General features: G+C 39.6%; 4 protein-coding genes across 12 annotated transcripts; 3 read left to right on the forward strand and 1 right to left on the reverse strand.

Moving 5' to 3' along the window:
* The first annotated feature begins 16,972 nt into the window (after positions 1 to 16,972).
* On the forward strand, positions 16,973 to 32,309 carry SRP54 (signal recognition particle 54). 2 transcript variants are annotated; one of them, XM_042791209.1, is made up of 16 exons: positions 16,973 to 17,160; positions 20,598 to 20,706; positions 22,106 to 22,197; positions 22,773 to 22,857; positions 23,801 to 23,905; positions 25,156 to 25,222; positions 25,309 to 25,366; positions 26,077 to 26,227; positions 27,124 to 27,272; positions 28,646 to 28,746; positions 28,857 to 28,943; positions 29,310 to 29,383; positions 29,626 to 29,734; positions 30,505 to 30,675; positions 31,106 to 31,201; positions 31,846 to 32,309. In XM_042791209.1, exons 2-16 carry the CDS (start codon positions 20,629 to 20,631, stop codon positions 31,935 to 31,937), a joined length of 1,515 nt encoding a protein of 504 aa, XP_042647143.1. In that variant the 5' UTR covers positions 16,973 to 17,160; positions 20,598 to 20,628; the 3' UTR covers positions 31,938 to 32,309. The 2 variants fall into 2 exon arrangements, with proteins under 2 accessions (XP_042647143.1, XP_042647144.1); XM_042791210.1 differs by lacking the exon at positions 16,973 to 17,160 and adding an exon at positions 19,103 to 19,806.
* A 3,094-nt stretch (positions 32,310 to 35,403) lies between these two features.
* FAM177A1 (family with sequence similarity 177 member A1) lies at positions 35,404 to 55,239 on the forward strand. Its single transcript, XM_042791214.1, has 5 exons — positions 35,404 to 35,597; positions 39,773 to 39,949; positions 48,942 to 49,008; positions 51,286 to 51,383; positions 52,201 to 55,239. The coding sequence occupies exons 1-5, from the start codon at positions 35,511 to 35,513 to the stop codon at positions 52,417 to 52,419; spliced, it is 648 nt and encodes a 215-aa protein (XP_042647148.1). The 5' UTR covers positions 35,404 to 35,510; the 3' UTR covers positions 52,420 to 55,239.
* Positions 52,900 to 70,519, reverse strand: PPP2R3C (protein phosphatase 2 regulatory subunit B''gamma). 4 transcript variants are annotated; one of them, XM_042791211.1, is made up of 13 exons: positions 70,348 to 70,519; positions 69,438 to 69,565; positions 68,190 to 68,294; positions 67,485 to 67,597; positions 66,555 to 66,652; positions 63,696 to 63,766; positions 62,843 to 62,975; positions 61,629 to 61,684; positions 61,480 to 61,555; positions 60,686 to 60,822; positions 58,951 to 59,088; positions 56,394 to 56,453; positions 52,900 to 55,684 (listed from the first exon to the last, which is right to left on the reverse strand). In XM_042791211.1, the coding sequence occupies exons 1-13, from the start codon at positions 70,517 to 70,519 to the stop codon at positions 55,496 to 55,498; spliced, it is 1,476 nt and encodes a 491-aa protein (XP_042647145.1). In that variant the 3' UTR covers positions 52,900 to 55,495. The 4 variants fall into 4 exon arrangements, with proteins under 4 accessions (XP_042647145.1, XP_042647146.1, XP_032866167.1 ...); XM_042791212.1 differs by lacking the exon at positions 70,348 to 70,519 and adding an exon at positions 70,219 to 70,281; XM_033010276.2 differs by lacking the exon at positions 70,348 to 70,519 and adding an exon at positions 69,791 to 70,030.
* On the forward strand, positions 70,464 to 120,206 carry PRORP (protein only RNase P catalytic subunit). 5 transcript variants are annotated; one of them, XM_033010328.2, is made up of 8 exons: positions 70,464 to 70,584; positions 71,126 to 72,528; positions 74,817 to 74,864; positions 76,902 to 77,034; positions 91,759 to 91,866; positions 116,260 to 116,408; positions 117,921 to 118,116; positions 119,794 to 120,206. In XM_033010328.2, the coding sequence occupies exons 2-8, from the start codon at positions 71,528 to 71,530 to the stop codon at positions 119,920 to 119,922; spliced, it is 1,764 nt and encodes a 587-aa protein (XP_032866219.2). In that variant the 5' UTR covers positions 70,464 to 70,584; positions 71,126 to 71,527; the 3' UTR covers positions 119,923 to 120,206. The 5 variants fall into 5 exon arrangements, with proteins under 5 accessions (XP_032866219.2, XP_032866214.2, XP_032866216.2 ...); XM_033010325.2 differs by adding an exon at positions 70,883 to 70,964 and having other exon boundaries at positions 70,470 to 70,584; positions 117,921 to 119,900; XM_033010323.2 differs by having other exon boundaries at positions 117,921 to 119,900.
* The last annotated feature ends 2,820 nt before the right edge of the window (positions 120,207 to 123,026 follow it).

Raw genomic sequence — 123,026 nt, forward strand, 5'->3', positions numbered from 1 at the left:
CCTAATATTTTAAGCCTCAATTCAGAAGGATGCTTAAGCTACTGGGAAACTTTGAACATATATTGATGTTTCCTTGTCTTGAATAACACTTAAACCTTAACTTAAAACTAGTCTGCATTTACAGAGTAGGTGACCATGCTGACTAAAGTGACCTAAGCACCCCATTCTCCCCAAACACATCCTCATTCCTACTGGGGATTGTGGGGCTGCACCATGAGCCAGAGCCAGGTATTGCTCCAGCCAAAGCACCACCTTTTTTCCAGGTTCTTTTTCAGCTGGACCATTTCCCTGACCCACTTGGCTGTGTGCTGTCACAACAGAGGAGGCAGCGACTGATTTTAAAACTGCCTCGTTGCCCGATGAAATATACACCAAGCCTTTCATGCTTACAAGCAATTTCTGAATTGAGGTCTCAAGTTTCATAAGATCTGTTGCATTGTTTACTTTCCTCCCAGCATCTAAGTGTTTGCTCAAATGGCAAAAGATGCTGAACAACTTTCTGTGTATTTTAACAAACCAAATGTTGACCAAAGAAACATGAGGTTCACTCAGAGATTTAGCCACTGAAGATACCGTTCCACTCTGCTGTCCTTTGGGAACATGCTCTAATAAAAATTCAGAATACCTTGAAAAAACAATCGTTATTTAAGAAGGGTGCCTTAAAAGTTTTTCAAATTTGTTTCATAAATTATTATCAGCAACTGGATTCTGACTGGTAAGTATCTCTAGAGAGGATTCATTTGGGGGTGAAATAAAAATCTAAGATTGAAATGTTCAAAGCAGTGTGATAACAGGAGTCACATGACTAAATCAGCATCTAATGAGACTCAAATAGCTAAGTCCTCAGGCACTGCTTTGAAAATGTATTCTTATCTTTCTGCTCTGAAATGAATACATCAGCAGAATTCCAAGGTGTGAAGGAAAAACAGAAAGGTTTATAATAAAGAATATAGAAGGCTGAAAAGCATGCATATAGATCTCCAGCTCCACTGAATTAACAGAGTTCTGAACTGTCCTTTCAGTGTCATCACAACAAGGTCTTATGAACACAAAACATACAAAAAACAAAGGCTATGGATAAACTAGCAGCAACTGGAATTGAATTGGCCAATCCAATGATACTGCTTACCCTGTGTTAAATACTTCATGTTTATTATTTCTTTCCGGTTTAAAATTGATTACTTTAATTCCCAAGAAACTACTACACCCAGCAGTTTGTGTGACTCCATTCAAGAGCACATGCATACAACACAGGATTAAAGCCAGTATTCTACCCAGCATATTCTACTTACCAACTTTTGCTGGTAACAAAATAACTGGTATTACCCAGACAGGGGAAAAAAAAAAATTCTCATTAAAATTACAGTAGTTATTTTATTTCCATAATGGAACTGGGGAAATAGTTCCCATAATGCTATCACATTGCTTGATAGCAATTTTGTTTGTGGGAGGTACACTGACGTTCCACAAAAGGAAAGACCAGTACCCCGAAGTCCTTTAGGTGTTCTTAGATGCAAATTCGCAAATCCTACAAACATCTTCTGCTAACGTTAATGAAACACAGACATTTAGTTTCGTTATTCATGACAGAAACTCTATACACTCAGTTTCACAGAACTTAGTGGCAGTAATGTCACTGATTTCACTGGGAGAAACAGCTAAGAAATATCAGTTTTGCATGAGCCAATATGTAAGTCCATTCACGAAAAAGGCTAAGCGATTCAACACGTTATCATATTTTGATAACTCCCCTCTTCCTCTCTGCTATGTTTTTTTTTTTTTCCTTCCTTATGCAAAGCCTTTGTTTAGGACCAAAACAAGCAAAGGGAGAAACTACTTCTCAGAATGTTGATTTACTAGCCACTCACATAAACAGGATACCTAGTACACAGTGGTTGCAAATACATACACTAAACCATATATTTAGTTACCTTTATTCTGTCAATGAACTGGTATTTTGTAATCATCATTTCTTGCAACTGGCAAAAGTCTGCATTCATTTCTACTCCATACAGTTGGGATGCTGAGCTATAAAGATAACCCTATGTTAGGAAATTTAGTAACTGTGATGCCTTTAAAACAAGTTCAGAAATTTCAATTAAAATGGAAAAAACAGAACACAGGTTAAGATTAAGAAAGCATTTTAAAACAGCAAGTTGAAAAATGTCTTTCAGTGGACGTGACATGTTTTACAGAGCTAAGCCCCTGACTTGGCAATGCCCACTTATGTCTCACAAATTTTAATAGGAGATCCAAAATGACATGTCAAAAGAATAAAAACAAAATAAAAGATCCAACTTCACTTCAATTGCAAAACAGATGGAAAATGGTCTACGAAGGAAAAAAGCAGTACAAACCAAGTTACAAAAATAGTGTCAAAGGAAGAGACTCTGCACATTTTTGTTTCTTGGGAGAATGAAGAAGAAAATAGCAAGAGAAAAAAAAACAACCCCTGAGACATACACATAGTCAGAGTGAGTGAAAATGGATGACAATGTACCAATGGGATATTTTGGTACAGAGTCTTCGTCAACACCTTTAAGTGTTGTATTACTGCCATTTTCAAGTGCTTCATATAGGTACATATGAAAAAAGATAAATTATCCCTTATTAATAAGCCCAAAATAATGGTTCAGTTTCAGACTGAGATTTTGGAAAGTTGTTGGAAACATTAGAAAAACAAAAGGACAAATACTTGAGCCTACAGGACCCCAAGTTAAGTGCCACTGTCTCCACTGAACGCCATAATTGCACTTTGCCAACAAGGGGAAAGGCAAACAAACAGTGCTAAAGATACAGAATATCTGAGATATCTACGTACTACAATCTAATTATTGTTTTCTGAAACCATTCAACTCAGAGAGTAGAAAAGCAACCTGTGAAGGTGAAGTCATGCCTCCTCCAATACAAGCCAAGAATGTGAATAAAAAAGAGAACTCTTTTTAAAAAATGTTTCCCCTGCTTTATTTGAGACTATCTTCCACTATAACAATACAAGCACTTCAAAACAAATTCAGGCTAGCAAAAGTGTTACCATTTAAGGACCCAACACTGCAAATAATTACAAATGGGAGTAACTTTCCTCATTTGAGTAGTCCCAAAATTAGATTATTCAGATGAGTAAAATTACATGCTCAAGTGTTTCCAAGACTGAGCCCTAAACAGCCATTGACTTTTGTAAGAAAGTTGTAATGTGTGTTTTGCATTGCTGTTGGCCATATGTTGCACCAGCCATGCCAAAAGCAATCAAAATTGCACTCAAGTTTCTCGATGAAGTATTTTATATGCATTTAAAAACACAGAGCAGGACAATATGTTTTTGGAGACAAATTCATATCAAAGTCTTCCTTTGTATAATATAACAGTTTGTCAGCTTCATAAATGAATTTAACATAACTAATCTATATATAGACATGGTCAAGACACAGAGGACAAACTTACTTATAAAGGAGAGACAGAGCAGGAACTAGCAAAAGAGCAGCATGTGTGACAGCAATATGCTACTCTGTTGGACAACAGACTTTTCCTCTCCATAAGCAAGATCATTTGTATTCCCTCTTGTGAGGAACAAAACAAGAATTGGAATCACTAGTAAACAGCACCTTATACTCTTCAGCGAGTCAGATCAGAGGTGCCTCTCAGAATGACCCGTCCAAGATGGAGTAACGAGGGTAGGCAGTGAGAGAAACGGGAAAATGTTTGTCACAGTAATAAAATATGAATTCCCGTGCTGCAAGTTACTGCATAGCACTGCACCAAGCCTGGAGCCAATGTCAACCACTACCTTTCCTGTCAGGTCAGGCAGTACATGTTGATAAAGAAACTTCAGTTCCATGAGGGAAAATAAATGCAAAATAAACTCCGGGAAATAAGAACAGAACAAAGGTGTTGGGTGGGAAGTACTAACTACTGTGTTATTAACCAATGAAATATTAATCTGGAGAGTTATCATCACTGAAAACCTATATGGTTGCGTTGGGGAACCTGGAAAATCAGGGTTTGTAGATTGAAGGTAGCCTACCAAGTAATCTGTCCTGAGTCTGGGTATTCCTTCCCTTACATGGAGAATTTTGAAATCCTTCATGAAACTGAATTAACTTTTTCTGCACGGTGATATATATTAAAGAATACAAAACAAAGTAACTTGGAATTGTTTAAGTGAAAAGGAAACATGGTACCTAAGGTTCAACACAATTCATGCAAACCTTTTTATGGGCAGACATATTAATAGCTTGAATTTCAACTCCAAGGTTTTAAGGAATGGAATGTTTTCCATATAAACCATTTCTCCTTCAATGCCTGTGCTATACTGGCGACAGCATTGATCTGTACCACACCACACACAAGCTTTAAGACAGATGGTGCTTTCTACCGCTTTCCAGTGTGCAAGAGGAGACTGAGGCTACTGTATGGACTCCTACAGTACTGTCTTCCTCTTGCATCTTCCTTTACAGTGCAGCCCTGCCTCTTCCCTGCTCAATTTTTGTGGGCAACCAGCGTCACTCATACACTGCAAATTAATTCAACTTGCATGTGTAAGAGTATCCTTCCATTGGTTATGGGAAATAATTCTGGCCTGTGTACTGCACCAGCCTGGACAAAGTCCTCCATCAGCTGGATGTTGTGTTGTCCAGCTGAGTCACTGTACAAACCAGTTCAGTTAAACTGAATTTGTTTCTCATGTTTCCAAAAGAGCACTTACCTAAAGATGCAGTCTTGTATGAGCCACACTCTGTGCAGTAGCTCCTACTCATTTTCCCCTCCTCACACAATGAATCAACAAAATCATCATGATAAAGGAATGCATCAACATGAATCATGGGCAGCGGATGCTGGTGTATCTGAGAAGAGGAACAAAACCTAAGAAAGGCATAACCAAGTCTCTTAATTTCACTTACATTGTTACACAGTTAATTGTCCAACCATCCTACTTTTTCCAAAAGCCCTGAGATCCAGGTTTTTCACTGCTCAAAAGTTACAAATCAAAAGTTAACCATAAAAATCCCCCATGTAAACTGAATCATCAAATTCCACTGAAATAACCAGTAAGTGGAAGTTGACAAAGGAAAACAAGCTGGTTTCGACAGCTAAGTAGGAGACCTGCTGTGAATTTTATCTCCTTAGTGCTTGCCTGGCTAATGAAGAGGTACAGGGTAAAGGAAGCTTTTTTCTCTTTCACTTTAATGAGAATGTAACTTAAATTTAGGAAAAAGGGCAATTTTGTTTCTCAGCTTCAAGTATCTGAATATTTTCATCTTCATGACTTATGCCTCAATCTAGAAACACCCCTGATTAACACTCGTGTCATTTTCAATCAAAAGTATAACAGTTAGGATGCTTGCCTTCTCATAATTTCAAGGGGTATAAACTTCATCCTCCTACTCCTCCTTCCTCCCTCTACCAGCCTCATTGCATGCGGCCAATCCACTTTTCCTGTTCAAGAGCCACATACCACTTTTCTGGGAAATGCGTTAACTTTCCACCTATACTGACAGCTCAAGTAGAAAAGGTGCTCTCCCCTCCCACGGGACTCACAGCCCACCTCTTTCTGAGGCATCAGAATCTGAAAAGAGCTGGAAATCATTTCTGGGCTTCCCACATTGTGGCAACAGTGAAACACTGGCCCTGTATTTCTGTTTTCTTTAAGGGGGCTGTTAGAGTCTATTATGGAGCTAGCATTAAAAAATCACCATGACAGGTGCCATACCACACAGAATGAAAGCTATGCCAAATAACTTATGATCAAAGTATTGAGAACTATGAAACAACTTACTTGGGGTCACACATGCATCAACACACCCAAGAACCAAACTGAGATTTCCTATACCTCAATCCAGTGCTCATTCTCTATGATGAACTACTATTAAAACAAAGATCAGCATAGCCCCCAAATAAATTATGTGGTTCAGCAAAAGAAGACTATAACAATTAGCTTACTTTCTGAACAGCTTGATGTTCTAAATTAAACACTGCCTCAATGGGTAAACAATTCCGCAAATCTTCAGTGATATTTTTGAGCACGACATCATTGTACTCACCAGAAGCTCATCAAAGTCATCAATAAATCAAGACAAACAAAAATCCCTCAACAATCATATGCAGATCGTGTGGACTAAGTGATGACCAGTGCAACACAGTTGAAAGACATAAACAATAACAGATGGATAAGGTTTTTATTTGAAATGCATTTTTCAGCCTTTGTTAGCTTTTCCAGCCAATGACAGATTTGGATTGTAACAACTTTGCCACTTAAAATAAACATAGTGCTTTTTTGAAATCTCAAATTATTTTCATATTTATAAACTTATAACTCACATATGATGGTCTGGGCTGCCACCAAAGTGATACTGTTTCAGCTTAAGATATAAAAACATCAAAGATGTTTTTGAACTATTGGAGAAATTACAAAACTCATACTTGCCTGAATGCAGGCTTTTTTTTTTTTTTAATACAAGTTTCTTTTTATACATACCATCTTTCTAATAAAGTGGTTACAAAAAAATCAGGGATAATGCACAGTTCAACAGTTCAACTACATTTTATATGACTTAAGCTATCAAAATATTTCAAATGTGAAAGAAAATAGGAATGGATGTGAAACAGTATGTTTTTGCAAAGCCACACTGTAAATTCTTTCTATTTTTCCAGGATATCCCTGCATTACTTTAATGCATTTTTTTCTTTTTTTAAGAAATCTAGAAAAAAGATTGAGAGGGAACCTTGGGAAGTCACCAATACTTTATTCTGCCAAGGCTGAATCAATAATAAGTGTTACTACTTCTCTAAAGTTTTATTTTAAAAAATATTGTTAACGTTGGAGACTCTATAACCTCCCATTGCAATCTATTCCAGTGCTTGACTACACTTACTATAAGAAAGGAATACTTTTCTTAGTAACTGATCTAGATTTCTTCTGCCATAATTTAAACTCAGTATTCTCTGTCCCACTCACCATGGAAATAGAAAAGTTTGTTCCTCTCCTGTATACAGCAACTTTTTACTTCTTTGAACACTTATCGTGTCCCATCAGTCATCTCTTCTAGAAGAAACAAGATCTACTTATGCAGCCCTTTCCTGCATCTTTTCTAGGAGTCTGATCATTCTTATCACCCCCCTTTGGATTTTCTGAACTCTCTCATCCATTATGTCCCGCAGTATTGAGAACCAGATACCTTACTCCAGCTAAAGGTTTATTTGCACTAACCAGACTTTTCAGACACGACAGCCAACATCCTGCTTACATAGCCCAGTTTCAGCCTAGAGTATGATGGTCCTAACTGACATTCAGCATGAGATCTGCTGTATGCCTGTACCCTGTTCCTCTTCTGTTACGTTTTCCTCAAAAGAAGGACTAGATGAAACTCCTCTTTGTCTGGACATCTCACTGCTCTGAGGTCACTGAACTGGTTCTAAATAAAGGCACATCTCAGGTCAAAACTACGTAACAGAAACAAAAACCACAAAACAAAAAGCAACCACAAACCCAATCCTGAAAAATACACCAAACGCATCTATTGATTCTTGTCTAAAAATAGATGTTTCTCCTCTCTTCCCCACCGTTTCTGGTTTGCTTCTTATTCTATTTAGACTGCCATCATGTTGGGCAGGGAGTGTGGTTTTTACACATTCTGTATCACTCACCAAAAGAGGGTCTGACAGCTTTTAGAGGTGCTTAAAAAAAGTTAATGTTTGTTAGCATTGCTGTCCCAGGTGGGAACATTAATATAGACAAGCTTGATGGCAAGCAGGTTTAAAATAAATCTATAAAACATGCTACAAGTTTATCTATGCTAATATACTTAATAATTTCTGTAGAATAAAGGGAATGCTAGAAACAGTGATAAATATAAGGCTAGTATAAGAAACAGAGACCAGCTAAACTTTTAACTATGAAACGCTTATGAAATGCTTTTTGCTTGAGCACTGTTGTGAGAACAATATGATTAAAGAAACACGCATTTGTTAGTGCAAGACACTCTCTTCTTAGAGTGTAAATGGTCTTTCAATATGTCCCAAAACTGACTCCAACAGATACTCCTCAATCCCCCACAGTAAGCAGCAGAAACTTTAAAACATCTGGATTCCCTTAACATATATTTGGTTCATTATTTATTAAATGTGTCGCCGTAATGGTCCAAGGCACTGATGGGCACAATACCATTGGTAGTTCTTATACGATAGGAAGACAATATGCTGTTCCGAAGAGCTCACAGTTAAGTTCTCCAGAACCTCAGTTCCTAACTGGATGCCGGCTTTGCACTGAGGAATACAGGAGGGACAGAGGCAGCAGCTGCAACAGCAGCAGCACAAACACCACAACAGGTGCAATGCAGCAGCTCCAGCTTGTCAGCATTTTAATTTGAAACCTCTAATGAGCACCCATTTCCTGTTAACCTCACAGTCCATCCAACAACTTGCAGATTTGTTGTGAACATCCCAGAAGCACTAAGTGATTTTTCTGATCAGCTCAGGGAAGATTTCTATGGACATGACACAGCACAGAAATAAACCCAGAGATTATGGGAAGGTGGAAAGATTTTACTGTTGCTTAACTGGGACCATCAGCACAACCACAGGCCCTCAGAGTGCAAAGGAACCAGTTTGCTGAGGTGGATAACATCTGAGGAAGCAAGAAGGAGAAAAATCGTGCTACAGACAGAATGAGAGAGAGTAGAAAGCTGATATTAGCAGCTGTACAGACCAGTGCCTGTGGGCAATAAGCCCCTACATCTGGCACATGCTTTAAAACAATACTATTACTATGCAAGAGAGCTCATCCAGCTGTTATACTGCCTGTTAAGAGTATCGAATTCATATATAGTGTTTAATGAAATGCAGGAAGTGTTCATAGACCACCAGGCCAGCCACATCACATTGCAAATGCAGAACTTCAGCTCCCCTTCTCCCAGAGCTGGTGCATCAATAGGATCTGCTCCCTGATGGCCTGGGTGACCTTTTCTGGCCAACACTAGTGGCTGACAGCTCTCCAGGTTATTCAGTGTCCCAGCTCTACAGTAGAGAAACGGATACTTTCAGTGGGAAACAGGTAGCACAGCCATCTTCCTCAAATCCAGAATACCCCCTCCCTGCCTTGACTTTTGTTGGTACAATACTTGTCACAATGCCCTCTTACATGGGGGTCTTTTTATGAAACAAAGTATGACACACAAGAGTTCTTGTGGATGCTCTATATGAAACAGGTCCTAAGGAAAATCTTACAACACATATGCAGCTCAAACGAAAAACTGCTGAAACACTGATACTGAAAAACAACTGACGAATAGAAATGCTCCTTCCCAACTATCGGTTAATACTGTAAAGCATAAGCATGCAAGAACAAAAAACAGAGAAGGAGGTTTGAAGACATTCCTACCCAGATGACAAAATGGCAGCTTCAGCAGAAGCTGTGCATGCAACACTCTGCGCTTGCGTGTATAGTCTGTGACTGAACTCAGAGGTGGAGAGTTGCCTCATTCCTGTCAAAGCAAGAAACAGCAACAGCTACCACAATAACTCATTTACTTTTGCAGTATGTAAATATTTATAGATTGCCATCAAGTACAGAACACAGGTGCCAAATATGAAAATATGCATTTCTGCCTCTGCCGGTACAGTTTTATCAGCTCCACCCTTGTGTTTAACAAATTGTTCGCTCCTGAGAATCTCACTATCACCTTACAAGGAATCTTTCAAGAAGAAACAAAAATAGAAAACTATTTTTGATGTAATTTTAACGCCTGTTATATATATGAAATGGAGAGTGTGCAAGCCAACCCGTGTTCATTGAACAGACAACTAACCAGGAAAGAACTGTACAGTTCATGAAATATGTAAGATGAATCACAATCATTTGTTTATGGAGGAAGTCTTGAGTGCACAGTGTTTGTATTTTACTTCAAAAACCGGTTCCACTGGATCTACTCAACATGCATTTATAAAATTTAATCAACACATTGCAAAAAGCCTAATTAACACCTTGGTGCTGCTCAGCCTTTCTATGGCAAATAACACAAGCTAAGAAAACATCACAAAGCCTCACACCAGATAGAAAGCACCGCTATACCAACATCTAAACGTCCTGGCACTGCAAAATACATGATTGAAGACAAGCAATGTATGATTTCCAAATGAGAACAGAAGATTACACGTCATGTAGAAAGAAGAGGATTTAGCAAAGGCAACCATAAGAGCAAGCACCTTATGGTCTTCTAGATACATATTCAGACCCACAGAAGTAGAAAGCAAATATTAACATCCCTGTTACTTAATACAAGGTCAGTGTGTTTTAATGATACTGAACAGGTCAAAGAGGATGTCCCACCTCTCTAAAACCTTACCATCTCCTTTTTTGGCTAAATAATTTGAGAAGCAATCTGTGATCTCAGTATACCATCTTCTTCAGGAACTCTAAATACTATTTCTATCCCTAAGTGTACTTAGCTATTGGTAGAAAGTAATCAGCCTTTTCCAACAGGAATATAACCAGAGATTATTTTATTAGTTCTCTAAGTCTTTTACATTCATAAATTGAAAGAAGCTTCAAAGTTAAATTTTAAACAAGGTAAGTCACATACCTATTTTACAATCACTAGTTTTCCACACCGTTATTATGTTTCAGTGACTAACAACTTAGAAGTACTTGGTATTCTTGAGACCTCTCTCACAGAAGTGCTATTTGTCACAACAAAGGAAACTAATGCAAATTCCCAAAGTTGGCGATTCATCAAATTACAGGTAACATCCCATTTTAGTTTACCAAACAATAGAGTAGTGAAAAAGATTTTTGGTATGGCATCATTTTAACAGAGAAATACATTCCAGTTAACGTGGCTCTGCAACGCTATTTTGATCTCTTCTGAAAGGATATTTTACTTGGATAAATCACTTCTACCCATTTGGATATGAAGCCTTGTAGTAAATTACTTTTTCACATGCACAAAAAAATTACAGAAACCCATGCTTTCATTCTTTTAAACAGACTCATTCCACTTTCGTTCCACCTGCAGTGACATTAGTGCTGAAAGAAAACACTAAAGACCATTTCCTGTAGAAGAGTCAATTTTTTTCTTACACTATTTCCTATTCTTGTCTTGTGAAAATCACCATTTGATAATTTTACCTATCAAGTCTGGGAACACAATAATGCCTAGATCATAAAGTACACAGTAGAGAAAGCTGGACAAACTTGGTCTGTTCCTATGATGAGGTTTCTTCTACAGAACACTGTACTAAAGCAGCATGTTCACCATGGTCCAGTGAAGTTTATTTTGTCAGATACCCTGCCCTTAATGCCTGTTAAGAGCCTGAACTTACAGCACTGACTGCCCTCAACTTTCAAGTCACAGACTAAATCCTACTCCAATCTCTTAAAAAGCTGGTTTGCTCCTGGTACAAGTGAATCCACAAGAAAAAGGATAATTACACACCACTCTGTGAACAATCAGCAATTCAGACCAGTATATCACTGAAATCTTAGCTTTATACTTAAATGTTTCTAATGAAATGCATAGAATGGAAAAAAGTTTGTAAAATTGTTTTATTTTACTATTATATAACTGAAAAAAAAAATTAAAAGCTAATACTAGAACAGCCAGTTTTAGCCCTGCTGAAAAAAAAATTTAACATCTATTTTAGACTCCTTTATGAAAAATGGTAGAGGGTCTTCTTATCACCTTATCTGTGCTTCACTGACATGAATTGAGAGATAGGCTTTTGTAATCTGCATTAGAGCTCTTATGTACAGTGAAAGTGTTCAGTAGTTGCCAGTAAATAAAGCGGTTTAGTGACTTCAATCTCAAATCTGAAATTAGGATTCCTGTATTTACTTCCTCTGATTCCTGTATCTCTGTTCATGTATACAGATAGCTTATATCTGATCAACTCTGCTTATCTTTTCCAGCACACATTCTCACCAAATGCAACCTCTCTTGCTACTGAAAATTCTTAAGAGTTTGGGAAGTGGAGGAGCGAGAGGGAATATGATCATGCACACATTTATATAGAAGCTATACATCAAATGCTGGGACCCAACTGAGGGGGATCTTCAGGGGGGTTTCCCCAAGTGGTTTGAATTAGGTCTTGGGCTTCACCCAAGTTTCCTTAGCCAGAGCTTCTGGAACGTAGTTATTGCAGAAGGATATTAAAGCATTAATCATCCTATTATAAAAAAGTTCAGTTAAGACACCAAAGGTTCCTGTTATTTTTTCCAACTCTTATTATTTAATTTTCTTTGAGATCTAAGACTAACTCAAAAGAAAAGCTGGAATGCAAGTCACTGTGAAATGACGTACATTTCACTGCAGTGTGTGGGAAGAGCTGGCTGATTGCAAAACACCAAAGCAGTGTTGCTAAGCAGCTGCCTTAAAACAGTAATGTCTTCCTCCATCATACGTAAAGATTTGGAATTTCTAACATACGCAGTACCAAAAAAAAAAAAAGCATGACTGGTTATTTTATTCTGTATTTGTACAAAGACAAAAATGAATAGCATCTTGCATACACTTACATTCCCGTAACTACTAAGGAAGATTAGTCAGAAACCATTAGAGTGAGAACCCGTTCAATGTTCTCTCAGTTCCACATACATAAGTCTTTACTTTAGATAAGATAACTTGCTTTATAGTAAAGTAACTTGGCTTTTCCATGGGGAAGTTTCTCAGTAACATTCCCTGCATACAGCATGAGAGTCAGAAAACACCAACTAAGTTAAATTAATAAATAAGGCTGTCTTGCAACTACACTAATCCTAAAGGGCAACCACTTTATGCAGGGCTTTACTCTAAGGGTGCATATACACTTCACTTCAGAAAGAGGCACAAGGGAGGAAAAAAGCCTGACTATAACTAACACTGGAATCATGCCCAGTCCTCCTCAGCTGGAAGTAAAACTATAAGCTCAACATCTTGACAGAAACAGGAATAGGATGGCAGTAGGAGGTGGGGTGGAAACCCACACACCACAGAAAAACAACATGTCTGTGAGGATGCCATTTTTGTTTCCATTTGTCCTATCCTTGTCTGCTTACACTTTTTTCATGCAGAATATTATCCCACTTCATCCCTACAACTTTTTTTTCTTTTGTTCATGAGAGGTTTGTTTCTTTCCTCTGTCTGTGTTGCTGAAGACTAGGCTTTTACTTCTGTGTGGTATTGAGATCTGGTAACTTTTTAGCATCTCCCATAAAACTGTTTTTTCTCTGCACAGAGAGAACTCCAAATTCCCTAACTGTATTCAGGGTACAGCACCAGAAACCTCAGTACCAGCTCCTCACCATCCTTTATCCAACCAGCATTAATTATTACAGCACTATTTAGGTGCTACAATGGGCAGTATAATTTCTCAAATGCAACAATTCTGAGGCGAAAAAAAAACACAGTAAAACTTAACTGTCAGGATATAGCCACAGAAGCAGCTCAGAGAAACAATAGAAGTGTCATCAAGAGTGTTGTGTTGGGGACATCACCCAAAATATCTGCAACTCTGGGGAAACTGCAAAAAGGGTAAAGGAATGTGACCTGCTGGACAAATGCCTCTGCTTACTTACTGTTCAATGCTGCTGGAAAATACAACCAGTAAGAGATCTCTTTTACTCCAGTCCTGTACTCACTCTGGGTGAAGAACAAGAAAACGAGATAAACCAGAAGGACACAGGCATTCAGAAAAAGCAGTAGAAAAACAAGAGCAGCTTAATGGCCCAAACAGGCAATGAAATATATCTTAATTAGATAACCAGGAAACAATCTGTTCTTACAGATAGGCACAAAGCTCTCCAATTCCCTCTCTACCATACATCTACATGTACACATACATGTATGTTTGAAAGGGAGACTGCAGCACCTCAAGATAGCACAAAAATTGGGCAAACGTTACTTTAACTTAAAATATCATAACATATTCAGAAACCAGTAACTTTAACAAGCAGTAGCCTGAGACTGAATTCTATAGCCTCTAAATTCCTCCACAAATGTGTCAATCTGGGAAATAAAATTAGCCTAAGTCACATGTCTCAAATGACACATCTGGGAACAGATATGGTTACCTATAGCTTTATACTACATCAGCACTTTACAAAATACAATCACAAACTGTAAGGAAATGCCAAAGATGCAGATGCCCAAAGTGCAAATTCATTTCTTAGAAAATAAATTCACAGGATCCAGCCAGGATATTAACAATAACCATTTTTTTCTGAAAAAGAGAGAGAAAATTAGTATACATTGTTAGAGCACAAGGCTGTAAACAAAAGCAATAAAATATCATGGATAGTGACTATTAAGAATCCTAAAACAAGAAAGATTATGAAGATGGCCTGTCAAGGACACTACAGAGATGGTATTGTATTAATTACTTCAGCTGTTTCATCCTGATTGCCCTATGTATCCTGCCTACTCTGTCCTCTGATCTGCAGTATATGAGCTAAAAAGCCAATGAATGGCAACAACAAAACTAATTATGTTAGTTTTAAGATGATGCACATAGTGAAGCAGCAGCAATCAGCACTGATGCAAATAATATAAAAATAGAAAGGACAGTTTGCTCAGATGTACCAAGCACAAAGCAGTTCAAAATTTGGAACCTGATCTATGCTTTAGCTTGTATCTTAATTATGAAGAGTGAATATGAAGCAAGAATAGCACAGATCTGGAGTACAGATCTAGATCAGTATAATTTGAAAAAAAAGTATCTGAGAGATCATAATCTAATAAAGGCTACGAACCATAGCATACTTGTCTTTTACAGAAATTATCTATGAGAATTTTTGGAAGCTGTAGCATAAAAGTTTTAGAAGTTATTTATTGACTAAGGATTTTTGCAAGTCCACATAAACCATGCCATTGGCTAAAAATTCCTACGGTAAAGTTCCCCCTGTGCTTTACTGTATTTGTAAAAGAGTCAGTAAGCTGAGAAAGCCATATATGCACATCCCACAAACTAATATAGTGTAGAGGGAGCCGTAATGATTTATGTTAAGTGAACAAGCAATATGAATGATTGCATATGAAATTCAATGGGATTTTTAAATTAGAGCATGTTGGATGGAAGAAAACCACTTCTAACAAGATTATTTACAGTAATCCAGTCACCATTTAGCAAGAAGAGCATGCTACTACAAGGCCTCAAAAAGGGATGAAATATTGCTTATAGCAGACTGCTCTAACATTATGCCTGTGTAACACCTAGATGCCAGGGAAGGATCTCTCTTGCCTCTCTCCACCTGAGCAGCCCTGGGAGCTGCAAACCACAGGGCAACAGTGACTTTGCAGCTCTAAGTACCTGGACAACAAGGTGTTAGAGCCTGCCTCTGTGCAACAGTTCCCTTGTGTTTGCTTATGATGCCGTTTCCACCCTAAAGCAAGGGTGCTGGAACAAAAGACCTGAACAAGAAGAGTAACCCCAGCACAACAGGGCATGACTTGGGGAAGTAATCTATTGTATGACAATTTTTTTCTCAACCAACACATGATCACCAGGAAGTGGGTTTACTATCCCTGCAGGCGATGATTAATAAACAGAACACAAACTGTTTGCTTCAGACTGGATCACAGGATTGGGGGTGGGGGGGGACACAGGGGACACGACACCCTTCAAGATTCTTATCTGGAATGGTAAAATGCAAATATACCCACAGACTAAGCAGCATTTAGTCAGTTTATTCAGCATGGTGCTGAGTGCCTACAGTTTTGGCGCACTACTTATATACAGGTTTTTCATATCATCTTTTTGTTCGGTTACAAATTCACAGCGTGTGCACTGTGAAACTACACTGAGGTGCAAACAAGAAAGCGAACAGAAAGCTATGTCAACTTAAGACGACAGTAAGTGGGGAAAGCAGCACTTGCAAGTTAGCTCAAACTGCTATATTCAAACTCCTGAAAGGTTGTGGACACGTGTGAAGCTGAGCAAGACTAGCGCCTAAAAATCTGCAGATACGCCAGGAGCACACTACCGCCGTATGACCTCCGGCGTTTCACGCTGGAGAGTTTAAGAGGTTACCACCGCCGCTGCCCGCCCAGCTCTGCTGCCGGCAGCGCCCGCCTGTGCCGCACAGCCGGCACGACAGCGCCCGCCCGCAGCCCCCAGCAGGCCGCCCCCTCCAGCTCGCCCCGGCGGGGCGGCCCGGCGCCGGAGGACCGCTTCGGGCACCGCAAGCCCTGCTCAGAGCCAGAGGGGGCGGGCGGCCGGGCTGCCCGCACGGCGGCTTCGGGCTTCCCCGCCCCGCAGCCCCCCGCCCGCTGTGCCGGCGGGTCCCCTCAGACCGGCGACCGTTAAGGCGTGGGCGCGCGCCCGGCCCCGCGAAGGAGGGGCACGGGCCCCTTCCCGCATCCCGCGGGGCCGCTTCAGCCGCCCTTTCCCCACCCCCCCCCCCCCTTCAGCCGCCGGCCCGCTCGGTGCCAGTACGGCAGCGGAACGGGGCGGCCGGGCCGCGGCGCCGGCTGGGGCACGGTTCAGGCTCGCTGCGCCCACCGGGTCTCCTCCTGCCACCGGGGCCTACCCGCCCGGCCCCGCCAGCTGCCGGGCGGCGGCACCCGGGGCCGGGCCGCGCTTACTGGTGTTCCGCATCCAGTGCAGCAGGCGGGGCAGGTCGGCAGCGCACGTGCCCCGCGCGACGGCCAGCGCCGCGGGGGGGCGCCCTCCCGCCGCGCGCGCCTGTCTGCGTACGCCTTACGCGGCAGTGCGCATGCGGGAGGGCGCCACCGCCCGGAGCCGCGTGAGGATGGGGGGGGGGGTGTGTGTTTCCGCGCATGCCCGGTCTGGCCGGTGAGAGCCCTCTCTCCGCGCATGCGCAGGCTGCCCTGCCGGCGGCTGGCACCGTGCCTGGTCCCGCCTCGCCCGCTCAGCGCTCACGTCCGTGGGGCGGCCCCGCCCCGCCCCGCCCCTGCCCTTAAGGTGACGCGGTGCAACTCCCGGCGGTGCCGGCGAAGCCGTTGCCCCGCGAACACCTTAATGTGGGCGGTGGGCGTGCCCGCGCGCGCCCCCCCGGAAGCGGAAGCGAGCTGAGGGCCCTCGGGGTGACGGCGAGTGGTGACGTTTCCGCGGCCCGTGGTGCCTCCCGGGTGGCGGCCGCGCCGCGCTGGGTGCCCAGCTGCGCGCCCGGCTGCGCTGGGTGCCCGCGCCGTCTCCGCCGCGAAGCGGGACCGCCCCCATCGGCGGTTTCTCGGGGTGAGGCGGGGTCTCGGCCCTGGTGGCACGGCGGGGGTGGGCACCGGGGCTCCGTGGGCCCCGCGGAACGGCCGGCCGGCCGGTTGGTCTGTCCCCCGGCACCGCGGAGTTCGAGGGCGCTGAAGGTCCCTCGGCCGCGCCGCCCCGCTCCCGAGGGAGCGGAGCTCGGGGGCTGCTGGGCCGGCCCCGGCTGTCCCCCGCCCCGGGGCAGGACTCGCCCGGACCGGTGCCTGCGGCCGGCCCCGGGCGCAGCGGGAGAGAGGTGGGGCCGGGCGCGCATCTAAGCTGTACCTGTACCGTTTGTTTTTTTTTTTTTTTTCTTTCTTTTTCTGTGGAAACGAGAGCGTCAGGCCGTAAGCAAAATAGCCAGTCCCCGTTGCGGCTCAGGGGGTTCCTTGTCTCTCTGTCGGATAATTTTAGAAGGTGCAAACTAGTAAGTTGGGGTTGAGTGTCACTGCAGCACCTCAGGCTATCTCTGCCTTTGAGTTAACCCTTTCTTGGTTATATCATTAAACTTTCAGTGCGTCTTAGCCCGTGTATGTATATGTTTAGTATAAATGTATTGTATAGACTTTAAGCAAGTATTTAAGCAAGCAAGTATTCCTTTGCTTGTCTTTTAAACAGCTGTTATATGTTAAAGCTGTTATCTTTTAAGAATTCTCTGTGTTTAAGAGGAATAATCCTAGTTTAGCTAGACAAATTTTGGTTAGAGGTTTATACTAGACAGAGGGGCAGGGCTAGGCAGTCTGTCTCTTCAGAGTTGTTTCATTGTTTTGCTGTGGTTTAACAAGAAACCCCGCTATTTCTGTTGCCCCTTTATTCCCAAAAAGCCTGCTTTTCAGCAGAAAGTGAGGAGCTCGTGGGACTCTGTGGAGAGGTGCCCAGGTGGTTTCTGCTGGAGGCAGCTCCAGCTGTGGGCAGCTCATGGCCTTGCTCCGCACGAGGCTGTTTGGTACAGCCTGGCTTGTTTACTGTGGGGCCCTGCCAGCTTTAACCCTGTTCAGTGCCTTTGTGGAGTGCTGCATCAAAGCTAAAGTGCTCCTCCAGAGCTACGGATGCTCTGAGCACAGCACATAGACATTCTGCAGTGCAGTTGCTGCTAATGCCCTTCTGGCTACCTGCCAGCCCAAGTTGGCTACCCGCTAAGACAGCTTATGTGACTTTGTAGTGTGGCTCACAACTTGGATGGACTGTATGTGAAAAGTTATATTAATTTCTGTATTTGGTATCCATTAGTAATTCTCAGGGCTTATAAATCCTTAATGTGCTGGAGAAAGCGATTGATATTAAAATGCTTAAACTCATCCCCTTAGCGTAGTATTTGCATTATTCTTACTGTGAGGTTGTTGGAGAAAGCCTTTGGAGTTCTTCAGTGGAAACATTTGTTTAGTACAACATAATTCACTTTTTGTATTTAAAGATACGTAAAACTGGCAACTAATTTTAAATACTGAATGTTCACCTGGCTGCTGTATGCTGGTCATTCTATCAAATTTCTTAACTAGAAGACTTGGATATAAGACCTAAGTTTTTTCCATGGCTGCAGTTTTAGCAGCTCAAAGCTTACTGAGATGCAATGCTGTTGTTAAAGGTATTTTTTTTTTTTTCATTATTGTGATTTTTATGGGAAACAAGCTTGAAAAATATTTTGAGCATCTTTTTTGCTGACACTCTTTGGTAGATTATATCGATGATAATGCTTTTTCAGAATTATTCTGCAAGAATGTGATTTGTGTGCCATGTAAGGAAAACTGGGAGTTTTCCCACTTCAGATCTCATGTAGAAGTCTTCTTCCAGCAAAGAAAGAAGATGAATGTCCACATCTATTAGCATACTGAACTGCAAATATTTTACAGGCAGACTCTGTTAGGAAGTATAGACTATTTTTTTTTTAATGAAATATTGAGAAGGTGTGGTAATGTATGTCACTTGGGAATTGCCTGCACACACAATATAGATTAAATCTAAAATGTGCAAATACATTTGTAAATATATTTGCATCACTTATTTATCCTACATCTTCTGAAACTTCTGAAGGGTTTGTTCTGTGTTGTGGCTTCCATATCGGAGCAGTTGGACTGGCAGTTGTTTTTTGTTTGGTTGTGTTTTTTGACCTTCCAGCTTAGTGGCAATATTAACTCTCAATTAGACAAAGGAATTTGGAGATTGGCTTGCATGGGTGACTTGTTTTATCTGCTTTGGAATAGATCTTTGTACTTACAATAACACAACAAGTACAATCATAAGCCTCACTTTCTGGGGCCTGTGCAGCTAGTAAATCTCAGTGCATATATAATGAGCTTCTTTCTGTCTTGCTTAGGTTGGAGCTCTCTCTCTTAAATCAGAATGTAGCTAACAATGTATTCTTCATTTTACTAAATGGACCAGCCTTTCTTGTCTGTTTTCTTCTCTACTTGTTTGAGAGGGGAGTGGGGGAAGTCCTGAGAAGTCTCAAACTCTCAGCTGCTTTGATTACAGAGGCTCTTGTTTGTTATTGGGAAGTTTGCTTTCAGTTCTGAAAGGAGGAACTCAAATGGGAGACTCTGAATTCAGCTGTCAGCAAGCGAGTAGTTTCAGCCTGGTGTGAAAAAACAACTGTGAAATTGGAAGATAAACAAGAAGTATCCAAAGTGCTCCTTTTCATCAGTAATTACAGTGTTACAACTTTTTTGCTTTTTAGACAAATTTTTGTTTGCCCTTTTTCAGAATTTGACTGCTGTTTCTGCCATGTATTCTTCTGAATATCTTACCACCTTGTATAGGAGGTGGTTTATCGTGTTGACTAGACTATGCAGACCCTTCAGAAATTAACTTTTTGTGGTTTCCGAACTGTAAGTTGCGGTATGATTTTAGGCTTATATGTACGATTTGTGTCTGTAGTGAACAAAAATAGTATGGTTTTCCAGTAAAGCTGTTAAATACGTGAATTTTGCTTACTAAAATGCAAAAATGTTTGAGTTAGTGAAATGGGAAATTATGTTTGTTTTAATGTAAGATAGATAAAATAGAACCAATAAAAAAATGTTCAGTTTTGCTTCTGATCATACTGTCTTTGCAGCATGCTGACCCTCTAGGCTATTGCACTTGATTTTATTCTGTCACATATAATATTGCTGATTAGAAGATAAAAAGCAGTTAGCATTATTTCTGGAAGTCTGTTTGGACTGTTCTTTCTTAGTGAATTCAATGCATAAATATTCCAGACGGTGAAATGCTTCCTAATTGCAGTGTGGTATCCCTATTTTTTAAGTAGGCCATCAGGATAGCCTAAAATTAACTTCAGGCCACTATTTCCTAAAAATAACTCTAAAAAAAGTAAAACTTGTCCACTTTCTGGAATGCAAAGCAGGTTTCTTAACCCAGAAGATACTGGAATAATTAATCTGCAAAGGCATAGCTTCAACTAATTTTAAATTTAATATTTATTTTTTTTCCAGATTCTTCTGAGTTGTACTTGAAGCCGCCAAAATGGTTCTAGCAGATCTTGGAAGAAAAATAACTTCAGCATTACGCTCACTGAGCAATGCTACGATTATCAATGAAGAGGTATGTCATATGCATATGTGATGGCACTAACATGTAGAAAGCAAAGTTCTGAGAAAAAGTTTCTAAGGCTGATGAGAAGCTTGAAGTAGGTTGATGTTATCCTGAGGCTCTTTCCTTCCTTGAAGTAAAATTTCTATCTAGAAGTTTTAACCGCTAATAGTACTACCAAAACTTAGAACCAGATTTAGACTTGTATAATCACCTCAGGCGTAGTGGGTACCATGGTCAAAGGGTCCTTGAGCCTGGTGACTACTTAGGGAGTTGAGTGTTCTGAGGAGGTGATGCTGGAGGAGGCAGTACGTGCCTAAGTTTGGGTGGAAGGTAGGCCGTGAGGCTACATAGAGTGCTCTGGTTTATGTGTGCAGCTAGGCTATGCAGATGTGTACTAGACTGCTAGAAGCTGAAGTCTGGACAGACAAATAGATTTCAATGTAAACCTTGCTGTCTGAATTGTGAGGATTGCTATGTTTGCTGCCATTATGTTCAAGCCAACACACTGTGTGGTTCTGGAAGCTGTTTGACTTGTATTTTTTTTTAATTACGAGTTTGAAATTATAAGTCTTTTCTGTTGATTTTCCATCTTGCTTTTTGGTCGTATAACTGATGTGATGGTTTAGAAGTGCCTCTGAGTAAATAAATTGCTAGAAACTCTTTTCAGGTAGGCAGACAGGTATCTTAAAGTAACTAAAAAGTAGGCTTATTGAGGGTTGTAGGGCTGGAACTTGTGCGTAGAGGAAAGGTTTTTACAGATCTTCAGCTGGGAGATGACAAATCCTTAACCAAATCAAATATAGCCCGATTAATTTTTTTTTCAGCAGTAGAAACTTCCTTCCTGCAGGAGCTCAAGCTGTGCAAGTGAGGCCACCTGTGCAGGTGTTACTTTCGAAAAACTCTTTTTGCTCAAGATTTTTCACTTTGCAAAATCTTAGAACTACTAAACTCGGTTCCTGAGGCATGTGTTTGCCTAAAAGGCTTACCCCAGAGCAGATAAACCAAAGGCATATCTGTTGAGAACGCAGGTAGCAGTGTGTCCATCTTGCATTTAAAGAATGCTTTTATTTACAGAGACTGTGTTGTGTTAAGAGATTATTTATGGCTTTCTACTACAGCTGTCTCTAGGGAGTACCCACAGGGAGGTTTAGGAAGTCTTGCTATCATACCGGCTGCTGTTGTCCTTAATGCAGTAGGAACTGTGCTGTGTGACTTTATTATAGTGTGCATACCCTTCTTTTCCCATGTTACCCTTTCAAGGCAGTCAATATAATGATAGGACTGCATACGTTTAATTAGTAAAAGCCTTGGTTATGTCATAAGTACACTTTCACATTCTTATTTTGAACTAATACTGGCCTACTCAATTCTGTGTATTGTAAAACCATTTCTCTTTTATACTCCAAAGGTTTTAAATGCTATGTTAAAAGAAGTATGTAAAGCATTACTGGAAGCTGATGTTAATATTAAACTTGTGAAGCAGCTCAGAGAAAATGTCAAGTAAGTGAAGTAATCAAAATGCATTTAATTTTCAATGTTTGTAAAAGTTGTAATTTGAGGTTACAGAACAACTACTAACTTCTAACTTTATATGTTTTTCATAGACACACCCAGTTTACCTTTAACAGGAAGATACATTTTTGAACTAAATGTCTAGCTAGTTCTATCAGAATTATTGCCAAGTTTAGCCAGTTATTGGTGCTATAGTCTTGTTTTGAGAAAACTGTTGCTGTCATCAGTTGAGTGGTATAATAAACAAGTTGCTACTTCCTGGACACTACATCTTCTGTATTGGATATAAATAGATCTGTGTATATGACCAGTACAGTTACCTTGGCTATTTTCAGATGTGTAATTCAAGTAGATGCAAGTCTCAAAGATGCAAGTGTTTTAGAAACCTGTTTTTGTCCTGCATACAAAAGTAGTATCTCCAGTGCATGTCTCTTCTTAAATATGTCCTACCTGAAAACTCAAGGCAAATCAGAGTGCTGTTCTAGTTGCAAAGGCTTCATTTATTACTAGGTTAAAGTGATGCTTTAAGTAATATTAGTGTTTCGTGGTTTTCCTAAATTCAGGTCTGCAATTGATCTTGAAGAAATGGCATCTGGCCTTAACAAAAGAAAAATGATTCAGCATGCTGTCTTTAAGGAGCTTGTTAAGGTAGGACTTACAAATTTTGTATTACGTCACTTTTCTTGTACAGCCTGGGCTATATAAGCAGCACAGTAGCCAGTGAAGCTTTATTGTGTGGTACCTGCAGTTAAGTTTTCTGTTGTAAGGGTTCTTACTATTGTAAACAGTAGTATTCTTCTGATTTAAACTACTTCCTGGGCATCTGAATTTCAGTTTAAGCTTCAAGTTTAAATTCAGCTTAAGTTCAGGTGTTCTTATTTTTCAATTGGAGTTTAATGACAAAATAAAGGTAAAGTACTATTAGCTTCTGGACTGTGTTTGGTTGCCCCAGAAATATGCCTTTGTTCCCCTAATGAAGATTTGTTCAAACTACTTATAAGCCTTTGAAAAAGTGCTTCAGTAACAACCCAGCAGTTCATGGCAACACTGCTCTTTAATCTGCCTGCTTGGTTAAATCATCACTTGGGTATCAGTATTCTGTCCTCTTTCCAGTTAACGGTATAGTCTTTTGTTCTTCTGTAGTCTGTGCCCACCCATATGATGGCTTTCTGGAATGTATGCAACTTCTACTCTGAGAAGTGAGGCAGCAACCCTAAAAAGTCTTCTGTACTGTAGGGCTCTCACCAGAAGAGGTCCGTCTTGAGCAGTGGTGGTGGGGTGGAGGTCATGTTTCTGTGTTGGTTGTTACACTTGTGCCATATAAACAGGACACCCTGACTTTGGTGCTTGGTGTTAGAAAGACATTAACACTGTTACCCTTACAGAATTATTATGCATAACAGTATATACTACAGATATCTTGCACGGGCTATTGCTGTTCACTGCAAATCGGCAAGCATCTAAGACAAGACTAGAATTTGCTAGAATTGGTTTGCTCCACTGAATATAAAACTAAGCACCTAGCATGACTGACACTGACCTGTACTTCTGAAATTCAGTTCTGCAACATATATTATACTTTGTTCTTTAGCTTGTAGATCCTGGAGTCAAAGCATGGACACCTACTAAAGGAAAACAGAATATTATTATGTTTGTTGGTTTGCAAGGAAGTGGTAAGACAACAACCTGTTCAAAGGTAACTTGCACTAAATGTTTGCATGTTTGTTTAGTTTTGTTTTTTTTCTTTTTTTCTTGGGGAAGGTGGTGGTCATTGGACTCCTTTGGTAGGATTTGCTTGTGATCTGTACTGTTTCTATTAGTAGGAGAGTACATTACAATGTAGAGTTGTTTTGCAGAGGGGTTTCTGAGATGATATGGTTGTCCAAGGTAATACTCTTTTGGGCCAAGTTATGGCTTGTAGGACTTCCTTCAAGATTTTTTTTTAAACTGAACTCTTGATGAAACAATACTGTATATGGATAAGAAAGATTCTTCCTATTCTTCACTTCCTGGGTTTAAGACCAGTACTATGAATCAAACCTATCTCATTCCATTATCTACACCAACCTCACAACCCGTGGAAGTTGGCCTCTGTGTTAGTGGTATCAGTTGAGTGGGTGCTGTGAAACTCTTCCAGCCCCAAATTCATTGAGGAAATTTGGATTTGTATTTTTAAGTCTAAAAAAAAAAATGCTCTGAGTCAATGCTTAACCTATTTATGGTGGTGGTTGGGAGGAAAAATTATCCTGTGGAAAGACTGATGCACCATTGTTGTTTTTTTCAATCATCTGCTTCTGAGATTCACACGTAGGCTACACCCAGTACATCACTGCTCTGGTCTCATAAGACTTTCGTAGGGCTTCTGTAAGCAAACTGTATTTTAAAAGTTTGTCTTTGGTCAGTCAAATGTTCTATGAATGTACATTGTACCAGTGAAGCTGAGTGTTACAAGAAAATAAGGATTCCATCCATTGCATTAAAATGTGTCCTTGCAATGGAAATATTTTTATTTCTCTGGAAACAGAAATAGAGCTGTACAAGTTGTAACCATTACAGTACTTCAATATTAAGTACTTGACTGCTTTGTGTAGTTTCTAAAAGCTAGTCCTATCTGTAGTATTAACAGTAAGCAGAATCCAGGGGTTAATAAAATGGGAACTGGAATCACTTGTAGTTATTTCTAGCTCAGGAAACAGAAATCAGAAGCAGAGTTAAGTAGCTTTTTTCATTTTGCCTTTAATAGTTATTTGTATAACATACTTTTCTAAATAACAGGGATGCTAGCATTTGGTACTTGCACAGTGTTACTAAGTGGTGTCAATTATAGGAAGGCTGGCTTGACTTTGTGTCCTCTGTATGTACTTCAATGCCTTATAAGCTGTTATACAGTGTCATGCTTGCTAGTGTGTTTTTGTTGTAAATACTTGTTTGGATTTCTTTTCACAGTTAGCATACTTCTATCAGAGGAAAGGTTGGAAGACGTGTTTAATATGTGCAGACACATACAGAGCAGGTAATACAGTCTTTAATTATGTGTTTATAATCTCTAATATTTAGATTTTTTTTTTATATAGTCCCTTGACTATACCTGTCTTACAGGTGCTTTTGACCAGTTAAAGCAGAATGCCACAAAAGCAAGAATTCCCTTTTATGGGAGGTAAGCATCTTTTCAGAATCAGTTTGCAGAACGATTAAACTCCAACAATGTATTTTTCCTTACTGAACATCCCACACCAAGCCCCCATACAGTGTTGTCTAATTACTTAGATTTTTATTAGAATACGTGCTCTGATCAGATGAAAATTCTGCCTAGTTCAGTATATTGGCTGTCAGTAGTAGCAGAAAGGGATAGTGTGAGAAGAGATCAGGCATCTGAGGATAATTCCCTAGGATGTTCTCTGTGTATAGCTGTTTATAGGCCAGACACATTCAGATTTTCAGGAAGTATCTTTACAGATCAAAGGACATGATTTTCAGACCCTTCATTTTTATTGTCAAGTAGTGATAGCAGTGGACCTAAAATAGCTTTTATAAACCAGTAAATAACTTCCCCTAAGCTTCACTGGAGGTGTACTGTCTAGTTGCTCAGTTAAATCTTATTTGAGAGACAGGCTAGTAGAACTTAGTGCTGTCTTCAGCAGGTGAGACAGTCCTTGCACTTAATTTCACTGACTGATAAGGGCAGATGGCTTAGGAAGGCATATTTTTAACCAACATGATTGAGATAAGAGGAAGTTCCTCTTGAAATCAGAATAGATTTACTATTAACAAGTTTACAGTAAGTGATGAAATTTTGAATTAGCTTCTTTGGGACCAAAGAATTGCATGCATATATACATATGTGTGTGTGTTTTTCTTTCTGATCAGTTATACAGAAATGGATCCTGTAATTATTGCCTCAGAAGGTGTTGAGAAATTTAAGAATGAAAACTTTGAAATAATCATTGTTGATACAAGTGGACGTCACAAACAGGAAGACTCCTTGTTTGAAGAGATGTTACAAGTTGCTAATGCCATTGTGAGTAGTTTCAAGAAATACAGTAACTTCTGTTACAGTAATTTGACTACAATTCATTTGTTTATCCCCTAATGTTCTTCATTAATTTCACTCCTATGGAATGTGTCACCGCTTTAACTCTTAAATTATATTAAAATTAGAAACAGATATGAATAAACAGGAGCTGGATGATCAGTGCTTGATAGCTCTGTGTCAGTTTTAATTCTTGTGTCTGTAATTCAAGGATGCTTGCACATAACTAGACCGCTGCTCCTGCTTTAACTTTTCAGGATCTTTGTATTGAAAAACTATGTAAAAGAACCAGTCTGATGTGGTTGGTGTAGCTGTGTGTTTAAATTTTCAGTGATTGTAATCAATAATTGCCCTGAAACAGAGAAGATAATTAGGTAACTTCCAACAGTTTTGGTATGTAAATGAAGCTGGTGTTTCTTGTGTGGGTTTCAAAAATCTGGCTATTGTTTGATTCTGTGGTCTTGCATGACAATATGACACTTCCCACACAACTCCTGTCAATGGCTAACTTGTTTTCAGAGGAATGGATGTCTTAAAGCTCTTAATATAAAACCAAATGGAAGATGTTGTTAGCCATTAATTGCTTGTAGATACTAATCGGCTTATTGTCTCAGGGCCCAAATCACTCAGAATATAAGTAATAACTGTAAACCTATTGAATTTTAATATTTTGTGTTTGTAGATAAGTCCTTCACATAGTAATACAGCATCAGAATTTTCAAATGGTCCTTAAACAATACTGTTCAGCAAACAGTTGTCCTCTTGTTTTACGTGCATATCCCTTACATACTGTTACTGCAGTAAGTTCTGCTACTGAACATAATGCATGAATGCTGTTTAAGAAAGCAGGAAATGATTATTTTGTGTATCTCTCATTTCTCTAGCAACCAGATAATATTGTTTATGTGATGGATGCTTCCATTGGCCAAGCTTGTGAAGCTCAAGCTAAAGCTTTCAAAGATAAAGTAGATGTAGCTTCTGTTATTGTTACTAAGCTTGATGGACATGCAAAAGGAGGTGGAGCTCTTAGTGCGTAAGTATTGTGACACAAGTGTCCAACATCTGGCCATGCATGGACAACCATGAAACGTGTGGCTCATAGAAACCGGTCCTGTGAAAGTGTCACTGTCACACTGCACAGAATCTGAGATTTAAGTTGATAACAGTTATGTTTTTGCCTTGCTTCTGGTCGATAAGATCACCCATTGATATTTGATGTCAGTCAATCAGATACTATGATGTACTTCCAGTACAGTAGTGTGTGTTGTCACATGTCAAACCTCTCTTCTGAGAACAGTGTCAAGCAGTGATATCTATTGCATCTTGCATATCAGGAGTTTTTACCAAAAATACAAATTTGGATTTAATAGATACAGTTGGCCTGAAAAGTTTAGCTTCTCATTTAATGCCCAAAATGTTTTCCATAAGGGGAAAAACTAGCTAGTTAAGTCTAATGGCCTTAAAACTGCAATGCAAATCAAACTTCTGGATTGCCAGTGCCCAATAATTTGGTAAAATATTAGTCTTCAGTCATAATTTCCTGAATTCGATTCTTGTTGGACTTCCCATGTGCTGTATCTTGACAGACTATTGACTAGAAAATGTTACATTTTATCTTCAGCCTTATATGGTGGCATGTCAAGACTAATCTCCAGCTGTGTTTCAGTGATACAGCTCCTATGGAGCTGAGATGATTTGTCAAAACAGTCAGTTAACTGACACCAACTTACTAAATTGATGTCTGACTTAGATCTGAAGTGTTAGAGTTCTTAAACTGCCATATGTATTTTGCTGTTATTTATAGCATAGTGGTGGAAAACTAAAGAGCCAAATAAAAATGCCAAAAGCTTGTTCCAGTTGTCATGCGCTTATGTGTTAAGTCTGCTGTGTTTGTTCTATACTTTCTGTAGATTGGAAGCTGAGTTCATCTAAAATCTAGTGCCAGTGATTGATTGGTGAAAAGGTTCTAATCTTTCATATGTCAAGATTTTTTTTTCTGTGTTGAAAATGAGATTGCTGTCTGTTGTAGGAGGTACCTTGAAGAAAAAGTAATCAACGTCTGTCTCATCGGGCCTCACCATATTTGGATAAAATGGAGATGATTTTTTTTTTTCTTTCCTCTCAAGCTTCTTAAACTCAGCGATGAAAACATGTAACTTCTATTTCTGAGGATTTTTTCAAAGCAGAATTTATATTTTACAAATTACTAATTAGAGCAACATCTTGTGAACTACTCCCAGCTACCCATCCTAAATGCTGGATGTTTTTGCATTAATAGCTTGAGGAATAAGAAAGATACTTCAGAGTATGCGTTGTATTGAAGATGCCTAGCTGATTATGTTAATAGGTTGTACAAAAGATGGGTGGTTTTTAAGAGGCCATTTCATAAAATATATTTTACTGCAGAGTTGCTGCCACAAAGAGTCCTATTATTTTTATTGGAACTGGCGAACACATAGATGACTTTGAACCCTTTAAAACACAGCCTTTCATCAGCAAACTTCTTGGTATGTACTGCATACAACTGTTCTTAAAAGACACTTAGAATTGGATAATAGAAAGTCAAAGTAATTTTTTTTGAATGCCAACTTTGGAGCTTTTTTTTTTTCCCCACCAGGTATGGGTGATATTGAAGGATTGATAGATAAAGTAAATGAGTTAAAGTTGGATGATAATGAAGCACTCATAGAAAAGCTCAAACATGGTAAGTTATTCCCAGGGCCTAAATAGCAGGTGTATTACTGTGACCTAATCATGGCAGGTTCTCTCAGGGATGTAGACCACTGAGTTAATTTATGTTATATGTAGAGACAAATAAGAGTTAGGTTTTTTGAGTAATAAGTCTGTCAGACTATAACTGTAAGTGCAGAATAACTAGTTTAACTCTTACGTGTGTGCTATCTAAAATGGATTAGCCATGCTAATAGTGGAGAAGAGGTTTATTTTTCTCCTTACATATGCAGCATAGTATTTACCTTCTAAATATAAAGAATAATAATAGAGAAAACAGTAAGACCAAAATGCTAGTGTGACTTCTGCCAATCTTCTTTTTTTTGTTGTTGTATTTTAGGTCAATTTACATTAAGAGATATGTATGAACAATTCCAAAACATCATGAAAATGGGACCATTCAGTCAGATCTTGGTTAGTTGTCACCAAAATAATTTTGTTTTCATTTATATTTGACAAACTTCTGCTGTAAACTTAGAATTCTTCATTGAAACTGGTGCTAGAGTCTGTGCTTTGTTTTTCAAAAAGATGAAATGATTTGCCTACTGTGATACATAATTACTGAACTAAAACTTGCTGTCCAAATTTTTGGCTGCTTAATTAAAGTTAGCTTTGCCTATTCTGACACAGCTTTTGTTTTCTGTTTTTAAAACAAGGGTATGATCCCTGGTTTTGGAACTGACTTCATGAGTAAAGGCAATGAACAGGAATCAATGGCAAGGCTAAAGAAACTGATGACTATAATGGACAGTATGAATGACCAAGGTAAAATAAACTTCACCTGCAGTTTCTTTTCCTCATTGTTGAACGAGCTTATTTACAGAGATCTCTTTGGAAACAAGTTGGACATGAGGCAGCATGCATCTACAGTAAATGAAAATTATGAGGAGTATTTATCACTTTCAGAAATGGCAGAGAGTACATATGTGTCACAAACTTTCCAAATAAGTAAATATTTAGAGAGATACCTTGACAATTGCCTGTATCTCTGTCTTGGATAGAATAGGTGGGATTTTGAAGCATTCTACTGGAAATTAATGTGGTGGTTTTTTGTACTGCAGCTGTGCTTCTTAAGATATTAAAGCTGTAATTGTAAATTAAGCAGTTACATTAACCTTTAATTTGTCATTGCTATCTGTCTTCCTGCCCACCCTCAAATTCACTTGGTGACATAGCCTGGGTTCTGGGATTCGAGGTGTGTTGTTTCTGATGAACCTATAGCTGTTGCAGAAGTATGCTCTTACCCTTGTGCTAAACCTATTAATATGGCTTAAGAGCAAGTATACTGAGAGCATTATTCAAGAGACTTTTTCTGCCACGGTGTTTAACATATGAACATAACAGCTTTTTAGTACTATTCCCTGTAATATAATATCTTTATGTAAAATTCTACATTGTTACTTCTAAAAGTAGTTTTTTGTTCTCTGGCTCAAAACTAAATTCTCAACAATAATGAGAACCAGTTTTCTACTAGCTATAACAGACTTTAATGTCAGTAACTGAATGGATTTTTCTTTCCCACACTCTAATTGCAGAACTTGACAGTACAGATGGTGCCAAAGTCTTCAGTAAGCAGCCAGGAAGAATCCAAAGAGTAGCAAGAGGTTCAGGTGTTTCTACCAGAGATGTTCAGGAGCTTTTGACCCAGTACACTAAGTTTGCACAGATGGTGAAAAAGATGGGAGGCATCAAAGGGCTTTTCAAAGGTAAAAAGAAAAAGTAAAACATTAACTCAGTGAGGAGGTCACTTGATGGGTGAACACAGAGGAAATAGAAAAATGTCAATTGTATCTTGGGAGAAGTGAGTTGTAGTTCACTCATTTTCATGATGTTTGAAGACTCTTATGGAACTGATACGAGCTGCTCCGTTTTTCATGACACTAATATGTAACTTAGTAGTGAGAACTGTATTTTTGCCTTACAAATGTAGAGTTCATTATTACTACAATACTCAATACAAGTCTGTTATGTGGGGCACAGGGAATGTCGATCCTTAAATACTTTCAAGTGGCTGATGTAACTTTTGATCATGGACTTGAATGGATTTGAATCTAGAGGTAGGAGGTAAAATTTTGATTTATTTTTAGTCTGATATATCAATCCTCTTTCTTATGATTGCTGCTTTAATTTTTTCAGGCGGTGATATGTCAAAGAATGTAAACCCATCTCAGTTGGCCAAACTGAACCAACAGATGGCAAAGATGATGGATCCAAGAGTTCTTCATCATATGGGTACGTGTTGGCTTTTTACAGCTTTGAGAGGACTACCAATTACAGTGGAGCATTTAAAATATAGAAGTGAGGAAGGTGATGTAAGAATGTGTGTATTACATCAGTATTAAGTATTTCTAGGTTTTGTAACAAGAACCAGAAAGTTTAGTCTGTTATGAATGTTTTGCACTTACCAGTGCTTTTAATCTAGTCTCTTCATTTGAATTCAGCTCTCAAAATGAGCAATTGGAGTGGTGTTTGAAATAGTGACGTGATGACTTGAAGCATGACTGGTAAAACAAATCTATTCCTAAACTTCCCTTCTTCTAAGCTTTGCCTCGGATAATTAAATTTGACAAGAGTAGCTTTAGGACAAGACTTCTATACTGGAACCTTACTAATTTATAACGGTCATTCCTTCAAGGTTTTTCGTCTAAATCTTAATGCACAGGTCATCTTAAAACCTATTTTGAGGCTGGTGTTTTTTGCAGACTTTTCTGTAATTACTCAGTTGTCCACTTTCAATAGCCATTTAAACCTGGCTTGACAGTCTTGGGCTTTTGCATTTGTGTATTATTGAAATGGGGTGTGTGCTCTGATGCCTCAAGCTAGATAGCTGTGCTTCAGAGTTAATTAACATCCATATTCTCACTTATTTTCTGCAGGTGGCATGGCAGGATTGCAGTCAATGATGAGACAGTTTCAACAAGGTGCTGCTGGGAATATGAAAGGCATGATGGGATTCAATAATATGTAAAGCAGCCTTAATAAAAATGGACTTGGTTGACTCTTTGTTGCAACTTCGGTGAAAGAATTTGCTTTCTTCCTTTTTACAGTGATGGGGGAGTGGTCTTTTGAAATCTTATTCAGGCTTCTCAGTTTCTATGTCTAATTTCTGAAAACTATTTTTGCTTAAACTAGTTCCTCTCCACTAATACCTGATGGCACAAAGAGTAATTCAATTTAATAAAACAAAATCATGATGTAAAATTTTAATATTTAGAGACACTTTTTAATTGTTTACATCAAATGGCAGCCATTATATTTGTAAGCAACCCTGATCTTTGGTTATAGTAACATAAAATGTCACAAATACACTGTAAAATAAAATTTAAGTGGTTATAAACAAGGGAATGGCCTGTTTCTTTAGTTTTCATTAACTCCTTTTATCAGTATGAGATGATTTCCTGATTTTTTTTCCTAATGACTGCTGTAACTAATTTAGCATAGAAACTGTAAGAATAATTCAGTATCTGAAATGTGCTGTTGCTGCTCAGATGTTCTCCTTGGAGCATTTTTAGAAGGTAGATGTGCTGTGATTGGGTCTGTACAAAATTTTGTTCTCCAGAATTTTGTCGTTCTTTCCCTACAAAAGAATTAAGCGACTGAAACCATACAGGTATGCAGATAATCTTCATACTAGGCTGCCAATTAAGCAGTTATTTTGTTGTGGAGATAATTTCTGACACATACTAGATGAAATTGTGCTGAATTTAAGCTACAACATGAAGCTGTATCTGACAGAGCATGATGCCCCAATTCATCTACAGTCTGATCTTAATTTCCTATAGCATTTCTTCTTTTAATATTTCAGTTTACTGTGTTGTTGGTCTCGAGGGTGGAATCTACACTTCAGAAACTAGGTAGACCAGATGAACCTTGAAATCCAACATACATCTTGCCAAGTATAGTAAGATCTTTCACCCTTCAGGCAAGAGGTTATGTTATGAATTTATTTTAATATAATGCAGAGTGCTTGGGTTGTAAATGGATACCCATCTCTGTTGCTTAAATAAGATAAAAATGAAATGCAATAGTTAAAACAAGTGTGTCCCTCTGCCAGTTCTTGAGAAAGGTGGTAGCTCACACAGCTGACAGTGAATGGCTTATATAGGTAATTATGCCCTTCTAATAAAACAAGGTATGCTGTAACTTAGCTTATAATGTGAAAGTACCTTCTGTGCAATTAGTGGTATGTGTATTCAATGTGTGGAGGATGCTGAAAACTCTAGGTATGCCATTCACTTACAGCACTACATTTTATGCATAGCATCAGTCTGTAAAAGGATCAATTAAGCAGGGTCTTAATATTTTAAATGTAACAAAAGAATGAGTCCTTGCATATCACCAGCTCTGGCAGGACCTGTTCTCAGCTACTTAAGTGGTTTGTGTTTACTAAAACTGTTTAATATTTTTTTTTATAGTATTTTAAGTTCTTGAGCAATACAAAACTATGCAGCAGAGTAGCAAATCCGGGGTTTGGAATGCAGTCAGTAGGGGAGAGTAGATAGTTAAGTTGAATGATTTTGACGGAAATCAAACATGAATAGGCACATTGAGGATGAACAGTGAAGCACTGTGCTTCTGGACAGGCTCAGTCAGACCGTCAAGTTACCAACAATTAACTCTATTTTCAATTCACTGCATACATTTAGTTTGTCTTTAATTCACCATTTCCAAGCTACTACCACTGCTACCAGACAGGAAGAGAGCTGGCAGTAGCTGTGTGTTGGCAGAGGCAAGTGCAAGTTCGGAAGGCATTTCCTTTGATAGTAAGATGTGTCAATAGTTATTTCTAAGGTATACACTGGAATAAATAGTAGTATATTGCTCTTACCTTAACATGCCATGTAGGAGCCTGCTCGGAATAATTGCCTAAAGATATTAAGTTAGGTTTTGATTTTTCTTTTTTTAAAAAATCACGTTGGAGGCACTTAAGAGGCCAACTGTATAGGAGCACCTTTAAAATCCTCTCCATAGCTTCATAGAAGAACAATCTTAGGGAGTGTGGGCAATAATTTTTTAATGTCTCTGGATCCTGCAGAGCACAAGGTGTAGAAGAAAATCCTAGAGTTGTTGCAGAACAGAAACTATCATGTTCTGTATGTTCTCTCAATTTGGTATTCTGAACTGGAGACTTAATTGGATCAAGCTAGGAGAGGCCATGTAAAACACTACCAGCAAGTGCCACTTGTATTAGGCTTCTTGTACTCATCCTGCACAGGATCTTACCATGCTCTGCAGGAAAGTTTTCTCTGGCATACGAGAAGCCTGAAAAGTTAGAGGCAAACAAACTTCACTGGAAATATTAAGAAGACTGAGGTCTGCCTTTGTGTCCATCTTACTGAAGCTGTTGCTGCTGTTCAGACAAGTTCGCTGTTTGGTGTCTGGATGTGTGGCTAAATGAAGTTCGTTGAGAACTGAAGTAGGTAAGGAAGGGTTTAGGTAATCAGGTAATTGTAGCACCCGGGGAAGGCCACTAGAAGGAGCCAGGGGACAAGAGTAATCTATAAAATAAACTTGGCTCTGCAGTTGTTTTAGAAGTGCACCCTGGATTAAAAAACAGTGATGTCCCCCAGTCACCTTTTTCTTTGATTACAGGATGTTAATAAGCTTTGCCATCCAGCACACTAATATAGAAATAAGCACACGTTGCATGTTTACTCTTTTTGAAGATGGTGGTGGTTCTGTAAAAGTGGAAGACCTTCAAAATAAGTAATAAAAAAAAAAATTACTCCTCAGTCCCATAAAAAGGGTGTTTCCAGCTGTCCTCCCTGGCAGCGGGCACTGGCTGATGTGCCCTTGGCCGGGGAGCCCCGGGCCCCCACCCGCAGCCAGGCCTCAGCCCCGCTCTGGGGACAAGGGCTCTGCCGGGGCGCCTGAGCAAACCAGTTACCAGCAAACGCTTCTTCCCGCCTGCTGGGAATAAACGTTATTTTCTCACCCAGACACGTCCCAGGGACCCAGGCACCCTTGGTTTAGCATTTTCTTCCTGTTGCGTGGTTTATTATTTAAGATGCGTTGAATGGCCTGCGCGGACAGCAGGCACTGAAAGGCTCAGCAAGCTCGGCCCTTTGAGAGCGGACTCCTGACTACTGTCAAGTAACTTCATGCACTTCTCAAAATATTATTCTGTTATTTTCCAGATTTTCACAGGAAGATGGCACGTGGATTTCCCCACACCACGCAGTTTCCCCCCTTTACTGAGTGGGGACTCTTCCCTCTGTGCGTAAGCATGGCTGCGCCTGGCAGCCCGGCTGCCTCCGCTCTTCCCCCTCTCCCTCCCGGCTCAGGTTGCTGCGCAGAGAACAGAAAATGCCCCCGGGCGGCGGGACCCCCGCGGGCACCTGTGCCGGGTGGGCCGCGGCTCCGGAGCGCGGCCAGCCCCGCCGGCCCCCCCCGCCCCGGGCGGCGGCCCAGCAGGCCCGGGCGGGCTCCAAGCGCCGCCCCGGCGGGCGGTGTGACGGGCGGTGCCGCCCGGCTGCTCGCCTCCCTGGGCGCCGCGGCGGGCCCGTTGCCGCCCTCCCCCGGCGCCGCGGCGGGCGGGAGGATGGAGCAGGGGCTGTCCGCCATCACCCTCTACTGCGCGCCCGCAGCCGGCCCCGCCGCTGCCGCCTGCGCCATGGAGCCCGAGCAGGTGAGCGGGGCCGGGACCGGCGGAGCGGGCTCTCCCCGCTCCCTGCCGCCCGCGGCCCGGGCGGAGACCGGTTCCGGCGGAGAGGGCGAGGCCGCCCGGGCCGCGGCTGGGCGGGCGGCGGCGCGGGGGTCCGGGCGGGGCGCGGCCGCGGCCTGACGCGCCGGGGCCGAGCGGCAGCAGCAGCAGCAGCAGCAGCCGCCCCCGGCCCCGGCCGGTTCTCCGCCCTGCGCGGTGGGGCGCGGCGGGCCTGGCCGCGGGGGGAGGAGGTCAGCCCGCCTGCCTGTGTCTGCCTGTCTGTCTGTCCGTCCTCCCAGCGCGCTGTAATTACAGTCAGCACGACGGGCGCGCGTGTCTCCGGTGTCTCCTGTTCACCGGCGGACAATGCCTCTTACAAACGAGGCTGATAAATATTAAACGGAGAGAGGTTTCAGCTTCCCTCCACGCTGTCAACTTCGCCAAGGCGGTGGAGATGGTCAGGGACAGCAGCTCTTAATTAAACTGTAACCTGGGGAGCTCTCCTACCCCTGCTACAGACGTCCCTCGCAGTGGCCTCAGCTTCACGCTGAACGTTTTATGCCTTCACTGATTATGGTGCCTTTCCAAGGCTTGTTATTACAAGGGTGTCTTTTCTTACAGTCATCTTCTGACTGTTGTTTTGTTGTCTTCTGTTTCAGAAAGACTCATGCTGCTTAATTTCAGTGGAAACACAAAGGTGGAAAGTCAAGCAATGTGCAGAAAAACCCCAACCAGCCTCCCCCAAAAAGCCCTAGCCAAAAAAAAGTAACACAGATGCAATCAGTAAGGCAGGCAGGATAGCATGAGTAGAAATATTTCTGATTAACTATTACCAGTCTTCTAGTAACTAGCACTGTCAAGTCAGTAGATCTGTGCAAATTGAATTACTCATCCTTCTGAGGGAGAGTCCACATCACAGACTTTGGCACTTTGGGTCATAAGCTCTAGCAAGGATACCTGAGTCCCAACAGATTAAAAGACGTCAAAGTAAATACTCTGTTCCATCTGTTAGTTTTTGCTTTTCTTCTTGATGAAACTCTGTGTTATTGCATCACCTAATACTAGTTGTGTGAGCTCTCCTAGCTTACCTGCAGGTGTCCTGGCACACCTTATGCTTAATTGTAGTTTATTTATCTTTGCATTTTGGTTGTGGACTGAAATGTCATTGTGCTGGGTATTTTACCAACACCGTCAAAATGTGCCCTGCTCTCTCTGTTTCCGTCTAAAGGGTGAGATAAGAGTGCATGTAAAGAGAGTAAACAAGGAGCAGCAGTTTCAGATGCGGACTTCCTGACAGGTGATGTTTGTACAGGTGCCATAAAGCCAAGAAAAATTCCAAGAGGGCATCTAAAAGAAAAAGGAAGTCACTTTACAGTGTTCACGGAGTACCTTCAGAGTGTTAGCTAGTGTAGCGAAAGCTTAAGGGTGACTGGTCTTTGTGTCTAATAGTTGCTAGAATAGAAGCCAAAGTAAATACTTTTATGTCATGAGGTTAAGACAAAGGCTGAGTCTTTCAAAATGTGTGGAAAAAACGAGGTGGCAAAGCCCTGGACTAGAGGAATGGTCTTTATAACAACTTTTTGAATTGGAAAAGAAGATCAAATTTGTCAAGGAAGATCAAAAGTGTAAAGACTCAAACAGGAGATACTGTAACACTTGAGCTATAAAGTGAGTCTAGCTGACAATTCTAGAATAGATCTGCATTGCCACAGTTTTGGAAAGATTAATAAAATTTACTGATGCTGAACTTTCCGCTTGCAGCTGAGAGAGTTGGCTTTTATTGATGTTGTGTGTGTAAAAATTGAAAGGACAAATGCCACAGTGATGACTAAAACCCACATCCAGGTTGTTGACTAGGTAATAACCAAAACAACAGCTGATATGTATTATTTATTATTATTTTATTTAATAATTTAGGACTCTGAACCAGATTGCTAGGGGAAACTGGATTCATCGTTCCTTGAGGAATCCTTACTGTCTTGAACTACTGCATTTATTGGAAACTTTGTATCAGGCCCAGCTACATGGAGCTGGCTGCTTGTTGTAGGTAGTGTAAATGGAGAGTGGGATGGGTGTGCATGGAATTAAAGCCTGCTTTTTAAACTTTAAATATTAACTACAATTTTTTCTAAGTTAAAATATTTGAAGCATTTGAGTTAAATGAGCCAAAATCAGATGAAAAAGCTGTGCCTTTAGTGGACCTCTAAGGAAAGGCTCATGTTGCTTGCTGTTACTAATCACAGTAATATTTGTGATGCTGTGTTGCAAGAAATAGTGCTCTTCAGCACTGCGACTAAACATGAAAAATGGCATCATTGTACGATGCCAAGAAAGGAGCATGAAATGTTCATAAAAGGCTGATTCTGTTGTGTTCTTTATTCCAAAAATACAGAACTGAGTCGCAGTAAGTGGCACCCACTTCTATAGTGGCATCAAGGAGCACTCCCCGTGCTTAGGTTGCTTCCCTGTTTTCAGCATTTGTATTTTTGCAGCTTTGCTGTTCTGCTCCTGCTCTGTTCCCAAGTCTGAAACGCATCAGAGAGAGTGCGATGGGCCCTGGATAGTCAGTTTTGTCTTTCTACATGAAAATGTAATCCTGTGTGAAAATGTAATGCCATTTCAGCTGAATTACCTCACTGAAAACTTGCCACTTGATTCTGCTCTGCTCCTCCAGGAAAATGTCCGAAATGTGCCATGGTAGCTTAAAGAAGGGCTAGGGGAAGCTGAAATGACTTGCAGTTTTGAGACGCGGTGGTACGAGGGCTGGGAGAGACGATGAATGTGTGTGCTCCCTCTCCACGCTGTAGAGCTTGGCATGTGATCTTTACCTTCCCTCCCCCTTCTCTGTGGGCACGAGAAAAATTTGTGCCTGGAATGAAGGAAGCTGTTCTGCTCCCCACAGCCCCCTCTTGCCCCTCTCGACCATGCCCACTGGCTTTCCCAGCTAACCAAGCCTGTTTGCATGGTAAAGCTAATTTATGTAATCTAGTTTAAGAGACGGGAATGGTGATGCTGTGCTTGGAGTGATTATGGGATGTCTAACAACTATGTGATAAAATTCATACTTTTATAAATAATTTTGATTTGTCTCTGTGGAGACAATTAAGGTTGCATAGACAAGAAGGCAAAAATTGGAATATGCCTGTTTTAGGCAACCTGAATTCTGTTACGAGATATGATACACATATCTCATTCCTTATGTTGCGGTTTTAAGTTGCATGAGCTCATGCATTTTTAAAAACCTTTGTGGTACATTAAAAATGTGTGGCTGGCATTTCCTAACTTCTGTGTCCTCTGTATGACAGAAGTGTTTTCAAAACGGTTTTATGCATTTGATGCAGTAATATCCAAAAGCTCTACCAAGGTGAAGGCTCTGTTTTGGTAAAAATAATACAAAACTTTACTAAAATTCTCTGGCAACATGTTACTAGCCTAGAGAATTATTGATTGGCCTTTGAGCTAGAAGTATATTTTTTTGATGCTTGTGACCCAAAGACTGCATTGTAGTGTTCAGCATCTGGAAGAACAAAACCAGACATTGTACTTTCCTTTTTGTATGTCTTTAGCCACAAAACTAAGTGTCATTCTTTTAACATGGTCCCTTGTATTAATCGTGATTGCTGATGAAAGCCCACAGAGGCAGATTCCTTGATGCATCTTTTTAAAGCTTGATCCTGACTGTTTAGTTATCCATCATTCAGGTCTCTTGTGCTAGAGGTGTCTGTCTAAGCTTGCAAAGAGGTGGCTACAGCCTGTGAACTACTTCATTAATTTCACTAGATATTCATTCCAAAACCAACAATACTTTTAAATATTAACACTTATGTACTCATCAGATTATTTAAAGAAAAAGTGTCCCACTAGTAAACTCCTACATAACACAGTGTTCTTTGAGAATAGATGTTTTTAATACCACCTGTCCATGCTGAAGTGAAGACATTTAACTTTTGGGTTTTTTTTAGTGAAGAGATCAGTTTTTATGTATCTGCAAGCAATACTGTTTTAGTCTTATATTTACCTACAGCTGAGCTCTTGCAAATATCCATAGCATATGCTAATCAATCTAAAATATTTTAAATATCTCAAAGTTTTTTTATGGGGGAACTTTTCCAGTTCCAGAAGAATGTACTTGAGATAATGATTTTTTTTCTTCTTTATAGCAACTTGCAAATGGAGAGAGAGGCTTTGAGAATGTGGAGCTCGGTGTCATAGGAAAGAAGAAGAAAATTCCAAGGAGAGTTATTCATTTTGCAAGTGGAGAAACAATGGAAGAATATAGCACAGATGAAGAGGAAGATGAACAAGAGAAAAAAGACCTCTTGCCGCCTGTAGATCCTGTAGGTATTTTACTTGATAAATTGCTACTTTAGCTTCACTGGGTAAATACCCACATTTTACACTTTAATTTTTGTGTCACAAATCTGATTTACTATTTAATATTAAAGATTCCATTAATGTGATTTGCTCTAGGAACTGAGAAATCTGTGAGAAGTATTCCTGAGAAGTTTTGTCCTGGAGTCTCCTCCACTAAAGTAGCCCACTTAATTGGAAATATGTTTCATTTCATCACAGTTCCTGTCTGTCCTCTCCAGCATTTTCCCCTCTAATAACATTTCCTTAGTATCTCTTTGATTCATACTGTTGTTTAAAAAAAATGTGCAGGGAAGGCATTTGTTTCCTTATGTTTGGTGACAGTGGAGAGTTGAACCTGTAATTTAGTTTTACCATACCAGCAATTTGAAATAATTATAAACGTATAGGATTATTTGTATATAAAAGTATAGGAGAGAAAGAAACAGATGACTTGCAGAAATAAAGGAAAACTTGTGTAATTCATATATATGAAAAACAGGTTTTAAAAGGCCTGTCTAGTCCATGTATATAAAGTTCATCTGTGTGGTCAACCAGGGATCGGGTTAGGAAGGCTAAAGCTCTGATAGAATTAAATCTGGCCAGGGATGTCAAAGTCAACAAGGAAAGCTTCTATAGGTACGTTGGTGATAAAAGGGAAAACGTGAGCCTTCTCTGGAAGTAAACAGGAGAGCTGGTCACCTGGGATATAGAGAAGGCTGAGGTACTCAATGACTTTTTTGCCTCAGTCTTCACCAGCAATTGCTCCAGCCAAGTTGCAGAAGGCAAATGCAGAGAGTGGGACGATGAAGAATCGCCCACTGTAGAAGATCAGGTTTGAGACCATCTAAGGAACCTGAAGGTGCACAAATCCACGGAACCTGATGAGATGCATCTGTGGGTCCTGAGGGAGCTGGCAGATGGAGTGGCTAAGCCACTATCCATCATATTTGAGAAATTGTGGCAGTCAGCTGAGGTTCCCAATGACTGGAAAAGGGGGAACATAACCCCCATTTTTAAAAAGGGGAAATATTACCCCCATTTTTAAAAAGGGAAAAAAGGAACACCTGGGGAACTACAGAGCAGTCAGTCTCACCTCTGTCCCCAGCAAGATCATGGAGCAGATCCTTCTGGCAACTATGCTAGGGCACATGGAAAATAAGGAGGTGATTGGTGACAGCCAGCATGGCTTCACTAAGGCCAAATTGTGCCTGACAAATTTGGTGGCCTTCTTCGGTGGGGTTACAGCATCAGTGGATAAGGGAAGAGCAAGGGATGTAATCTACCTGGACTTGTGCAAAGCATTTGACACTGTCCTGCACAATGTCCTTGTCTCTAAATTGGAGAGATGTGGATTTGGTGGATGGACCACTCGGTGGATAAGGAATTGGCTGGATGGTCTCACTCAAAGAGTTGTAGTTAACAGATGGATGTTCAAGTGGAGAATAGTGACAAGTGATGTTCCTCAGGGGTCGGTGTGGGCACCGATGCTGTTTAACATATTTGTTGGAGACATGGACAGTGGGATTGAGTGCACTTGCAGCAAGTTTGCCAATGGCACCAAGCCATGCAGTGCAGTCGACATGTTAGAGAGATGGGATGCCATTCAGAGGGACCTTGACAGGCTGGAGAGGTGGGCCCATGCAAACCTCATGAAGTTCAACAAGGCCGAGTGCAAGGTCCTGCACATGGGTTGGGGCAATCTCAAGCACAAATCCAGGCTGGGTGATGAGTGGATTGGGAGCAGCCCTGTGGAGAAGGACTTGGGGGTGTTGATTGATGAGGAGCTCAACATAAACCAGCAACGTGCAGTCACAGCCCAGAAAGCCAACCCTATCCTGGGCTGCATCAAGAGAAGTGTGGCCAGCAGGTCAAGGGAGGGGATTCTCCCCCTCTACTCTGCTCTTGTGAGACCCCACTTGCAGTACTGTGTTCAACTCTGGGGCCCCCAGTATAGGAAGGACATAGACCTGTTGGAGCAAGTCCAGAGGAGGCCATGAAGATGATCAGGGGGCTGGAGCACCTCCCCTATGAGGACAGGCTTAGAGAGTTGGGGTTGTTCAGCTTGGAGAAGAAAGGGCTCCAGGGAGACCTTATAGTGGCCTTCCAGTACTTAAAGGGGGCTACAGGAAAGATGGGGAGGGACTTTTTACAAGGACATGTAGTGATAGGACAAAGGGTAATGATTTTAAACTGAAAGAGGGTAGAATTAGAATAGATGTAAGGAAGAAGTTCTTCACTGTGAGAGTGGTGAAACACTGGAATAGGTTGCCCAGAGAAGTTGTAGATGCCTCATCCTTGGAGTGTCCAAGGCCAGGTTGGACGGGGCTTTGATCAACCTGGCCTAGTGGCAGGTGTCCCTGCCCTTCTGGCAGGGGGTTTGGAACTAGGGGGTCTGTAAGGTCCCTTCCAACCCAAACCATTCTACAATTCTGTGACCTGTGATTGGAGTCTTCATTTATTGGTGCAAATTAAAGTGGAATTTTAACAATTAAAGCTGTGTCCCATAATGTGTACTGTAGCTGCTGAAATACCTTTTTTGTCCATGATCGTATCTATACCTAGAGGTAAAACTAAATATATAATCTGTTTTATTCTGTTGGTATGTCTGACAGTCTATTTTGTAGTGATTGTGTATTTACAAAGCTCACAGCTGTGTGTGCCAGTGGTGGCTGCAGCAGCTCCTCGCCCTCTGGCAGTGAGCCCCAGAGAAGATCTGCATCCATCTCTTCACCTCTCCACATCCCCAGTCTCATGTTCCTTTTATGACACGCCCACAAACTGGTGTCCCAACCACCTCTTTTCTCTACCCTCCTACAACAATTCTTACTCCAGTAAAGTGGGTCTGCAGTCCGATTCCCTGCCTGCTGGCAGGGCCCCTTCCTGGCCCTGGTTTGGGCTTGGTTGCCTGTACTGAGCTAGAGGTGGAGGCTCTGAAATTGGCTGGGACCTTCCTGGCGTGCCGGGGAGCAGCCAGGCAGCCGGGAGCCGTCCTGCCTGGCTGCATGCTGGGGGCAGATGCTGGTGTAGAGCTGCTTGTTCCCACGCTTCAGGTAAGAGTCTTTGCATGCACAGACGCCGGTGCCCTGTTTTCTGCTTGACATTGCTGTTGAAATTACTTCTGCACCATTGTTTGGGAATCCATAATTAAGAAATGTTGTGGTTGAAGCGCTCTATTTACTGTACAGTAGTAGGCCCTGTATTTATTTATATGCACATCCATCCTGGGAGAGCTTGGCTTTGTTGAAGGGACTGCAGTGAAGATTCTAACTTTCTCTTCATTCTCTTCTGAAAATCGGTGAAAGGGGTTTGCTTTGGGAAGAACTGTTAATCAGGTTTTTTTTTTTCCCCCTCTGTAAAATGAATTTATTTTGAAGGAAAAAAAAAAAAAAAAAAGTGGTTTGAGGACTGAGCTGCAGTGAGACTATGGGAATTCATCTGGGGTTGGGGTTCTTAGCAATTCATAGGTGAAGCTGTTGCATTTCATCCTGGATGGATTGATAGTACTGCTATCTCTTTCTTTCTCAGCAGTTCTTGCACACAACGAAAAGTAACACTAGCCTGAGAGCAGGTAGGATATCATCAGTATAAAATACACCTGAAGTTTATAGATTGAAAATAAATGTATTATACTCCCAAACAATGCGTAGATGTTAAGCTGTTTTGTTGGGTGTTGGGGTTTATTTCCTCCCTAAGGATCTACTTGAAGAAATGGAGGAACTGTGAATCTTCCTGAATATTGTGGTAGTGCTCAGGTATCTTCAGAGTCAGATCTGTTCCCCACTATGCAGGTCATGTCATATATCCATGGACGTGTAAGAGATTGTTTCTCAGCTATAATTAGCAGGGGACCAGATCTGTATATTTTTTTGTGTCATTTCCTCTCAGTAGAAGAGTTCCACTGTGGTGCGGTGGTGGAAGTCTCACGAGCCTTGATGTACTTGTTGTGAGGCCAGAGACATGCATGCTGCTGTTCAAATGGCCACTTAAATAAAGAGCCCTCAAAGGTGCAGCAGAGCTGGGAGTGCTGTGTGATCATTCTCCTGTTTTCCTAATATGGATTTTTTTTCTGAATACCAAAAAGTATATTGTATGGCACAGTTAAGATTGCTTTGTTCTCCTTTTATAGTTTATGAAATCCTTAATTTTTATTAGATTTTTTTAATAAAAGGACCTTCCAAACCAGAACAGTTTATTGTGAAGCACAGTATGCCTTCTTATGTATTGCCTTTTACCTTGACAAAATAAACTTGATTAGACCAAGGGTTGCCATTAAGTGAAGTTTACCTGATCTACTGCATGCTTTGTATATCCCAGCTGAGCCAGTCAATTGATGAAATGTTAGTCCAAGCTGAGCTTTGATGTTTTAGCCAACAGCTGCCTTAAAAATGTTTTTGTGGTAGGATTTCTATAAAAGCAATTAAATAGTCAGTTTGCTGAGACCAGCATGTCTAAAACTTGTTATCTCAGTTGGGATACGAAAAAGTATGCTGCAAGTAATAGCTGTTTCTGGTCCAATTTATTTTTAGAAAAAAACACATTTAATATTTTGAATAGAAACTTTAATCATGAAATTTCAAAGCTCAGCTGGTATCGGCATCCTGGCAGCTTCTGAATTAGTTTAAGGGAAACTAATATTTTGCCATGTTGCAAAGAAACATCTTCAGTAAATACCTTGGTTTAATTGTGTTTTAGAGCTAAGCAGACAATGACAATGTCTTTCTCACTAAGCAAAGTGACATGTATATGTTCTGGTAATGTGATAAGCAAAGCACTCAGTGTGAATGACTGCTGCCACTCAATAAAAAATTCACAAAAAGAACTGGGTCTTAAATTTTGCTTTCTGATACTTCTATAGGTCTGCACTCAGATCATTAACGTTCTTGGACTGGAGTGTCCATTCTGTTGTGCTGTGTTTTGTTTTGTTTTTTAAGAATGAGTCCAGAACACAGGGTATACTTAATAATTTTTTCCCTGGATTTTTTAGGTAATAGCATTTAGTAGTATCTGCGTGTTCTCAAATTAAAATTTAAACTCTTTAATAACATACATGCTCTAATATTATCTGAGTCTTCTATTCTTTCCTGCAGTTTAGATGCTTATGAATTATATGTAAATCTCCTTTTGCTTCTGTCCACCAAAACTTTATTTTGTAGTAATTAAATTTCTCTAATCTGTTCTAGAAGATAATTGTTCTGTTTAACCCTTGAGGGCCGCTTGCTATAAACTCTTTGTTGCATTCACCTATTACATGAATAGGCAGAAGGTGGAGTGTAGGTTTTTGCAGAGCAATTGTAAGCAGTATAACTGTTGGTGATAACCTTAGAATTCATCCTGAGAACATCTCTGCAACAAAGCTCCAGAAGAGATTTAATTTTATTAACCTTCAGTGCTCAGAAAGATTGAGTCATATTCTTGCAGGAAGATTATCTTGATATCCTGTAGTTAAAAGAAGCTTAACTTCAAATAGCAAAAAGTCCTCCCTTGAGGACTGTTGAACTCTAATTTTCTTTTAAGAATTTGGGAATGAGGGAGAAAAATAGTGACTGACCAAGTAACAGCTATTTGTAATATGGTAGAAGCTTTTTAATGGAGTATGGGGGGGGGGAGTGTGTTTCTGATCTTGCTTTCACTGACTTGTCTTAGGTACCACAGTTCAACATACACTGAAGGATCTATTATAGCAATGACCAGTTAATAATTAAACTAATTTAAAATGCACCTTGGCACAGTAAACAATGGGAAAGTATGTATTTGGTGGTGTATACTAACTCAAATACAGGATTTATTTTTTCTTAAGTCAGGAAATTATTCTTTTCCTCATTTTGCCATTTTCTCTGTCAAAATGGCAGAGACATTTTCTCTGTCAATGTTCTTTGGAAAGTCCAAGTGTTATTAGGGACCAAAATCTGGCAAAAATAAATATAGATGTGGATTGTTTAGGAACATGGTGCACTCATAAATTTCAGGGAACGCACATGTGCTTCCTTCGGCAGCCCCATTCAAAATCATGTTCTGTTGTTGAACCAGAGCCCTCTTGATTTTACCAATGGTTGAATCTAATATGTTCATTACTACTTAAAATGCAGCGCTTAGATTAAAATGGTACATTAAGAATTTTTGTAATTCAAAAACCCATTGTCATAACCATTGTGTTTTCAATTTTAAACAAAGAAATAAAGTCAGGTTAGCTGAATAGTATAATTAAGCATTGTAGAAATGTATACTAAAGAGACTGATGGCAGGAGAAATACTGTCCTCTTATAATAAACCAGTGTCCTGTGTTTCATACTGCTGCCCCTTGTTTCCAGTCAAGAAATACAGTATTACTATGTCCTTGTGTTGATTAAAGACTGAACATTAAGGCTTCTCTGGCCAAAGGAGTTTGTCATACAGTATCTGGGTATGTGGTTCTTACTGAACATTAGTAGGACCTGACTTGGGTACTCTTTTCCAGTATCACTCAGTGCATTAAAGCTACTTCATGGAGAAGGATTAGTTTGTACTGAGTTGTTACCTAACAGCCCTGTTTGTACCACTGGAATGGTTCTGGTTTTCTCCAGTGCCTCTTCTCACCTCATGTTTGCCATTCCTGCATTGATCTCCAACATGCTCTGGGAAACCACTCAAACTTACCCTAAGGAAGTAAGAGGAGGGAGGGAAAAAAAAAAAGGATTATTTCTTGGGTGTGTTCCCTTGTTTCTGGTTGTTCTTAGTGGTTTACTCTGCAAGCCATCTCCTTTCTCCTGTTGAATTTGTGTGAAGTAGCTTCTCCCGTGGTTTTATATTGTCTTTTGAGACACTTGAAAGAATCCTCCTTTTCTAAAAGGAGGGGACTGGCAAAGCCTTTCTTGATGGGGGTGAAGAAGTGCCCAGTTGGGCTTTGTCAGAAGGCAGAGGTTTCCATGAAGCTGACCTTAGAAGTGCTCCCTCCTAACATATCAAACTGGTTTTTTGATTGCGGTGAGGGAACAGTAGAAGTAGAACCTCTGTGCCTGCCGAGCCTCAGATGTCCCCTATGTTTGTGTTACCACAAACACGTTAGGATATTCTGTGTCTGAGTTACTTCTGTCACATTGAAGTTCAGCTTGTCTTTTCACTTCTAAATGTTAAGGGGGCTCTTGTAGCTTCTTGCTCACAGCCGCACAGCAGGCCCTTGTTTGTCCGGCACACTGTGTGAATGCTTTTGAACCATGTCACCTTGTTATGAAGAATTGTACAGACCCTTGTCAACACCATTATTTGCACCTGTGGCAACACGCTTTTCCAGCACTTTTCTAGACTTCTTCGACTGAAAAACTCTGAAATGATTGTTGTTAGCCTGTCTGCCAACTGAGCATATAATCAACAAGCTGGAGTTGCTTTTGTGCAAGCAGGATAGCAGCTGGTTTTGCTTACACTTTTACCTTGGCATGACATTTTCCATACCCACTGCCAAAAATATATAGCATTTGGCTTTTTTCAGCCTGCCCAACTTTGGGCTTGACAGTCAGTTTCTTGCTGGACTGATTTGTAGAGGCTTATGCTTGGGAAGCACTGAAGTTTTGTAGCTTGCGTACATGCGTACTGAGGCGATACCAACCAGTCTCTGTAGCTGTGGTTGTCCCGTACAGATATCTATTAAATAAGATCACAGAAAATGGTTACTATCAAGCAGTTTTTAGCAACATGTTATAAATACATATGTAACTGAGTGGATCTAATGTTTTTTTATTAATGAAAGCCTACACTTTTAACTGATACTTTCCACAAGGTAAGTACCTCCACAGAGATCTTTACTTGGAGGAAATACATAACAAAGATCTTGCCTGGATACAGCAGACTGTTAACTATACACGTATTTAAGTTCACTATGAAATTTCAGTATGCCTTTTCAGAAAGTGAAAGCCTACGGCTTTTCCTCTCTCTCCATTAGATTGGAATCTACTTTTCTTCTTTTTATTACATGACTTGTTTGCTTGGTTTGTTTTTTTTTTTTTGTTTTGTTTTGTTTTTTTGAAAGACATGGAGCATCTTTCCTTATTGAGGAGGATAGCCTACGTACACCCATTAATTTCTAAATTTTCTTTTAATTTCCTATGTGTAAGTATCTCAGTTTGTCTGGAGGCTGCAGTAGTTCCTCTGTGGCAGTGAATATACCATAGTTGTGCAAAAGGCAACTCCCCCTCTTTGTCTTCCCAGCTTGTCCTTCCTAAAGAGTCTGTATCCCCCCACTGCAGTGCTCCAGCCATGCAAGCCGTCCACTGCATCCCTGGGATCCCAACAAGATCCCAGACCTGCAGCTGCACACAGATCTCTAATTCCTTGTGTTTACTTCCTACACTGCGTGCCTTCGTGTGCAGGCACTTTAGAGAGATTTTCTCAGTTACACACAAATGCTTGAGGTGGCCCCGCTTGAGCCCTGGTTTGTTCATTTTGTGTTCCTCGTTGTTCGCATCACCCCGGGCCCTTTTCTTGTCAACCCTGTCCATCATTCCATAATTCTTCAGGTGCAATTCCAAATGGTAATTTGTATCTGGTTGTAAATACTTGGAAGCTGCCTCTTGCCCAGGGACCACTTTGAAGGTTTGGTTTGGTTTTAAACAGTCTTTTGCAGTTCTCTCACTATTGTAACAAGGGACTACTTGGTTGACCCACTTCTCTTCTTGGTCTGATGGAATTCAAAACATGGAAAGGTCTTTCTAGTTATAGGAGTTACCTTGGATCGAGTTGAATGCTTGTCATTTCCCAAGTCTGGGAGTGGGAAACAAAAAGCAGTGAAACAAATCTTCCTCGATGTAAACTGTGATTATATTTATATCTTATGGTGATACCTTGCTCCGTATACGTCTGGTCTAGACTTATTTTAAAGCAAAAATCCTGTGGTAGCTGGCAAACAGGAAATGTTGCACATCTTTTTTTCTCCATCTGTTTGACCTTTTGAATGTATTATTATGTGCCATGAACGTACAGCTATACATATTACTCTTATTCTTACAGACGACACTCACATGGGGACCCTACTTATGGTTTCACATGCTGCGAGTTGCCACATCAACCTTATCAGGTATTGCTTTATTTAATTATTGGGCAAACCCGTAATGGAGTATTGAAAGTCGCTTTGACAGTCTGTAAATCATCTTTGTGAGCTACTGGTTATTTTTCCAGAAGTATGAATGAACCTGTATTTTAATCTGTAGAGACATATTCTATTGCCTTAGGCACTTTTTTTTTTTTTAACTTTCAATCAACAACTCCTGAATGGAATAACGACCAGAAAATACCCTTTTGCTAAACAATTTTTTTCCCCTTTTTTTCCTAGGGTAGTGTTGGCGAGGGAGTATATCACAGTTCTATTGGGTTTTGTATATGTCCTGGTCTCATCTGGGATGGAGTTAATTTTCCCTTTTTGTAGCTAGAATAATGCTGTGCTTTGGATTCAGTATGGCATTTGGCATGAGCAGAATGCTGATAACATGCTAATGTTCTCAGTTGTTGCTGAGAGATCAAGGACTCTCCCAGTCCCCATGTCCTGCCCGTGTGCAGGTATACAAGAAGCTGGGAGGGAGCACGGCCAGAGTGGCACCGGACCCAAACTGGCCAATGAAATATTCCATATCATGTAACATCATGCTCAGTATGTAGAGGAGGGGCGGCCGGGAAGGAGGGGGTTGTCTCTTGCTTCCGGGATTGCGATTGCAGGATCTTGGGTTTTGGGGATTGTGGGCTGGGTATCAGTCAGCGGGTGGTGAGCTGTTGCATTGTGCATTACCCATTTTTACTTTCTATTACTGCTACTGTTTTATTTTCTTACAATTATTAAACTGTTTTTATCCCAACCTATGAGTCTTCCTTTACCCCTCCAACTCTCAACCCCATCCCCTGGGCGGGGGGAGGGTGAGCAAGCAGCTGCATGGTGTTTGGCTGCTGGCTGGGTTTAAACCACGACAGTATGGAACCATTTGGTGTGATGTTATCTGAAAAGAATGCTGTTTGGACTAACTGACCTGACCATTTTTATGAAGATGACAACTAGAAATTATCCCAAGAGCACATCTAGTCCTGTGCTTTACAAGACTTCTGAGGTTACAAAATAAACTACTGTTGCCAAGAGTCTTAAACTCACTGCATAGAAGTTTATTTAACCTGTGCACCTCATAAAATTTTGCAAAGTTTTAAAAATGCTTGTCCTAGCCTGTGTTTTTTGCAAGGTGTAAAGTATCTTTGTTGGGTTTTTTGACAAATATTGTGGAGTTTCTGTCATTGTACACCTGATTTTGAATATTTTAAAAAACTATTGTCTATCTATTCTGTTAATTAACCTATAGTTATTTCTAGAAACACTTTTTCTCTAATGTACAGTGTAATTCTATTCCTGGTCATATCTGTTCTTCATACCCAAAGGTAGATCCTGCGTTCTTTTTTAAAGAAGTCTTTTTTGAATTTGAAGATGAGTGCTTCCTTCTTCCCACTCCTGTTTTGCCTCTTACACTTGTAATTTGAACTGGTCTTTTGCACAGAGCTCTGGATGCGAGGATATCTATAAAATTGGTTATTGGGAATATTCACTGAAACAATCAATTGCTAACTTCTACCTTGTTTCCCTGAAGATGACTAACTCATCTGCATCCTCAGGGCAGATTTGCAATTTGAAGTGCAGTGTATTTGACTTCTTGCTTGCCTTTACTCAAGAACCAATGCTGTAGCCATCATCATAGCAAAGAGACTGACACAAACCCCCTCACTCCATACTTCTGACCGTGCTCTACTTGTTTAGCAAAGTAGCACTGCATGTGGCCTCCAGCTTGAAAATCGAGACAGCTGAAACCTAAATATTTTATTACTCCATTAATAAGCAACACAGAACATCACTGTTAAAACTGCTACTGACTTGAAGTATGCATACATCAATAAAAAACTTTCTAGTTTGCTGGTACCATTAGACTGAAGTGCCAGTACAGTTGGTCACTGTATATTTTTGTCTAACCTTAATTTTCAGTTAAAGTTCAGTTAAAGGCTCATCCTTTAACCGATCCTCTGGAAAACAAACCTAGATCCAAAGCTACAACTAGTAGAATTCAAACAAACGCTACCACGATCTAGTTTTTCATTGATTTCCATGTTGTTCTCTTTTTGTTCATTCTTTATCTTAAAGAACAGTTACTAGTATATTGAGCTGGTAATTACATAAAAGTAGATTAGCCTAGCAGATTTTGGTTTTGTCTTTTCAGTGCAGTAGGACTATGGAAAACCATTCACGAAAAATGATGATACCTTTTAAAATAAAACCGTGCTTGGAAATTTTCTTCTAGATACTAATCATATGTAAACCTCTGTTTTTTAGTGTGTGATTTTCTTGGGGAAAAGATTGCATCTGTTCTGGGGATAAGCACACCAAAATACCAATATGCCATTGATGAGTATTACAGAATGAAGAGAGAGGTATGTGTGTAAGATAGGGTTCTTGCACTCCTTTTCTCCCAACTTGCCTTCCCTGGTATTTTTAAAAATGAAATTTGTATTCCAGCATTAAAATGAAGTTTTAGAACCTCTATTTCAGCTTGTCTTCAGTTTTCATTTGACGTGTGATTAATGCTTGTTTATCCATCAGCTTTTTCTCACCAGCTCGTCAGTCTTAGAACTGGCTGGGTCCTGACCACTGCTCTTTCTGTTTCTCTTGAACAATGCATTTTAAAGTTAACAGTGTGAGAAAGTTGGATGGAGCAGTTACTAGACACTGCATAGAGGTGGCTGCTAGGAATGTACTTTCCAACTGCAACTTGTTCGATGAAGTGTCAATGGTAAAGTGAACATGATGTTACCGTTTGTTCTAAACCATAACTGGAAATGACTGATAGGTAGCCAGTGCTTTATGCAGAAAACCCCCACCTTAATAATCTTCATTTGGAAGAGACAGGAAAAGTATTTAAAGCTTTACTACTTATTTTTTAGAGCTCTTTATTATTAAGAGCTAAAAAAGCTGAGAGAAGGTAGACGTATCACTATTGCTATTGACTAAAAGCTACTTATCTAGACATGTGATATTTCTTCTGTGTTTATTTAATACCATTTTGGTGTTTTTTTCCATAATGGAAATTCTGGAATATATCTCATCTCATGATCAACTAGTGACCGTTTTCTAATGGAAAAATGTCCTTTGCTTGAAATAGGAGCTGGTACGCTCTTTTGGGAAGACTTAAAGTGAATGTAAGTGGTAGACAGTAGATAGTAGCTTACAAATCTGGTTATCTATTTTTAGGAGGAAGAGGAGGAACAGGAAAACAGGATGTCAGAAGAAGCAGAAAGACAGCACCAGGAACAGCAGAACAAGCCACAAGCTGAAGCTCCTGTCCAGACAGACCAGCCTGAAGCGACAGCATGCACTTCATTCGTGAATGTAAACTTTGAAAATGAGGGAGATGATTGCCAGTCTGTTGGGGAAAATAAACAAGATGTAGCTCCTGTCCCTTCTGTGTAAAGCTCTGTATAGTGTAGGAAATAGGAAGTGTCAGGTGTCAGAAGCTGGCTATAAGAAGCAGGAAAAATAGGATTATACTAGTTCAGTGAAGTACAACTTCTAGCATTCTTATTGATCAGGAGAGAGCTGGGTGATGTCTGTTCAGTCTGTCTGCCTAATAAAGGCTGAGGCATTCTGCCAGATTGGCACTTCAGTTAAAATGAAAATTGCACTACAAACATTTGGTTTAAAATTGAACGTGTGAGCTGATTTGTGTGTAAAGCAAGTAAAAATGTCTTTTTTTTTGAATTGCTGTGTCTCTCACACCTGTGGATTGCAGACGCAGTGCTGTTTCCTACTTCTAAACACCTATTTCTGATTTGCACGTTGTTTGCAACTCAGCTCTCTATGAATAGATTAATAGGAATCAATATCCTGTAACTCAAAAGTCATTATAATAGCGTCCAATTTCCCCTATTTATTGTCACTATTGTATGCATGTATTTTTTTTTGTTGTTGTTTAACACGAGAGATAACATTAGATTTAATGTCGATTAGATTTAGGGGTTCACTGGCTTCGGGGTTTTTTTTAATTAAAAAAAAACCCAAACCAACTTTAAAGGAGGTCGTAAACACCCGTAAGAATTTATTACCAACTACCAGCACTCTTGGAGGCTAATAGTGCTCATCTGCACCATTCCGTGCTGCAGCAGAGTACAGAACTAGCATCAGTGTAAGATGTTCTCAGTCCAAGAATTAAGAGACCCACTTGCCTGAATACGTTAAGTGCTCTGAATGGTCCTGGGAAATAAACTAAAGTCTTGTTAAATTATACTGAATGCAGTGGACACTGTGTATGGTACTGATCTAGAACTATGAAAACTTTTTTGGACATAGATTATCTGAGTCAGTATACTTGATTAACCTAAAGAGATTATTTGTTTAATGTTAAATTACCAGTAAGGGATGTGCCACTGCAGATATTTTTCCCCCCTCTAACACAGAATACGTAAATAACTAGAAATCAACAAAACTAGTCTTGGGATTCTTCATTTTTCTTAAATAAACAAAACACACTGTTGCAATACTGCAACAACAGTAGTTTTTATTTTTAAGTGAAATGCAGATCCCTCCAGAGTTTTTAAGTAGCCCTAGATACCAATTAAGGCTGTTGTACTGCAACGGGTATCATTCTACTTGTGGCTTGTAAAAGGTGAATGGTTTACTTTGTGACAACCAGATGTCAGTGCCCCAGTCACTTTCTATAGAAAATCGTTGTAGCTAAAGGAGCAGAGAACCTGCACTAGTTACCATGTGATACATTAATTCTGACTTTGAGATTTCTAAAACAAAAAAATCTTCAGTGAAATTTTGTGTTGGCTCTCATCATGTGTCCCTGGCCCTGGTCCCACTACCTACTAACTAAAGAGCCAGCTGTAACATCAGAGGCCAGGTAACTCGGCTAATAGTTTCCAGAGTTCAGTTTGTATTTCAGCCAGCCCTCTGCCTGAACTGGTGTCCTGGAGAGCACAAATTCCTTCTCCTCTTATCTGCCCTTAGCATTCCAGTACTATACATAATCTTCTGAGGAGGATTCAATCATCAGCTCTATTCCACCTGTTTTGATACTCTGTTCTTTGCCTCTTTTTGAAGACAGCTGTGTAAAATCCTTCCTTAGCCCAGACCAGCTGCAAGGGAGAACTTGATTCTACACCTGGGGAATACATAGAACAAGAGCTTGTTGGGAGTTCTTATACTGTCAATGGTAGAAAGCCTCACATAGCTCAAGAATAAAACCTCTACAGCTGAAGGATGCTTTGCTTTTCTGCCAAGAAATTAATGTCATTTGCGCTGGTTTTTTATCCCTTCTCCTTACTATCTGTTGCATCAGAAATGCTCTCACTGCCTTGGGTTTAAACTTCTTTGTATAAAATACCGTACAACTCACTGTGCCTTAACTTAATCCTTCCTTCAGTTTTTTGCAAACTGTATGAAAGTGATTACTTTCATAATGGTTTAATTTTTCTGTAAATGCATTAATCTGTTATTTTATATTTAATATAATTTTTGAACTGGAAGTTGGCTATGGCTTTTCCTTTAAAACTCTCTGGTCTCTGAAACTACACCTGCACAGAGCGGCACGTGCCTGTTCACTGTTGTCATCTTCACTGAGTCACACAGCCTGGTGAAATATTCAAGCACTGAAATTCAAGATATACTACTGCTACCCCTTCCTTACAATCCCATGTAATACTTGTTAACATACATGTGTTCAGCATTACTTCAAACTAGTAAGTAACACAGGACTGCAACCATCTCTGGCCTGGAGCTAGTGTAGTTTTATCTGAAAGTTGAATTTTACTGTTTTAATTACTGCTGTAGCTCAACTGTACAATTAAGTTAAATTACATAAAATACTTGCACGGGAGGTTAAGTTGCTGAAAGCCTTTACACAGGTGTTTGGATTAGTTTTAAATAGACCTAAAACTAGTGCAGCTTTATTTCTGCTAATGAACCTCTTAAGAATTAGGTAACTATTCAGTCAATAGTTATTTACTTCTTTCTACTAGACACTTAAAAGCTGGACACACACAGAAGAAGAAGGCCTAAATTCTACATCTTACTGAAAACTGCCTCTAGAAAAGATTGCTCAACAGTGCTATTGTTAGAGGAAGCCATACAGAATGCAGCAGGAGGCTTGGGATGGCCACGTGGATACAGGCCAGTGCTGAAGAGACCAAGAACCACACCCTTACTTTCTGGGTGGATTCACATTCAGAATAGGGTATTCAAATAACAGTAGGGCTTGGTACACCAGGAAAAAGTCCAAAAATATTTATTTAAAAAAAAAAAAAAAAAAAGCAGCTATTTTTTACCCCTTAAACAACACTTGCTTTTTTTGTTTCAGAAATTAGTTCTGTGATTCCTGTATGTACCACATTTTGTATTATACATGGCCAGCGTGGGGAGCATGGGGAGAAGGGAGGGGAAGTAAAATGGAAGAGGCATTGATTCAGACAATTCACGTTTCCAGCTTCCAAGAGTTGGTGCATCAGATTGGGATATCTCTATGGATACAGTCTGCTCCTGTTCAAAGTCATGTATCATCAACATCAGCAGTGTTGTCATTATCACTTGCCACAAGGACCTCTCTGTTCTCGTACGTCCAGAACCCATTCAGATCAATCAGGATGCTGGTAACAGTGTCTCCTTGACTGCTATTGATTAAGTCTTGAAGGGAGATTTTGTAAGGATCCTTAGGCTTCACCATATCAAAGATTTCATCCTATGAAAGAAGTTAAAATTGGGGAAAAAAAAACCCCACACATTAACGAGCAGAATAATGGCTACTTTATACCATATACAGAATGATCTTTGGGTAACTAGTGCCACCCGCACTGATTTACAAAAAAATAACTGTTAAGTCCCAAACAGTTTAAGATACAAAGCACAATAACTGGCTAGAGATAGGGTCAGTGTGCTCAGCTCCCACATCTCAAGTAAGAGTTTGCTTTTCTAGGGAGGCTTTGGCCTCAAAGTGAAAGCACAAAAGTCAGATTGCTTGTATGAGCTAAGTTTTATAGAAGCTCTTGTATTTTTTTTTAATTAAGTACTAAAACTGCTAAATGTAAAGTAGGCAGTAATAAAGAGTTTTATAGACCGTTCTTGCATCAGTCTGCCCCTCTCCCTTCTCCAAGGGATGATCCTGAACCATAAAATAGACATACCAAGTATCTTCCATTGTAAAGCACGGCAACATGTATTTAACAGGTACTTTGTATATTAGTAAGAAGACTACTAGAACAGTTGCATACCAGATTTCTTACAAAGCAACTGCTGAATAAAAAGACATTTTCAAACCTATAAGTAGAACAAGTCAGATCATCTCTATTACTCTGCAAGTAAATATATAACAACCTAGAAACTACGATATAACATAATTATGAAATTCTTATTCAAATACTTCATGTAGTACTCTATTCAGTAAAACTAACCTTGACATCTTGAAAAGAAACTGGTTCTTGTCCATGGATTTTCATTTGTTCCTGAATAGCCTAGGACAAAAAAAATAGAAAACTTAGGAATATGTAGTACAGTATTATATTGAAACCGTATGAAACTTTTTAAACGTTTCTGCATCTTAAGCTGTATTGCTCCGTAACAAGGCATTTGTGGTACAGCTTGCCATCAATTTTCTTCCACAAGTGAGACAGGGGTGAGTTAAGGCATAATCCATGATACACATCTCTAGGTTCACAGTTATTAGTCACTACAGTAAGAATCCAGCTTCCGTTATGACCAGTGTTTGAGCGCTCTGCAAAAGGGATATGCAGACACTTGAATATTATCACTCAACACTCAAAGCTTAAGATAGTAACACACTCAAACCAGGAGCTTCAGCTTTCTGACAAAGTGTGAAATACAGACTAGGTAAAGAGAGAAGGAAAAAGACCAACCATCAGACAGACAAAGCAGTGTGGCTACTCACACTTCCAAGTACTTCGCAAATGGAACCTGTGTTCTGGTTATTCAAATAACAACATGAGGAAGACAGTGTATTTGTCTACCTGAGCTTTTGTTCATGCATGTAATAGTTCTCCCACTTCATGCCATAGGTGGGCATTTCTCATTTTGAGCAAAACAGTATTCCCTACTATTAGTTCTCTTAATGTGGTACTATTTAAACAGCTGCATCACCAAGCTGGCTAGAAGCAGCTTGGCAGGAAAGGTACTCGAGGTCTTGGTGCACAAGAAGTTGAACAAGAATCTGCAGGGTGCCCTTGTCATGTTGAAGGCAGATAAATACTGGGCTGCATTACTACAAGCATAGCTAGCAGGTTCAAGGAGGTAGTTATTCCTCCTGACTCAACATACGGACACAGTACTCCAGGTGCAACCTCGCAGCTTTGGGCTCCCCTTCATGAGGCACTGACAAACCAGTGGGAACCCACTGGAGGGCTCTCAGGATGCTCAGGGGGCTAAAGCACAGCACAGCTGAGAGGAGAGGCCTGACATGGGGATTATTGCACCTGGGGAACGGAAGGCTGGGGTGGTGGGGGAAATCTAATTACTACCTTCAACTACCTTGCAGGTGGTTAGAGAGAACACAGCAAGACTCTTCTTGGAGACACACAATGAAAGGGCAAGAGGCACTCCAATTAGATGAAGATGGGAGAAAGTGTGAGCAGAGAAAAGTCTTCCCAGTCAGGGCAGTCAGACACCAGAACACCCTGCCCAAAGAGGCCACGGAGTCTCCCTCCTTGGAGATACCCAAAACTCGCCTGGACAAGGCTGAGCAACTCGACCTAACCATGAAGCCGGCCCTTCTTTGAGCAGACAGTGGGAGCAGGTGACCTCCAAAGGTCCATTCCACCCTAAATTATCTGATGGTTCCAAGGCACTAAAATTAAAAAAAAGTTGTGGGTTTTTTTGGTGTTTTTGTTTTCTTTCTTGTTTAAAAAAAGCCTTTCCCTTTTAGAAAAGGTCTGCCAGATAAGAAGTCTTGTGGTTACAAATTTATATGGTTGTTGTCACTATCAAAGTTCACATTCAACTGGAGACTTATTAGAATACAGAAATAATGTGGATATAAGATTATGCTTTGAGCAGGCCTGAATGGTTTACTTAATGAGCTGAATGAAGTATGTACCTTGTTTATCATACTTCAAGCATACAGCTAAGTACAATGGCATTGTTTATTTTTATAGTTATAATACAAAGATCCACATAAAGAAAATAGAAGTGCTTGTCCATGTGTCTGAATAGGTATCACTGAATGGATCTTGTATATGAAAAAAGCAACATACTCGTAACAGCCTAAACCATCTACAGCAAAAATACTATTTTACTGCATGACATTTCCCTTCCCAAGATATCTGAGGTATCTATTAAAAGAACAAAACAACAAAACATCTGTCCCCCCAACCCAAAACCACAAGCCAGAACAAAAAACCACTCAAACACCTGATTTGGAGGAACACTATACAAGCCTTAGGTTAATTTTAACAGCAACTAAAAAATTTAAGCTTGTTTTAAATCTGTTCTGGGAGCAACAGATAAAAATGCAGAATATGAAAAAATGAAAAAAGCTTTTTGCAATCAATACACAGAATGAAAAAATCCCACAGCTGTACAGGCCTATTACTGCATTTCATTATTTTAATTTCCTCTCATGAATTTCAGGATTACAGTGGAAATTAAAATCACGGGCAATAACCAATTAGAACCATAATAAGATATTTTAATGGGTAATCATTAGGCAATCTTAGAACAATTTCAATTTTTTAAAAAAATCAATAGAAAATATTTTTCCTAAATGTAATCAAAACAGTTAATTTCAGCTGCAGATGAAATGTTGAAAATACATTTTGAATTCTTTCCAAGTTTCTGGAATTTTTTTTTTTTAATATTTTAAATCTTCTTAGAAGTAGTTACTAGCCTCTCAGTGGGTATTGGTAATTTAAAGTGATTCCCTGCAGATCTGCATGCAGAAGCACACAGGCTATAACACTATAAACACAGAAAATGGCCTACCTGTATAAAAAGACTTACCCTAAAGAAATAATTAAGGGAAAAGACATTCAGATATCCTTTGTTCTCTATATCAAGCAGTTTGAAAATATATTGCAGAGCTGCAGGCTCCTTTCTGTTTTCTAATGCAAGCACAAAGTCCAGGTAGGTTTTATAGTCCTAAAAGTAGATACAATCATTTTTATTACAGTCTTCTTTCTAAATTGATTTTGCAAGCAGGAACTTTATAATTGACAGCTATTTCATTGTAGGGCATCAGTCTATTTTCTGAAAAAGACAACATGAAATAGAAAATGGCTGCTACCACCAACATGAACAGAAAAATTAGTTTTTAATGACTGATGATGATAGGAAATCCTACCGTTTTAGAGGTAAAATGGAATTCCAAGCGTAAATCCAAATATATACTTTAAAACAATGTTCAGTACATCTTTAGACTACTGAACATATCCAACCAGTGAAGAAAAGCCATATAAAATGTTTTCATTATGACAAATTAAACGTCCAGGGGCAGTAAGCCTACCGCTACCAAATGGTGAACTGTGTGGTCAATTAAAGTCTATAATCATTAGACCAGAGTAGGTAGTTTGGTAAATCATGTGGTAGAAGCATTAGTAGACACAACAAATATGTAGCATGCTTTTCTTTTTCACTAGTAATGACCCTTGCTTTTCCAATCAAAACAGTTGTGACATGGATGGAAATCCTTCACTCCTATGTATATAACAACCCTGTCTACCTTAAACACCGTAGAGGTTTGCTGCCATTCAGAGGGAGCTTGACAGAAGCTTCATCAAGTTCAACAGAGGGAATGCAAAGTTCTGCATCTGGGGTGGAATAACCCCATGCACCAATACATGCCGGGGGCTGACTAGTCAGAGAGCAGCTTTGCACAGACAGACCTGGGAGTCCTGATGGGCAACAATGCTGAACACACGCCAGCAACGTGCTCCTGCAGCAAAGGCTGCTGACAGCATCCTGAGCTCCATTAGGAAGAGCTTTGCTGGCAAGCTGTGGAAGGTGATCCTTCTACTCTACTCAGCACTGCTTAGACCACATCTGAGTGCTGGGTCCTGTTCTGGTCTCCCTCGTTCAAGGAAGAGATGGACCTACTGTAGCAAGTCCAGCAAAGGACAACTAAGAGGATCCCTCCCGACCTCAACGATTCTGTGATTCTACAAAAATCAGTTAAGGCAGCAGCAGGACTGTATAGTGAATTTGTAATTTATCACTTTTAGAGCTGAGTCATCTGAATGCAGACAACAAGAGTATCAATACATTAAGTAAAGCTTTCAAAATATAGATACAAGTTTTTACTTTAACTCCAATGTAGTTAGACTTCCCGTTTTTCACAGTTATGGGAAGCTTACAACAAAAAACATTGTCTTCATGAAGAAGTGGTCAGGTTAGCTAGCTTGCATTAGTCTCAAGTGTGACTCCTGTCTTCGGTTCTCTTTAAAGAATTACATGTAACTAAAAAGTATTGCTACATCTATAGAATTTTTCAACGTGCACTTTATGTTTTGAATCTACAAGAAGCTTCATCCTAGGCTGTCTGCATTTTGCATCACCTCTGCTTTTCAAAACAAGCACCTTGTCTTTAAGCCATGCTGTGATCTCCTTGCTGTTAGAAAATTAATTTTCTAATCTGCTGTAGAGTCATTTATGTGCACAATGATAAGCAAAAGTTACTTTCCCTCAAGCTACTCTATTTTAAAGCTTTTATATTGTGAACAGAGTGAAAATATGTGATTACCATTTCACCATCATAAGTTAAGCATTCCTGAAAGACACGATCCAAAAATATGTTGGTTAGAGTCCCTGTTCCATACCGGGACAGTTCTTCTTTGCTGAGCATGCCATTGTGATCTTTATCAAGGTTTAGGTACTGGCCTAGGGAGGAAATATAGAGGGCAAAACATAATATCCCTATATTAGCAAATAACTATCTCAGAGAAAGAAAATTTAGCACTTTTTAAACATTTACTTCATTTTTACTACAAAGTTAATAGCGTTAAGTGGGAATATGCTAGATCCACAATAATATTCATTGAGTATCACAAATGAGCACAGAACATGGGGGGAAGTGAAAAAGGATTCCCATAACAAGGTGTTAATAGATCTACTCTAAGGTAATGGGTCAAAAGTAAAAGCTGTGTATACAGAGAAAGGGGAAGAAGGCTAAGAGCATATTATTTTAAACAGATCTGCTATAAGCATGAAAAAAGAGCTAAAGGTGATGCAAAAGCATGAATAGAACAGTCAACAGGGAAGGCTACAGAGGAATCTTGTACCTTGTGCAACAAGCACAAAATGACAGAAGATAAAACAACGAAAAAGAGCAATAGTGGAGAACCCAAACTGTAAAGAAAGTCAGGAAGATATACTGAAAGGATGGCCACAGAAGGTGAAAAGACAAGGTATCAGGAGGATTTAAAGAGACAAGAACAGATGAAAAACAACGTTAGCATATGGATAATCATACAAGGAAGAGAGGAGATAAAAAAAAAGGAAAAAAAAAAAAAAGCAATCACATATAAAGGAACCTACCATAAACTCTTAATGCAGAAGGAGCAGAAAACCAATTTGTTTCCTGACTTTCTTTAGAAAGTTCTTCATCCCTTAACTAAGTGAAACATAAAGTTAGAATTCAGAAAGAGTAAATTAAAATACAATAGTATATGCTAAGAGAGCTTTACCTCCAGCAAGTCATCCAGGAAGCTGCAAGCTAAAATGTCCTGTATCTTTATCTTCCCTGCAGCAAGAAAAGGAAAACACATTTTAACAGTCACTCAGTCAACATATCCATTCGACTGTTCTCATTTAGGTGGTTCTACTCAAGAAAGAAGTATTCTAAGCAGAAAAAAAAAAAAAAGCCTTTTTTAAAAAACAAAAGCAACTTCTAACATAAAGGGTAAGGCTGTAATTTAAGAGATAAAATAGCCTTAAAAATGACTGAATAAAACTAGCCTGATATTGGCAAAAGAGGAGTTACCCTGAATCCTCAAAAGCCACAAAACTAGATTGAAAAAAAAAAAAAAAAGCAAGTGTTCAACATAACTCAAAATGTGAAATAAAAAATGCAAAGAAAGCATGCTTAAAACATTTGTTGGAATAACAGTCTCTTAAGTGATACGATATTTTTATTTAGAAACTACAGATGTGACACAAAGCTAAGGTGACAGAATGCACTTCTGCTGGTGTAGCTTTGACTGGTGCAGACCTTGCACAAACTGCTGTGCAAAATAATGGCATTATAGCTTCACACACCCCCTCTACGTGTTTGTAATTACCTCTGCCAGAAGCTACTGCCCACACAACTCTGACATCTTTGAGTAGCACAGCTAGATCTTGAAAATGCATGCAGTTTGTGACTTAAATCAAGGGCACACAAAAAAGCAAACTGTTGTCCAAGGGAGCTACATGTGTAACAAGGATTAGCAGCCATAAACGTAAACCTTTTCTAATGAGTTTACATGGTGCACACAAATTTAATCACAGAAGTACATCACAATAAGCATTCTTCAGCATTTCCACAGCTCTGTGCATGTTCTGTCAAGCAGTTCTATTGTTATTTGCTGTGTTTTCTATTCACCCTAAACACTTAGTAAATTAGCTACTGCTAATGATATATTATGATGAAACAGTGTCTCATTCGCCAGTTTCAATAACTCTATAATACCACAACAGATGGGTATCTCCTAGAAATTCATTAGGTATAGAAGTAGATTATTAGACCCACATGAAGACTTATGGTCTTCTGTAGAGATTAATCTTCAAATACAAGAGACTGCTGAACAAAAGCCCACAAAGACAACTACATATTACTTTGAAAAAACAAGCACCTTTGGTGGAAACACTCTAAAAGCAAAAATACTCCCACATATTTAGAATTTTGAAAACATGGACCTACCTGTTCTGAGAGGATCCAGAAAGAAGAAAAACTTTCTAACTGCTGTGCAGACATAGAAGGAATAAAAAGATTTTTCTAAACCATCCAGTTGTGGCAAAGTGGGGATAAGTTCCAAAATATAGTTTTCTAAATCCTGCAGAAATAAGAAAAGAAAACAAGCTTTAAACACTACTATTGTTGCATGTTTGCTACATTCCACCCTGGCTTTTAAGAGTATTTTGTTAAAAATACAATCCTGCAATAATGCAGGAAAGGGCATGAAAGCAGGCAAAAAGCTTCTGTCTCCGTGCAAGAAATCCTAAGTCATATACATGCACGTGTGATGCCATGACTAAAACAGTCTACAAATAAAGCAGAATGTTAACAAAGTAGATGATATTTACATGTAAATATAAATGCATTCAACCGTACCCTTTTCAAATACCAATGCATAACTCTTAATTGGATTATCCTATTTCTGAATATACTTTAATAGATCTTTTTTAAGTAGAACCTTCTTATTTATTTTATAATATTAGCTCCTGTTAGAACAGGAGAATAATTAATTGAGGCCCACTCTACCCATCCTTTTTTGTGATTTCTACTATACTAAATCTAGTAAAGTGCTAATGACATGAAACCTTGATATCTATGATCTCTTTTTCAGAGAATTACCCATATGTTAAAAAGGCTCGCAGCACTCTTAACGCTAAATCTCTAGAATATAGAGATTGCTATCTATCCAAATAAATGTGCTCATCCCAAATCTAGATTTTAAGTTTTTATGAGATAAAACTGGAAGAAAATTGGAGCCTTTCTAATGTTCTGTTGTTTGAGTGAAGACAGACAATAAGTTAATCAAGAATTTACTTACTGATTCTCTGAGGTAGCCCTGTCCCGCCACATCATATAAACTGAGACCTATTCTTGTCTGATGAAGCCACACTGTAAAATAGAAAACAGAATTACAATGTAAGAAACCTAGGGGGTTTTTGAGGCCTCACCAAAATTTGGAGTTATTCTAAAGGCCACAAGGCACTGTTGGACTTTAAGTGCCTATTTCCCACTTATCTGAGATTTAAGCAAAGCCATAATGTACCAGCCCTGCCTAGAAATGCCATTTGTCTTTAAGTTGGTAAGTCACTGGCAATATATAGTACTCTGCAGCCAAGACTGCCTTATAATAACTAGATGTGAGAAACAGCTGAGCAGACACTCAGCTGGTACATGGAATCATTGGATCCGTTCTCCCTTGCTGACCTAGAGATAGGTGTAGCAGCACATTTTCACTGCATTAAAAACAGCTCTACAATGTCATATACAGATTGCTTGTCAGATTGCTACAGCACCTTGTGCAGCATGAGATGCTGCAGCTTCAGCCAAAGGTCCTGCCCTCACTTCTGAGTTACAACAGGAGAATTAGAAGAGCACAAGCATCTATTTTTGCATTGAGAAGGTGCATTAATCAGACAATCTACAGGACAATGTGGTTGAGCCCATTGTTAAAGCACAGTACCCGATATGAAGTGCAGATTAGGCATAAAAACTATTATTCACATACCCCATGTTAGATTTAACTTCCATTTAATGAAGAAACAGTTCAAAAGATTCTCTCATGAAATAGGAGCTGTGCTTCATACCAACATTCATCTCTTCAAGCTAAGTGTTTGTCAAGGTGGACTAAGTATCACTCAGAGGTGACAAGAGGTTATACAGTGAGGCCGTTTCTTTGTTGGCTGAAGTTTAAAGGTAAATGCATCATACACCCTGAAGCACCTCATGACGCTTTTACTAGGCTTGACTTGTTTGGATAAAGTCAAAAGACTCTACCACCCTTCCTCCCGAAGGGGGAGCGTTACTGCAGGCAGATGGTGCTTTGGGAAATGCTTCACCATTATTCAGTTACTAACTTCACTGTTCTCTTGTGCCCTCCCAAAAGGACTATGTAGATCATCTAGAAAAGGAAGAAAAACTGTAATCCATGGGCTGCTGGAAGTCCTCCAGCTGGAGGTAGGAAGGAGAAAGACAGAATGCTACATGTTCAGCACAACTATGTGAATACATGCAACTATTCCTAAAACTTTAACAAGCATATAAAAGAAAAACCCAAAAGCTCATTAATGAGTTCAGCCAGTTAGAGAATATCATCACACACCCGAGGCACAGCAGCTCAAGATGTTTTAAGCTCAGGGCGATATGGCCTCTTCCCTGCTGCAGCACTGCTCTGGAGGCTGACCACTCCACTGCATGAGCTTCATCAAAACAAGGTGAAATGTGGGACTGCACTGTCCCAACTTGGATCAGCTTCAAGCAGCTGCAGAGCTCCCTTCATTGTCTGTTACTTTCCTCTCTTTTCATGGCCACACTGAAGGACATTTAGCAGTAAATACAGACAGAAATCCCTAATTCCAATCTAAAGTATTAACTGAAAGTTCCTAAAGGAACTTAAGTCTTTTCTTCCTTTGATACCTGGCCTGGTCTTTAGCCCTCATACAGAATGCTGTATAACAGACAATAGAAATTATCTCAGCTACTGCCCAGACATTCTACTGGGCTAGCTTTATTAGGCAATTCCAATGCTGTAAACTAGCAAAACCAAGGATCCTTATTCAACTGACCCAAGAAGGACTTGCAAACACACACCGTGATGGGACCTTATGTTGGCCAGTCTGAAAATGAAATGTGATTGAGAAAGGAGACACCAAAAGGCTTCCTCACTCTTAAATTTGGTGGGGGGGTTTGGTTTTGTTTGTGTGTTTGTTTGCATTTTTGTTTGTTTTAGAAAAAAGGTATTGCCGTAAGTACAGAAGACTTATAACTTCTGGGTGAAATACATGAAATAAAAAGCTCTGAAAGAATTTCTGTTGTGTCCATTTGGATAGGCCTTTTTGAAATGCATACAATCTTCACAGACCTCTTCACAAGCCTCCTATCCCCCCACACCTTCTGGATGATTTGCTGTTTGTTGCAAATGGGCCCATTACTCCTTTCTTGCATACTCTGCACATTTACTCAATAGCTTTCCTCTCCAACACATCTCTCATCCCATGCAACACATGATTTTAAGTTAAATAAACTGAGCTGCTCTGGGGAAAAGTGCTTTTCTCCCCACCCGAAGGCTCTACCAGACCTAAGAATACAGTAGCCATGGGACAAAGCAATGAGGCAACGTTCCTTTTTGCTAGCCAGCCTCTTCTTTTTAAACAAGGTCTAGTACAGATTTAAAAAACAAAACAAACAAAACTGCATTTTTCAGCCCAAGTGGTTATAATAAATGGCTGAAAATATGGTAAGGCTATAGTGGCAAGCACAAGCATATATTGACATATTTGAGAAGCACAGTTAGAAAACATAGATAACACCACTCTGTAGAAGGAAAAACAGTGGACAAAACTATCAGAACAGTGACAGTCTGATTGCAGTGGTTAGAATCATACTCGCCCCGTAACTTTGTTTTGCTCTTCACAGCACTACCTCAATAAAGGAAATCAGAATGACAATATATATAGCAAACAGATCAAGGATCTTTCTGGCTGAGAGGAGAGGTGGATTTCAGAGGTGAACTCCCAACCCCTAGTAACTGGAAAAATTCCCAAGCCTAGGGGAGAACAACATTAGCAATCAAGGACTAGATCTCACCACTGTTGAAGAGAACAGCAAATAATTAATAAAGCTTAAAATAGCATTGAAAATAAAACAACTTGTTGCTAACACAGAAGAAGCATCAACTAACCTTTTCGCATGACATAATTGAAAAACTGCATGATAGATATCCTCCCATAAGGATCATTATGGAGTAATTTAGCAAAGATCTTGGCTGTGAAGAACTGTCTGTAAAACAAACACAAAGGTACTTCTATGCATCAGATTACACTGCGCTGACAGATCAGTTACAGTATTCAAAATTTACAGACACTTTAAAATACTGTTTTAACAATACAGAATGTGTTTTGTGTATTCAAAGATGTTAATTTGCTACACTACACTGATTGAGCGGGATCCTACCAAATAACGATGGTAAACTCAATAAAAAGCAGCTGCCTTTGCTGCTCATGAGATAATCTTCAGTGATGTGGGAGTTTTGAGAGCTTTCATTCAATTTATCTTTAGTACAATATATTTGGTAGTATATTTAGTACAATACATTCCAATATTCTACAATGATATGCACAAAAAAGGAACCACCAGTACTGACAACTAATCCGCTTCTGCCCAAAACTCAATCACAAAGCTATGTGCGCAAGAGCAGTCTCCAACAGGAGCATAAAGAAGGAACATTCACTGTATGCTGTACATAGAACAGCTGGTAGGAAATTTTTCATCAGAAGATATGAGGGAAGGTTGGGCAGTATCTCTAGAGACATGATTTCCTCTTCAAATACAAAATGTGCTGTTTATTGGCCACCAACATCATAAAAATGCTCACGCTGATAAGAATTTCTTCTTCAAAAGGATGCTCTTGCAGGCATCTCTTATCAAAAGTTCCCTCAGAGATGTAGAGCAATACGTCTTTGCAATGATGCAAAGCAACTAGTTCACCAATAACTACATGGACATTATTTCTCTTCACCATTAAATTGTTTTCATCTATTTTAGCAAGTGAAAGTTACAGCAGCACTTAAGTTTAGCCAAAGTAAGCATATACAAGAGAAGAAAGCCTTACTTGCATTTAGGTCCAGCTTTTTCACCAACTTTCAAGAAGTTCTCATAGTTGATCATTGCTTCTTCCCCAATCACTGGTGATGTCTGATGTTTGTCCAGTAGAAACCACAGATTCTTAAAAAGCATTTAATTTGGTTAATAAGATACGTATCTAGAGATATCAACGTGCTTAAGATAGAGCATCTAAGAAATGCAGCAAAAAAATGTGGTTTTGCTGCAAGGTTATCTCAGTTAATTTCGTCAGATCAGCCAAAAAAGCAAGTGAGCAGTATTTCCACTCCTGTAAACCAGCACACACACACAGACACACACACGCTTTCTCTCATTCACTAGGATTTCTAGGGTCACATCCCTTTTGTCTTTGCACTGCAATAAACTCAACCATTTTTGGAGTCTCTCTCAGGGATATGTAAACAGAACTTATTTCTTCTCTGAGGCCACTAGGGAAATTGCTGGAATGTGCTGGAAAACCAGAAGCCATTGATTTAGTCCTCATATACATCATAATGAGAAAGCTTTACACTGACATTGTCAGCCCAAGACTATGCAGCACTTCAGCTTTAGCTAGTACTGCACAACCAGCCAATGTGCCCAAATACAAAGCACCTTACCACCAGGTTCTGTGGGCAGACAGGAGATAAAACTCCGCAGAAAGAGGAAGTCTTGTCAGAAGCCATTATAAGACATACAGAAAATATTTTCTTACCTGCAGCTCTTCATTATCCAACAGCTCTCTGCTTTTTCTTTGCAGAAAAACTGCTCTAGATTCTTCTCTTAATTTCTGAAGCAAGACTTCATCTTCAGCTGGCAGCTAGAAATATCATGGCATTTTAATTTTTTGTGTCGTGGTACCATTCAAAAACTACATATCTAGCAAGCACTCTTAGCTAGTCCTGGCACACACACACTGATGAAGCTGCTTACTTGACAGAAAATAACGACCCATCTACCAGAATGCTGTATGGTATCTGCTTCTTTCTACAGGGATATCACTTGCATATTGTCTCAAACTATTTCAATATTAAAGTATTTATTTAAAGCATGACATCTTTAACACGAGAAACAGAGACCTACCTCATACCTGATAACCCATCCAGTAAGCACTTTCCCACAGTTGCAAGACAGGAAGGCTCACAGATAAAAGACATTTACTGCTGTGTTTTTACTCAGGAGAGAGCAGCATTTTCTATTTTGTGGTAGGCCTGACTCTCAAAAGTATGAATGTCTTTCTAGATTTGTTTTGGCCAACAGAACAGGTGGAAAACACCTGGCACAAAAGTTTTGCTGATGTTTACATGCAAAACTGTACAGCACTACCAGAACTTGGATGGTTTCATATGTATTCATCAGCTGAAACACAGGTACTTGAGAACTTAATTGGCAGAAGCTCATAATCCTAAGGAATATGGGACCATGCGAGGTTAGACAGCAGCTGAGCGGTCAAGATGACAAGTGCCAGCAATATCCCATATTCCTCCATCCCAATCTGATTAAACTCACACATACATTACCAGACTAATCTTATCTACTGGGTGATGCAAGCAACAGACCTATCTTTAGTCTGCACAACCAATGACCCACCGTTTTCATGAAGCAGCATCCCAACATGTCTAAACAGAAATGGGAAGATATGTATTTATAACACTGGTATATTAAAAGTTAGTTAAAACAAGACGTTTCACTGAGTGACACGAGGACTTACTATCTTTAGTAAACAGGCAAGCCTGCCGCCTGATTAGCAAACCACTTCATGGCCTCTGATGAGATGCTTAGTAATTATTTGAAACTGCTAAAATCCACACTTGTACAAAACAAAACATTACGCTTGGCAATCCACATCATTCAGATTTCAGTCTACTTAAGCTTCGAAAGCTGAAGTCCCTTTGAATAAGCACAGCTTTCTTTATGACACAGAACTGCCTCTTGTTGAAGTTTATCTGGATACCTCACTTACCCTGTAGTAAAATCGTGGTATGTTTGTATATGATGTATTGTCACTTTTTCTTCCTCCTTTCCATTCCATGTAATATTTTGTGAACAATTCCATTTCTTCATCTTTTAGCTCTTGTTCGCTCTTTTTGGCTGATTAACACAGAAAAAAAAAAAAAAATTGTGTTGTACTCTAAACAGTTGCAATGTAACGAAGAGCCCGGAGAGAGAGGGAGTTAGTGCTGAGGCTTATACAGCTAAGCTGTTTAGTAACACAAACTTTAGGTGAAAACGAATGGAGCACAGGCCTGACATGTAAGTTATAAAACGGATGCGCCGAATGTGACATATATTTCTATTTGAGTATCCACAAAGCACCTCTTTCGGGAAGTGCACACAGCCGATTCTCCGCAGGGTACGCCACTAACAGATACACCGTTACGACTGCCAAAGCAGCAGCAGCGGTCTTGTTTCACAGAGGCACCCTGGTTTAAGATGCTGCCTACCGCAAGCGGCAGAGTAAGCCGCCTTTCGCTCTTTAACATTAGGGGTATCGCTACACGCCTGCACGAGCTCCCCGCAGGCTCACGCGCGAACAAAGCGCTACCAGCCGCAGCGGCCCACGGGGGCACGCGCCGCCGCCCTCACGGCCCCTCGGTGCCGCTCAGCCCCGCCCCTGCCGCCACCGATCTCGGAAATAGGGGCGTTCGCCTCGCCGCGGGACGCGCCACCGCCCGCCCCGCCGCACCCCCCCCGCCCCCCGCCACAGCCCCGCTCCCGCTCCCGCGTCACCGCGGGGCACTCACGGGCGCGGCGCGCGGCCAGGCGGCCCCGCAGGCTCCGCCGCCAGTCCATGCCGGCCCCCCCCCCCCCCCACCGTCGCGCTCCCGCCGGCCCCGCGCGCATGCGCCAAGTCCTGCCCGCTCCACACCCACCCTGACTCCTCTCCCAGCGCCGCGCCCGCAACCGACATGGCGGAACCGGCCCCATCCGCCCTGAACGCGGCACGCGGGGTCGCGCGCCGACGCGATTGGCTGCGAAGCCAGGCGCGGGCCCGGCGGCGCTTCCGGGCTTGCAGCAGTGCGGGCGCGCTGGACGCCGTGCCATCGCCTCTGCGGTAAGCGCCTCCCTGCCGGCGCCTCGCCGCCCACGGCCGCCGCGCACCGGAGGAGGTAGGCCCCTCCCGGCGGGGCGAAAACGCAACCCGCGCCAGGACCGCGCTCCCTCGCGCTCTGGCGGGGTAAAGGGGTGAGGGGGAGAGGGGGTTTTCCCAGCAGGCAGCGCGCTGCCGCGGTTCGGCCGCCGTGCACGCTGGGAGTTGTAGTGCCCAGGGGCGCGGCCGGGGGACGTGAGGCCTCCTGAGCCGTCCCGGCTGCTGGCGAACCTCCACAGCCTTACGTTTCTAAGTTAACGTTTACGTGGGATTTCACTGCGATAACTGCTGATGGTGTTGCTCTGTCTCCTTGGCAGCGGTGTTTCCAAGGATTTACGACTGGGGGGAAACCAGTTAAACGGAAGTTTGTCACAGGTTGAAAGATATGAGGGAACCAAGGTAGGAACCCAGTGCTAGGACTGCCTGAGGGACCGGGGTTGGGGTGCCTGACCTGAAATTGTCACGGTACCTTGAACTTTGTGTTTGCTAGCATGCAGATGTAAATATGACAGGAAAGCACGGAACAAGTGGTGATGTTGTGGTGTTATTTTTAATTTTAGGAAACCTTCTGACTCGACTAGGATGAGGGCAGGAAGAAAAAAAACTGTGTTTTTTGCCTAGCTTCATCAGAGTTGCCTGTCTGCATACAACATACTCATCTTTATTGTAACCAACAAATCGTAAGCTGAAAACCTGTAAAGCATCTCCTCTAGAAAGAAAGATACCCTCATCTTGGATGGATGTCCTCACAGTCTTAAGATACTGATTTTTGTGAAGAAAAGATGTTACTGTTTCTTGTTTTCATAAGAGGCAGAAAGGACTCATAGAAAAGCATTTTGAAACTGAAGCTTATACAACTTGACAGCCCTTGAGCTTTTATAATAAATGTCCCCATGCAAACTGCATTTTCTGTTTTATAATTTCATTAGGTACGGTGAGCTAATAGATAATTTATTCTTGTGATGGCACTCTTTTCTCAAACTCGTCAACAGGTTTTTCAGGCTTTGCTATGGAAATTTCGGATGTTCTGGCCCGTTTCAAGATGCCAACAACTGTTTGCTATGTCTTTCAGCATCCCCAACAGGGAAAAGCTTAGCTATTTCAGTTTTATGACGTCTTCCAGCAGTGCATTACCAGTGGATCCCAAAGGACCTGCTGTCTTTTCTACTAAGAAAAGGTCTGAAATTGATTATGAAGAAGAAAAAGGATGGGATGAGGACACTAAAGAAATATCTGATGGGAAACTCTACTTTTCTTCCTCTGTTGAAGCTCCGAAGAAACAGTTAATGAGTCAAGTTCTGTCAAAGCAGAAGTTTGCCAAAGTACAGCCTCCAGAAAAGCCTTTGCAGGATGAGGAATGGAACAGGCTAAAGGAAGACTTTCAGTCACCCAAAATATTTGAAGAAGTGATGCTTAACAGTATGGTCAGATGCAATAGCCCCATTGATGTGGCTAAGTCTTTGCTGACCCATGTAGCAAAGAGTAGTGGTGACATTTCATATAGTTTGTTGCTCAAATACTTGTCATTGTGTGTCCAGCAGGGACAGACTTCAGAAATTCATGATGTGTATGATATAATGAAAATCAGATTTAAAGTTTTAGAAAGTGGGGCTTACAACCTTCTCATCAGGGGGCTGAGTGATTCAGAGCAATGGAAAATGGCCTTGACTCTTTTGGAAGAAGTAAAAAAGACTATGATTCCCTCACGGATAAACTATGAGTCCTGTATCAAAGCAGCCAGCCGTCACCAAGAAATGGAACTTGCATTTGAACTTTACCATGAAATGTTGGCTAAGGATTTGGTCCCAACTTTGGATGTCCTGCAGGCCTTTTTTGACTTCAGCAGGGGTATGGAAGGTGCTGAGTTACAAAAAGAGCTGTTTGGCATTCTCTTACGTTTGAGAAACAACCAAATATACCCTCACAAAACATTTATGGAGAGTATAAAGCTGTGGTTTGAAAGGTAAATAATGTTTCAATAGCAAGCTTAATTTCATAAGAATGGGATTCAGATTATTCCACAGATCAAGTCTAATAAGATCCCTCAACATCTCATTTTGGTGTTGCTTCTTCGTGAGAGACACATTGTCATGAAAATACACACTTTTGTTCCGAGATGAGTGTAAAAGTGTAAAATTCTTACTGAATTCACCTCTTCTTGATTTAAATATTCCTTTTTACAGAAAGTAGGAAATTGTGCTAGGTCATGGCTGTCCAAAATTTCTGACTTCACCTCTTTCTGGGGTTGATACATTAGGAGTATTGACAGGTATGAGGGTTTTTCCTATAATCTATCACAGTCTAGAAGTAGTAAGTTACTTGAAAAGTAGATAGTTTTTAAAGGAAAGAGGCAGCAAATTTAACATGGTTTAAGTGAAGATTAAAGTGTTGACTTTATATAGAATAATAAGAAAGGAATAGTCTTAATGGGAGGCTCTTTGCTTTAGCACAGTATTTAGCAGGCTACACAGTTTGTTTTCATGAGTAGTGATGGTCAGACCCTGCAGATTACAACTAGGTACGCTGCGCATGCATAGTGTAGTTCACCCGAGCCCACTGCATACTTATGCTGTTGTATGGGAGCCCATTCTATGACTTCTTAACTGTCAGCTTTGGTTTATGTGACCTACACAACCATTTTACAAGTTAATCTTCCTGGATGGAAAATACAGCTGTAGGAATGCACTACCATTATTAGAATGGTTTATACTGCTGTCCCCTAGCTATTTTATTTCCTGGGAACAATGAGGGAGCAGAGAGAGCAGGCTTCAGTTGAGATGAACTGGTTTAGTGGGTGAAAATCTGTCGTGGGGTGCTGCTTTTCCAGTAAGTAGAGAAGGATTTACCTGTAGGTGTGTGCTGCATGTGCAGGAAACTTAGCATAATTAAAAGTCCTTGGAAAGGAGACTACAGGGGCAGTGAGCCCATTGAAGACCAATATATTGCCTGTATATGGTAGCAAACCAGTGCTGCAAGCTGAAATTAGACAAACTCCTGTTTCTGTCTTATACTGTGTTTGACTTTTAGAACAGTTCATGAAAGGTTGTGATAGACTCATGTTTTAAGATCAATGTTGGGTGTTTCCCTAAAGGAAGTAGTGTTTCAAACAAGAAGATACAGAGTCCATAATAGAGGGATGAAACTAGGTGATCGGTTATCCCACCTGATTTTTTGTCTGTGAAACTGTACAAAATGCTTAGTTTTACCTGTCTGTTCTCATTGCTAGTGCTGAACTTGTATATGCTGGTGGTTGAAAATAAGTAAGCAGTTTATGTGGAGTTCCCAAAAAGAAATAGAATCTGATAACTTCTAGCACTGTCTTGCAAAAATGATGCAGATTGAGAGGTAACTTTTGCTGACAAACGAAACCGATGGTACACTAAGCACAGATGTGAGCACTGTGAGTGTAACTGAATATGTCTTAGTTTTTAAAAATTATTGTTCTGAAGAGCATATCAGCACTGACTTAGAATAATGTAAGTAAAGCCAGATCCAATACAGAGATCTGAGCGTGCAACAAAGAATCACAGTATTTTCTGTTGTCTGTTGTCTTTGTAAGAAAACTAAAGAACTGCGATGCATCGGCGTGAGAAATGTGAGAGGAGGGCAGGAGCAGGGCAGTTATTCCAAAGCCTGTGCCACGCGTGATTGTGTAGCCTATAATAATGAACACAGTGGCAAAGGGAGAGGTGTCTGCAGTTGCATGTTGGCATGGGTATTCCTATTCTGCAACTTATTCCATTTTGGATCTTGTGAGCAAAAAGGAAGATTTACACCTGCCTGATTGCAGCTGTCGTAGTTGTGGTGATGATTATAATGATGTGGAGTCCAAAAGTCTCAGTGCAGCATTTTGGTATGAGCATATTTTTCTTAATGTCTCAGGGTGACATCTGCATAGAAATCTTGATTTCTGCTTTCCCATCTGGTTTCTGAGGTGCTTTATGAATGTGTAGGGGCAGCAGCTTAAAAATTGTCAGTGCAGCCTGGTTATTTGTATGGTTCTTAATGTTTAGGGACAACATTAACTGGGTAGGTTGATGGTGTTAGTTCTCTGCATGTTGTTGAATGCTGGTTCTTTATATAATATTTTCAGGTGTTGCTAAATTACATATGAATCTTTGCAGGGTAGATGATTGATTGGTCTTTTATTTCTAAATGTTGATCAAAATAGAATTATTCTTTATCTGTAATTCAGGTGTTGTTAAGTAGGAATCTAATGGTTTTTTTAATCTTTCCCTCTCTACATATTAGTATTCCAGGAGGGAACTGGAGAGGACACCTGACCAACATTAAAGACAGGTAAGTGCAACATTTTATTTAAAAGTGAGGTGGTCTGGATTATTTTCTCTTGAACTCTTCTTTCATAAATATAAAAAATCGCTTTGCTTGTATAAGAAAATATTTTAATCCCTGAGAGTATGAACCTTTGTTATGTACATACGATTTCCCAAATACCAATTTCCAAGTCATTCTTTTTCATTAAACAAGACCCAACATGGATATTTGGAAAGGAGTTATGCTAAGCAGAGCCATGACAGAAAATGCAGAGAAAAATAAGAGCTGCCATTTTACTGGGTGGCTTATTTGTTTACTGTTTAGGAATTAAAGACTTACATTTTTGGTTGGCTTTATAATACCATTGTTTAACATTATATTTAACAGAGAAGCTTTGGTGTGTAAATGAGTATCTTCCTGAAAACTGATATTATTCACATGCTGCAGTTAATTAATTAATCTCATGTCTAATATTCTTGGCAGAAGAGCTTGAGAACAAGTGTGATTGACTGTGAATTTCCTTACTGTATGTTAAGGTACTATCTGGCCATTTCTTTTTCCTTTTTCATGTAGCTATTAAAGAGTTAGTCTTGGGAAAACTTCTAGGTTCAACCCACAATTAGAGATGCAAGTCAAGAAGTGTACCCATGAAGTCTATGTATATTTGTAGCTCATTGGTTTGTCTTTAAAAAGTTTATCTGCAAAACTTTCACATAAGCTTTTTAGGACAAAAAAAAAAAAAGGTTAATGTAGTTCACAATTCAGGCACAGATTTGCAGGTGGTTTTGTCTCAGTCCTCCGCTGTTACTCCACCTTACATGCTGGTTTTGTGGTGGACCCAGAGGTTCATGGTAGTGATGCATGACATACATTTTTGCCCTGGGTAAGGAGCTGTGCCTTGTGTTGGTTATGTGTTTAGTTTATAGGGGCTAACAGGAGAGACAACAAGGAAAGAAAAGAATGAACAAATGGGACATGGAAGCGATGACAATTCCAGTTTGATTTCCTTCAGACTCTGTGTTAGGGCAGAGGTCATGGCTGTGGGACATGTAGCAACAGAAAGGGCTAAATATTAAAAAACTTGTTTGTTCTTTCTTTCATTTCTCTCATTTCTGTTTTAGTCACATTGCTCTGTCTGTTCATTTTGACCACCTTGGAGAGGTCTGAACAGTCTTAACCTAGAAGTAAAGGGAAGTCTGATAGCAAAAGGCAAGTAGCACAAAGAAGGCAATCCTGCTCATTACTTAGTTTTCCAACCATACAGCAGATTTATGTTACCTGGTTACCTTTTTTCTTTTTCTTTTTTTTTCTTTCCTTTTGTTTTTTTTTTTTTTTTCTCTTCTTTTGGATGAGGTTATTCCTACACCTGTGGCAGGTTTGGTTATTCTAAACCTTGATAAACCAGGCACAGACAGCTTAGCTTTTTTGTAGGAGCAGTCAGTGGCACAATAATGAAGCATTTCACTGGTGCATTTTCTTGTAACACTTCGGAATGGATTTATAGCTAGACTAAGGCTCTGTGGCCTGCCTTCTAGCTTCATCTAGTTTGCCTATAGCTACTTCATATGTTCTGACCAGGCCAGTGCCAGTGCAAGTGCATCACCTTCTCACATTGAGATCTGGGCTGTATGTATCCATAGTGACTTTCCTCTGTAGTAAGGAAACTTCCAAATATTAGAGATGTGGAAATTTGTGGTAATGCTGAGAATTGAACTCTGATCTCTCAAGGGCTAAATAAATGCTGGTGAATATTTAAATACTCTTATTTATTTATTTCCCCATGCTCACATGCAGAATGTCAGTCCTAAATCCTCAAACTTCTCTAGAATTAAATCTTTGATCCTGATAACACTAAATCACATAAAAATATTTCTAGTGACTTTAGTAGGTTTTGAATGCATCCCAGAAAGAGTACAACTAATTTTCTGATGATTGTACTGCGCTGGAATTCTTGTAAAGAATTGTGCTTATACACAGACACTCAATAAGTTAGTAAAATTTTAGGTATTTCTTATTTAAAAGCCTTTATCCTTTTATTTTCTTGTTTCACTATTATTACAGCGGACAGTGCCCAGTTTGCAACCATCAGTTGGAGGATATTGAGCTCACCGAAGAGGAGTATAATAATCTCAGAGAAAAATTAATAAGTGACGTGATACATGGAACTGACCCTTTTAGAAAGACGAGCCCGCAGGTAGGTCTTGCCCGCTGTCACATTCATTGGCTAGGAGGGTAATATTATAATTAATGTTTAGGTACTTTGGAAAAAACACAGATTTTTTTTTTCTTTGCTTTAAACATTAATAGGCCATTAGATACTGAAGTATCCTATGTATCTTTTCCAGTTGTGTTTGTAAAATGGGTCTAAATGTTGGCCTCTTTCGTATTGTTTTTGTTCTTATATTTTTAGTCAGCTGCTAATGGATACTGAAATAATTAAAATGTTTTGTTTTTCATTAAAACATTTAGAAGGTATGAAAATGTTTTAATCCCTTAAAAGCTACATTTTAAATATGGAATAAAACCGAGTAACTAGAACAAAATAAAACATCTAGTATTTTGAGCTTGCAAAGAAGTAGAAGTCTTAGTGTTTGTTATATTCAATATCCTATCAGAAGCTTACATTTATGTGCTGAATATTTGATTTTTCAGTTGGTCAGCTGTTTGCCAGAAACAATAAAGAACCGATTATCATTTTGTTCAGTCAGATTTCACAACCCACCAACCAACCAACTACCCCTCTGTTTTAAAGATACGCTTTCTTACTTATAATTACAGTATACATCAGGAGTATTAAGCTTTTCAAAGGTCACTGTAAGCACATGAGAGGGCATAATTCCCAGGCACTATAATACACTGCAGTTCTGTTTCTTGCCCACTTTGTGTGGAGGTCAGTGGTTCAGCAGTAGCCACACAGAATGAAGGTGCGCTCCTCTAGATGGAGCCCATGCCACATCCCTTGGTGATTTTGCTTCACTTTTATGAGTGTTGCTGTCACTTTGCTGCAGCTGGCACCTCAGTTCTGCACCAGTTCTGAAATTACGGAAGAGGACATCAGGTTTAATTCTTCAGGCTTTCTCCAGACACAGACCTTGTACGTGTATAATAGTTATAGAAACATGTAACAGTTAAGGTTGAGGTGCTTGTAGTACATGCAGCTTATTGTTCAGACATCTAATTTCTACACAGATTTTTCTCCTCAGTTCAGGACTTTTAGCTGATCTAGCTGTGAATTGTACGGAGGAGTGAAATTTTCCTTAAAAGTGTAGCAATAATTTTAAGTATTTAATGGGTACTGGTGTTCTATAATATTATAAGATTAACAAAAGGATGTGTTTTATTGAACACTGTACAACTAACTTTATTTGTTCTCTGAAAGCCTCTGTGAAAATTATGGTTAAGGTTGGTTTATTAAAGAAAGCATCAAGAACAAAATTTCTGATTCCTTAAATAGTTAACTGTCTAGCCTGTGAAGTTTCATTTCTGTTTGCAGTGGTGAGTGAGGGCTTGAAAATTTCAAATTTGTCAAGTACACAGGGCTAGATTAGCAGTACCAGTTGAAGGCTGGGAAATTTAGAGGGTGAGTTTTGGGTAACTGGACATTCATGCCCATGCTGAGGAGTAGTGGAAATGATGTTCCCCCAGTTCGAGAACCTGATTGATCAAATGAATGCAATCTAATGGAACAAAGACTCAATACACTATTTTAACTTTTGATGTCAGTAGATTTTGTTAGTCCACGTGATAGCTGAAATTCCGTCATTTACCACTCTGGGGCCACCCACTTGCTAGTTGCAAGTTGACCTTGTTCCAGTTCCCTGTTGGCAGGTGGTCCCCGGGGGACTGAATGGAGATGAAGTTGATGTGTTGGCTGTACAGCTTAAAGTCTGCTTCCTGAGTGAATTTTGAGCATGGATGTGGGGGTAGACGCAAACCAGTGTTATGATGTGTCACAGGTTTCCAGAAATACATTTGGGACTTTTTAGTTGACTTTGTGCTGTGAAAGCAGACGTGTGGTGATGAAAATATGCTCCCCATTTTAGGTATGCCAGACTGTGTGACTTCTCCTGCAGCCAGGGTTTTCCAGAGGGGAAACTAGGTGAAGAGGCTGAAAATAGGATGCAAGCAAGTATATCTGAGTGGGTGTTTTCCATTTTCTAGTCAGTCACTTTGTTGTAGTCACAATTCAAATAGAAAACATTCTAGTTTTCTATTCCTTCGTTTCTCCTAACTAGTTTTCCTTAATGTATCTGTGTTTCTTGCAGTGAAATGATTATTCAGGGAAACAGTTTGAGTTGTTTTGAGCTCTAAATGTTTTTTTACACATTGAATGTGTAGTGCATTTGGAATGTGGGGGTTTTTTTGTTTTGTTTTGTTTTGTTTTTTCACTGAGGAATAGTCTTTTGTCTTACTTTTGCAATGATCAGCGTAGAAAATTAGGAGCAAATATTTGTTTTGTTGACGATCCCCCAGAAGTTGTCTGTTGTGCTATGATTAAAAAAACCCCACTTTTTGTAATTAGTTTTAGGAAAGAAAACCAAACAACTGTGGTTTGTACATCAGAATGGTAGTGAACAGTATTTACAAATGTGTTGAAGAGATGGCTTGCATGAACTATAAAACTGATTATCTGTGATAAGGAGATACCTGCTACACATTAAAAATATACATTGGTCTAGATCTTTATGCATAACTACTGAAAGGTCTATTAGAATGTCATATGATGATCTAATATAGCAAGCTGCAACCTTGAAGGCTGCTCTAGAAAGAAAACAATTGTAACAAGTCTGTCACCTTTTGTAGTGATGTCTATATTATGTTTTCAGCGAGATGTCTGTTTGCTCTGGCTGCATTTAATTGGGGGCTATGCCACTGAGCCTGAGATGATATAATTGGTATACTGAGAGGCAGAATCAGCTTTTGCTGTGATGACTTTCATCTCACAGCTGCTCCCAGGTGTTTCTCTCAAATACACAAATACAATAATTTCATTCCCTTCATTGCTACTTCATACCTCTGATAAACCTGAAAGGACTGTGGTACAGGGGGAAAGAAGCATATGGGAGATGTGTCTGTGCTGTCAAGAAGGCAAGAAGAGATGGGTTTGTGGGCACGTAAAGTCCCCACACTAGATCTGGGATAAGTGTGTAAAGGGGTTTTACATATTCTTCTAGAATATAAGAGACTGGAGGGGGAAGAGGAAGTGACCCATTAATCTCAGTGTTATTTTTGCAACTGAATGAGGTTGTGCTATTTGCAATAAGCCTTGAAAATGAAGCTCCATCTCTTACTATTAGATTAATGCCTTTTCTGTAATGCTTTGCTTCTCCTTCCACATGTGCATGTTTCCCAACACCATGATTTGCCCCAAAGCCCTGTGTGGTATATGTCAGTCCTGTTCTAACCCCATTTGGCAGAGCCTTCACTCCCAACTTCCAGCGTGATCTTCTCATTCTTCTGCCTGCTTTGTTGACTCTCAGCTTGTGGTCAAAGTTGGCTAAAGTGCCTGCACTTGAACTGTTTTCAAGGTGAGATGCCCTTACCTGCCCTGAGATGACTACGTGATTATGGCTGTCCATCTTGCACCTGGATGTCATGGCTTCTTTGCCTGAGCTCAGGAAGAAAGAGGCAGCTAGTTAATTCAGTTAGGCCAGTTGTGTCTCCTGAGAAGACTGGGGGCTGAAGAGGAGAAAACCCCTTCCTAGCAAACAGCTGATACTGTGTGCACAGTGTGTGCCACAGCCTGGGCTGTATGTGCTGTTTACTTACTCTACCTCTATTCTTATATAGGTTAGCTCTTCCCTGTCACTGCCAGGGACCAAAGAAATTTCTGAAGGGAGAAGGAAGAAGAAGACTGGGTAGAATTTCTCCTGTGGGTTCATGTGTCCCCTTTCCTCCCAGATATGTGCCACATTGCAGCAAAAGGATCAGATTCCCAGATGAGAGTTTGTCCTCTACAGTAGGAGTGCAAAAATCTGGCATGTTGCTGAATGTTGCAAAGCCCCTTGCACTGGGGCGGGGGCTGTTTTGGGCAGGAACCATTCCTGCAGTTTTCTCTCAAGTGGAAATGACTGAAAGTCCTCTTGTCAGTTCTGTGGCCAGGTTTTTTGTCGCTTTGCTAGGGTTCAGTTTAGATGACAAGACTTGGATTCAGAGCTAGCTTCTGCAAGAGCCATGCTGGCAGGATGAAAATCCTGCTGGTGCCAGCATTGCTTGAAAGCTTTCTGTTAGTTCTGGAGGGGGATATAGGGGTGGTGAGCTGTAGTTAGGGTTAGGATTAGGGCTAAGCCTAGGCTTCAAGATGGTAGAGATTTCTGAGCTTTTATTTTTTTTCTTCTTTTTTTTTTTTACTTTGCTTCCCCCCCAGCCCCTTCCTTCCTCTCCTCTAGGAGGCCCAAGAGTAGGATGAATGCTGACGTTTGCTTAGGTGAGCAAGTTATGATTAATTTTGTAGATAGACTAGGGTTTCAGGATGGTAAGGATAGAAGAACCTGCTGAATCTAGAAAGTCTTGGAAGTGTGGTGAGTGGGGATTAGTGTTTCGGACAGCAGGTGCTGGAGAACTTGAGTTATTGTTGGAGTCTTGCAGGTTCATTAGGATTGAGTGAGCTAATGCCAGTGGACGTGAAGGGCGTATTGGTAACCTTTTGGTTACGTGTTGGTGTTGAGCTGTGGATAAGACTAGGGTAAAAGTTGATATTTGGGAGTTAAAATACTTGAAGCACTTGCTTAATATGGCTGTTGTTAGGCCAGAGCGTTAAATTAGAGATGGCATCAGTAGAGACAAATGTGTTATCTAGTCTACAGTAACACCGATCAAAAAACTTGCTTATAGGTGTTAGATTATAGAATGGCCAGTGCTGAACAGTTTAATTCTACAGGTTTTGCAGAATAGCAAATTGATGACTAAATCTGTTGTTGCCTTGTGGTTAATTTTTAGGTATGGGAAGGATATGGTCATTAGCTTGTAGATAGGGCTGGGGTTAGCACTGCAATTAGAATTAAATACACTAATATCAAGCCTGAAGACTCCTGGATCATGAAGATGTCTAGTCATAGGTCTAGGGAAACCTACGAAGATGAGACAACATTTGCAGATAGGGTTGAACAGCTTTTTTTTTTTTTTTTTTTTTTAATCTTCAGATCTTTGCTAAATATGGGCCACTGGACTCAGTCAGGGTAGGGTTAGTATTCAGCAGGGCAGAATCCTGCATTGCCTTAAGAGCCAGGTTTGCTGCTGGATCTTGTAACATCCACAAGGATAGAGGAGAACTGTTCTGAGTGGGGTTTGAGATTAGCTGTGGGCTGCTTTCAGTTGCAGTGTTTTGGCTAGAACTAGAGTTAGTTTTGGGATTAGAGAGAACACTAGCCTCAGAGATTGGTCCACTACTCAGTTTCATAGGTCTAGTAGGCACAGAATAATGTCAGGTAATGGTTAACGGTGGATGTTGGGACGATTGCAGCAGTAGAGTGCTCAGAGTCTGAGAGCACTTCAGCCCAAGCTGCAGCCTTAATCCTACTTTCTTTCTGTCCTCCCACCTCCATTTAATTCAGGGTGGATGTTATACTTTTCTTGTGATATGATCTGCTGGAGGGGAGGGGGAACTTCTGGGAGGAAAGAAAAAGAGGGGAAGAGGGGAGACTGAATGGGAAATGGGTGGTAAGAGACAAAGGCAGTTGGAATTTTTCTAAGGTTTCTCTTACATCTTCCCTTACACCAGAGGCTCCTGATAATGGAAGCAAACAGAAGTGCAGAGTGTCTTTTGGCAGGAGGATAAAAGACTTAGCTGCTTCCTTAACAGTAAGAAATAGATCTAGATGAAAACTTTATAAATTCAGCACATATTTCTCTCCCTTGATTACCTCAGTGTTAGAGAATCTTTCTTGGGGATGGGTCAGATCTTCTGGGGTGGTCCACAGTCCTCCTTTTCTCAATTCATATAGCAAGCAATGGGTTGAGATATTGTTCAGGCCACTTGATCTCCTTTGCCATCAAATGGTTATGCAGCAGAATTAGGCCACCCTGCAATACAAGAATGTTCCATTCTTCCAATCCACTGTCTAAACCTCTTTCATTGTCCTCCACAGTCTTTTTAAATTACTAATTTGTCACCTCTGTATTTGGAAGTTCTCCTAACATGATACATTCTTCATATTCCAGTTAGACCAATCAAGAAAAATCTAGTTCTAATATATTTTTTTTTGAACACCAGTTGCTTGGTTAAAGTACAGTTGCTAACCTTAACTTGTTTCCATTGTATATTATCTGAAGATCTTGCTAAGAAAAATATAAACATGGTTTGTTGATGCAGTGATTTTTCTCAGATATATATCTTCCTTGCATTAGCTAGAATGTATAAGAAGAAATAGAGAGAAATAGAAGAAATTGAAGAAATATCACCAAGTTTTGGAATAGCGTAGCTTGATAAAGTATTTATTTTTTTCCTGTTCGTTAGCAGATCACAAAGGCAGACAAGACCATAAACATGAAGTCAGAACAGTAACTTTTAACTAAAGAATTAAACTAATCCGAATTATCTGAATAGCTGATTTTTAAGGAGATTATTTTATGTAGAACCTCTGGGGCACACAGTCCTTTACTTGCAGCTCATACATTCCATTAAGAAAGATCTTGAGATATGACTGCATACACTACCATCTTTAAGTGTTTGCTGTCTCTGAATATTGCTAAGTTCTGTGACAATACTTCTAAAGTAAAGTTAATGTGAGCACATGTTGATTGAAGACACTTTGAAATGTTACCTTGTGGAACTTAAGTGTTATGGAATGGTCCTCTACCATTTGGTCCTTTGGGCAGTTACCAAAGGTCCTTCTAAGTTGAGGCTCTGTTCTCCAGCTGTGGTCAAAGATGGATTCTTCTGATGATGCAGAGGCCTGTGTGTGGAACTGTCAAATATGGGGCTTCATTATAATTTATGGTAATTAGGATTAACATTATTATAACTTTAACAAGTTATAATAATTTCATATTATCTATCAAATGCCTTATCTCTTGGGATTTGATTAGGTTTGGTTTAGAACATCAGCAATTTGAGCAGATGTTTTCATTATGCTATCATGATCATTGAAGTTGATACCGTTCCTTCAGAAATCTGTAAAATATAAGTGCACTTTCAACCTATGCTATGCATTGTTTCATCTTTCTGATGCAAATTCAGTTTGGTTTTGCATTTGTCCTTGGTTTGGCTTCTTCTGTGCCATCCCTTTTCCTAAATATCTGTAAAATATTTCATATATATGGGAATTAGTACAGAACTTTGAAAGATGCTGCTAATTTTTTAGCATGACCCTTTGATTTTCTTTTCCGTTTGTTTTGTTTTGATTTGTTCTATAACTTCTATAAATTCTATAACTAGTTCAATGTTTTAGTAGCTGGTTATAAAGTCTTGTGTCAGGTTTTCTGAAAATCTGATTAATTCCATCTGGTTCTGTTTTACCTACTTTTTAATTGACACAAGGAAAGAATTTTTAGAGGTACTATTTTGCAAAAGGTGTGCACATTAAACTATGAGATCATATTATTCCAGAGGGTTAGCACAATTTTGTCAATCGGTTCAGCCATATTATAATGTACAGATGCTGGGTGCATAGGTTTATAATTCTCTGGATTGTTTCCAGAAATATTAAAATAGGCGTGGAACATGTGGTGCCATTCAGTCCCACAGAACATTTGCTGTTTCTCCTGAGATTGCAAATATCAGTTATCATAAGCATTTGGTGGCAGTCTGATTTTTAAATTAACATAAGTAGCCTTACTACTCTGCCAGCTGTTCATTCCTGCCCCTCTGGCCCCTGTAAGTGTGCCAGGAAACTAGTGAGCACTGCTTCATGGTAAGCAGGGCACAAACTTAGATGACAAAGTAATATTTTGTTTTCTTGTGGATGTTTTTTCAACTAGATCAGTTCCTTGTTCAGATTTGCTTCAAACTTTCGTACCAGCATAGCAGAGAAAGCGGCATGGAGGTACATCCAGGTGTCTGATATTCATGTAGCATTTTTCCACATGGTTATTATGGACTGTGTGTAATTGAGTGCTGGTCTGCCTCACTAACTTAAGACGCTGTCTTTTCTATGAAGTTCACGATGCACTGCTTTTATATTATTCCACTGTCTTTCTATAATGCTCATTACATTGTATTTAAGCATTCGAGGTAGTCTTTCCCTGCTTTAGCATTCTGTTAGGTGGTTTGCCCTTAGATGAAAAGGTTCCAAAATAGTGGTTTTAATTTTGAAAGCGCTGTGAATTCAAAACATTTCTGCTTTTACAAGGTTGGTTGGTTTGTTTGCTTTAAAGGAAAACTTGGTATGGTCCATTTCTATACTCTTGTACTCATCATGGCAGCCTTGCAAAGATGCCATTTTTCTACCAAGGACAGCAGAATAAACTGGTTGTTCCTCCCTCCCTGTGAAGAGCGCTCAGGAAGGACGTTTCAGAAGTGTGCTGCCTGGATTGTTGAGGTCCAAGTTTTGCATTGGCCTTATGACTGAGCCTCTGCTGCCTGATGTAGGCAGGCAGGAGCAAGTCCCACAACAGCAGTGCCTGTGTTGACAGAGGACTCCAAACAGGCAACACCAAGCACATCTCAGCCAGGTCAACGAGCCTGCGAGTACCTTCTGGTTTGTGATGGTATCTCTGAAGGCTACAGCAACAGGACTTTGTAACTCCTGGATTATTTGATAACTGTAGAAGCATATAACAGAGAGCAAACAAATTATATGCAATCCAGAGTACATAGTGATACCATACACAATACTGAGAAAAACCTTCCTGTTCATAAGGGTTCGGAGGGGATTTCCAAGCTTTAAAACTGTGGGGGAAATGTTGAAACCCTTCAGGCATAGCAAAAAAACAGATTTGAGAGTGCTCCAGCAATGCGCCTTAAAAAAAAAAATTGGCTGGATTTCAGTTTGACAGCTGAATTTTGTTTCTCACACTCTAATGCTCATTCCTGTGTTTTATTTCTGATACCAAGAAATATTGCTGAAAACAAAGTAACTCCCATCACTTTGTATTTTATGAAACTGTTAAAAAGTGAGTTTTCAATTCTCTAAAAGCTGCCCTTACAGTGTTGAAAAACACCCTGTTTGATACTTAGGGTAGAATTACATAATACTTAAGTGCAGTATAATACTCTGTTAATTAGAATTTGCTCTTTCCTTGCACTTGGGTACATTGCCATCAAATATGGAGAGAGGAAGCACTGCATTTTCTGTTGCACAAAGCTTAAACTATTATGAATGCTTCTGGAAACAATATATATTGAATACTGTAGTTTTGCACTTCTTGATTTGATTTTAGTGTCTCTCCACCATTCCTGATGAGTGAGCATAAACTTTATTGCTTAGAAGAAGTGGCAAACAGCCTTTACTGCAGTGATTTTAATAGTTTTTGGTAGGGTGGGTGGGTTTTCTTTTTTATTACTCCTTTTTTCTTTTTTTTTTCCCCCCCAAATTCCGTGGGTTGGCATGAACATGATAGCCTTTCTTGTATTTAAAAGTCCTCTATGGATTTGCTCATGTACCCCTTTTATATGTTATATTACCTCAGGTTTTTTGCATTTAGATCAGTAGACAGTGTGTATTGTTGAATAATTTGAGAAAGACCATGATATTATTTCTAGTTGCTGACATATTTCATATTTAGACTCAAGGCGAAAAATGTTCAAGTGATCTAACCTTTCTGTGGTCTAAAACTTGTCATACCCTTGGATCTGTTGTAGGCATTAAAATTATTTCAGAATACTAATTTGAATTTCATTGCTTTTATCAACGGACATGCTTGTTTTGCTATGTTTTCTTTGTTTTATCTTCAATTGTGATGTTTATTTCTATGTTATCATATTTAACATAGTAAATCTGTAAATACTAATAATTAATTCCTTCCCTCATTTTTATTGTGCTTTGAAGGCTTGTAGTCTGTGTATGCACTGGTATTGTAAGAAAAACATACATTCATGTTTATAAAAGTATTTATGGAAGTTAAAATAGTATTAATACTCTTACAGGAAAGTCCTATTTTCAGTTTTATTACTACTGCTATTTCAGATATTATTGGCTGTGTAAGTGGTTCAGTTCTTCATCCATTTCAGTCTTTCTCCTTGTGCCAACAAATGTGTCTGCATAGGTAGAGGAGGGGGCAAGGCTAGGGGTGAATGGCTGAGGGAAGGGAGATGGTAGAAACACCTCTTTCTGTGGCAGCATCAGTACATACCAGTATAAAATGAAATAGCACATGAGTAATCCAGCTGATGTGGGGTACCAAAAAAATGCGATACTGTTTTGTGATTTTGTCAAGATATGAATAGACTGGAGCCACCCATATGCTAAGGGTTAAACAAAAAATTATTTTAAGTTTCTTTAATTCTTCACTCAAGGTAAATTCCATCATGGGTTTGTTATGCTCCAAATGGATTTAGTCAGTGTGGTGTCTATTTGCAAAGATAAGTTTTCTTAGTAGAAGGTGCAGTGAATCATTTCTAGCAGTTGTATAGTTGGCATTCCCCTATTTTCCCAGTGAGGCAATGAATGAAATCAGGTGGGTTTTTTAAAATTCCCTTTTCTTTTGTACATGGTGTGAAACAGGATATCACTGGAGCACCCTGCTGCACTGCACATGTTCCTGCTGTGGGGAGATGTGTTCACGCGGTGCATTGGCTGCTGTGGGAAGTCTTGCAGTGGGGTAACAGCCTTGCTGCATTGCAGCACTTTTCTGTGGCTCCTGAGTGTTAAGAGGGTCATGTCAATAAGCAATGCTGAATGTGTTTTTAAAGTTTTGTCCCTTCAGTTTCCAACTCTGTTGAAGTGGATTTGAGTAGCATTTCAGATCCTGGGGGAATGGACTTTCCCTTGGAAACTGTGAGATGAACCGGGTCAGAACAAGTTAGAAACCAGTGTAAGGTTTGCAGTGTTTGCTTTGGCCCTCTTACCTGAGGGGAGAGAGAGAGATGTGAGATGTTTTGCTACTTGTTGACATGCTGAAGGGATTCATCAGAAGTGCCCCTTGTCACGTTCAGCAGGACGTTTCCATGTAAATATTCCTGCAGCGTGCGCAGGAGTGTTTGTAGATTATATGTTGCATCCTCTGTTTGGAAGGGGAAGCCTATCTGAACAGCTTGCTTCTTTTTGCCTAAACCAGCCTTCATGACATTGTTGTACTGCATTGATGATGACTGTGTTTAGCTTGTGTTGATCAGCTGTACCCTAGCTGCAGCTGTGCTCTGCTTCATTTACTGCTTATAAAGATGATCTCCAGTTTCTTCTTACAGTTGGCTAGTGAGGGAAATATCTTTAGAGAATTTGTGGGTGAATTATCTCTATTACCGTGGCTGTAAGATCTGCATAAAATCCAGACAAATACTAATCTTTGAAAAATCATCATCCTTCGAATTGTATGCTTTCTCTCTTTGTGATGGGTTGACCTTGGCTGGACGCCAGGTGCCCACTAAGACTCTCTATCACTCCCCTCCTCAGCAGGACAGGGCCAGTAGGGAGAGGGAAAATAAGATGGAAAAAACTCGTGGGTCAAGATAAAGGTAGTTTAATAAAGCAAAAGCAAAGGCCATGCACAGAAGCAAAGGTAAACAAAAGACTTCTTTACTTCCCATCATCAGGTGATGTCCAACTGCTTCCAGGAAGAAGGGCATCAGTACGTGTAGTGGTTGCTCCAGAAGACAAATGTTGTAATAACGAATGCCCCCCTCTCCCTTTCTCTTGGCTTCTATTGCTGAGCTGATGTCGGAAGGTATGGAATATCCCTTTGGTCAGTTTGGGTCAGCTGTCCTGGCTATGTCCCCTTCCAAGATCTCGCCCACCCCCAGCCCACTGGGGAGAGGGGAGTGTTGGAGAGATGCCCTTGTCACTGTGAGAGCACTGCTCAACAGTAGCCAAAACACTGGTGTGTTATCAACACCTTTCTAGCTACCAGTACAAAGCACAGCACTGTGAGGGCTACTATGGGGAAAATCAACTCCATCTTAGCCAGACCCAATAGACTTTTATAGTGTGAGGCTGTGTGTGTTTGAATAACTCTTTGTACTGTGTCTGGATGACCTAGCCTGCTGTTTATTCCCAGGCTTTGGCCTTTTCCTTCCCTTTATCCGGAGAAGATGGGGACTATGGTGACTCAAAAACTGTTTCTTGGGAACCAGACCTGGATCTCCTCTGTCATTCTTTGTGTATTTTTTTTTATTCTGGAAAATGAAAGAAGCACTCTTGTGTGTTGCTGGGGAAATATGGATGGTGAGAAGAAAATGAACCAATCCTTGGGGATTTTTAATCTGTCTAAGGCTTTACACTGGAGTCTTCTGTATTTGGTGACATAAATTAAACTTGGCCATTTGTCTTCTGCACTTACTCTGGTATTAACTCCTCATCTCCCTGTGTGGATAAGCGTCTCCTGTGCCAGCAAGCCTTCTCTCCCTGTATTGCACAAGTAGTGAGGCAAAACAATTCAGCAGATCTGGGAGGCTGCAGGGGCACACTGTCAGGCATCTGTTGAGAACAGAGTAGGAGACATAGGCAGGAGGAGATGGCAGGGAAAGGTGGGGTGGCTAAGCAAAAGACACTGAAAAGGCTGCAGCATCTCCCCAGCTCCAAAAGTAAACCGCTGAGAGCCAGGAGGTGCTTCTGAGAGGTGCTGAGCCTATCCTGGTGCCTCTCAGCAGGACCCTTCTGGCAGCACCTGGTCCCTCTGCCCTGCTGGGGAAGGAGAGGGAGACAAGCAGAGAGTGGGCAGAGGGAAGCGCTGACCCCCCGAACTCCTCTGCAGCTCTCCCAACTCACGCTGTAGTGTTCCTTCCACAAAGCACTCAGCTCTGCCCATCCAGGAAAACCCGCCTCTTCAGGATCTGCTCTATAACTATTGTCACTTGAAATAAAATACCACTTTAAAAATTATCCATGAAGTGTTTTGTATTGAACTGAGCCCTTAAAGACAAGATTACATGTACACTATACTTCATTAAAAAATGTCTACTTGACTGTAACCATGTTACTTCAAATAATATTGGTGTTTGTTGGCATTAGGAAAATAACGCTTTATTGGAATGTTTACCATGTGTTTTTCATCTGCTTCCACTTTCTTTTGTCTTTTCCATTTTCACTCATCTTTGTCTCAGAGCTCTCCTATTTTACCTTCATTTGGTCTGTCTGTGTTTTCCTTCTTTTTATCTTTCCCACATTTCAGACAGCCGTCCAGTATTACCGTGATGACTCCTCTGATTTTGAACTATGGGGAAGTCTACTGGATGGCATAAGCCCAGAAGTCAGGAATCCCTGTTGTTCAGTTTTGCATTTGTTTCTCCTCTCCCTCCCTTCCACCGCCTTTGCTAGTGACTTCTTTTCTGTGTCTTGGTGTCCCTGTCAGATGGCAATGAGAATATTTATTCATCTATATCAAATACATTGAGATTGGGCCTGGGGGGCACGGGGAAACACTTCACAAGTGCCAACAATTTCTTTTTGTTTGAGGTGATATTTTTTTTGCCCAGCTTTTTATACTTTCTTGGTAATAATATTTATTGAAGCCGTGGAGAAATGAAAGATCACATAAAAGGCAATTGATTCTGGTGGTGCTAGACTGAGCCCCGTGTTGTCTGCGGTCTCATCAGTGTGCTTTTGATCAGTATGCCTCTGTTCACTTGGAAATTATGCCTGAAATTTTAACATCCAAGTGGGGCATCCTCATCTCACTTGGTTGGTTTGTACTCTTAATACAAGTAACCCTTTTCCTAGTATAATTTGTCATAAGCATTCTGACTAAATTTGAAGTTGGTGATCATTTGTTACTGCCTGACAGCAATGTATTTTCTGGACAAATAAATTCTTTCATTCCTTTCTCTGAGGAGGAATTGTGTATGCTGTATAGGTTTTTGTTTGGGTGCTGAGGGAGATACTTTTTATTAAAACTTGTATGTTGCCATATGGCTACATGGGAGAAGGCAAGATTATAAAAGTGCTTTTTGAATTTTGAGCAGAAGGCATGAAATCTGCAATTGTTTTGGGTTCCTATGAAAGTTCATTTATAGCTGTGGACTGTGAAACCTCCATTACTGGTAACTAAGTGTTACTTGTTACTAGCAAGGTCATTTATGAAACCAGGTCACTGCCCACCAGGATGGCTATTAAAAACAATCAGGAGCAGGAAGTAGAAATCCCAAGTGTCTGCTAAAAACACTAAATCTTTCCTCAAAAATTGAGGGAGAAATTCCTGAAGATTTTATTATAGCTTTGTGTTCTGTTCCTCTCCTATGGGGTCTCAAGCCTAAAGCAGTTGTGGGTTTCCTTCCATTGGAAAAACTGGATGGATGCTGTTGGTTTGCTCAATCACTGCATTATGTTTCCGAACTAGTAAGAAAGTTCATTGTTTTGCTAGCCTTAAAGCTGTGTATTTCTCACAAATAGAGTGCTGTGTTTCTAAATGAATGCTTATTTAAATATTGATTTGCATTCAGAGATTTCAAAATTCTTACAGAGAAACTAAGAAAGATGCTTATTTTACAATTGGAAATGTTAAGAATTGGTAATAGTGTCATAGTGTACTGGTTTGTAAAATTGCTTTGTTTTGAAGCTGTTGCATAATAATGACTGTAGCATGTATCTATAAAAGTGTACAGTTTGGATTATAATTTTGAAAATCTGGATGACTAAAGTTTTTCTTTTCAGTTGTAATGTAGTTTAAAATTATATTGGAAGTTTCCACTGTAACACAGCTTTTTAAGATTTTTTTTTTTTTTCCTTTTTTTTTGGTGTGGTTGCTTTAGCAAATATGAAGATAAAAATGTGAAGTGTAGCCAGCTAAGGAAAAGTGAGAGATTTAGGCTTTTTTCCTTGTTTTTTAATGAAATCTCTTTCTGTTAAACTCAATATATTATTCCCCTGTGTTTGTTTGTTTATTCCAGGAATTTGAAGCCTTTCAAACATTTGTGGAAAAACGACTTCCGTTTAATATTGTTATTGATGGACTCAATGTTTCCCACACAAACCCCAGAAAGATGCAATGTCAAAATGTAAGTGCTGATCAAATATTCATTAAGAGTTTTGTGTATGCTGATTGTAAAAAGAGTGCTTCATTATTACTTATCCTCTTGAAAAACTGATCAAACATTTTTGTAGCACATTACAATGAAATTCAGATAGTTATCAGGACTTCACAGCTTAAAAATAATCAGTGGGAGGATGGTTCTTCTTACATATTTGACTGTATTAGCTATAAAAAAATCATACCTAAATTTCCTCATGTATGCAATGCTCATAGTTACAGCTAAGGTATTGATAATAATGTTATTAGGACACACACTGTGTGAGTGTGTGTTTTCACAGTAACAGGGATTTTGGGGAACAAGTAAATCTACCATGTAGAAATTTAGTCTAATACAATTATGCTGGTAAGAGTTCTTCTTAAAGTAACCCCTTACTTAGTTCAAACCACATCCTGTACAAGTTTAAACTTTATTTCACTTCCTATTGCCTTGAGCATTTGAGTCCTGTTCTTACAAGGGCAGCTCAAACTGACTTCAATTCTTTCCACCTGGTGATTTGTAAAAGAATAATCCTGCTTTTTTACCAATACATATTTTTGAGAATTCTTGGTACTCCCTTTTAGCATTTCACTAAGAAATGGCTTAGTTTTTTTTTTTTTTTTATCAATCCAATACTTTAAGAGCAATGAAGTGGCTGCTCATGTGTATTCCAGAGCCAGAATTTAAATTTCCATGCTCTTGAAATTAAAACTAAGTTATAAATGAACTTGATAGTAATGGAAGTAATTTACTTCTAGTAATTACAAGAAATACATTTTTGTTCTAAGAAGTAATTTTCAACTATTCTTAAGCAGCAGGATATGGTTTCATATATGTAGATAAAAGCAGCTGAGCTAGTAAGGTCAGATAAACTTGCTGAAAGATGTTTGTCTGAGAGCAGCAGTGAAGTTTCATGAGATACTGGCTCACAGAGAGTACTTTCCTTACTATGAAGATAGAAAAGGGGGTTTACAGGTTGTTTGGATGGGATCAGGGAGGAAGTGTTCATTTTCTGAGAAGAGTCCCAGGCAGCATGTAGTGGCACAGTGTTTTAAGATCAAGACAGACAGATCTGTGCTGCCAAGGAGGTGGAAGAGAAACAAATGTCCTTCCTCAGTGCAGGCCTGTCCCACTGTGGGAACTCTGAACAGGACCCTGAATGGTCTGTAAAAGCTGGAGGCAGTGAAACAAAGAGCCAGCCTGGTTTTGACAGGTAATTACTGCTGATTTCTGATCAGAAATTTTACTAGGAGGTATCAGCATGCTAAACAGCATAAACTGCCTTTGAGTTTCTCCTTAGCTTCTGCTGTATTGGAAGGACTCTGGGATCTGTGATGCTAGGGAGCTCCAAAAGGACTATATGCAGGCATCAACTTTCCATTTAGATTGTTCCATACAGGTCAGATCTCTCTTGAATCCTAAGTATGTACAGATTAGGAGGATTTTTAGGAAGACCTGCCTTTCCTTCCTGCACACAGAACAGTAACTTGGGCTCACCCCATCTTACCTCCAGAAGAAGATTCTCTTGGATAAAATTTACTTGTTCTACAAGCTATGTTGCTGTTAATTATTATGGATTTTGTCATGCACAGAAAATGTGAATCATTGGAGCTTCTGCCAGCTAGTCTGCTGGTGTTGTTTATCTGGATCCTGTTTTTGAGAGTGTGGAGTCATTACGTGAGACGGAACGTCTATTACACCTGCCTTATACCTGTAGATATTCACACTGGCTGGATAGTACCTTTTTTTGGCAAGGGAAGTGTGTATTTGCACTCTAAGCAACAAAATAGCTCCTTCATTGCCCCCCAAAAATATTCTTCTAGACACATGAACTACTAATGACTTTTTCCTCTATTGAGCCTCTCTATTCATTGAGATACTTTTTTTTTAATGGTAGATGTTTTTATACATGATTACAGTATTAACTATTGAGTTTACAGTTTTTTCCAAATGGAAACATTGTTTAAATGCAAGATGATTTCTTCATGAGTCTGAACCCCTGTGTTGTAACATGTCAGGAAAGGGCTGTGTCTTTGTTCTTATTTTGGATACTTATGACCAGAAGCATGTATTCTTCTTTTCATACTCTCTTTTTCAAGACTGCTAAAAACAGAAAGGAAAAAAAAAAAAAAAAAAAAAAAAAACCAAACCCACAAAGCAGAGCAATCCTTTCTTCTGTCTCCAAACTTTTCTTCCAGATGAGGGAAGGGAAGGCCACAGGAATCTCTGCATGTGTTGCTTTGCTGGTTACTGGTGTTGCTGTCAAGTAGTCCCCCATCTGCAAATGCTGACCTCTCTGACTGCTGTAGGCTGTCCTTTGAGGCTCTGCCTCAAAACATACTCTTTTGGAGGCAGCTGAATGGAAAATGTGGAGTGGCAGGTCTGGGGCATTCATGGCTTGCCTTATTAAACTCTTCAGTGTACACAGGGAAACATAGTGCAGAACTGAGAGGATGGAGAAGAGAAATAAATGTAAAAGTTGGAGGCAGAGCATGAAGGATGGAAAAAGCTAAGATCAAAGGCCGCTGAGGTGAAGCTGGCTGGCTAGGATAGCACCTCTGGCCCATTTTGAAGAAGAGGGGCATGCTGTGACTCTTTAGTGACCTCTTCTGTTCGGCTTGAGAAATAATCAAGGAGCACTATATCCAAGGACCTGTGTTAAAAGCTGCCTAACCCGTGTTTTACTTGTCAAAAAGCTAAATTATTTTAAGCCTCCAGGTGGGAGTCAGAACCTTTCAAAGGTTCATTAATGCTGCTGTTAGACCCAGTCAGAATATTGTGTTGGAAGCTGTTCTGTTCCAGTGTATAGTTAGTATGCAGAGATGGTTGAAAATGAGATTGTTGCGCTCTGCCTTTGTAACACTTTAAGCGTTACTATATGCAAATTGTTAGGTTTTTTGAACCATGTCCCTTATGTGATTTAGAAACAATAGCAAAATATAGGATGTTGTTAAACACAGAAGAAGGCCTAAGATATATGTGACAATACTATGGTAATTTAAATGCATTCTGGTCTTTATTTAAATTTAACAAAAAATACTGTTCCACTTTGTGATTGAACTTTGAGAACTTTAACTGTTTTGCTGAACACCAACTCTAGCTAACTGTTATATGATTAAAATAAGAAAACATTAATAAAATACTTTTTTTTTTTTTTCAAACATCCTAATATTTGTAATTCCATTTAGACATTCCTTAGGCATCTTGGGAAGGGGCTGGGTTGTGTGAACAGGGCACAAGTACCTTGAGGAATGAGAAGAGAAGGAAAAACAAGCAGAATTTGAAATAATGATTTTTACTCATTTAATTCTTAGAGTATTCTGACATTCTGGAAAACTAGATATGTGAATTCCAGTAGCCCCAGGTAACTTCAGTCCTTACAGCCAGCACTTATGTAGCAGATCATCATGAATATTATTGACTTGGCAGATTTACAGGAAAATTCTGTGGCAGTTTCTCTAGTATATGACACTGCTGGTTTGTAATTACAATCCCTTTTTTTCCAGGTTGGTTTTATACTAGGTCTGTTTCCTGGTACAAATCACCATGTGGCTGCATCAATTACTGACAAAAAGAGGAGGTAGCACAAGGGTGGGAACAAAGACTTTTGAGGGCTAGGAAATAGTGATATCATCCAGTTTGAAAGCACTGCACACACAGTGACTGTAAAACTGCAACACTGGATGTTAGCCAGCACCTCTTTTCAACCCTTTGCTTCCTTACTGCAGCATTTTAAATTTAGACATTAAAGTTGACTCCTAATTAAAAGTTATTATAGAATGGAAATTACTTTTGGTATATAAGCCAGATAATAGAAACAAACTCCCACAAAGTCTAAAATCATTCAGTCTTGTCTTTTGCCAGGTTTTTTTACATTCTGCTGCTGTTTAAGACTGTACCTGATGCGTGTTTGCCTCGATGAGTTAGTCACTGTTTGTACTGTAAACACGGTAGTTTATAAACAGAGATACCCTTGCAGTTTAACTAAGCAAAGTTGACTCAAGCTGTATCATGACATTGAGTTAATCCTTTCCTCCAGATGTATCTAATTACATAAATCCTTAGCCAGCACAATGGCATTTGGTACTCCCTGTCCTTTGCTGCTGTAACTCCCCATAGTGCCCCCACCTTTCACCTTGTAAAGGTCAAGAGAGGGAATTTCCACATGCTGATTGTCTGGTTCTCTTATTAAACACAAACTGTTACATAATTCTTAAATGTATTTTTTCCCTGTTTATCACAAATTTCTGTAGAAGTATTCCTTGGAAGGGAGGGGGAATCTTAAGTGCAAGCAGGATATCCAGGCTCTGGAGCATCTTGCCTTGCTTGCAGAGGAGGAGTAAAGGGACTATGATGAGCTGTGCTCTAGCTACCCCTAGACTGTCAAGGGCTGGGGTGGGCTGTGAGAGGGGGGTGAGGGAACCTGATCAGCAAGCACAATTTAAAGAGTACTTTGCTATTTTTAATTTACATTGAGATTGCTGTATGGTAAATGGGGTATGCAGCTGGTTCCTTCTTTAGCTGTACCCTGGTAGTGTTAGACGTAACTGAATACATATTTCAAATGTGTGTTGGATCAAAGCTAACTCACAATTCCCTTCTTCAAACAGCTTGGAAGTTGGGGTCAGCTCTGCCCTGACTCTACCCTCTCTAATTTCTGTATTAAACTCAGACATCTAAAAGATTGGTAAAATAGTTCCAGATTGAGTTCCTTAAGGCTGACAATGCACAAAGGAGTAGGTTTTGCTCTTGGCGGATAGTTCAAAGTGGTTGCTTCCAAACTTAATCATCATTTCTATAAATGGACTACACAAGTTCATATAATTCCCATGTAAATTGCAGTAGGCCTGTACAACAGCTGACGAAGCCAGATCCTTGCTGTTCCCCTCCTATCCCAATCTGGTGGCAGCAGCTGGCATCCCACCTCTCTTGCCGGCAGCATCAGTCACCTCCTGCCAGCAAAGCCACCAGCCCTGGCCTCCTGCACCTCACAGCCTGCTGCAAAAAGTCAGGCTGTGACTGCTGTGGTTGGGGGTGCTCTGTGACAGGCAGGGGGGAAAGGATGTGCCTTGCAGATATTTCTTATCTCTTCCAGGGGAAAAGCAGCAGACTTGAGAGGAGGCTGCTCTCTGAATTGGAGAAGGGTTCTTTGACTAAGTGAATCGTGTGGTCTCAAATAGCATAGGAATCATGTGTGAACAGAGTATTGCATTTTGGTTTTCGATATGTTAAATATTTTTAAAGTAACATTTATCAAGGGGATCCAAAGTTTAAAACCAATATTATAGTTTTAGTTATTCTAGTGGTTCTGTGGTAGTTATTCCTGGACTCCCTGCCTACTTTAGCAGTATGGAAAAGAGTGAGTAGAGAGAGGTTGCAGCCTTGAGGAGAAGACTGGGAGTGAGAAAAAAGTTTTGTCAGGATAGGGGACAAAACCAGGATGGTAGGATACTAGTCTACAGGAAAATGGTGAATGGTCTTGTTAAATTTTTGAAAAAAGCCCAACTGTGGCCACAGGATTGAAGAACCTTGATGAATGACACTTTGTAATTCAGGTCAGAACCATTGTTTTGATATGCACTTTTTTCACATTTTCAAGGCTCATTTTCCAAATATAAAGACAAATATCAAGACAAAAACAGTAACTCTTCAAATGAAGTTATAGTTAAAAAAGAGGGGGGAAAAAAACCCAACAAAATGGTGCAGCTATGACCCATCATTTCCTTGGGTTAGAAACCAAAATCAATTTTGAAGCATAATTTTGTTTCTTTGAAATTTCTTCTCTTATGCCTGTAAGTCCTCTATGATGAAAAAAGGGAGAAAAAAAAAGTATTGGAGCTTATAGTATTTGGGGAAGATAATAAGTAAAACTTTCTCTCCTGAGTCCTGCTTACTAAAAATTACTTTGAGGCCATGAAACACACAAAGAAATTAGCACCTGTGCATACATATACAGATGACAAATATACCTACTAATATGCTCAGATTTTCATGTGGTAATTTTTCCCAGTCTTTATGTCTGTCTTAACTGTGCAACCTGCAACTGCAGAATTAGGGAGATGGTGATAGTTGATACAAAATATGAGCTCTACTGTATGAGCTGTTCTGCAAAACAAGCAGTTATTAATAAATTTGACCCAATAAAAGTCATGCATGGAAAAGAGGTTTTTTTCTTCTTTGACTCATTTGGCAGCATCTGTGATTTGTTCAAGTACTTTAGTGTCTGTAAATGTAGCAAGAATTAAGTAGATCCATGAGTCATTCTCTGTTCAGAATCAATACATCCAACAGAGGTCTTATTTGTCATACTGTGACAGTTCATCAATTCTTCCTCCCACCAACTCTTGTCTTACCACTCAACAAAGCAGTCAAACGTGTTTGTTCATTTGCTCCCAGCCTTTTCCATCTTTTTTTTTTTCTGTCTTCTAATGGTAGTCCAAGTTTGCATTTCCATGATAACGAAACATTTGCGCTGTTGCTCAAGATTGGAGAGATTTATGTCTTTGCAACATGTGTTTCATTCTTTAGACCTGTACTTCCATTTCCTTTAAATATTGTGCAAATAGTAAAGATGAAGATTTTTGGTGTTTTCACTAAAAATCACCTTCAGCCTCTGTGTAACATGATCTTAGAAGAGAAAGGAGCTCAAGCACTAAGGGATACCCTTGAAACTTCACCTATTTTTAGTGTTAGAGATGTGTGACTGGAACATTCAGTATTGCATTCATCTCTCATAATTTAATTTCTGGAGTTCCTTGAATATCTCATCAGGTGGACTGAGTCAAGTTCTACTCTGAAGCCGCATATGAGTTTCATACTGATATTATGAAATCTTCCCCCTTCTCCTCCTATATTGGGGCTATTCTAAAATAGAATATATCAAGCTCAAAAATTCTGGTCACCAGATCCAAAAGAACAAGACTGTTTAGCTTCTCAGGAGAGGTGAAGGAGGCTGGACTCCTTTGCCTCTGAAACCTAGGGGAACGGCCTGGCCCTCAAGTCTTCCTCTCTCCTTACAGTTCTGAAACCTGAATTTCCATTTATGGTTAGAAGAGAAATAAAAGGGCATTTTTGTTCAACTTTGTATACCAATACACAGTAAATGAAGGTGTATAAGATGTGAGTGTGTTAGAGGTTCTAGAAGTACTCCTGCAAGCGGTCAGCATGTATGCTTCCACCGAGGAAAGGCAGGTGTTGGCTACATACCTTGAGCCACCGAGGTTGCATTTTCCCATAGGGGTATGCTCCAACATCCTCTTCTGTTTCTGCAGCACTGGGAGGTGAGAGTAAGAGGTAGATAGGACTTCTTAAGAAGGGAAATACGAAACTCTCAAAACTTTTAACTTCCCAACATTGTGAAATGGAGAGGGGGAAGCTGGCAGGATTCCCTGAGTAAATGCCTCAACAGTCAACTCTAAGTAGCTGATTTTCCTTTCAGAGGTTTCCAGTCTGATTTCATGTTTCCTGGTGAGAAGACTAGAACAGCAAAAACAGCAGCTTAAAGAAATCTGACTATCAGGCATTTTGACAACTACTCCCTGTTGTTTTGTCAGATACTTTCAGATGTTGCCTTCCTTTACTATTTGCAACCTCTGTTGCTGGCTATAAAACTGAATAAAACCCATGTGATTAAATTAACAATCTTTATTGGTTTCTATCTGGTATTTATTATTTCTACCTTTGTATTTGGTGATAGTAGCAAATCAAAAGTTAAGTGCATGAGCACCCAAGTACTCCTTTTTATGAGGGGAATTGCATCATATCTTTTGTAACAAGAATTCTTCTAATCACTAAGAAGGTAAGCTTGAACTTCAGCAGATCAGAATGAATGTGCCATGATGATTCATGTCCCAGTGAACTTGTAACTGTAGCAACAGGTTGTTTGTTGTGTTTTGTAGCAAAGTCCTGCTAAAATCTCGGTGGTGAAGTCAAATGACAGTATCTCCTGAACTGGGTGAGTTTCAGTCGCTGTTTTCACTTCTCCCTTAGAAACCACAAGATGAGTTTTCTTTGGGCAGCTGGACTGATTCACCTGATCATGGAATTGTTATCCGTGTGGCAATTAGAGGTGTCCTGGGCCTGCAAATTGGAAACTTGGTCTTTAGGGAACTGAACTGCTTCTTTAGAAGTGATTCTTATATGGAAATTCCCCATAATAGTGAGAGACTATAGTGCTATTAAGATACGAGGTGCAGGCCAGAAAATGTGAAGCTTGGGTTACGACAGGCCAATTCTGTGTAATAATAAATATTTGATTTGAGCCTGAGAAATGCTGGGGTTTAGTGTCATCTTAAAGGTAATGCAGTTAAAATCCTCAGAACAATTGCATTCATTCATGTACATGTGGATTTATTTATATATTTTGAAAAGTGATCAGTTTTTGACACATTTGGCTTTTACATCTGATATGCTATTTTTAGTAGAAGTAGGGAAAAAAAGTATTTGGGAACTGTGTTATCTGAAGGAGAAAAGATACAATGAAACAGAAGCCTAAACTGCATTTGGATTTATTTATGAAGTTATAAGAGCCAAAATTTTTTGAACAGTAGGTTATTCCCAGGGATTTCAGTATATTTGATGTGCTGATTAATGATCCAGCAAGCCATTAAGCTGCATTTTTTTGTTTTTCTCTAGTTTTACTCTACTTGTAGAGCAAGGGTGGAAGAGACATTTATATATAGGTAATAAAATATATTTAAATTGAGGTTATAAAGTTATTATAACCTGCAGTGAATTTTAAAACCAAAGTTAAAGTAATTTTAGGGTTTTTTTTAATCTTAGACTCATAGAAAATCAAGTACAATTGTCCACAGATTTTAATCTAAATCTGTTCATAAACTGATTGTTTTGTGTTGTCTGGAACATGTAAATAGGAACTCCTATTTAGATCTAGGAGACCAGTTTCACCAGAATTAAAATTCCGTGCTGGGAGCACAATCATGCTGGCAGCATGCTTGCTTAAAACCAATTCACAAGAATTCCTGTTTCAGACTGAACTTCTGAAAAATTGTAAGGACTCAATTATTATCCAAAATACTGTTGCCCATTACAGGTGACCTCTTGCATCAAATACTTATTATGAAAACCTCACCTTTTTCCAGTATTGATTTTGTACATCAGATGCAGAGGTGACAACAAAAGGCCATCCCTATTCTATCTTTTATTTATTTTATTTAAGGGTGTGTTTGTTCAGTTCCTCCAAAAAGGAGTGGGAAAGAGACAGGACAAAAAAAAAGTCAATAAATAGTCTGCATGCTAATTCAGATTTACACCTTTATCTGTGGTGTGAATCTAAATTACATCAAAATAGATTAAACTAATATGTTTATGTATGCTAATATAAAGAGGAGATCTCAGTCAAATACCTGTCACTTCTCTGTAGGCTGCTACCTGGACCATGCCATAAGTGGAGTCAATTTCTAGAAATTATAAGAAAATTTTTTATCCTCTCTGCTATTTAAAAAATAAGAGCATTTGTATTGTTTCAAACCAATGTATCTAACCTGTCTAATCAAGACATTGGTCAGAAGTGGATTAGGAGTGCAAGAATAAGACAAGTTTGGAGAGATGATTCCAGTTGTTACAGTCTCCCAGATTTTGTTACTGGTTTAGGAACTTCTGAATGAAGAAGTTGCATCCTGACTAGCAAGTTTAATTGCCGTTGATGGAGTTTCCTTTGCTACATTTATTTAATTACCTTCAACAACTTATTTTTGTATTTGGTTTTCAAACCATTCTGTGGCAATGAGTCCCACAATTACATAGGATATGATAACACATACGCTTTTGTTTGTTTTAAACCAGGTGTCTGTTGATCTTGTATGATGGCCTCTGATGCTTATGCTGAGAAATGGTGAATAGTCTCCCTTTGCACTTTCCAGCTAACTTGCCATTTTACAGACCTTCTCAAATAACTAGCATACGTTCCTTTTATAAATTATCTGGACTAAAAAATTGCGTACAATTTTGCAAGATAGGTATCATGCAGATTTTTGTTTCTTTTTCATTTTTAACTACGTTCCTTTCTTTATAGGGTCTTTGTTCTGCATGGGTGTGTATGATGACAGTCAGGGCTACTATGGGGCTAAATAGTAAGCCCCTCAAATTGGCCTTGGGAGACCAGCATTTTATTGTGCAGTGGTTGATCTCCTGTTTGACTATGGGCAAGTCAGTTGGAAATATCCTGGTCTTTCAGGTTACCTGTGGTCAATATAACAAGCTAAAGTTTCCTGTGGATTTTTCACTGTTTTTAAAAATACATCCTTATTTGTAATATAATGAAAATTACTAATAAGCTTTTTTTTTCTTCCTTATTTAAGTGTAAGAGATGGGATGAATATAATTTTTTTAAATAAAATTAAAAATTAATTGCATCTCAGAAAGTTTTGTGAGTTTGTGTGTGGCACTGCAGCAAGCCATTGCAGTCTCCCATGGATGATGTATGGTATGCCTCTGCTGTGGTTAAATTACAACATAGCAACAGAGAGAGAAGGAGCAGGAAACAGTGATTTGGCATCATCTGTCTAACTTGCCACCACCAATATGATTGAAACATGGTCTGGAATAGTACAAAATGTGAAATGTCTAGAAGCCTGGCAAGCATGTCTATTAATGGTTTTAATCAGACCCGATCTGTACATGCAAAACATAATTAAGCTATTTTCATACATGCTGGGACTTGTAAATGATTTTGTTGATTGGTATCATATGAGGAACAGGAGTGATGTAATAAGAATAACAGTACCAAGAACATAATAAGGTAGCTATGGCTACCTTTGCTGCTGCTGTTCTTCAAATTTTCAGGAAAAAAAATAAAACCTACAGGCTGATTTCTAGCACAGGCAATGCTCTTGGGTTCTTCCTCTGTCATATAGATTGAACTCTGGGAAATACAGTGATTTTGGGGATTGCTTCTAGGGGAAAAGTCATAGCAACATGACCCAAACTGAACTAAACTTCAGAGGAGGTCCTGAGTTGCAGGGTCTCCTGAAAATGAGCCTCATATCTTCTGGGTCACCTCATATGCACATCGTGCTAGTGCAGCAGGTCAGTGGCTTACTGCTGCAGAGGTCAATCCATGTATAAGATCACCCTTATCTCCATGTGTAAAGCAAAAGAACTTCTTTTGGTACTTGCAGAAACTCTCTAAATACTTTTACTTACTTGATTCTTAACCTGATATCCCCTGTTGCTTACATATTTTACCACTTTTTAGATCTTCTGGCTTGTATTTTTCTAAATGATAGAGAATGAACTGAAAATTTAAAACTGTATAGAAGCCATGGTGCTGACTGTTTTACAATAGAAATCTTCATTCCCCATCCTCCAAGAAAAATTCCTACCTCAAGATCTGGAAAATTAGTTATTGAAAAACGTGAGGTAATGAAATAACCTTATAAAGCATCATCTGTGTTAGTTATCCTTTTTATGTGCATCTCCATCAAATAAACATTCATATTGTCCATTCTATAAATACTATTTCCTAAATATGATCACAAAGAAATATATTTTAAATCACTTTTAATGCTTAATCTCTGGCATTATATTTACTGTCCTGTCTCATTGTTAGGAAACCTTCTTCTTCTTGAGAAATTCTCTATTTCAAATTATTTACATATTTCACAATAATCTTTACAATCATCTACTGGTTTTTCCTTTCCACCCAGAGATACCAGCTTGTGATGCTGTTTCTTCCTGATTTGTTCACCAGTCAATTCTTTAATGATCCTAATAGTTCTTTTCACAGTTCTAGCTGGAAACATGCACTGAAGTTATAATGAGTCAGGTGAGTCAGAACCTAAAGAGGTTGTCAAAATTATGTAAACATCATATACTGTATTTTCCAACCAATTTTATGAAGTATTAACTGATACTTCAGTCTAATTTTTCCAAGTAATTTCTACTGTTTCCAGCTGCTGCATTGTCCTATCCTTGCACAATGTTTCTTTTAGTGACTCTTAAAACTGGACCTGTGCTTCTGTCACATTGACGATATCAACTTTTCTTTTATGTAAATCAGGAAATATTAGTGATGTTTATGTCTGTCATCATTGTCCAGCATTCATCCATTTATCTTCTCACTTCTATCATTGACAAAAAGGAAACAGTGAGTTGGCAATAATATTTCTCCTGCCTCTGATGTTTTGAATCTTCTTGAGCTTTTAAGGAGTCAGGTGACATGGCTCTGTGAGCAAGCTGTGTGCATTGTGTGTGATAAGAGAAGTTAAAAGCCTGTTCAGTTCCACTCGTTCTGTGGAGTAGTTCTTGATGTACATGGTATACCCATGTGGTAACATCAACCTTACCTTGGTGCCTTCTCTCCTTGTTTATTTCCTAATTGTGTGATATTTGAGTATACTAGGTAGTGCTTACACTATCCAAAAAAGAAACAGAAATATGATGCAAGTGCTTGTTAGAGCTGTGGTTCATTGGAATTTGAGCTTCTACATTCAGTACAAGTTTGAGGAAAGCACAGGTATTCCTTGAATACTACCTATACTGCTACCTGATTGATTGATTGTTTGTTTGATTGATTGATTGATTGATTGGAATTTTCATCTATCACAGCCCTAAGTTGCTGCACACTTTAGTAAATAAAACAAAGAAGTAGTAAGAGGCTTGCAAGCAGGTAGTCACAGAGCAGAACCAATCAGTCTTAATGATGTTGATTTACCCTGCTCCTTATTAGGAGTTGTTATCTTGGGCTTGTCTAATGTTAATGTTGTTATGCTGCTTTCAGCATCTGAAGTCATTTACATGATATCCCTGTAAAACATTGCACTGTACTGTTTAAATCTATTTATGATGGCCCCAAGTCTGAATAGTTAAAGGGAAGTGGCTTAACTAAAAGAATTGAAAGCTTTTGACATTTTCACTTCTCACTGATATGTATGTATCTTCATACTTTCGTGCCTTGCAGAGTGAAAAGCTCTAACTTTCCATTGCATGGGCATCCCCGAATGGGCTTTCAGAAATATGAATGCTATAGGTTAGGGATTTCTTTCTTCTCATCCCCCTCACTCTCATTTCTACAAGCCCATTCATTCTGCCAGACTAGCTAACATAACCAATAATACGACACAGACTTTTAACCCTTAGATATCTGATAAATTTGGTAAACAAAATATATCTGAAACTAATAGTGCTATCTTGCAACTGAGCACTGCTGTTTGGTCCTGGGTGCTCCAGGGATGTTAGGTGGGTATCTGCATCCTTCCCATGGAAATAGACAAAGGAGGGAAAGATGCAACAGAATTCCTCAAATGTGCTGGCTGGTACAGTTGTATACAGATACCTGGAAACTGTAATACTGAGTTCCCAAACCAAAATTTGCTTAAATAATATAGGTCCTTCTATGAAATAGGGAGTGGGTGGTTCTTATTTGGCTTCTGTTGTCCCAGCCATTCTGGTGGTCATTTTTTCATATTCTCAAGCTTATTTCTCTTGACTACAGGGGCTAAAAATGATGGAGTAGCCAAAGATTTTCATATAACCAATCGTTCCCAGGAGGTGGAGCTTTTAGACAAATGCCAAATATGAGCCGTAATTAATAAGTAGGAGCTGACAATATTACCTGTTTGTGAAATTTCTGTATCTTATCTCCTGAGTTAAAGAAAAATACTTTAGACAAAACAGTGGCCTGCCCAATGTTCAGCTATTGAGTATTTCAGCCTGTTATCAATAAACTTATATTAAAAGCATTGAAGTAAATTAGATCTTGTGGACTGTAGCCATTGGGGGAGGGTTCAGACCTTCACTGCCTAGGATCTCCAGGAGTAGATTATTGCCTGCAGTGTTACCAGTAGTAAAATGGCACGAGTCTGCAGTGATGTATAATCAAAGTTAATGACTGTGTTAAGAAAAATCATGCTGGCCCATCGTTGACATTCACTTGTGATACACTTTGCATCAGATTTTTGCTGATTTGCAGGAAGAGTATGGTACTTACCAGGGTGTGCAGCCTTGATCCAAATGAGACAGTTGAACCTCTGCCTCATGGAACTGGCAATGCAAGGTGTACTGCTGTATATGAAAGTCCCATAAGTTTTCTCCAGCCTGGTAATAGCCTGGTACCAGTTGGGTTTTTACAAGTATTAAACAGATTCCTTCCTTGGTCCCTCCTTGCTGAAAGCCTTGATGCACGGTCTACCCAGGGTAAGTGAGTGACCACACAGCTGCTCCTCCACCTCAGACCTTCATGCTTTAGTTTGCTTCTGCTGATTTTTGTCCTGCTGAAGAATATTTTCTATGTTCTCTTTTATATTAAACAAATTTTTCATCTTTCTGACCTTCAAAGAGAAGTCACCACTCACTCAAGTAGTGTTTGTTAATGTGTTTATTTGTGTTAAGAACTGCAAAATTGTTCTTATTGGAACAATTGTTTTTGAAGGTAACCTCTTTATCTGTGAATAGTAATCTGTAGCAGGCAACTGGAAAATAGTATGAGAAACAGAAGAGAAGCAGTGTGAAAATTGTGTTATAAATGTTTGCTGCATGCTGTAGTCTAATTCTTTTTTTGACTGCAATCAATCGATTTAGTGATGGGTCTCCTTGGTTATTGTGTCATTCTACCTGGATAATGAGCCTGTTGACCTGTGAGCATAGAAACAGTCTTTATTTTAAAGTGTTTGTTGTTTTTTTTTTTATTAAAACATAGGATGTCACTGCAGAGGCATAGGTTTAATGTGTCTTGAGCACCATCATGCCTGTGCCTTCTATAACCGATCTCATCAGTTGCTGCGGCACCTTTCCTCAAAGAATAAAAGTACCACCTGGGACTTTTTGAACCACAGATTGGAGAGGGGGGAAAACACTTAACATCAGACAAGGTCGGTGACGCTGTGCAGACATCTGCATAGGACAGTGGTGCGAGCTAAAGTATTGGTATCTTTAAAACTGTCAGTTTCAGTCTTACAAAGCTGATTTCAGTCCTGTACCAAGTTATTTCCTATCTATGGAAAGGATCAGTCAAGCTTGTGCTTTCATTTTCATAACACCCCATCACCACCGCTACCACCACCACCCGGAGATCCTGCTCACATTTTGGATTTTCAGTACTTAAATATCACTTCTGACCTGAACGGTGAAAATCTAAGACTGGTGCAGTTGCATTTAGTTCACAAATGTTCCTTTCTAATAGCTAGCTTTTTACATTCTTTCTAAAATGAGAAATGGTAAGAGAAACTCTCTTCTGGCCTTAAATCATTGTATACAGCTGCTACATAGCTGTAGTAGCATAATGGTAGTAGAAATGCGAGAGTACCAATGTAATGGCAGAGTGGATTTACAGTGAAAGATGGCGGAACCCTGAAGCTGTGACTTCAGCTGGGACAATTACTCCATTTACAGTCAGTGGCTCTGATAGGTAAAGTTTCACTTCTGAAGCCTATACAAAAATAAGTAAAAACTCATACCTTTTCATTGTTATGTAACTTGTTTCCTCATGAAAATAGAGATTTTGTATATGGTAGTACTTGGTGCCATTAAGTTATGTGTAGTGATCAGTAAGAAAATACTGCTGAAGAAACAGCAGTGCTGGCAGAAAGAATTCAAGGATGAGAACAAAGGATAGTATTAGTATGTGGAAATGCATAGGTAACACTTCACGTCCTTTCAGCTTTTACATGTTTATTTTCCTACTCTTGTATAATCATGGGTAGACATAATCACCTAGCTCATCTTCTTGGTGTGGACAGCTGATACTGATAACTCTTTTTAATACTTTGCAAATCTCCAGGTTTTGGTACAAAACAGTATCTGCTGTGGAGAGGTCTGGATAAAAAAAATTCCACGTAAGATGCCCCATATATGTTGTCAGGATCTTGGTATATAATAATTATTGCAAGAAAGAAAATTAGTAAGAGGAAAGATAGAAGTATACAATGGCATCAGCTATGTAGAAAAAATATCTTGGAGAAGATCAGAAAAAGAGAGATATCTTTGCCCTTTTACATGACTCAAGAAAGGAGGACACTCAGAAAATTCAAATTCATGACAGGAAACATTTTGCTGCCAGTCCATAATTAAAATACAAAACTTACAGCTGCTAGGACTGGGCTGTAGTTCATTGTGAATTGAACATTTCCCAGTTGCTGCATTATCAAAATGCTACTTTGGATTTCAGATTCACCCTTTTTCTTGCATCTTTATGCCTACTTTATAATTGCTGAGCCAACATCAAAGGGCCTGCTTGCATATTTAAACCAACATTACATTTTTTGTAAGTAACTGGGAAAGAAAATGGTATTGTAGCTGGTTAACAGAAGTTTCAGATTGAGAAACTTGACTGGCACTGCAGTGACTTACAAAATCCAACTTCTAAAAATGCTGTTATGCAACTGAGGAATGTTTGTTTGTCCACGTATTTCTTGAATTGCTGTAAGAGTCAGAAAAAAATGTTTATCTCTTTTGCAATTTACACCATAAAATTCAGCAATTCCCCAACTGTCCCCCTCTTCTTTAGCCATCATTTCCGGAGTTCTTAGCATTGTTCATTTAATAACATGCTATGCTAATTATTGTCACTGCCCATTTTTCTTTCTTTTATTCATGGTTTACCTTTATTCTTCTAAAGAACACAATGATGAAAATATTACCGTTCAAAGGAGCTATATTAAAAAGTGTGAGCAAGGATGATCACACTAAAAGGTTTGTCAGGTGTAAGCTCTGACAAAGTGGCTGAGCTCTTTTAAAAGTGACACTCCATTCTGAAAAGCCAGACTCCAAAAAGTTATCTCCTTCAGCTGATGATCCCACGCCTGCCTCCACATCCTTCATGTCATACATAGTATTTAAATTCTGTGTTTAAGATGTGTATATATTTCTTTGGTTTCTGCATGCATCCTGCCTTGATTCTGTTAATGCTCCTGGGAAATACTGCTTCATTGTCCATCAAATCACTACTTGCCATGTCTTTTGGGAATAAGACAGAGCAGGATATGGCCATAATTAGATTATATAGTAGAAAATATCTATTTCAAAACCATTTTTCTTACATGCCTCTCTGATGGGAAAGATAGGATTCATGTCTGCATAGGAGAAATTTGTAACAGTCTTTCCAAGCCTAAAGTTAATTTACACAGGTTTGGTTTGTATTGTGCTGTTCTCTGAGCTGGTCAGTAGAATAAAAAACAGGGGTGGCTCTTCAAGCTTATTTGAAATTCAAAATTTTACCTACAGTTTATAATATATCAGAATATAATGTCAGAGCCTATTTACAACCACATTACTTCTACATTCAAAACTGTTTCAGAGCTTATCTTGAGCAGGTTGCATCTTCAGTTGAAATCAAGTAGAGTTGTAGTTAAATATATCTCCTTTCCTGATTTAGTAGCCAGGGTACCATAAATACAGAAAAATATAAATTACACTATTGCTTCTGTACCTGACCTGAATCTGTTTACAGTTACTCTGCTTTACTCTTCCCTACTACCCAGGATTCAAGAGGGCTCATTAGCTTGGATGGAGTCCATGGAGTATCCTGGTAGTCGGTTTTGACCTGGAAGTAATATGTCTGCATTCATCCAGTGCTGCACCTGAGCCAATTCCTCCAGTCAGTGGGAGCACTGGACTGTGCAGGGGCACTGGGTGGCTTAGTGCACTGTCAGTTTGGACCTATTTGCAAAAGCATCTTCAAGATGTCTCTGAATACAAATTTATTCTGCAACCAGTAGAGCAATATTTAGGCATCACCTCATCTGAGCAAACTGAGAATACCATACCATCCTCAATCTATATTAAATCAACTTGGGTATCTTTGCTTCTGTGGTTTAGTTGCCCTGCTCAATCAATAATCTGCCTTTGATTAATAGAGATGACTGTGAAGTCAAGAGCAAAAGCTGGCATCTAAAAATGAACTGCAAATTTTAATGAATTGTGATAGGGAGTTAAGACATCTCTAGTGAATACGTCAAGAGAGAGTAAGTCAATTCTAGGTGTGGAGTCAATGTAGACAGGTTAAAACACGTTAAACATTGTGTGATTGCTGTCATTGATGTGTGAAATGCTGGCACTGGTAGAGTTTCGCATGAAGATGTGTGTGTTGCATCAATCTAAATAGTCCTACTATAACGCAGGATACAAATATTCCCAACAATATTGTTTCTGCAGTATTGCAGAGATCCCCAGTGTTGTAAGGGATAATTCCCAGGAGTTAGCTGTTGGCTGTCTCAAGAGCATAAAGTAAACTAGGATGATTAAGCTTAGTGACTGTTACTTACTCATCTGTTACTGCTTTTCCTTCTAAGTAGCAATCCCCTTGCTAGTCAGGGGCAGATAATCTGTAGGGGATCTATGCTGTCCCTGCATTTGAGTAGAGGACTTTGAGACTAATTTACACTGTCATCAGTAATAATGTCGAGGATATAAGAACTGGCTTCCTTTGTGTTTGGTGCTGTGATAATGGTATTGAATCTGCTTTGGTGAAATTACCAGGGTCAGTGAGAAAGTCCAGCCTTTCTTGCAAGCAGCACCCTTGCCTTCCCTGGGTAACTGTCCAGGCCTTGGGAAAAAACTCCAGCTTCCCATTGTTTCATTAGTCTCTCTCTTCTGTGTGTGGTACTAAAGTGCACAGTTTTTTTGAGCTTCTTTATCTACAATATGTAAAAAGGGAACTAAGAGTGATGAAACTCTAAGTCAGATAAATGTGATGATGGTGGGAGTTGATTCCTTGCTAGCCTTCGGAGGGAACGCTCGTGCTCAGCCCCACCTGACGGTGTACTTATGGCAGCTCTGTACCTGTGGCCAGCATTGGGGTTTCCTCTGCAGTTTCACAGCTACAGTGTTGGGTGGGAGGCAGCACTAACAAGAGGTGAAAACAATAATAGAGTTGTTTGTGGCTGTTATTACCAGATAATCTGCTTGTAGGTGTGGTTTGCTTTTAAATGGCAGTTAGTGAAACCAAATGTTTAGAAAATGGCAATAATAATTTATTAATAACAAACCTGATTTAAACATTTTTTGGAGTGACTACTTCTTCATGCTATACCTGTATACAGGTGAGCTGCTTTTTGCTGAATCACTGAATGGAGTCCCTCCCAGCAGCAGTGTTTAGGGGTTTCCCATATGACAAATGGGAAACCACCAGTAGTGTCCAAGGAGAACGGCTGTCCTACAGCAAGCTAACCTTTGAAACTGGGGCATGTGGCACATCGCAATCTAGTGATCAGAACAGGTGACTGGCAGTGAAATCTTTATTCTGCTCTGCTCATAGTTCCTTGTATGAGGTAATTAATCTGTCTTCCTTGTGCTCCATTATGCGCTTGTGTAAAATGGAGATGTAATTATGCATTTACTTCATAAGGCTGATGTGAAATTTAAAGAACGAGGATTAATCTTGCAGTGTGACAGGGATTCCCTGCTCTCCTAGCTTGACTCCTATGTTTGAACCCCACTGAATTGTGCAGAATTGTGAGTGTAGGTGACTGCAAAACTACTTCCAGGAATTTGCGTAGAAAAGTTCCCTTCTGATGGGAAACTGTTAATATTTATTCTTACCTGAGAAGTGGTTCTTTTAAGGTATAACTTGCTGATTTTTAAAATATAAAACTACCAGTTACAGCATTTTCAGTTGCCTTATTTCACACTTGCAAAGCTCAGGGTTTTTACATGATACAAGAAGTTCAACATCAGCATGATCCTGTGGAGTATGCATTCTCTGTCCTGCTCTGCCTCCCCACACTTTCACTCCTCTGATCCAGAAGTTCCTGCCCTGGTGTGTGAGCACAGTTGTGACTGTGCCATGTCCTGGTTGACAACATGGCCCAAGAAATAGATTATATCAGCACAACAGGAAAAATAAAAAGGTACATTGTGATATGGGGGCAGAAGCTTGGTGGTGAAGGGGAAATTCCATAAAATGGCACGCTGCAGAAACAAAGAAGAGCTCATTTACGTGTGGGGAAATAGCTCATATCTCTGGGACTGTCCCAAGGAAAGGTAAATGTATACATTTAAGCCGAAGTATTGTACAAGTGTGCTAGTTTTTCACTGATTCACAGATTAGAGTGAAGAAATTAGAGTTAGAACATGCACACTAGAAATATACATCCATTTAATTTTTTATTATTTTTAATAATTAAAGAAGCATAGAAAAATTATTAGCAGTGTGCTTAGAAGAACCACATTGGGAGACACTTGCTACATTTGTGAACAGCTTGTCTTGACTTCCATTCAAGTGCGTGTAGTTTCATACTTCCTTGTGGCTGCATCCTAGCTCCATCAGAGTCATTTGCTGAAGTGCTGTGAACACAAAATTGTTTTCATTGTAACAAAAGTGTTAAGGTTTAGAAGAAGCTTCAGAACGATCTAATTAAACAGAGGCTGGGACAGCACGGGAATAATTTAAGTGTAGCTGATTAATGATCAAAGGAATTGCAAGCAGAAGGTATTCAGCAGGTGCTAATGAGCATGAGTTTCTTGGAGAAGGATCTAGTGATCTTCACAAACAGCTGATTAAAATGTCTGTGTAGTTCAGAAAGAAACATAGATCCTGGTGTGCCCTGTCAGAGGAAACGAAAATAAGACTGAATGTAATGATAATTATCTGTATAATCCAGTAGTACTTCTAGTGCCTTGCTGTGTGGCCAGTAATTTGTGTAGAACAGCAGCGATTCATGACTTGTTGCTACTCTGCCTCAGCCACATCTTGCCATATGAATTGAAGCAGCCAGTCTAACCATGTTTATTTTCCCGTCTTTGCAAAATGGCATCTTATATTTCTTGTTTTCAGATAAAATGTGTTTTTATATACTCTGCTGTCCAAACTGGAAAGATACTAATTCTCATAAAAGGTCATTCTTTCACTAATTTTGTAATCCTCATTCTCAAGAAGATTAGTAGCATAGGGAATGTGTGTGTTGTATATTTTTAAATATTTAATACAGATTGCCTTTTGAACACATTCGCCAACTGACCATCTGATGTTTGCTGCCCAGATAATGTGGGAACATTCAAAGGGTGCATCTACATAGAGCTTATTGCAGATAGCATATTTGCATTGTGTAATGGCTGATAATAATTTTTAGATAACTTTTGGAAATACTAGATTACTAAACTACGCATGTCTTTTTAAGTGAGAGATCACTACTGCTGTTTTTTTGTTAACAGTATTATGTTCAGTTTCCTCTATGACTAAAACAAGTGTTACTGTGTGTCTCACATCTTCCTTTCTTGAGAAGCAGCCAGGCGTGGGCGTTGACACATTTAGGAAACCCCTACATAAGTTCTGTGACTCCCTGTAGACCACCCCTGTTAAGCACCCAAGCCTAAAATGAAGTAAAATGCTTTAGTAAAGCTGCATTAGGCCAGGGAGTGTACAGAACAAAATCATTTTTATCTCACGAAAGCAAAAATAATTTCTATCTTCCATGTTTTAGTTGTGTAAGTGTTGATCTCTGTGTCCCTCTGTGAGGGACAGTGTGCTGTTATGCAAGCAGAAGTTTCTAATTTTTTTAATGGCAATTCCCATTAATTTTATTACAAATTAAGCCTGTTTTGAGTTTTTCCACTGCAAAACTAGCTACTTTATACCAACCTCCACTTTTTCCCCGAAGCACTTCATACTAGAGAACCTCATATGCTAATGTGTAGAAGAAAGTTCATGTGACTAACAGGTACAAAGTGCCACTAGTTATAACCTTGAGAAAGAAAGACTTAAGGGAGATAGACCCAAGTCAGTCAAGTTTTTTATAAACTTGTGAATAGCCCCAACTGACCAATCTGTATCTAGAAATCCAGCTGCCTTTGTATTGAACTTTAAGTGTAATTAAAAGGTGTTTCCTTTTTTTATCGGGGGTGAACTCCAGCATTTCATATACTGTCAATTTTTATTTAATTTGCAGTACCACTAGTGCAGCTATGTTCCTGAGACTCTGATTCATAGTCTGGTTTTAGGATTTGTTTCTTCTTCTGTACCATCAGGATGCTTCTGCTGTCATGTTTTTTATTTTAGACTGTGTGGAATCAGTTTCTGAAGCCTTCTTTGAAAAATGTTTTTTTTTTCACACGCCTTTCTGCTAACCTTCCCTTAATGCAGCAAAACATTAGGCAAGAAGAGAAAGTATTGTAATTTGGAATTTGCAAGGGATTGCTTAAATTACTCATGGTTGATACTTCTTCGCTGTTGACTTCTCTACATGAAAATGTGTGTGGATGAAGTAGGTACCTTTATTAAGTTTAATGAACTCAGCTTAACAAACTTAATTCTCCTTTGGTATTTGTATCCAACTTTTTGCAGGACTGTGCCAGTGCATGAGAACCAGAAAATAAAACTGACTGTAAACGAGTAAATTTGATGAGCCAGTTTTCACTGCCCAGATAAGACATTCCAAAAAGAAATGTCAATATTGAAAAACTGAATTTCAGTTTTTCAATTTTTAATAACCTCAGATTCTAATAATCAAATAAATTATGTGGCATTGATAGAAGACACATTATTGCATAATATAGTTACTTTGAAAGCCTTCCAAGAAAATTAAAACAGTGGCTTTTGTTTGTATCTTCCAATTCTGTGTTCCAGTAAGAATTCTAAAACGTATCTCCAAAGATTCAGGGTATGCCCTGGAGAGAATGCTGGTTTTATTTTAGCTGCTGTTTTACAGGCAGAAATGACTGCATTTGGCATTTTCCTCCTCACATTATGCCTTGTTTGTTTTAACCAGGGAAAAGTAGATTGTATGCATGCACAGCTGATGTCCAGTGTGATCTGGATGCAGGAAATCAGTTCCGATAGGTCCTGTTAGGCTCTTGTGCTTTGCATTAGCACCAAGACTCCATGTCTCTGTGAAAACAGAGCCTTCAGTTCCTTAGAGTCTGTGCTGGTAACAGTAGCTTATAGGTCAACAGTTAAAATTAACGTAGAAGATCTTCTGGCCTCCTCTCTCAGATCCTCGGATCCAGGTTCATGGCGTATTTAATTTGATCCACCTGCAGGTCCTTTGCTGAGAGGGGCAGTCCCACACTCCCTGTCCTTACCACCTCCAGCGATGTGATCCCATCAGTCATCGCCTTTGAGTCAGGTCTATCAGTTGTGTGGCTGCAAACTCAACCCTGCAAAGAATTTCTTTTGTTGGATTAGTGAGCTCGTGGGTAGTTGTGACATTTAGACCTGACACAACAGGAGTGGGAATGTGCAGCTCAAGAGAGGATTGAGTGGGACCAGTCCTTTTCACTGCTGTTGGCAGGTAGATCAAACTAAATGCATGGTGAAATTGTACCCAAGAGTTAGAAGAACGACTCTTTTTAGCCCCTGAGAGAAAAGATAAATTATTTCAAATAACAATAAAGATAAAAAATAAGAGGAAAGGAGGGGAAAGAGCAAGAGTAGGATAATGGTAATTGGAGGTATTGCAGGGAGAAGAGAGAACAGGGAAGAGGGAAGTAGTTAGAAAAGCAGGAAGAAGGATTAGGGAAAAATCAGGAGATTGTATATTGACAAATAGTGACAGCAAATGCAGATAAAAATTAGGAAACACCTTTCCCTAGTGTTGGGCATACTATCCTCAGCCTTCAAACATAATGCTTCAATTTCAAGAAAGAGTTGTTTTCTCTTTCTGGGCAGAATTGAAATGTCATTGCTTTGTCAGCAGTCCACAGTAATAAACTGGATGTTGAAAACCAAACCCTTTGCCCTCTGTGAGCTCTGCCTGGATGAAGTGGGGAGAGAAAGCCACAGACAGGCACAAGTGCCTGTCCTGAGAAGAACTTACTGCCAAATAGGCACAGCCCTAAGAGGCTGATGAAAAGTTCCTCTGAAGAGAAGCTGGCACAGCAGTGAATGTGCCACCTCAGGATGTTGGTTGGTAAGTGGGAGGCTAGTCTGGATGCGGCTTTCGTAAACCCTTTATCCTGAGGTCACAGATTTCCTCTTGCTGCCGCTTGCTTCTTCCCCCCAGGGCAGCCCAGATCACATGTAGTTCTCTAATTTCGACAATAGGTGGAGCTGGAAAAGCAGTATGGTTTTGGGCTCGGTCCTCCTTTAATACCAGCAAAGGCTTCAGTGCTGAATCATTTCCAAAAGTAGATACTACTTAAATCCCATTGTGATTCAGTTCCCTCAGCTGATTCTGACTTTCTGAAATCTCCATACAACTCTTCCTGAGTTCATTCATGTCGTTCAAGCTGCAAGAGCTGGGAAAAGTTTATAATAGCAATGTATTTTCTCTATGTTTGACAGCATCTTCCTACAATTAATTGGTTTTGGGTTTTTTTCTTTGTCACTAGGGAGTTAAATTAGTTATCTATTTAACTCATATTGCAGTTAAGAACTGTGGGAAATGAGGGTATGCTAGAAGTCCCAGTAGTTGAGATACAGATGTGAAAGTGTTTCCTGTCAATCTGTTTTTACAGCTAAGAAAATATTTGGGTTTTCTTTGTTTTCTGCAGCTACTTGATGCTGTCAACTGCCTGGCAAAAGAGAATGCCCGATTGCTTGTGTTGGGCCGCAAACACATGCTGGCTAACTCTTCAAACTGGAAAAGAAAAATTATGAAGGAGATGCAGAATAAGGCAGACTTCTTCTTTGCTGAAAATATGTAAGTTTAAGAAATGTCTACATGTAATGGGGATCAACACCTGATTTATGTGCATTTTAAATCAGTATAAACAGCTGTAGTTTTTGGTACCATTACTAGTATCTCCAGCTCTGTGTGCGTGAAAGAGAAACATATCCCTTGCTCTACTTGCTTCAAAAAAAAATACATATTAAAAGTTGCATTTGAAGAATTAAATCACTTAGAATCATGTTGACATCTGTAGGGTTTATTAGGATTTATAACTGTTAAAACCACTGCCAAGACCACAGTGGCCTGAACTTACAGAATACCTGATACCATCGGTGTATGGTTGTGGTCTGCTGTGTCAGCCCTGCATGGGGGTAGATGAAGCTCATGCCTGGCCAGTGTTGCTTGGTAGCCCAGGAGTTTGGAGAGTCTGGAGCACTGTCTTCCTTGCTGCTCGCAGAGGAGAATGTTTCTGTGAGTGGAGATAGACCCTCTGCCTCCCTCATTTAAGAAGCACAACCCCCTTGCTCTGGTCCAATCAAGCCTGTCCTTGTCTCTAAATTAGGTACTTGCCTCCGCCTCAGTGTCCCCTTTCCTTGCCCTATTTTCTTCATATAATAAGTCTCGGTTTCCTTCGGTTCCAGCTCCACCTAGTCTCCATTTGAGCTGGGCACTGTTGATCCTTCACCTGTCTCTGCCGTTTCTTCTGTGGTTCCAGTTCCCAGAACTTCTGACCAAGTTCCTTGTCCCAACAGCCAGTCCAAGTCTCTTCTTTTTGGATCCTTGTTTCAGATCTGTTCTTCATTCCCTCTCCAGTTCTGGCTCTTGTTCTCTTTGCTGTTGAATCACTTTGCTTTCTTTCCTGATATCTAAGCACCAACAAAAGGGACTCTGTTACCACAGACTGGAAATCCTCGCTAATCTCATGTCTTGTCACTTACTATTACAGTAATCCACAGCAATCACAGAGTGGTTTCAAGCAAAGTTCTGCTCAGATTCTCCAGGTATAGGGTATCTCATGCTCCCTAGAAATGTATTTTTAGATATTTTTTTCCCTAAAATTGTTTCAGTTTCATAGCATCTAATGTTGAATATATTTTCCAAATAATCATAGAACTTTTGGAAGTATATTTACCCATGTAAGGACAGAGATTCACAGATTTTTGCTGTTGCCTACATTACACTTTATTATCACTTGTGATGATTGTTTGTTTGCATTCCAGCAAAGTTTTGGAGGTACCCTTATGAGATTTAGCAGTTCTGTTCCACATAGCACTGTTATGTGGCAAAAGATTATTTTGTTGTATTATGAGATTGTGATAAGAGGGAAGAATGCTCTGTGTAGCACGCAATTAATTTTTATTGCACTCTAACTTCTGGTGCCCTGTGGTAAGTAGAAGTCCTTTGTTTCACCAGGGAACTAGAGTAGTGATGGGAATTTTCAGTGTTGCTGATGAATAAATCTCAGATCAGCATTTGATTCATTTCCTGCAACCACTTACTGCCTTGTGAATGACGTCTGTCTTTTCCATTTGTTTTGTTAAGCTCTGAAGATGATGCCTTCTTATTATATGCCACTCTTCAATCAGGCAAGCATTGCAAGTTTGTTACTAGAGACTTCCTCCGGGATCACAAGGCTTGTCTTTCCGACAGTCTGACACGTCATCTGTTCCGTAAGTGGCAGCGGGGACACCAAATAGTGTTTTCCTCTTCTGTAGAAGGAAAGCATATACATTTTTCGGTAAGTTTTCTGCTGCAATCAGAAAGCACACAGAGCATATTCATTAAATATATACAATTTCAAACTCTGGAAGCAAAAAGATTCCTGTTGGAGTCTAAGAAATTAATTTCTACCAATGAGCTCAAAACTCCCATGCCTACTGAAAATTCACTGTATTCACAAAACATGAAAACTGTCAAAAAGACAAGAAATGCTGCCTAAATGTTTAAAATGTAAATGTAAATGCATGTTTGTGTATACAAATCTTTCCATTGCTGTAAAACATAAGTAACAATTTTTTTTCATTTATTTTAAACTTTGAAATACCTTATTCTCCTCTTTAGGACTATTATAAAATACCATGCCTCTAATTGTACTATAGAATTTCTTTCATTTTGATTTTAAAAATGCAGGAAAATACAGGTATTTCAGTATTGACTGTAATGTTAACCTAACCTATGTATAAAGTTTCATGAAGGAAAGCCCAGAACAGTCAGGTTTATAGTCAGACGCAGAAACTACAGTCTTCCAACCATACTATCATCTTATACCAGAATACTGTACTGTTATTGTCTAGGAGACGTGTATCCTTCTGAGCCATGAACAGTACATTAACAGGAGTGCATCTGTTTTAAGGTTTTTCTACAGAAAAATTCATCACATGATATTCCCTATCATGCAGTTTTTTGTTATCTGGTCTGTCTGCATTGTTATTACCTCCTTAAAGGAATACTGCACCTATGCAGATTAATTTTCTTGCTGCTCTGGTTAAAACTGTAAAATAATATTCATCATTACAGACCACAGAGGTACAGGCTTATAAGAACAACAGCCTTTCATTCAGTGTTGCTATATGAGTTTCTTTTTATGGAACCAAATACTGAATGTAGGGTTACCTGAGTAACACAGCTTTAGCTGCACCTTGTTTCTTTATTTTATACCAAAGGGCTAGTAATTTTCACATCTTAATCCCCATATGAGTGATTTGGATGATTGACATTCCCAGTCATATTCTGGAAGCTGTCACAGGAAAGCAGACTTCCAAGACTGTAGATACACAGTGATAGTATGTTCTGAGAACCGTAACTGCCAACCAGTAATGTTTCTTTTGTATTTGTGTTATATATGTTGAGTTAGTATACCTATGACATAATGGACCAGAAAAATAGTTTCTATTTTTTCAACTAGATACTTTTGAAAGTGCTAGTGATAAACCCTTTTCTTACATCCTCCTCAGCACAGAGCAAGTCAGTTCTGTAAAAAGGTACACTGGAAGAACAAACACAAGATGTTGTTAGTGTCATTATATCCGACCAGTTCAAGCCTACAAACTCCACATCCTGAGTTAATTCCCATGTGATTTCATTTAACTGAACAGAAAAACAGTGATTTTGCTATTTCTAGAAATTGAATTCATTACGTTCAGATCATTATTATCTGGTGGAGATTGAAGAGAGAATTTTAACCATTTATAATGACTCCTAGACCACAAAATACTAGAAGATGTTTTAGTTTTTCCTCCAGTAGTAAAATTTAGAATTTGTTTGATGTATATAAATAAATGAGAGCTATTAAAGGGATTAATCTATGGAGTTTTCTAAGGTAAGTATTGCAAGTTATAGCTACTTATAACTAGCATTTTAGTAATATATTGTGTAAAGTCTAAAAAAAATGTTTTTAACTGTCTTTATCGAACAGCCTGCTTTGTGTTATGACTGTGTGGTACAGACTACAGGTGATACATGGCATATCCCCTATAAAGACACTTTTGAGGAAAAATACTCATATCAAGTACCAAGAAAATGGCTCTGCATTCAACAGAAATGATGAAAAATGTAATTGCACAAGCTGAAGCTGCTTTTTTTTTTTTTCTTTTAAAACACTGTTGCTGACTAGGAGAACTCAGCCATACAATTATGGGATTAATGTGTGATGTCCATAACTAAACAAAAATCAGTATCTGCATTTGTCAAAATAAGTCCTGCAGTAAATCTGTTAACATCAATGGTGGCCCAGCAGGGACCAATTAGGTCCATTATTTCCATCTTCACAGGCAATTTCTGTACCCTCTCAATGTGATTTGAATTAAAACTTGTTTTTTCCTCCTGGAACTTCTGGTTGATTTTTTTTAACTTTTTGCTCAAGCTCTTCATAAATTCCATACTTCAAATAAATAAAGTAGCACTTGCAAAATACCTTCAAAATTTGTGGGGGTGACCTTGCAACAGTGTTGCACAATGTCTACCACCCATAAATGGAGGTAACCAGGTCAAATGGTATGTTTACCATTTGCCAGACACTCATACCACTAATACTTCCTCATGCTAGTTAGAATTCATTGGATCACATATAATGCAAGAGATGTGTTATAGCAACATATATTAACATTTTGTTTTGAAGAATCAGAAAACAGCCAGTGGAATATTGTGTGGCTCTTTCACACTCTTAAATTTGCTGCTTCTGACAGGATTTCATGTCACTGGAATAGTTTGCTTATGGAAATGGATGAATTTAAAAAAAAAAAATGATGATAAAAAGGAATTCTTACAGGCAATAATAGGAAAACAACGGAATGTTGTACAGAGATTTCTATAAAACCTATCCCAAGTTATGAAGCAAGAAAAATAGTATATGTTACAGGAAAAGTGTTTATCGTTTTTAAGTATGGTAAACATGCTAATTTATTGCACTTACCAATTTAATGCAAACCTTTCTCCCCAAAAAACATAAAAATGCCACATTAATCTCAAATGAAATATCATGGTTTTGTCACATTTGTCTTGTACACTGAAAAATCCTCTTTTTGAAACTTAGCTGAACCATGTAGATCTTTTTGTATAGTACTTGCAGTTCTGAGCTTTTGCAGTGTCCCACAACAAGCTCTCTCAGGCCTCCTAGCATTCAAGCATGTTCTCTGCTATTTTTTTCACATCAGAGAGCAATCCTGACACTTGTTCTACTCCTGTTATCAGTTCATAAACCAGTAGCTGCGATCTGCATACAGTCATGTCCTTCAGGTACTGTGCAGAAAGTGTAGAGGAGCTGGGCACCACTTAAGGTAACCTAGAACCTTGGTTTTAAATTCATTCTGTTGTTGGTAGTGTTCGTCACAGACCCCTTTTCTGACAGAACATGCCAGCTCCTGTACATCACCTGCTTTCTGGAATGCACCTGGGAAAGCAGAGAGATTGGCTCTACTTCTCTCACTCCTCAAACTGATTTATTTCAAATTTGTCAGAAGATTGTTTTTACAATTCTGTAAGTCAAAGAACTGCCCCATCACCTTGACAGTGCAAATACGCTCAGTTTAGCCTGCCAGGTGCCACGGAGATGGAGGATAGACTTGAGGAAGACTGAACTGATTCAGCCTGTGCTAAAGCTATTTTTTTAATAGCTTCACCTCCAAGATCACCCCCTTATTGTTTACTATGTTAAAAACAAGTCAGTAAGAACAATCTTCCTCAGGACCCTGCAACACAGATTTTGACTCATATGGTTGATCAGAGGTAATGAACCCTAAACCAAAAATACACAATTGCTTTTCTGAAACAAACCCGTATTTTGGAAAATTATAAAATTGCTACATAGGTGGAAAAAACTTCTGGAAGCTATATCCTGAAAGTAGCATGACTTCCACTCTGTCATGTCCATAGTATTGAGCAGCTATTACTCTTTCTTTGGTCTAAGTCAAATATTGAATCTTTGATTCCAAACACTTAAGGATTTTCTCACTTGGTTACTTTTTGACAATCAGGCTGAATGCTTGATAATTACTTCCATTTTCCCATCCCCTTTTTATCAAGGGAAAAAAAAGTCTGGCATTAAAGTCCAGTGTTATAGAAGGAGGGACTGTGAAGGTAGGAATCCTCAGCCTGGAGAAACAGGCCTTAGGAGACACAGAGGTCCTAAGAATCATGAGTGTTGTGGAGGGGATGCGTAGGGGTCGATTGTTTGCTTTGTCTACCAGTACAAAAGTGGCACCGAACAGTGCTGACAGATAGAAGGTTCAGATGAAAGGTGAGGTTTCAGATGAAACCACACCATGCGTCGTTACGCTGAGCAACTCTGCCACGGCATGTCATGGATGCAAGAAGTTCACATGAGTTCAAGAGGAGACCAGCAAGTTCATGAAAGAGAAATCCGGCAACGGTTATTAAATAACCAGACACTACCTCTGCCTTGGGAAGTCCCTCCAGATGGTTGGAGACTGGGAGAGGATTCAGGGAGTGTATCATTAAAGGCTCTCTGTAGTCTTAGTACTTTTCCTTGGGCATCCAGTTTTGGCCACAGTTGGAGACGGGGCATCTAGACAGCCTCCATGTCTGATCCAGCAGAGATGTTCTTACATTGTTCTCTGTGTCCTAGTGCTTGTGTCACAGCTTTAAACATGTCATGTCTGCCCACAAAGTGCTTCCCTAATGAAGGGACAAACTGCCCCTTGTAACACAGAGCAAAACACAGTATTAATAAGCAAGGAAAAGCAGATTGAAAAATTCAAGAAAGCAAACTTTTAATGTATGGGATACACAAAATGCACCTGTAATCTGCTATTTCAACAAAGAGTAAACTCATCTAAGCATAACCTTTTAAAATAGAGGTGTGGATACCAAAACAAAGCTTTTCCAACTCTTTTAATGACTAACTTTAAATAAAAAAAGCCTTCCCACAAAGAGTAGGGGAAATCCAGGATGCTGAAAGGCAAAAAGAACATACATTCATGAGTTTAAATTTGGGGAATTTCCCTTTGTACTGGACACTGATAAAAAGTTAAGTCTTTTAAACATCACATCATAATGCAGCTGCAACACTAATTACTATGAGTATCTTAAAACATCTTTTTTGAGGTCAGTGTATTTCTTTGCTTTAAAATTATACTTATTGAAGAGAGCACGTGGAAATGTTTTGTTTAGAAAATTAGGAGGGGGGTTGTT

This window comes from Tyto alba, unplaced genomic scaffold (genome assembly GCF_018691265.1).
Source record: "Tyto alba isolate M040663 unplaced genomic scaffold, T.alba_DEE_v4.0 Super-Scaffold_18, whole genome shotgun sequence".
NCBI lineage: Eukaryota > Metazoa > Chordata > Aves > Strigiformes > Tytonidae > Tyto > Tyto alba.

Excerpts from the sequence above, each read along its gene's own strand:
- SRP54 (XM_042791209.1), top strand. The coding sequence starts at position 20,629 with ATGGTTCTAGCAGATCTTGGAAGAAAAATAACTTCAGCATTACGCTCA. Across the intron at positions 28,944-29,309 it reads CATAGAAAAGCTCAAACATG|GTCAATTTACATTAAGAGAT; the intron begins GTAAGTTATTCC and ends GTTGTATTTTAG. Across the intron at positions 29,384-29,625 it reads GACCATTCAGTCAGATCTTG|GGTATGATCCCTGGTTTTGG; the intron begins GTTAGTTGTCAC and ends TTTTAAAACAAG.
- PRORP (XM_033010323.2), top strand. The coding sequence starts at position 71,528 with ATGGCACTCTTTTCTCAAACTCGTCAACAGGTTTTTCAGGCTTTGCTA. Across the intron at positions 74,865-76,901 it reads CTGACCAACATTAAAGACAG|CGGACAGTGCCCAGTTTGCA; the intron begins GTAAGTGCAACA and ends CTATTATTACAG. Across the intron at positions 91,867-116,259 it reads GAAAGATGCAATGTCAAAAT|CTACTTGATGCTGTCAACTG; the intron begins GTAAGTGCTGAT and ends TGTTTTCTGCAG.
- FAM177A1 (XM_042791214.1), top strand. The coding sequence starts at position 35,511 with ATGGAGCAGGGGCTGTCCGCCATCACCCTCTACTGCGCGCCCGCAGCC. Across the intron at positions 39,950-48,941 it reads TCTTGCCGCCTGTAGATCCT|ACGACACTCACATGGGGACC; the intron begins GTAGGTATTTTA and ends TTATTCTTACAG. Across the intron at positions 49,009-51,285 it reads TGCCACATCAACCTTATCAG|TGTGTGATTTTCTTGGGGAA; the intron begins GTATTGCTTTAT and ends TCTGTTTTTTAG.
- PPP2R3C (XM_042791211.1), bottom strand. The coding sequence starts at position 70,519 with ATGGCACGGCGTCCAGCGCGCCCGCACTGCTGCAAGCCCGGAAGCGCC. Across the intron at positions 56,454-58,950 it reads CCCTTAATTATTTCTTTAGG|GCTATTCAGGAACAAATGAA; the intron begins GTAAGTCTTTTT and ends TTTTTGTCCTAG. Across the intron at positions 55,685-56,393 it reads TTTCTTTTCAAGATGTCAAG|GATGAAATCTTTGATATGGT; the intron begins GTTAGTTTTACT and ends CTTCTTTCATAG.